Below are 114,731 nucleotides of genomic sequence, written 5' to 3'. Positions count from 1 at the left end.
AAGTTCTAGGAGGATATTCCCACCGTCTTTAGTCTTAGCTCCTGAAGCAGGCTATTTCCTGGCCCTCCTGTGGTTTATAGTTCGTTTTGCAAACACTGAGAAAAATATCTCGCCCACTCAGGAAGACTTGCCTGAAGTCATAGAGCTACCTGATATTTCTCGCTTTTTAGCATCTGCTGCAAATAATCAAGTTGGAGGACCTATTGGCAGCCGAAGTGTGATGGAAGAAGATGCATTAACAATCACTAACCTGAACTGCATGAATGCAGGACTATTTAATTCTATCCTTTTGAAACAGTGCATTTGAATGTATATTCTCACCAATATACAGTACATTCTCACCAATGGGTGAGATTAGCAGTAAAATCCTATACATGTATTTTCTACATGTGAGCCCCATAGGGTTGAACGGATCTATTCCTCATATTAGCAACTGTTAAAGAATGCAGCAAAATCAGACCCTGGGACTTAAATCATGCCTTTATTTACTTAAGCTCTATATTTTATCAAGAACACAATGAGTACAGGGAAATAGAGAGCATGTAGAAAGCAGCATGATAATGCTGATATGATTGTGTGAAGTGATCCTGAAGGAACATGTAGATGAGAATAAGTGATTGCTGCTTTGATGGAGTGGCTAGTGACCATTCCTATTTGCAGAATGAATAAAAAATATCATTCATTAGCTTTATCATTCATTAGCATTAGTATCATTCTAAAAAATATATAGGCAAATTCTACTGTACTGTAAGATAATAATCTAGACTTTGTGTTTAAGACAACAGATGAAATGTTTGCAGTAGCTCCAACAGAGAACTTCATTGGGGGATTTTAGAAGAAAGCAGTCATTTCTGCTTCATTCAAATCCTTAAGCCGAAAATAGAAGTTCAAGGGCTTAATGAAATAAAATTAACACTTCTTATATCTTATTCTACTGTTATAGCAGCCCTTCCTCTTCCCTGTCTGGCAGAATTACTACTTTAACCCAGTAGGGTAGGTAATTAATTTTACTCCTGGATTTACTGGAGAATTGCATTACTGCCATGTGATTTTTTCAGCCATAGGCCATCCTTGGCTTTTGAATGGGGTACTAGGCACAATATTGAAGAAATACAGTAGCAGCAGCAACGAGGATAAACTCCTAAATTTCATTCCATCAACATTTGAGTGTAATTAAGATTAAGTATATGATGTTTAATTTTTTAAAATAAATTCTTTAAATACATACATGCAATTATTTATTCTTTTTGCTTTCCTTGCAGGTCTTAACTGATAATAGTTTGTTTTTTTAAAGTCAAGAGATGTTGGATTATAGCCTTTTCGTTGACTTTTGGACAAAAAAAAGGAACTTAGAATCAAAAAACTTACTGCTCAGCTCCAAAAAGACAAACCATATGCTTCTAAACCATTCATAGAATTCATTATTATAGATAAGCTATGAATGTCTGCTATGAATTATGGCATCAATTAATTGAAATATGTATGTCTGTAAATACGTATCTTGAATGTTTTTATTTTACGTTTTTCTCCCTTTTATAATTTTTGGGGTTTTATTGTTTTTTGTTTTGGCATTCAGTTCATTTTTAAAAAACAATTCAGGCAATCATGAGTCATATAGATTTCCCTAATTTGGTATTGCTTGGGCAGCATTTTTATTGTGAGATCTCACCACAATGAATATGTATTAGATGCTGTCCCACAAACTAGCTAATAAACATAAATCTAGACTGTTGCATCAATGCACTGTGTAATTAAGATTCAATTGTTATATGAATTATAAGTTAAGTTTACTTTATTGTCATTGCACCTCATACAACAAAATTAAATGCCATCTTCAGTGTACATTGTAACTATAAAAATAAAACACACATCCTTCACATTCTATACAATTGAATTGAAAACCCAATATTGCAATAGGATTGCACTATAGGGTAGAATTCAATATAGTTACTGCCCTGGGATAGAAGCTGTTTTTCAGCCTATTTGTCCTTATTTTTATTATCCTGTGCCGTCTGCCAGATGGTCATAGTTCAAAAAAAGGGTGCCCAGGATGAGATGGGTCTTTAAGAATGTTTTGAACTTTCTTAAGGCAGCGGGAGCTATAAAGCTCTTCCAAAGAGGAGGGAGGGAAACCAATGATCCCCTGGGCAATGATGTTAACCCTCTGGAGTGCTGTCCTATCTGCCACTGTACAATTGGCAAACCATACACATGTGCAGTAAGTTAAAATACTCTCTATGGTGCAGCGGTAGAAGGTCACCAGCAGTTTTTCATTCAGTTGTTGTTTCCTGAGAAGTCTCAGGTAATATAATCTCTGCTGGGCCCTTTTGACCAGTGCTGCAATGTGAATGCCCCAGGTCAGGTCCTCTTTTATGATTACACCCAGAAACTTAAAACTGGCCACTTGCTCCACTCCGTCTCCATTGATAAGCAAGGGCTGGATGTCTCATCTATTCCTTCTATAGTCCACTATAAGATCCTTGGTCTTATTCATGTTAAGGACCAAGTTATTGTCTCCATACCATGAAAGCAACTGGTCCACCTCATCTCGACAGGCAGACTCATCCTCCCTGGAGACGAGTCCCACCACTGTTGTATCATCTGCAAATTTAGTAATAGTCTTTGTAGTATTTAGTAATAGTAATAGTATTTAAATAATGGCATCATCATGACTCAATTTATCATATGAATAAAGCCAGAAATACTAGTAATATGGACACCAAAGTGTTTTTATGAAATACATATCTGATATAAAATGTATGCTATATATTTATAAATGTCCATTTTAAGTGGGGGGGAGGGATACAGGCAATTCTTGACTTACAACAGTTCATTTAGGGACCATTCAAAGTTACAATGGCACTGAAAAATGTGACTTATGACCGTTTTTCAGCTGTGACTTTTGCAGCATCCCCATGATCAATTTGGCAACTGGTTCATATATGACTGTTGCTGTGTCCCAAGATCACGTGATCACCTTTTGCAACCTTCTCACAAGCAAAGTCAATGGGGAAGCCAGGTTCACTTAACAACCAGGTTTCTAACGTATCAACTGCAGTGATTCATTTAACAACTATGGCAAGAAAAGTAGTAAAATGGGGCAAAACTCACTTAACAAATGTCTCACTTTACAATAGAAATTTTGGGCTCAATTGTGGTTGTAAGTCAAGGACTATCGATAGTATATTGGGTCAGTTTGAGCCCTCACCGATGACAATGACATATTTCAACGTGTCAAACTCTGTATCTGCCATGATCCCCCTATTCCGCACATGCTGCATCTGTGTCCCAATGACTGCCGGTACGAGGCAGCATCAGCCATGACTGAAGGGCAACATCTGAGTGTAGGTGAAGGATAGATAAATCACAGAGGCCCCTGGTAAACCAGGGCAGAAACCTGGGGTGAAGTTGAGAACCTGGGAATGCCAGCAGCTTCCCCATCAATGGACACCACCATCTTGCCTGTGATAACAATGATTAGCAAGTGCCTGAGGATTATATTTGTTAGATTGCTGCATCTCAGCTGTGTTTCTCCTCCGAAGAAACCCAGAAGTGAAGTTTTCTTCAAACTGCACACATGTATGAAGCACACGCATGCACGCAAAGCGCGCTATCACCAAACCAGTTGTTAAACTGGGAGGATTCCACCACTGGAGAGCACCAAGGATGCCACAGCTCAACTTTGAGCTGCGTATATTGTCATCTGTTGGCATTATGCCCAGGCATGACATAAGTAGTAGGTTTAATATTTAGAGTATCTGTTCCTGAGCTATTCAAGGCCAACAGCAAAAACAAGCAAAAGCTGAAATCAAACAAAAAACAGGGCTCAGGCTTACAATATAGAGTGATGAGATCAGAAAAGAATGGAGTGGAAAGGAAAAAGGAAAGGAAAAAGTCCTAATTTATATTGGACTTCAAGTGAGGTAAACAATTTATCTATTTACCTACTTAATTATTTACCAAATTTACATAGCTGCCCGTCTCACCCAAGGTGATTCTAGGCAGCACACAGTAGATTAAAAAAAAAAAACCCAGTGGAATCTAATTGAGTTCAATATTTTATTTGCTACACCTAATGGGTATAATCCTGCCAAACTTGAGCTGTAATCTTCTTACTACTAGATATATCTATCCTGAGAGAGTCTAGAGTGCAACTATCCTACCCTGACCCTTTCCCCTGTTCCCCCTCTGGCTCAGGGCTGTGCAATCTCTTCATACATGTCTCTTTCTTGGAAAACTCTGTTTTGCCCGAACTCTTCTCCACTCTCCTTCAGGTACAGATTCCATCAGACTCAGTCGTGGTCACCTAATCCGTTCTCAAGGGCTTTTTCAAAAATCAAAAGGGATAGATAGGGCAGACTTAATTTTAGGAAGAACATTCTGTAGGGAGGGTGCCACAACTGAGAATGCACATATCCTGAGACCCACCAATTAGATCTGTAGCCATCTTGAAGTTCTTTAAAGAAAAATGGGCAAGTACAGTATGGTAGAGCAAGAGCCACACTGTAATTTATTCTGCCAAGAACAGACATCTCTCCAATTCCGCTCATTCACCTCTGCACCACTTTTTCCAGTAGAAATTATGCATGTTTCTTCAGAGATCTCCCTACATTTTTCAGTGACACTAATTTTTATATGGCATTTTTCTTGTTAGCTTATCCTCTGATTCCACCAAATGCACCAAGAGGATTTTGTACTTACATTTCTACCAATATTGAAAAATAGGTAAAACTCTGGGTAGCATTCATTCAGCCAATCAGTTTGCTTTGCTTTTCCTTTGTTCATGTTTCATAATAGTGTGGCAGGTATATGAGCTCACAAAGCAGAAGTAGATAAAACTGGTTGCTTGCCTGAAAGAAAGCTATTCACTGAGAGTTTTTTCTCTGTCAGTGCGTTTACTGTATCTCTCCTTAGTTTTGGTTTTCTTTTTATTTTAGCAGTATTTACCTAGCTTAGATTTAGTTTATTTACAGTATCGGTTTGTTTATTTATATTATTTAATATCATTCTTATTTACTCAGCTTATTTTAGTTTATTTAAACACATTGTTTATTTATCATATTTATTATATTTATTTATTTAGGATTATCTTAGTTTAGTTTGGTTAAATATAGTATATTGAATCAATGATGGACATATTCCTGTATTATGCAGGAAAACTGCTGTTTGAGGTAAGAGATCCTCTACTTTATTTATTAATTTATTTGTCAACTTGCATGTGTGAATCTGGGATTAGTTTAGGATTCAAAGAAGTAATATGACAGGTAACATGACATAAAGAATAATAATGAAATAAAGCAGGAATCAAAGGAATCTAGGAAGAAGTAAAAATTGCTTTAGAACAATTTTTAGAATAAGTTTTGAATTTGAATATTTTTAAAATGCCTGTACATCTTCTTTCAGGCCCTTTCTTGGTGAATTGTGTTAATATCTTAAATTTAAAGATATCCTCAGGACCCACATCCAGAAAGGCTGGGAAACATAGCTCTCTGGATTTACTTTGGGTCCACAGAGAGAAGTATGTAGCCATGGGGCTGGTTAGAGCCGTCAAATCCCTCTTCCTAATTAATTTGTAACATCACTTGCCTCTTGTACATTTTATATATGATGCTCATCTTTTTAATATTTGGGCACTGTTAGCCTCTAAATGAACAAACTGAGATTGATTTCAAGGTTTATATTGGAAGAAGGGTGCTATTAAAACATCACTTTTAACAGCAGAGCAAATAAAGGCAGCTTCAGCTCACCCTGCAGCTGGCTAGAGGCAACCGCAGGCAATGTCATGAGGATTGTTGCTTAACAATGGTTAGTGAAGGTCTTCATGCTATAGTTACTGAATGTTTAATGTTGCTGATAAACATCTTAATTTTTAGGTCTGTCTCCGGAAATATAACGAGAGGCAAAAACAACAGAAGGGGTACATCAGTGAACTTCTGGCAAGACACCAGGAGGAGCTGGAGGGAAAAAATGCCAGAATTACAGCTGTAAGTAATTCATTTCCCTTACAATCCTGTGTTAATCTTCTCTTTCTGTCTGCTTATTTCTATTCTATGACTAACGGATGCTTCTTATAATGTCTGTATCTTAGTTGGAGGAAGAAAATAAAAAACTAGCCAGGAATATGGCAAGTGCTGTTCAGGAAAACAGCAAACTAAAGGAGAAACTTCAGAAGAAACTTGAGGAAATTGAAGAAAGTGAGTATTATTTCAACTTAATACAATTTAATTATTTTTGTTTTAAAAATAAAAGTGATTGATAATTATTTTGTTATTTTTTGCCAGGGCTTGCCCAGCTGAATACAGATGTCACAGAATCCATAGAAGACAGGAGGAGGCAACGCCAGTTAGAAGAATTGGAGGGGGAAGTTGAAGACATGTGCTCCAAGGTAAACCTCTCCAGAATGTTTAACCAACATAAACAAAGATGAGATGCCACCTTTATTGGACAAACGAGGAATAATCACACTGAGGGGCTGTTGTTTCATAGGAGATTTATGTAGGAAGCATGCAAAAAAAAAATTAAGATTTTTTTCTCTGATTTTTTTCCAGCTTTTCTTTTGCTGAGATTACAAATTCTGAAAAAAAATCTATACAAGAGACGCTTCAGTGCTAGATCTGAAGAAAAGCCTGGGAATGTAATATTCCAGAAATGCCTTCTTTTCTTCCTCAAAACAAATCTGAAAGCTCCTTCTATGATCGGGGCCTTGACAAGGTGAAGGGGCTCATGTGAGTAAATGAAATCGTGGGCTATGTCGTCAAACGTATATATGTCCAGAAGGGTCACCCATGATGGATACTGCAGTTTAACACCGATCGCATCTGCCAACCCACATTGGACTAGCATGGCAGATTATAGTCTATCCTTCCATATGCCAACACAACTTCAAAAATGGCCCTCATTCCCTGGAGGCCCTAGGGAAACTACCCACGGTAGTGGGAATACCTGTCTGAAGGCAGAGGGTGCTAAAATCACCAGGCTAAATCAGGCTGCCTTTGGATTTTACACATACATTCAACATTCAACAATGAAAACAGTCACTCGACTAGAACAACTGCTGATTGAACTCAACAATATGCATTGGGATATCATTGGATTATGATGAAAAGGTGAAAACGTAGTTGATAGGGTTGGGCATTTACTCTACACTAGAGGCATGGAGGATGGACAATGTGGCGGAATTGGTTTTCTCATCAATCAAAAGCTGAAAGACTCTGTAGTAAAATTCCAAAGTACATTGGACAGAGTAGCCCAATGCATCATTCAATTGAACATCCAATACAAGCTTCAAATCATTCAAGCTTACATGCCAACAATAAGCTATAGTGATGTTGAGGTAGAAGAGTTTTACAATGATGTGACCCACCTTCAAGACAAAGACAAATGCCAATACAAAATACTAATGGGTGACTTTTATGCAAGAATAGGAAGAACAATACCTGGATAAAAAGTGGCTGGCCTGTATGGAAGTAGTGAACAAGATAATCGAGGTGACAGACTAGAAGAGTTTGCTGAAGGACAGGAACTTTATATCATGAACTCATTTTGCAAGAAAAAAACATACAGAAAGTAGACATGGAAGAGTCCATTCTGGGTGTTATCATCGTTTTAATGTTGGAAGTGACCATAAAATGGTACAAGCTAAAGTGAAGATAGACTGTCAAAAAGAGCCTATGAAAATGATAAGGATATCACAAAAAACAAAAAGAGGGAAAGCTGTTACAGGAGAACAGTGATTTTGAGATTAATCTATCAAATCACTTTGCTCTATTACAAGATTTGGAAGAGACAAACACTACGGATCAAAATGAACAAATAATTTAAAATGTTCTTGAATCTGCTATATCTATAGCACTGCTGTAAAAACACTTTGTATAGTTAAAAGTATCTGATGAAACCATTGACTTAATGAAAAAAACCGACAGACAATGAAGAATACTGGAAGTTTCACTAATATATTGGAGTACGTTGAACTCTGTAAGACCAAAAGAAAATGTATCCAAGAAGAAACAGATCAGTTTAACATAAAGCTTGTGAAAAAGGCAATTGAAGAAAACAAAGGGATTACTGGAGCAAAATGCAAGCTTATATTAATATAAGAAAGAAATTTTTGCATTAAAATGTGAAGATGGCTCTGTGCGTAGAACAAAACAGGAAATGTTAAAAATAATTGGAAAATTCTATTCAAAGATCAAGATCACTCAGAAGTAAGCCACGAAAAAGGAAATACCAGATATCCTCGTGGAGAAAGTTATCAAGTGCCATAAAATCAGTGAAAAATGGCAAAGCTTCAGGAAATGACTGTGTTATGGATGAAATGCTGAAAGCTGGTATTCATAGTTTACACAGGATACTAGCAAAACTATACTTGAGATGCCTCAGAGAAGAACAAATAACCAATGCATAGAAAAATGGTGATTCTTATACACAAGAAAGGGGCCCAAGATGATTTAAAGCACTATCGCCCAATAAGCCTTCTTTCAGTCATCTACAAGGTTTTCACCATGATAATAGCCAAAAGAATATTGAGAACATTAAATGATGCACAGCCAAAGGAGCAGGCAGGGTTCAGAAGTGGTTACAGCACAATGGATCACATCCAGGTTGTTCAGCAAGTCACTGAAAGGCAGAACGAGTACATGATGCCTCTGCGCATGGCTTTCATTGACTATAAAAAGGCGTTTGACTCAGTATTCCAGCAAGTAATAATTAATGCATTGCTCAACCAAGACGTAGACACTGCTCTCATAAACTTCAATAGACAAAAAAACAAAGGTGACTCTTTGCCTTAATGATCTTAAAGTGGAAATCAACATAGAACGAGGTGTATGACAAGGCAATACAATATCACCTATCCCTTTCTCAGCCTGCCTTGAAGATCTATTTTGCAAACTAGACTGGGCAAAAGATGGAATAAAAATCAATGGCACCTATTCAAATCACTTAAGATTTGCAGATGATGTTGTTCTCTTCTCACGAGATCCAGAAGAGCTACAAAGACATGTAGAAGAGCTGCACAAAGCAGGAGAATCATTTGGCTTAAAAATAAATCTGAAAAACGTTTTGGTTAGGTTATGTTTAATAAATTTCCCAAAGAAAGAAACATTTTTATATCTGGAGAAGAAATAGACAATGTTGACCACTACATAGACCTTGGCCAATGGATTTCAATGGAAGGTGATACAAAAAGGAAAATTGAATGGTGTGTTAAATGTGTTTGGGAAGCATTCAGCAAGCTAAGTGTAATTTTCAAAAACAACCTTCCTCTTGCCGGAAGAGAAAAGATTTCGATCAGTGTGTGCTACCTGTTCTAACATATGCCAATGAAACACAGATGCTAACCTCACAATTGATACAAAACTATGAGTGGCACAAAGAGCCATGCAAAGATACATGCTCAGCATTACAAGACAGGATAGAAAGACCTGCAGATGGATTAGAGAACAAATGAAAGTACACAATATCATCAAGAGAGTAAAAGAATTGAAATGGAAATGCACTGGTCATATTGGTGGGTTTCTACCAGTTCGCCCCGGTTTGGGTGAACTGGTAGTGGCAGCAGCGGAAGGCTTCGCCCACCCGCCCGGATGTCATCACAGACATTCTGTGCATGTGCAGAAGTGCTGCGCATGAGTGAAGCAAGCGTGTGCATGTGCGCGCTCACAGTTCCAAACCAGTAGCTAAGGTAAGTGGAACCCACTACTGACTGGTCACATAGCAAGAAGAACTGATGGCAGGTAGACTAAGGCAGTCATACAATGGATTCCACTTGATAAAAAGCATCCACGAAAGAGACCCAAAACAAAATGGATTGACAATGTCAGCAAGTACTGTGGGCCCAATTGGCAAAAGAAATCTAAATACAGTTTTGGCTGGAAACATGCGGAAGAGGCCTTCATCCTGCAATGAATAGATGATGGCTAACATAACAATGACAAATCTGAAAGAAGACATTGGTGTCTGTTGTGCAATCTTATTGGGCAGAGAAGAGGTTGCCTTTATGCATCTATATTATTGTCCATCTTAGACCTGGAAGTAGGCTGCACTCTGCACTCTTACCAATTGGCCATCAATAGACACACAGCCATAAACAACATCTACCTACTGTGCAAAAGAGATAATCAACAAGTGAAAAAGAGAACAAAAAGATCAAAACACTTCCCCACTAGCAATCAACACTGAGATGCACATAGATTAACACCAAGATTAACATCAGATCAACAATCAAGAAATAAACAACATCCCAATGAAGGAACTGCCAAACAAGCTAACAGTAAACAGCCCAACCAAAGAAGATCACACAAACTGACTACAAGCAATGGCATTAGAAAGGAGCATTGCAAGATTTGCAAGAAATATCATTTGCCTGCAAGCAATAACATAAAATAAAGACATAGAAAATGAAGAAGAATTCAAACAGACATTGAACAATCAACAACAAGAAGTCAGTTGTCAATAAGAAAGATAAAAAAAATCTAGACTGGATGGGTCAGTACCTGAGGGTCTAGGGCTTTTCGGCTCAAACCCTTATCCTTGCTTGTTTTGTCTCAAGGTTTTTGCCCCTGGGTTATTACCCACAAACTTTTCCCCTTGGCTGGCCCTCCCCCAGTCTTTCGCCTTGGCACAATGGCCACGGCCACTCCCTCCCAGGTGCTTCGCCACAGCCCATACCCAGAAGGAGGTTTCATCCTAGGTTTTTTGACATCCGGGACAGTTAGGGCCCAACAAGTCAGCTAGAGGGGGAAGGAAGGAAGGAACATATGTGTGTGTGTGCGCGCGTGTGCATATGCATGTGTGTGTGTGCGCGTGTGCATATGCATGTGTGCATGTGTGCTCCTGAGCAGATTCAACGTGCTTAGCTTCTCCCTTCAACCCTAACTGGCAGGGGCCCCACAACAGGGGACCTCCAGCCCCAGACTGGCCAACCCCACCTTGTGCAAGTTCTACAAAGTATGAGATGATTCTGCGTCCTTTCTTATACCCACTAAAGTCTTAGTTCTTAGTATTCTAATTACTCTAGTCATATAATCTAACTACATTGTAAAACTCAGTCATATACCCTAACTTAGATTTTACATCTTCCTGCAACAGATTCCTTTCTTGGTAGTTTATCTTTTGTTATATTTTCCCTCCTTTTGTCTTCCTAATTGACCACCTATTTGGTCCCCTATTAACAGAACAAAAGGTGTGTGGATTGCTCTAGAAGTTTGAGATAGTTACGTGCCAATTCCTGGAGGAAACGGGGTGGAAGGAAAAGGATTTATGAAGGATTTAGATCTTAATGCAGGAAAGATGCAATTGATTGGAGGCATATGTCAGTTTATCCTCATTTCTCCTCCCCCCCATACAGAGGGAAGCAACAGGGTTAAAATTAAATCTTAACTTGCATCCACAGATTCTCAGTTTTGTCTGCTGAAGAATCAACTAAAGCACCAGTTAATTAATCCACCCATCTCTGGGCAGTGAAAGTTTATGCCTTAATGGGTTTTCTTAGTGTGTAAGAATTCCCACCGATTCTTACAAATCTTTTATTGGGCTAGAAGATGGTTGGTATGCCAAGTTGTAACACACACACACACCATCCCCACCCCCTCCTGAAATCTGCACAGATGTCTCGGGAGGAAAAGAACAAACAAACAAAATGAAGCATTACTATCTGTTGCTTTTGGTTAAAAAATTAATTGCAACTAACTCTTCCCTTTGCAAAAAAACAAAACAAAACAGGAGAGCTTCCCTTTGAACTGGGGGAACAGGCAGGGGTGGGACTGGAGAGCTTTTACAATTTCCTTTTCTAACTTTCTAAATCTTGAATGGGATGTTTGCCAACATCTCCCCCCTTTTTTTGGGGTGGGAATCAATGCTGTAAATTATTCATTGTCATTAGTTATCGATTTGGATATCTGGCCTGAAAAGGGTTCTTCCTTCTCTTAAAAAAAAAAGCCAGTGGTGGAAGTCCCCCCTCCTTCTCCCTCCCATTTCACCAAGGCTGTTCCTTCCTTCCTTCCCCCTCTAGCTGATTTGTTGGGCCCTAACTGTCCCAGGTGTCGAAAAACCTAGGATGAAACCTCCTTCTGTGTATGGGCTGTGGCGATGCACCTGGGAGGGAGTGGCCATGGCCATTGTGCCGGGGCGAAAGACTGGGGGAGGGCCAGCCAAGGAGAAAAGTTTGTGGCTAATAACCCAGAGGCAAAAACCTTGAGACAAAACAGGGAAGGAGAAGGGTTCAAGCCGAAAAGTCCCATTCCAGTACCTGGCTGACAGTAGAAGAGAAGAGAAAGACTGAAGATAACAAAATACAAAGACCTGCAAGTAGAAATAGAACAACTGGGACAAAAGAAGGCAAAGGTAATACCAATAGTAAGAGACACCTTGGGTACAATCCCAAAACATCTAGAGCATCACTTGGGCACCATTGGCATTGCCAAAATCACCATTGATCAATTGCACTCCCACAACAGTGGAAGAAAAGATGTTTTCCATTACAAAGAAACCACTATCTGTTATTCCACATCAAGCCCAACAAGAAGATTTAAAGCAAATATTTTTGTCCTGACCTCAGGTGCTTAGAAGAAATGGTTGACCTCCTCTTCTCTGTGTCAACCGCTCAAGTAGTGGGAGAGACAGCATCACCACTAGATGGATTCATTACTTTATAACACCTTCATAAATGATTTAGAAGTGGGAATAAAAGGGAATTCATCAAATTTACAGACAACACCAAGCTGGAGAGAATAGGCAACACAAAACAGACTTGAGATATAGAAGGATCTTGACGACTTGGAACACTGGGCCTTATTCAAGAAAATGCAATTCAGTGGTGAGAAAAGTAAAGTCTTACATTTGGGAACAAAAACCAAATGAACAAGTAAAAGAATAGGTGGTAGTTGGCTGAATAGCAGTAACAGTGATAGGAATCTAGATGTCGTAATGGACAAGCTCTTTTTTTTGGTTATTATTTTTTATTGTACAATTTTCTTGGGTTGTATATAAAATTTCTATATTCAAAATAACAGTGTGCAGTCTGGGTACAATCTCTTTTAAGTGCAGATAGTAAATCTTATATACACAATAATTATGACTATTGTTTTCAAATCCTATTCGCCATCGTCTTTACTTATCCTTATTTTTAAAAATTGCATTATTTAGTTAAACCCTCTGTTCGGTTTTCTCTATAATCAATTGATAATATCAAACATTATAGACAATCTATAGATATCACATTTATAACCATTAAATCATAAGATTTACTTGTCTTGATTATTTGATATTCATTATTCAATTATACAAATTATATCTTTGTTTACATATCCACATTTCTAACTTCTGCAACTTCTGCTTCTGTTTTATAATCATTAATCAAATAATTTCCAAATTAAACAAGTAATATTTCCCCCATTTCTAGTTTCTATCTTTATACTAGTTCTTAATAGAACAACTCCTGTATTAAACAGTATTCTATGTTTATCCCTCATCTCTTGCCCGCTTTCATATCTCCACTCTTATTGACTTCTTGGCACATCTCCCATACTCCTCCCTTGGGGTCTTGTATCTTCTTGTCTCATTTGTGTTTGATCTAAGTATTTCTTCTATTTCTGCTGCTTGTACATTCTTTTGAGCCTTCAGTACACCTTTCAATAATCTTTTCCTCACTTCAGCCGTTCCTTCTGTATATCCCCTTTTATTTTTTGATCCCCTGAAGTGTAATTTACCTTTTCTATTTCATCATTTACTAACTCTTCTTTTTTATCTTTTCGTTTCATTTGTCATCTTTCCTCCACTGTCCTTTCCTCTATTCTTTCTATTTCCTCCTCTACTTCCTGTGTTTCCTGATCATTGTTCAGTGTCATTTGCTCATAAATTTCTGGTCTCACAACTATGTTATGTATCAATATTGGGTCCATCATCAGGCACTTTTTAAAGACTGGTCCCCCAAAAAAAAGGGGGTATGCGTGAAAGTTGAAATGGAAGCATGTACCCATGAACCTGGCTTCTTAGCTAAGTGCAGGGGTCAGCAACCCGCAGCTCTGGAGCCACATGTGGCTCTTTCATTCCTCTGTTGCGGCTCCCTGTCGCTGGTCAGCTCCACAATTGATAGGGCTTTCAGATAGGACAGGTAGAGGAAAAAGGACACCGCACTAGGAGGAGACACTATGGTAGGGGAACCGGACTTCCAGTCAGCAGAGGAAAAAGAATGCTACGCTAGGAGGAGACTCTATGGTTGGAGAACTGGACTTCAGGTTGGCTCCAGAATTGAATGGGGGGCTTCCAGTTAGGACCTTTGTGGCTCTTTGAGTGTTTAAGGTTGCAGACCCCTGGCTTAGTGCATCCGGAAAACATTATTTTTGTAATGCAAAATGAAAAGGGCATTCAAGAGTTTTTTTTAGACAAATTGAATTTGTCTTTCAATTAGAGTGCAGATTATTGAGGCAACTGGAATGTTATCAAATTGAGATAAAGTTGCTTTCCTTTAAAGGAAAGCAACTTTCCTTTCCAACTCTATATTACATTAAAGAATGTAATATAGAAAATGATACACCCTTGCCTCCCTTCAGAATTCTGATTAGTCATGGTACATATGCAATGACCTGTCTTGATCAAAAACATAACAGCAATAGCACTTAGACTTATATACTGCTTCACAGTGCTTTAAAGCCCTCTCTAAGCAGTTTACAGAGTCAGCATATTGTCCCCAACAATCTGGCTCCTCATTTTACTGACTTTGGAAGGATGGAAGGCTGAGTCAATTTTGAGCCGGTGAAAATAGAACTAGTCTAATTGTAGAACTTTTGTGTATAAATGAGGCCTGGCCTCATCTTTCAAAACTTCCTGGAAATAGCATAATGATGAAGGCACTGGCAATTATGTTCATGGCCTTCAGACACATCTCATTCTGGCCATTTGCAGTAATCTTAAAAGAGACTTTATACTTAATTTTAATGAAATTCAGGACCTTTGAAGTCTATCATTTGCATAGTGAACATGTACTTCCTTATTGCTGCTGGACTAATTAAGAATTTCTGGAAAGGTAATGATGAAAGGTAATGGGGAGCTACCAGTTTAAAGTGCAGGGGGTTGCAGGGGGCCCCTGCGGTATTCATGCAATTTATCAGTGAGATGCTGCATGAGCACCTATACAAGGGGGTATTGGTCTAGCTGAATGATATTTTAGTTTATACAGAGACCATGGAGGAGCACATTCAACTGGTCCGGCAGGTGGTGAAAAAATTACTTGTGGCACATCTGTATGTAAAACTGTCGAAGTATGAGTTTCATCGCACCTGTTTGGACTATTTGGGTTACCGATATCCAGTGGGGAACTGGAGATGGATCCAACCAAAGTGAAAGCAGTCCTGGAGTGGCAGGCTCCCAGGACGAGTAAGCAGTTGCAGAGCTTCCTTGGGTTTGCAAACTTCTATAGGCAGATTATACCCACATTTGCCCGAGTAGTTTTGCTGATCACCAACCTGCTGAAAACCAAACCTGTCATGACCAAGCCTCGGCCCAACCAGCCCTTTGGCTGAAAGGCCTGTTTGCCCAGGAGCCAATCCTCAAGCACTCCGATCCCAAACGACCTTTTGTTATCCAAGCAGATGCCAGCAATGTAGTTGTCGGGGCTGTCCTATTGCAGTGCAAAGATAAAGGTGAGCTGCAGCGTTGTGCCTACACCTCCCAGAAACTCACTGAAGCAGAACGACGGTGGGTGATTTGGGAGAAGGAGGCCTTCAGAGTGCACTGGGCACTGCTGATGTGGCAACATTTCCTGGAGGGGAGTAAAATACCATTCAAAATATGGACTCCCCACAAAAATCTGGTGGCTGTACAGACCCCAAGGGAATTGTCACCGAAATAGGTGAGGTGGGTGCAATATTTCCAGCATTTTCAGTTCACCTTCAAATATATACCAGGAGGGAAGAATTTCTTAGTGGACGCCCTGTCCCTGCTACCGCAGTACAAGAGTGTCTGGGAGGAAGTAGTGCATGCAATCATCCCACTGGTCCAGCCAGTGGTAAACATTGAGGTAGAGCAACAACAAGCCAAGGGGGCATTGAGCTCTGTCACGACTGACCTGACCCAAGCCCAGCCTTATTGACTGACCCTTGGTCCTAGGGAACAGACAATGATTAACACATGGGGGAGATTGGCATGGAAGGGCACTAAACTCTATTTTCCCAGTGTACTAAGAACACAGGTGCTGCAACGCTGCCACAATGTCAAACAAGCTAGTCACTTCGGTTTCCTGAAGATGCTACATCTGGCCAATAGGCAGTTCTGGTGGCCACAGATGAAGGAGGACATTGAGGCTTACGTACAAAACTGCCCAAACTATGCTGCTATGAAAACCAGGCCAGGGAAACCGCTGGGTCTGCTGCAGCCGGTTGGCGACCCTGTCTGGCCATGGGAGGAGATCGCTATGGATTTTATAATGGACCTCCCAGAGAGAAATGGGAGCATGGTGATCTGGACAGTAATAGACCTTTTTTCTAAGCAGGCCTACTTCATCACCTGTCTAAGCTCACAAGCTGGCCAAATTGTTCCTGATCCATGTCTACCGGCTACACGGGGTACCAAGAAGGATAATAACGGACTGGGGAGTCCAATTTACAGCCAAATTTTAAGGGGAGTTTGTTCGGGTGATCAGTTCCTCGCAAGATCTCAGCTCTGCCTTCCATCCAAATACCAACGGAGTTGCGGAGAGAACCAATGCGATGGTTGAGCAGTATCTCCAGTGTTACGTTACCTATCAGCAGAATGATTGGGCAGAGCTTCTGCTAATGATAGAGCTGCTAATGACAATTAGGTCATTGGGTGCTGCTTTTCTCCATTATTCTCCATTTCAAGTAATAAAGGAGAAAATTTCCTAGTACATCTCCATGAAAGTTATGATTCACTGTGTTTCAGTGGATTCATTAGAAGTCAAACAACCAGAACTATTTTACTGGTAGCCAACTGTATTGGAGCATAAGCATGTGTATATCAGGATATTTGCACAAATGACAAGATCCAATTCCCTCATTTCCATAGCATTCTGCTATGTTCTGAAACAATTAAGACAGCTCCGTTCCTTAAAGTTTTAGCTGTTGTGGTATCTTTAGCATCTAATTAATATGCATATATTCTAACATTCATCATCTTATTACAGAGCCTCACACCAAAGTGCATCAGGTTCATTATGTTCATTGTTCATCTACTTATCACTGACTTTCAAGGTGATTCTTTGGCTTCTGAGAAGCACTTCCATTTTAAAGAACTACCATTAAATTCAGGAATATTTCAATTTCTCAAGGGCCTGGTTTACCTGTTCTGTATCTATGCTGAATGTTCTTCCTCACAACTTATTATATTACATGGACAGGTTTTTTTTTTTTCATTTCTTGGCCCATATCTCTCTGGTAGAAAAAGGAAAATGTGGAGCTTCTCATTCCCTCAGTTGCTTCAGTTCATTCACTGATGTTCATATTTAGCAGAGCATAACCAAGTCCATTCTGAGCATCTCTAGGCAGAAACCTAAAATCCCAAAGGAGAAGTAAAATGTATTAAGGAATGTATTAAAGATGCTGCAAAGGCATCTTTAAGCTTTCTATCCTCATGATGAGGGGGGAAAAGAAATGAGTATTCTTTTGGCAGTAAGGCTGTGCTTTTTTAGAAAGCTGATTATTTTCTTAAATATTGCATAATAAAGCATTAAATCAGGCAGTCAAATGCACAGTTGTGCACTTTTGTAAAAGTGCTGAGTGTGAGAGTATGATGACAGCTACTGGAGACAAGTATCTAATGTGGTTTTGCTATGATGTAACCATATAACTGATTCCAACTTGATTAAAATGCTTTTCACTTCAGTCACCAGATCAATACATTAGCACTATGAATTAGCTAGGGTATTTATTAATTTATTATTAATTTATTAAATTTATTTGCTGCCCATCTCATCTCAAAGCAACTCTGGACTGCATATAGAGTTATAAAAAACATTAAAACTATTAGCTACAAAATGGCAATACACGCAAAAGAAATAAGTGACACAAGATGGAGGAGGAGGGAGCTGGATGCCTGGGGGAGGGAGTGGGATTAGCTCTTAATTAATCAACCATTCCCAATGTGAGGTTCCCCCTAATGGCCCAAGCCATCTGGCAGAACCAGGTCTTAAGGCTACTATGGAAAGTCACTCTCACATCATGGGATAAGATATTCCAAAGGGCAGGAGCTAGAGAATGCTTTTCTCCTCCTCTGCTAGTCAAAATTCCTTGACTGATGGGATCTTTCTAGAGTTCATCTGAAAGCCTGTTGTCCTCCATCCAGGCCCCCACTGCCTCCAAGCACTGCGGAAGTCACTTGGAACACCAGGGGTGGAGATGTTGAGTATCATCAACATACGAATGATACCTCAACCCATGATGAATGACCCACCTAGTAGCTTCATGTAGATGTTACAAAGGAGTGGAGAGAATACTAAGCCCTGTGTACACCACAAAGGAGTTGCCGCGGGCTGAACCTCTCACTCCCTATCAGCATCGATTTAGAGCAGCCTTGGAGAAAGAAGCCAAACCAGTGCAAAACTGCACTGTACTCCCAGCCTCAAGCTCCACAGATGGCCCAAAAGGATATCATAGTTGATTGTATTGAAGGCTTCTGAGAGGTCAAGAAGAGCATAGTATGGCACTATGTATACCCAACTTTACAAACAAAACTCTGGATGCTGTCAGGCAGTCAAATCATCCCAGATAGGCATTTCTGATTTCTAAAAACATACTTCAATCTATATATTTCAAGTTTAAAGAAGTATTGCTTTCAATGGGGCTACTTCCAGGTAATCCCATTGTAGGATTAGAGTTTCTGGAAGGGCTGAATCATTATGAGTCCTCAGATCCTCCCAAAAGGTTATTATTAATCCACAGGACATTCATTTGATGTATAATGGTCCATGTACTATATGCTGAACTGCACATTCATAATGTGTTTTTCCCCCCCAGTCATAAAGACATCCAACATTACACATTTGCTAACAGAGGAGATTAGCATCTGCAACAGAAGTGAACTTGGAAACTGTTTTCCCAATGTTCTATAAAAAAAATACCAAACAGCCTTCATTTTCTTGAAAATTAGGTCTGATGTGAAATTTAATTTATTAACAGCACAGGAAAGAAAAATACAGAAGCCAATTTCTATGTTTATGACGTCTTTAATACTAATTTACTAAGATGCAAAACAATAACTGAATTCCCATTCATCTGCAGCCAACAAGATATGAATATTAGCTTCAGACAAAATTAATTTGTTAAATTGTGCACCTTAAAAATAATCACTATTTTAGATGAATATTAATAATGAAAGCAACAATGAATAGAAAATGACTGATAGCTTTTTAGATCAAAAATAATTCAAGTATTTTGTAAAGTTCCTCAGACATTTGTCTTTGAATTTTAAATTTGTGCAATACCTATCATTGCATAGTAAAGAAAATCTTGTACAACTCCAGTCCTATGTAATTTATTTTAACATGCACCTAGAATATATTCTTGTTAATTTGCGTAGTGGCGCTTTCCTCTCTGAGAATTGGTTGAATTCAGTGGGATCATGCAGCATATCAATATAAGCAATATAAAATTTCCATACATTTCCTGTCGAGTTGAATCCTATCAATGAAACAAAAATATAACGACTGAAATGGTTTGTTTATTGTGTTGAACACCATTACAATGATATCGTGTTAAAAAAAAACCTAAGTTGCATGTGTTCTTTACAAAATATTGTAAATGAATGCTTATAAAATAAGTATAGACCTTAGCAGGTTTGATGATGTAAGGCTAGGACCACTGAAAACGTGACAATTCATTTCTGTGAGCTTTGTGGTTGTGTGGTCATTTATAGTCTATACGTAATCTGTGTATTTAAATGTATCTATACAGAACCAAACAGCAGAGGAGAAATTTAGAAAAGAAATTATATTTCTTATGAAATTGTTAGTGTAACAAAAAGTTACCCTAACTCTTTATCATATGTACATAATTGGGGACCAGTGTGGTCTGATTTTTTTAAAAAATCACATCGCACATTACAATGTTTTGTGAATTACATAAAGATTTTACTTAATATAACAGATTGACCTTTGTAGCCATATTGAATGGCACTATCTACTGTGGTTACCACTTCTCCCAAAACAAAACCCAACCTTAGCACCTATTTATTTTAATCTCCAATATACTTAAACAAAAAGTGGCATTACATAAAATATTCTATAGGGCCATTTTATTGGAAGAGAGAGGATTTGAGCACGTCACATATAGAATTTATTCCAATTTGTTTTTCAGGTCAGGAAGAAAAGGTAAAATTCATTGCTGACTTTGGAGAGTATTAACCTTAAATATCAGTATAATTGCATTCCAGACTTTCCCCTGCTTTTTTCACTCACTATAGAACAGTAACTTCAATACATTGCAAGGATTATGTAAAGACAGCAACCTGCTAAATGGAAGTGCCTAACATTTTTGTGACCAATGATGCACTATAAGCACAATAAGTCACATTAGTAATGGGAGCTGGAGTTTCAGGAAAGGTATTCTTATTTAGGTATGGTAAACAGTTCATGCTCCTTATTTCTTACATTTCCCATTTAAAAAATGAGGAACCATTTTTCTTATTTCCACTGAATTTCAATAGCATCTCAATAGTTCTGGGTCTAAATAAGTAAGCAAATAAAGCAAATAAATAAAAATTCAGGTGCTACAGTTGGTCCAAGGACCACAAATTGCCCACCCAAGTTAACTCAAAAATGATTGTCATGCCAAACCACTATGATTTCACACAATTGTCAATAAAGCTTGATGAAAGGCATCCCAAAACATTGGTATAGTATTAAGTGACCCAAGGAAATCTAAAAATAAATTCAAACATAACTTGAAAAGTATCAGATTTTGCTTTGCTTTCTTTTTTTAATGCTAATACACAATGGGTAAAATATCTCAAAAGAATAAAACATTTATATACAGATTGAAATAATTTCTATATGATTAACCAAATTATAAATAGCTCATGCCCAAATACCTGTGACTGGGGAAAAAGCTTTTAAGTAAGTAGCTTTTTCATTATGCGCTTAAAGCTTATTCCAAAGCAGTCTTCCATTGCAATGATCAAGCATTTGGAGTTTTGGATATGATTGCAGGTTGAGTTTACACTGCTCTGATGTCATAGCAACTGTAATAAAGGATAACAATATGTTTGTTATCTTATGGCTGCTTTAATGACCATGATTGCTTAATTAGCACCGGTACTGTGTCCCAGCACACAGGCGTAGAAAACCCCTAAGCACAACTGCAGCAGCAGCTGCACCAACAGTGCTAACAAAACCAAAGTGGGATGTTGCCTTGTATATTGGCATAATATTAACTTGCGGTTGGCCAGCAGAGGTGCATCTATACAAGCAAGCTTTATTTCCACTACACTTTGGGGGTTACCATTACGGCTTTTCCCATTTACTAATTAGAGAAGTGATGAAAAGCCGTGATTATGGCAGAGCTTGGATGCTTGGGAGAAGGGAAGAGGCTATATTATTGTTTCATGAATGCCACTTCTCTGTTTAAGCAGGATTCAATGTTATCTGGTTATGCACATGGCAATATTCTCATTGTTTTTTCTAATTCAGACCTCCATGACAGTAACCACATGTAGTCTAATAGGAAGGTTCAAAGCTATGCTTTGAAAAATAATTACTACAGAAATAAATTCAAAAAGACATGGATATCTGGATGCTGTTTATGCACTTTTAAAAAATGAAAGGAGTCCTGAGGGTGAGGGGAGACTGGGCTTTATAAAACAATACACCGAACGCCTTAACCTGTTAAAAGCTCTCAGTATTTTACAAGTACTTAAGGCTTATTTAGGCTTCTTTCCTGTCATACAATATGAGACTGAGAAAGGAAAACAACATGGCAAAATGAAAAAGACATAAGCTTGGCACTTCTGTGATTAATTTGAGAGGGTGTCAGTTTCTTACAATATATACAAAATATCTGCATGGATGCAAATAATGCATTTGAAGAGGAAAAAATCATTGTATACATATGCATTTACACATATTGGTTTTGGACGGACCTTTTTTTTTTTTTGGTTTTAAGCATACATATTTAAAAAGCATACCTCTTATTTGTGGAATTTCCCTGCACTATGCCCACTCTAAAATATAAAGTGCTACCCCAAAATTAAATAGGAGCAACATTTTATGAATGTGTACAGCTTAAGATCATGTATGGAACGAAACATTTCAAAATGTGTAATAATGGAGCTTGATAAGACTTCCCCCAAAGCATTTTTTAAAAATATATTTCAATGTAGTATGATTTGCCATTCCTCAAAGAGGCTTGCCCCAAAGCAATAAATAAACAAAATAAAGAATACCTATAATAGGTAGAATTAAGGAATTATCCTCTGTTTCATAGGTAAAACCTAGAATCAGCTCTTCTGTGTTTTGTTCTATCATGTTCTTGGTAAATAGATTTTATTTGGGACCCTCTTGCTAGCTTGTTTACTGTGTTTATGCCATGCAGTTCACCATTTCAGAAATTATCATGCCACTGGAGTCTGCCATTAATATTAAAAGATCATGCGAACTCAAATTACTAAGAAATTCTTTACCTATTTAAATAGTTCGAAAGAGTTTACTTATTGCGCTTGGTTTGTTTGCTCCATTTTTGTTCAGAACAAAAAATAGTTCCTTCCCAAAGTTTGTTTTATCCCTAACATCCCCCAAAAAAGAGAGAAATGAGTGGAGGAAGTCCTTGAATTTAAATCTCCAGTAAAGGACAGTTTTCCTTCAGCCCTTTCATAAATGCCTCCACTTGCCACTGGTAGACAATGACTGGTATGCTTCTGCTGCAGGAAGAGCCAGCTGCTTCAAAGAGCCTCCATAGCCAGAGTCCACATTCAAGCACAGCCACATTCTTCCAGGGAATTCCTTAGATGCCTTGTTGACTTGGATCATATCTTCTCTTTTTTACATTTCTTCCAATTAAAGGAGAGATAGGAAATAAAAAATAGACTAGTGAGGCATATGGGAACCACAAGTCATAATCATCACATTAGAGTATGGGCTCACATTTAGACTTCCCAGATGTAACCTTGAAAAAGTTTTATATTTAAAAGCTTTCAAAGCAGAGTTCTGAGAGAAATTTTTAAATGAAAATGAAATTTTAATCCTACATACCATTTTGTACAGTATCAAGGACACATCATAGAGAAGAACTCTGCTGACATATCCAATGGACTGCAATGTAGGATGTCTTTTGTGTCAGCCCATAACTGCAATGCGCAACATATACTTTTTTCTCCATACAGAAACGGCTCTTAAAGCAGAATGGACACCTAGGGGTGTTAACTGCATGACTGAAAGTGTGTTGATGTCATTAGCACAGAAAAAGCTTTCAGTATAAACATCCATTCTCGTCTTATATAAATATGCTATATAAATAAACAGCAAGGCATTACGAGGCAACACAAAAATTGGATGCAACTTCCCCATAATCTGGCTTTATGTGGGGCATCAAGCAAGGGATTCATGCATTTAATCTTAACACTGTGCGTGTGCACTGCTCCACCACCACCTTATCATGCAGTAACACATAGAACAGGATTTCACAAATTCCCTAACGTTATGAAACGTAAAAGCCTTTAGTTCTTCCACTGCATGCTCAAATTAAAAAGATTTTGCTGTTTTTATTGCTAGTACTTGTTTTGCTAGTAAAGTATAGATGATTGCCAAAAGAACAAACTTTAACATGAACAAACTTGTACTATATACTTCTGTACTATATATTTGAAACATGCAGTTTACAGCTACAGCTCTGTTATAACAATATTTGCATTGGCTTTTGTATATGCCATATATCTCCAAATATATACTGCATCGCGGTGAGTGAATATTCCAGTGTAATACGATAATATTTATGCTATGAAGTATTGGCAGATCTGATATAACTATCCCAAGACATTAATTATCACAATTGCTGCTTTCAGAAGTAGGTAGCTGTTTGAACTCTACAAATTTGCTACTTTTCATAGTGTACAGTATTCGTCCTATGGTCAGTTAATTTTCTTCTATTCTCATGTTACAACTCAGGATATTTCTTGCATCTTGTTTACAAAATCTTAAACCACAATGATTTTTTTTGACCTCAAAGATATCACACAACACTGCTTTTACTAAAACAGACTAAAATGGTTCTCTCTGTGGACTTTATGAAAATAAAGATTTGAACACTACGCCTTTGCTATGTTTTCATACCCCAAAATGTTTTAATGATTTATGAGAAGAGCTTAAAAATAATCCCCAAACCTACAATTTTCTATAGATTTACAATTATATAGTATAATTAATCTTACATTCTAATGTAGTTAGAGTGACAGTGTATCTTAAAAAACAACAATGTAAAAAGTTATGCATTTGGCGGTGTATATAATATGCAACAATATATGGAAAAATTGGCCATATTGTGGGCTCTTTTCCCACCATAGCATCATCTCTTATCTACTATTTTCATGTGAAAACTAGCTTATGGAAATTACTATATTTAATTTCCCAATTGAGTGTTGAATTTGTGAATTCTACACTTTGTGCATATAGACAGCAAGGCTATTCCTACTCACAGTTCTTCCATATTTAATCAGAATTAAATCTTGTTTATTGCCACCAGTTTTTTCCTCAACTAAGTATGCATAGGGTTGTAGTCTACTTCAACTGATCTGATAAAATCCTTCTCAAGGAAATAATAACAATATGAAGCATATTATTAACATGAATTTATATCGCTATATTCTTTTAAATAGTTTGTAACTGATCTCACATGAAATAAAATCTCTTCTCCCAAATAGGAAAAAATGCCAGACAAAGCTGTGCATGTTGGAAGAAGAGAAATGTACTGCACAAGTTCAGATTTCATAAAATATAGACAAAGGTTATGATACTCATTTTATGATTTTACAGTTTGTTTGATCAATACAAGAACAATATGACTATATCAACTCATAAATGAAATTTGCATATGGTCAGCAATTCTTTAAACATTCTTGGATAGTTTATTAATGTGAATTCAGAACTCATAAAAACTTTTTATTTTCATTTTATTACAACTAATTAAGATATGCTTGAAGGAAGTAATCTACCAGAACTGTGTTTACTTACAATGTCTTGCTAGATAATTTTGTTATACCAACTTTATTAGAATAATCTTATGTGTGGTTTCAAAGGCAGAATTTGATAAAGGTTCCATGAACACCAAAAAGACAGAAGTTGAAACTCGAAGCAAAATATGAAACATACTTGGACCAGATCGAAATACATCTTTGAGATTGTAATAAAAAAACAACCCTTCCATAAAGAAGGCAAAGAATGCCTATGGTAGGAATGAAGCAAATGCTCTTCAAAATTAGAAAGTAATTTATGTCATAGATCTAAAGGTCCTTTCATGCAGTATCATTTTCCTACTGTGAGAGAATCACGGTGGCTAATACCTGGAGCTTAGTGAATGAGGAAAAGAGAGAAAGAATGGCCATCAGCTGCACAATGGAGGAAAAAGAAAACTAGCACTCCAGGCAATGCCTCATCCCAACCGTGATTGTTTCTTTGTGACATTTTATTTCACAGAAGGCAAAACAGCCTATCACCAAATAACCATCTCTTCAACATGCTGAAGGATTGTAAAAACCGAAAGCTGGAAAAAGATCAGGAGTTCCCAAAAGAAAATTGACATTTTCGTTGTGAAATAGTTTGAAAACTGGTTGCTATGTGATTTGAATGCAGGATGGGGAAAAAATCTTTGGTGACTGTAAGCCTTATTTCTTCCAAAAATGTAGGCCTACAATAATTGGGTAATGAAGCAATTAGGACACCAAAATAGATAAGGGTGGCATTTGGAGGAATGGGGGTTCCTGGATTTTGGTTTTGTTTTGGTTTTATTTCTGGTGTGTTATGACTAAAGAAAGGTATAAATTTCTTTTAATATTTTTCACCTGCTTCTTTTTGTTATCTGCTGAAATTCAGGAGTAAGATATCTCCTGGCTTTGGGCTATGTGCAGCCTCCAGTTGATATATTCCCTTTTTATTAATGAGTTGTGCTATTCATACAAGAAGCTCTATTTTTCACCTTTTGGATTTTGTCCAGAATAGCTTTTTTAAAAAATTGAAATTGGCCATTCCCACTAAAGGGAAGCTCATCAATATAGTATTTTACTCTTGAATGAAATGAGATGACCCAAGCCATGAATGGTGATAGAGGACCACTCCCTGAAGCCCATGTTTCAAGGTGATAAGTTATTATTTTTATTGAGTGACTGCATGATATTAAAATCTTTGCCCCTTGACAGAGGTTCAAAAAAAGGGACCTGCTTTCCTCTACTGTATGAAATTGTATGTACAAGTCTTTAAAATCAGAAAGATTGTAGTAGCAGATGAGAGAAAAAAAGTCTACTGAATACATTTAAGCTTACTGCCCTACGGCCTGTCAAAAGAGAATGATATCTATTTTCTGTGCTGGTAAGTTTACTATTTGCCTTTAGATGTCTGTACAAACTTCTTTCCTACTGGATTTGGGATAGCTTATTTTGCTATTCCTGAGAAATCTGTTAACAATGGAATAGCTATAAACACGAAAGCCTCCGACAGATAGTGAAGTCTGAAAGCTGGGAATTACGGTTTCCGTAATAACAGGGATATTGCAATCCTCGGCATCTTTTCAGTACATGAGCTAATGTGATTAAGATTCTGATTTTTCATTAAAGCATCTACAGAGGAAGATGACATCAAAGAACATCACTTTGAATCCCATTTACAGTTCTCCAAATTGGACAAAGGAATAATTGTCTGAAATTTGAGCACAATGGCAGGCAAAAAAGATCTGAGGGAACAATGGGACTCACACTTCAGGGGACACATGGAATGGTGAGGTGGAACCAGTTTCCTCTTTAGATATTAAGGAACATTCTAGAGTAGGGAACTAAAAAGATGCAAAAGCTTTATGATTTATACAGTATAAATCTACAAAAATGGGCATTTTTTTAATGGCAAATAGGAGAAATTTGTTTTGTTTAAGGAAAATTAAACCAAAAAACCTGAATCTTCTGTTTTAACGCATTGTAAGCCGCCCTGAGTCTCCGGAGAAGGGCGGCATATAAATCAAATTTTTAAAAAAATCATTGCTGGGGGAAATCCCAGTTTTCTTTTCAGTTAAATACATTATTCAAAACAAATTAAGTAGAAAAGAAATATGGTTATACACATAAAATCTGTATTTCAGTATAGCAAATTGAAAAGATGTAACTACATCTTGCTTATTTAGAAAGAAGCTGTTTATTTTTCAACTTTATTTAATTAATTTAATTTAATTAATTAACTTAGTTTATTTAATTAGGCAACCTTTAATTATGGGGGAAATTCAGAATAAGGACTAAAAGGATACAATTGTGATTGGAAAAAAAGAATGACAATATATCATTCTAGTTCTTTGGCAAAAGGCTTGGAGGAATAACATGAAATTGGCTGTCTCTGGTATGGAGAAACAGTATGCACTACAATGCAACAACAGATTTTGCAATCCCACCTAACAGTAGGCAACTCCTTTTTTTTATGCCCAACAAGAAAATAATTTAATTCCAGCCATACAATAAACTTTAACAAAACATTAAAAAAACCTTGCTTTTTATCCATCCATCCATCCATTCACCTCTGTGTCTTATAAGAAATAAATGGCTTTAAAATGTATCATGCACAATATCAATACAATTATTTATTTATTCAATTTCTATAATCACTCATCTCAGTCCAATGACCCTAGTAGTATATACTATGAATTGTATATTTTAATTAAAATTCTTTTGGATCATGGATACATATTTCAGAGTGCTTACACCCAGAACAAGTTGGGATTCAAAAAAGGAGGGAAAGATCAATTTTAATTCAGAGCTCAGCAGCTCTATAAAACAACACTAATATTATTTTATTCCCCATTATAGTGCTGATTCTAACCAAACATTAAGTTTAGTCACGTGTGTAGCTTTCACAAGATTTGTGAAAATAAGAATTCTTTGTTTTTTTAAAGACACACCAAATCGTATAGAAATCTAGTCTCTTTACTAAGGAACATTTACAAAATGTTATGTTATGTTATGTTTATTATATTTGTATACCACCCTTCTCCCGAAGGACTCAGGGCGGTGATCAGCCAGCAGATAAAATACAAAATATACAAAAATTAAAACAATATTAAAAACCAATTAAATTAATTTGGCCCTCAGTTAATTAAATTAATTTGGCCCCCATATTAAAACCCATAATTTAGCAATTTAAAATTAAAGCAATTTAAAAAGTATGGTCAGGTCAGCCCAGCTTGATGAAACAAAAACGTCTTTAAGACATGGCGGAAAGTGCGCAGATCCGGGATCCGCCGTATCTCCGGGGGCAACTCGTTCCAGAGGGTAGGTGCCCCCACAGAGAAGGCTCTCCCCCTGGGGGCCGCCAGCCGACATTGTTTGGCCGACGGCACCCTGAGGAGCCCCTCTCTGTGGGAGTGTACTGGTCGGTGGGAGTCTACTGGCGGCAGAAGGCAGTCTCGTAAATACCGGGTCCTAAGCCATGGAGCGCTCTAAAGGTGGTAACCAATACCTTGAAACGCACCCGGAAGACCACTGGGAGCCAGTGCAGCTCGCGCAGGAGAGGTGTTACATTTGCGCCGAATGTTTACCCTAAAAATATTTGAATTCAACTTTTCATGCGTCTGAAGAAAGTTAACAACTATCACATAAGTACTAAAAAATTTTAATTAGACAATATAGTATTATAATAGGAACATAATGAGTTGGATCCAGAAGTGCATGAATGAAATGTCACATCACTCATTAGGGACTGCACTTCCCCCTCTTCTTCCCCCTCAAGCTACTCTCACAAATCTCATCCATTTTCTCCTCTTGCTGCAGATCTTGATGTTTTTTCACAAAGTGGAAGGGTCTCCTGGCCCTCAGAGGATGCAGTGAGGATAAGAGGACAGAAAAGTCCAGCTAGGTGAAGGGTTTTAGTCATGATCCAAACTAAGAATACTCAGAAAAGAACATTCTCAGATAGGTATTATGATGCCACACTAAAATATTTAGCTGTTTCTATAGAGTTATTCCTTAAGTGTGCTTTCCATTTGAAGACCTATATTTTGTCTTTTTAAACTTAAAATATAATCTTAAATTATAGAATTGGATGTTGTTGCATACAGTAATATTATTAGCAGATAACATAAATATTCTGAGTTCTCTTAAGACTCTCATACATACAAAATGAAGCAGCAAAATATGAGAAGACCTATCTAGATTCTAGTGAGAAAATCTACCTTTTTTCCCCAGCTTTACCCCAAAGAAACATGCACTTCAAGCTGAGAGCTAGGCGAGGCCATCATATTTGAGGTTCTGCTACAGAATAAAATAGTTTTCTATAAAAAAGCAAGAGAACTATTAAGATGTTTACACTGCATGACTATCCATACAGAGATATCAATTCATAATATTTCATATAATGTATATGTAAATGTCACACAAGATGCAAAGTACCATTTGAGTGGAGTTCTTTGAATGTAAGATACTGTCATAAATAAAGATCTGAAGGAAGAGGCATTTTTCTTAGACATTAAACTATTTTTTTGCTGTTTTTTTCCTGAGCCCTTCCCCTCCTCTTCCACATCAGATGTTTTGTTTTGTAAAAAAAAAATGCTCCTAAAATTTGCTCAATGTCTTATTGAATTTTTGTGACATAATCTTGAGATCATAAAAGACAACATCCTTTGTTTATAACTTAGGACATTGCATGAGTCCAGCCAATTTAGGTTATTCAAGAAACTATGGATTAAACAAGCGTGTGTGGAGAATAATGTGAAGTGGGCTAATGTCCTTACCTCAATTCCCTCTGAAAGGGTGTAGAATCTTGTTTTCATAACATTAAGAAGTAAATTATTATCTCAATGATCTGAACAGAATTAAAAGCAGGACATGTTATTAGTAAGCATATTTCATATGTCCTGATAATATATAAACTATATTAATTGCAAAATTAGTAAGATTTGTGTTTATTTAGTTTTATATAAAAATACACCTTATTTTTGTTTTATAATTTATATCAACTGATATAAGAGAAATACTTCTTTCTAACTTTCCCACAATACATTATTTCAGCCCCTAATAACAAACAAACTAAAAACCTGTCATAAGGAACTGGGTGCAGTGTGTCAATGGGGTAGGGGGAGATTTAAAACAATCAAGATAACAGCTGCAACTAAACAATAAATTTTTGAGGTGTGTTGCGATCTTGAATTTTTCTATCTCACCCCCGCCCCCCATGCTCTAACGGTGCAGATAAATTGTGAAAGCTGCTTCTATATGACTAGAGGATGAAGGTTTCCTAGGCCCATTTACTAATTCATACATAGGGCAATTGCATTAAAGCAACTGTTTACTATTAAGCTTTTGCCGAACCATTTTCATTAAGCATTCTATCCTAGAAAGAATTCTTAAACCCCACCCTATTAGCCGAAAAATGTATGTGCTCTCTCTGTATCTATCTCTGTGTGTAGTATTTAATATGGGGATACAAAAGTCCTAGGTTTCTCTCACCTTCTTTATTTAGATTAAGGAGAAAAAATGAGACAGCCATGAACTCGCAAACATTTCCTTCTTAGTTTCAAATTCAGATTCTTGGAAAAGTCACTTGGACTTGTACAGATCAGGTTGTCTTTTTTAAAACTGCATTTTATGTTGGGCCATATCTACTATGCTGCCATTTTGTCAGATATTTTTCAAAATTCTATTTTTTTCCACTGCCAATTCAAAGAATCAAAATCGTTATATGTTTATTTTTACGAATACATAGACAAAGTGTAGTATAGAGGCATCAGCTGTATAAATCAACTTATTCTTAAAATACATAGGTGCTGAAATAATTCATTGCAAATTAGTTCCAGTCAAGGTACAGAGGGATAGATGAGGTTATGAAATGAGTATGAGTCTGTGTATGCAAAAGATTTTACAGATTGGAGTTTCTGCCAAGAGGAGGGCTATCTTATCAATAATACTGCTTGATTTAAACTATGCTCTCCCAAGATGAAAAAATTAGTTTTGAGATTTGAGATTTGGTTCAAATTTCAGTTTCATACTACTTGGGTGAGTTACGTATTTTCACTGACCTTATCAGTTTTCCTTCTGCAAAATGAATTCTTTATTGTGTTCTTGGAATGTAATGCAGAATTAATTTTGACATTTGGGAATTGAACTGTTTTGCATTCAGGCTTTCTGGACCCTACTGAAGCCCTCAAGGTAGCATTTTGTAAATAACTACTCTTTTTAGAACAACATCTTTGCACTGGTCATGTCCACAGCAATTTCACAAGCTTCCTTAGGTTGAAGATCTCTAATACTATCCAAGGAGTCAGATGCAGTAATTTGCTGCAATACAAAGATGTCTTTCAGACTATGTTGGGTGACTCTATTAGATACTCTATATTACAACTTTGCACCCTGGTGACATTTCTGAGATTTCTTAAAAAGATACTTGGTCTTTTACAAAATATGGATTTTTTAAAAGTAAACCACTACTGGAGATCTTGTAGCAGGAACTCAAAATCTAGTGATGTAAGCAGGAAGAAGTGCTATAGCCACTGAAAAAAAGACATGCGGCATTGCTTACTTAAAGCCCCATCCTGTCCCCCCAAGGACAATAGCTGCTACCAGGATGGCACCAGCGATGGAACCTATTATAAGATTGGTGGCGCTAGGACCTGTGACAAAGGATGATGGGAAGAAAGAGATCAGAACCAACCACTTAATTCATTCACATCCAGGGAAATGTAGTAAAACAATTTAAAATAAGTGAGCTATTAAATTATTTAAAAGAAACATTTTCAAACGGGCCAAAGTTATTTAAAAACTACATGAAGATTTTTTTTAAGATAGATGAATTATCTATCATGCTTCCATATAGAAACTAACACTTCCCTAGAATATTTCTTACTAATGAAACTATGGACTTAAGTTTAAATTTATCTAAACATTTATAATGCCATGAATACCTTACAATTTTGCAGTATTCAAACATTTTTAAATAAAAAAGTCAAGATAGTATGTTTCTTTACTTGATAGACAACTAACTTTTTAAATTATTGGATGAAGTTTGGAAGAATTTTAAAGAACAAAAAAGAAAAAAAAGGAGCATCAGGAGAAACAGGGAAAAAGTACAAAGACAACTAAAAATAACAAAAAAACAACAATAAGCTAAATTGGTCCATGGAAATAAGTGCAAAACCTGGAAATCCAATCACCTGTGGGTGAAAGAAGTCAAGTGATAAGTTCTGGGTCTATTCTTTCAAATTTTATTTACATTCCATATACACTGAAAAATACTTTTGTTTAGTGACTTAAGTAAATGTCTTCTGTGGCATTGTAAATCATTGTGTACTTGAGTATTTCCATCAAAGCTGACCCTTAAAACAACAAACACCATCACTATTTTACTTCTCAACAAAATGATACATATCTGATTTAATCTTTTGTTTTATTCACAGTATAGTCTTTTAAAAAGCAAGACACAGATTAGAAATGATTTTGAACATGTGCTAATGCTGTTAAAAAATCCATAGTTAAAACTAATATGGACATTTAAAAACAGTTTGTTTTTAAATTTTAAAAAGTAGGATTTTGTGCAAGTGCTATTGGAAATTGTGATTATTTATACAGGAAGTAATTATTTATTTTATCCCAGTCTTAATGCCTAGAAGCATGCCCGTCTTTTTTTATTCACTCCCCTGCTCACCTGAGAGATAGCTAGTTTTGTTAAGTGTAAATAACAGAAAGGATGGAGTGCCTGAAAGTAGCCCTCCTGCTATTAAAACGAAGAGCAGTTTATATTTACAACATGGGAAATTCTCCATGTTCCTTCCTGGCAAGGAATTTCTTATGCCTGGTGAGCTTCTTGGCTTGAGGGTCATCTTTAAACCATCTACCCATAGAAGAGCTTCACTCGAGTCAACCTTGTAGCACTAGTTGAATTCAATATATACATTTGCAAACATCTTTTCTTATGAAAATGGTGGCATGCAAATATAGAAAGATTGCTTTTGGCAATTTAGACGATAACAAATTTGATAATCCAAACTGGATTCCCATCGTGCAGCAAGTTAATTCCCTTTGCTGATCAGGAATTAATCTGCTGGGTGACTGCTAGGTTAAAACATTCTCTTCTATTAGATTCTGACTAATGCAATGTAGAAAATCAATTCCTCTAATGAGGGCCATCATACTTTTCTTTCCTTCAGATCCTTTATTATAAAGGCTCTCCACAAGCATCTTAATATCTAGCCTGATGAAGAATGATAGTTTCCTCATTTAATGATGTTTCAGCTGCTCCTAGATAGAAATTCAATTCTACTGTTATTTAATCAAATTTTACTGAAAAATTGTAATAGTTTGGATTAATAATGAATTTTCTGTAACATGCACATATTTATCATTTCTTAAAACAAAACTGTAGGCAGATCACACACTGATGCAAAAAAAACAAGTAAGCAGTCATTAGTTATGATAGTATCACTACTATGAATAACAAAGCAATTTTGATTTTAAGAAAATGTAATTTTAGATGAATCATCATAAGAAAATTAGGATCCTCTCCTTTTCTCTACAGCCACCAGTGACCACTAAAGCTGTCTCTGCTTTCTTTAGTAGCTTGATCTTCCTAACATCAGAAATGCTACCATCAGGCTGAAGAACAGGATGGATGGACGAATGTAGTGTTATGGAAAATGTGCAGTTATCTGGAAAATCTGCTATTCTAGAAATAACAGCAGAATAATTTCTTGATTTTATAAATACAATTCAGTAGGCAGAATACATAGGAGCATGCATTATTTAAAAGGAAATCAAATAAAAAGTACAATTAATTCTAATGATATTGCTATAAAGAATATCTGATGATGTTCCCATAAAGTTCCTAAATGGTTGTACTTATTTTTAACCACATATATGGTTGACACATCAATATGCATATCAGTAATACCCTTGTTATCTATTTCAAAATGATTCATCTCATTTAATATAAATATTCATAATAGCCTTGATCCAATTTTAGTAACACACACAACAGATAAGCTCAGATGAGGAGCCCTATGATCATCAAAATAGCCTCTTGCTAGGCCAAGAAAATGTACATGGTCCTCTCAGCACTGGTGAGAATGCACATATTTGGATGCTCACTGGCTCTGCATGAAGAAAACTGTTTCCATGTACAGAGCTCCCTTACTCATCTAAGGTGCAACAGAACCAAACATTATTGATCTAGGTCAGAGTTTCTTAACCTTAGTCACTTCAAGGTGTCTGGACTTCAGATATGCTGGCTGAAGTATTCTGGGAGCTGAAATCCAGACATCTTAAAGTGGCTAAGATTGAAAAACGGTGATTTGGACAATTCTGCTTTTTAATTATTTAATTATTTACAACGTATACTTTTACTTACTATTCCTCTGAATGCTTCTGGCAATAAACCAAATTATATCAAGTGAACTAAGGTATCTATTACACAAATTTTTAAAACTATAATAACTTTTTGAAATTTTATTCATAATTTAGAGCATCAAAAACATATAAACATTGAATTGTATTAATTATAGTGCTACAAAATTGACAAACTATTTTTTTATGCCCCACATTATCCCAGACAGGAGAGAGTTAAACATTGCATGAGCATATCACACGACACAAATATTCAAATCACATGACAAATACAGTCACCACAGAACACAAAGCTAGTTGGAGTACACAGAGGGATCAGATGCGTACAGTTACCTCACACAGTAGGCACCAAACATAAAACTCTGAAACTAATAAATATGCTTACTCTATTCCCCACCCTGTGCCTCCAAATATCACCCCCAGTGCCAGAATGGTCCCTGCCACTGCACCTATAAGCCTGTTAGTGGCCATGCTCACTGTATAGAGGGAAGAGGGAAGATCTTTTAAAAAGACAATCATCACATACATAAAAGATCTGAAAAGAAAAATCATATGGCACCTCAGAATGATATACCATTTTCTGTCATTCACTTTGTAGAAAATTCATTTTAGCAGTTCTAAAAATAATTCAGCATATTTAAGTGCAATTTATTTTAAAAATTGATCAATGTTCTGTAATGCATTCATGGGTGGAGCTGTAACAAGGAAGATGATAGGCCTGGATTGGCTACAGTTTTGTAGCTCCTTTGCAGTTTGCATACACTGCAGAAGATGTACATTGAAATGGTGCTTCTCTTCTCTTTATGCAATCAACTAGAATTCTCCAAAAATATGCATCAGCTGCCTGCTGAAAATAATGAGTGATGCCCACATTCTAAGGACCATCCAAGGAGAAAGGAAAGAGAGGACATTCTGTTCAATTCTCAACTAACACTAGCCCATAAACATATCAGAACCTACAGAGGGATACATTGGTTTGATCGGCCTTCATGATAAATGCTAGAACTGTGTCTCTCAACCTTGGCAGCCTTCAGATGTGTGGACTCCAAGGTGGAGAAACATTGCTCTAGAGAATACAGTACTGATGACTGTTTAAAAACAGATATTCTATGACCAAATAACAACACACTCCTGTACTATTGGGAATATGTTGCATTATGATCAAACAGCCAAGGAAACTTTGATAATGGTCTTTACAAAATTTTAAAAGCATTCCCTAAATATGGCAAATATTTAAGATTTTTTAAAATATGAAAAAATGTTACTCAAATCATTCCAGGATTTTTAGGAATGTAGAAAGTATAGAAAATTAGAGGGGGAAAATTGGATATGAATCTGTGCAAAGTCTGAGCTATCGGCCACTATTACAAATTATTCTCTAGAAGGATTCCTCTAGCTTTCTATCGGCAGATGAAGTAGTTCCTAATCAACATCATTCAAACTGTTCATCTATAGTTTGGCTTGGCAAGCAGAGGGTCCCAGATAGATGCCTGTCCACCAAACCTAATATTTCATACATTAAGTGGGCCCCCACTAATGTTTATGTACCAATACACTTATTAATGATGAGGCACAAATCATATCATGTTCAATATAAAATTCATTTATGCTAGAGTAACGTGAATCTGTCCTGATTCTTCAAAACTAAGACTGGCAACTTCTATAACACTGGATTTCCGTCCCAATTAGAAACACATAAATGCAAAAGGCTTTAACTGTTTCTAATGTCTAAAATTTTAACTCCACATAAAAATGGATTTCCTTTCCAATCTAGCTTTACATTCTGCACTATTTCTAATAAACAACTGGTATATTCCAATTAGCAACTATTTAGGATTAACGAAAGGAAAGAGAAATATTCTAATCTATTAACCAGAATAATAAAGATTGTTGGTTGTGCATGTTGGGGTTATTTTTCTTTGTTATGGCAACATCTTACAAACTTTATAAAAATTAATTTGGAAGATAGACTATACTGAGTATGTATCAAAAGCAATTTGAATTCAGGAGGAAAAATGGGATGTAATATAACACATATCAATATTCAACTGAGGTTCATCCTAACTTTTTACGGGATTAGAATTTCCTTTAGGAATTAGGTTCAAAAATATCCTTCTGAAAGCTCTGGGTTTTTGATGTGTGGAATGTCCTTATTTGAGAAAATAAAAGTAATGTGAGAAATGTGCTTCTGTCTCCGCGGGATAAATAGCAATATAGGGTGTCTTGCTCGAATGTCAAATGATGTCTTCCTCCAGATCTCACAGAATCTCACCAATGCTAAAATACCCTCCACCAAAGCCTCTCTAGGTCAGTTATTGTTGTGGCTCCATCCTCTGAGCCTATCTTATCAGAGGAAGAAGGCTCCGAACATGAAGGAGAGGAGACGGCCAGGCCTCCCTCTCCAGGACCCTCCTCTCTGGCAATGCCTCAGGTGTCTCCCGAAGGAGAAGAGATTGGCCAGGAGCCAGGTGTTTCCAAGCCGTCGGATAGTGACGAAGAAACATTGTGGTTGGACCCACGCCAGCACTGGAGAGACAAGCGTGCGCAGCAGAAAAGGAGGCGTGCCAGAGATTAAGCTGAGTCACTGGACCACACCCCACAGGCTATAAAAGGGAGTGTGGTGGCCATTCGGACTCTGTGACAGACAAAGCTAATCTCTGGCAAGTCACTTTGCACCTTTGGACACAACGCCTATTTGCTGTGGATTTATTACAAACTGGACTATTCAAACTGTGTGTATTTTTGTCTGTGTTATCGGAGTAAAAGTTCTTGGCAGGCAGCTACGGAGTTGCTGCCAAGTTCCTTATCACTGACGTTGAGTGTTTGAAGAGTTTATTTAACCCTCGGCTGGCTGGTTGGGTGTGTGCATGGTATGGGGACAGAATAGTTATGTTATTTTACTAAATAAATACCAAACTGTATTTTAAATTCCCACTGACTCTCTAGCTTCAAACTCACAATGAGATTTATTATCCTATCCACCTGGAAATTATTTTATTGGGAAAAGTTGTTTAAATATTGATTGTAGGAAAATCTCTTGCAGTTCTAACTCTTAATATTACATTTTGAAGTTTATCTCTGACTTTAGAACCTGAAATATGTAAAAGGACCGAAAGAAATGAAGTACGCAAATGCAGTGAAAACAAGATGGTTTGTATAATTTTTGTTATAATAGGTACTTTTGCAAAGTATGACGATTACCTTCAACTTTCAAGTTCTATAAAAATCTCAGAGCTACAGGCATCCTCAACTTATGACCACAAATGAGCCCAACATTTCTGTTGCTAAGCAAGAAAGTTGTTAAGTGATTTTGCCCTATATTATGACCTTTCTTGCCACAGTTGTTAAGTGAATCACTGCACTTGTTATTTTAGTAGCACAATTGTTAAGTGAATCTGGCTTCCCCATTGACTTTGCTTGTCAGAAGGTTGCAAAAGGTGAACACATGACTTTGGGATACTGCAACCATCCTAAATATGAGTCAGTTGTCAAGTGTCCAAATTTTGATCATGTGACTGTGGGGATGCTGAAACAGTAGTAAGTGTGAAAAAGAGTCATAAGTCACTTTTTCAGTGCTTTGTAACTTTGAACGGTTACTAAATGAAGGGTTGTAAGTTGAGGACTTACCTGTATTGGTTTACCTAAACAGTCTATTGAACGCCAACTTAAATAGTTTTACACTTTGAGAATGTTAAAAGTTACAGAGCATAGGAAAAACCTTTTTTTTTAGGAAATAGTATAACACTGAAAATATTTTTAGTTGTGGAAGTTTTTAAAATAGTCACTAGTTGGTTGGATAGAAAAAGAACATTCTTAAATATTGCAGACTTTTAATGACTAAAATTATCTTTAGATTATGGCCCAATACCAGGGCTAGGATTATAGCCTCCCTTATGAATATGTAGGCAGAATTTTTGTTTCCAAATTGAAATTATAATCTGCATTATGTAAACAAAATACAAAATTAGGAAATTTTAAAACTAGGAACTGGAAAAATTGGGAGGCAAAGACATGGCTGTCTTCTATTTCTGTTACACAAATCTTTTCTTTGGAAACTGGCTTTAATGTTTTTCAATACCAGTTTGTTCCCATTTGCTCTTCATGTCTCCTACTCTAGAAATACCTTATTTTTTATCAAGTCTGGGTTTATCCAAAGGAGTTTCAAAAGATTTTACAAATCAAATCTTCCTTCAGACCCATTAGAATTCTATTTTCCACAAAGAGTTTTTGTTACTTAGAAGTAAGAAAAGATCATCAAAATATTGTCACAGAAGGACAACCTTCGTAGTACTTATTTTCAGTGAATTTTATATCTTGAGGAATGAAATCCTTCTCTCACTAGAAATGGGGTTTCTGAGATCATCAGGTCCTATATTGCATAATATGGGAGAATGAGTCTTTTATTACTGAAGCTTTCATTTAGAAAAAGGATAAGGCTGGAGAGAGAAGAGAAAAGCTACAACTAAGGCTTGCTTTTTGTTATCAAATGGCATAATACAGGACTGGAAAAGCATTAAAACACCCTTGTACCTATTTCTAGAGCTAGTCCCAGGGGTCCTCTAGTTCTGTCCTGTTACCATTTATGAATCTCTGATCAGTTTTACATAATTTCATGAATTTCTAGCATGTATATTAGCTTTGCTCCTCTCGAAATTTTCATACGTTTACAATCTACCAGTAACATTCCATTCTTTTATTAGGGTAGTCTAAAATTTACATGCATTAATAGCACTAAAACTCTATATAAGTAATATATCTATCAGAATTAATTTCTGTATAATGATGAATACAGAGTATAATACCATTCAGAAACCCTGTCCCCCACTATCAGTAGATTGTGTTCTTATAATCAATATTCCTTCCCACCTGCTAATTTATGGATTTATGGTGGAATTAAATGGATTCTAACATCTTAGATAGAAAGAATGGGCATGAAAATACAGTAATAAAATTCAAAATCATTCAAGTATTCAAATGATGCCCAGTTTAAAAATGCAAACTGCTACTCAGTCATATTTGAGCATTTTTACTCAATGCATTAAATTACATAAGTTTTTTAAATTGTGTGTTTGGGATCCTATAATGGATTCAAAATGGCTTTTTTGTATTCTGAATATTTAAATCAATAGTCATGCTGCAGTTAAAAAAATATATTAAGTTGCAAAAATAAAAAATAAGTAACTTAGTTTTTACAAATATATATTAATATCCTGTAACTTTTTTATTAGGTTCATGTTAAACAATCCAAGACTTTATTTCCTATATACACTTCCTATCCAACTAAATTCAGCAGGAGTTCTATATGCAGAGAACTGTGCTACAAATGACCTCTGAAAGTATCCAAGAATATTAGATTACTTCTATATATACATTATTTTAATAAAGGGTTTTAGGTGTTAAAATATAAAAATATAATCTTTATTATTATATAAACATACTCATACATTTAAAATGTTAGATATTTTGTCAGACCGATAGGTAGAATTATTATTAGAATTAATTATATTTTCTATATTTTAGAAAAAATAACAAAATTCAAAATATTTTCATATCATTGCTTTTTGTGAAATACCTCCTGAACCATAAATGTAAAATATAAAATATATGTAATAGTTTAATAGTTTTCAAATGCTTTGTTACAAATGTTCCTGTTAATAATATAATTTATATGGTGGTAAAAGGAACTGAAATCACACAAACCCTTTGGTCCACTTGGTTTTTCTGAGTCATCTTTCCTTCTAGGATCAAACATGCTACAATCTGTACCTGCCCAAGTAGTGGTACAAATGCAGGTGGCTTCATTACTGCACACCTAAAAAAAAAAGTTGGCATATATTAGTGTATCATTAAAATGGTGTCTTGGAGGAGACGGAGCAGAATAAGGGCTTCTGTTTGGAGAATGTTGCACTGATGTCTTCGGATAGCCACATGCTACCAGAGAAACAAAGTCATCTTATCATCACAGGAGAATCTAACTTGTTTCAGCGTTCCTTCAGAAACACACATTGCCCAATTAGCATAGAAATGCACAGCAATGAGCAATTAATAGCTTATAAGTTAAAATGCTTTCATTCTAGAATAAAAAAGAATCTCTGTGTTTTTCTGAAATCACAGCTGAAACTAGGTAAACAAACCTGTTCCATAGTTATGTGTATTTTTGATTGTCTATACATAGCCTGAAGAATCACTGTATATTTTCATAAGCAAAAAGACAACTTATTTTAGGAAAAACATTCTGTCATATCAGAAAATGTAACATTTCAATATGGTTTTAAGTGAAATGTTAACTCATTAACTATTCAGATAATCACATAAGAAAGAAAAATAATTTATTGTAATAACAACAAAAAATAAATGTATATGCTTGCCCGAGTCTCAAGGGCTCACAGTAATATCTCACAAATACTGATAGATATTTATAGCTCAGAGTTGAAATGAGGGGCTTGTGTGTTTGATTGTTTTCTTGCAGATCTTTCATTACTCAAACCAGGTAATATCATGAGTGCTCAATGAAGTTCATTAATGTTACCTAGTTCAAGCAATGAAACATTTGCAAGAAAACAACCAAGCTCAGAGAGCATCATGGACATCTCATTTCACAAGTACTTGGACCCAGGCTCAAGAAATAGGATGGATACTGATAAACTTCCCACTGGCTCAATATTTTTAGATACTCCAGTGTGAGTATCAAAAAGTGATCAGAATGGCTGCCATTCTGCAGCTGGGAATATTCTAGCTAGGAAAGGAAGAGGAGATGGTGGTTCAACAAGATCTTCAACAAAAAAAGCACCATTCACATGCTATTAAGTAAACATCAAGAGCCAATTTGGCATAGTAGTAAAGCATTAGACCTGAAACTAAGAGACCATAAGTTCTAGTCCTGCCTTGGGCACAAAGTAAGCTGGGTGAGCTAGGGCCAGCCATTTTCTCTCAGCCATAGGAAGAAGGAAATGGCAAACTACTTCTGAAAAACTTTGTCAAGAAAAATGTAGGGAACTTCCGGTTGATGTCGCGGCAAGACAGTCGGGGAAATAGCGGTCTCTGATGAGTTCTGCAAAAACCCCGGCTGCCGAACCGCTGCCAATGGGTCTGCGGACCGAACCTGTCCTGCAGGGACGGGGGAAGAAGAGGGGCACCTCGGAAGACCGAGAGGAACAGGCAAGTTCCTTGGAGGTCAGAGGGAACCCTCTGTGAGTCGGCGGCGGGGGGCGGCAGCCATGCCGGTTGCCACAAAGCCGGGACAACTGGGCAAGAAAAGCGCTGGAGGAAAGCGAACTAAAACGGAGCCTTTTGAAGTCGGGTGAGTGACAACAACCCAGGCTTGTAACAACGTTTAGAGCTATATCAGTAACTAGAAGATCCCTAGCCTACAACAGTGGCTAAGTAACAAAGGGGCTTTGAAAAAAAACTTTAAACTGCAACTTTAAAGAACAAAGACCCAAGAAACAACTAATTTTGGAACAAGAATTAAGAGACTTAATTTAGAGATTTGGTAAAAGGACTAAACACTTTAAAATCTGAATTGGACTAAGGGGGGGAGAAGAAGATTTGATACTTTTTTAACCAAAAGAAGAAAATAAAGTCGATTGTTATATAATAAGAAATAAAATTGGAGTCTTGCATGACTAATGGGAAATGTGAATTATAGAGAGACACCATCTGGCATAAAGAGGAACTTTGTAACCTCCCTTTGTTATGAGAACTTTGAGCTGTACAGAAAAAAAAATTGCTGAACTGTGGAGGAGGATTTTTCTTTCCTGACTGCAAGCAGCTGGACTTGGGTGAAAAGAAAAAGAATTTACAATGGAACTCCTACAGTTGAACAAATAATAACTTGAATGTTGGCGCAGGAATAGAAAAAGGATTTAGCACAGCCCCAAAAGAAAGAGATTTGATACATTATATCCGGAATAAAAATATGAAAAGAGATCTAATTGGATTTATGGAGAATAAAATTAAAAACTTGGAAAATGGAAAGAAATTTATGTTTGCAGACAAGGAAATGAAGATAATGTGATTAAAAATAAAATAAAGTAAAGATGATTGTAATAAATTAAAGGGAGGCTTTTATAGAAATTAAGATTGTTAAATAAAACTAATTAATACATGTAATTATGTTTAATGCAAGAACTATGTTTTAATGGTAAAATGTCAAGATAAAGAATAAGGGTGAATATGATTAATTGAAAATGTTAAAAGGAATTTAAAAATATACTTAAAAATATGTTTTAAGCAAGAACTATGTCTCAAGGTTAAAATGTTATGATTGCTATGAAAAAAGATAAAGAAAAATATGACTAAATGAAAAGCGATGCATATAGAGGGAAACAACAAAGAAAGGTTTAAGTAGAGATTGTTAAACCAACTATGAACATACTGTATTTAACAGCCAAAAAGTTATAATATGCTGTATAGAATAGCCAAACAAACGGTCATGCTGGGTATCAGCCAAAATGAAACTTAATATGCCGTGTAACGGCCAAAAAACAAAAATAGAGATGCTGTGTTCAATAGCCAAACAAACCTGAAAATGCAGTGTAACGGCCAAAAAACAAAACTAATATGCTGTGTTCAACAGCCAGACAAAGGGCATGCTGGGTAATGGCCAAAAAATAAAAATATGCTATATTTAATAGTTAAAACAAAGGGTTATGCTGTGATTAACAGTCAAGAAATAGAAATGATTGGTTTAACATCAAAGATAATAAAAAGAGGTGGGATGATCAAAACAAGGAGGTGCATGTTTAGAGTGATAGTTAAGATAAAATGCACGTTAGATTTAATAATAATTAAATAATTAATGAATGTTTAATTTGTCTAATATAATTATGATTTATATTGTCAAAATATCCATCTAAGCAAATGAAAGAGAAAAATGAATTGTTAACTGGATAGGATTTAAGATTTAAGTAACGGGTTTTTGGGGATAATGGTATAGTTATATAGATAGATTTGAGGGAAATATCTGTTTAAAATATTGAGTTGTGTTAACTGAAAATAAGATTTGTTAATGATTTGTTTCAATTTGTGACCGGAGCAAAAGCTTCCTTTTGAAAAGATGTGTTCTATTTTGTTTAAAAAAAAAAAAAATTATCAAAAAAAAGAAAGAAAGAAAGAAAGAAAAATGTAGGGACATGTTTCAGGCAGTCTCAAGAAACAGATATGATTGAATGGAAGGGAGGGGAAGGAAACATTGTTGTTCTTTAAGTTATCAGTTTTACCCAAGGGATACAATATATGCCCCACAGAGGGGAAGGGGATGAATGATAGCTATCAGATAAAAAGCTATATTTCAACTGAGGACAATCCTTTGCATAAGTATGCCAAACTGGGTTCTGCATGTAACTCTGTTAATTATGGTTCTATACAATATTTCTATTTTATGTCTTTATAGAACAATGTTGTTCTATTCCAGGTGTAAACAGTAGTAATAAATATCCCAGGAGTAAATAGTAGTAATAGTAGAACAGGGGTGTCAAACTCGTGTTTTCACGGTGATGTCATGTGATGTATCGGGACTTTTTCTCCTTCGCTAAACCGGGTGTGGGCGTGGCCAGTGCGTAATGCATCTGGGCTACGGGCCATGGGTTTGACAGCACTGTAGTAGAAGAAAATATCTCCAAGACTGGCTAAATTAATGAAAGTTAAACAATGAGATGAAAGGGCAAATTCTTGTACATCCTATCAGGAATTTATGCTTCCTGTCTTCATGTATAAAGATCTCCATATACTGTAGATTAGAAGTAAGAAGAATGGTTTTCCATGAAATTGGTGTGTCACATATTCTGCTGACCTGGGACTTACCCCATGTCCCGAACAAACTTTTCCATTAGCATCCATAGGACAGCTGCTTATGTTCAAGGACTGAATAGAGAGGCATCTTCGGTCCATACACATCATATTAGGACCACAGGGAGTCCCATCTTCTACATATCCTAAATCTGTTTCATCATCTAAAAGTACATGTGCACAACTACAAGAAGAAGTTTTAAAATGTTACTAGCATTATTAAACTTCATCAGAATAAATAGATGTAAAATATTTATAGCATGCATAACCTGAGAATCCAGGAAGCAAAATAATATGATTATTTTTTTCACTCTATTTATGGATGTTTGCTGTTTTGGACAATTTTGTGTGTCCAAATAAGAAACATACTAAAATAAAAGAAAAAATAAAATTAATTTGGCACCTCATTGAAACAATGACATTTCAATTTATCTCAATGAAACAATAGAATAATTTTACATCTATATTAAACAACCTATTCGGATGCCAGAACAATGAAAAAAATCATAAGAAATTAATTAAACTCAACTAATTAAATATGGTTTTAATTTAATTTATTGAGAAACAATCTGAGTGTGCTCGATGTTCAAATTTTTAGGTAAACTGAAAAAGCCAATCTTGCACACTGAATCAACCTTTACATACCTGCAGTTCACTACGACACCTTGGTGGAAAAAAGAAGTTGGAATAATTTCTCCCTGAAGGTGACCAATTCGTGGAACCCCATCAAGATTTGCACAAAGCAATAATCCACAGAACACGTCGCTGTAAGACAAAGCCAAGATACATAACAAACTATTTTCAGAATGGGAAGAGAAAGACTATTTTGACAAATTAGGAAACTTGCCTGTAGGGAAAAATACAATCCGGACTGCAGTGTAGCAGAATTCCAAATGATTTTAATTCTTTTTTCATTTAAGAATTTAATTCTAAACTTTGTGAGTAATAGTCATGCTACACATTCACTTCTAGAATGAAGTTGTCTGAATGCTAAAAATTATCAGGCATTGCTATGGTTTATGAAATATTACGTTTAAAGTTTAAACACTATAAATAAATAAATACAAAAAATAAATAAGCAAGAGCTACAAGCCATTAGAAACCTGACAAATATGGATAACATATCAAATGAGAAAAATGTGTTACTATTCAAGTTGTTATTGAGTTGAAAATGATGAAGTGAATTTAAAAAGTGCCTTGAATGAGTGTAAAAATGCTTCTCTGTTCCCCCAGTTTCCATCATACAGTATCCCATGTTATCTTCAAGGCTATTTGAGGGTCCCAAAACTTCAGTAGTACCTTCTGTGGGAAGCAAAGGTATCTGTAATAAAGTGGAAAATTCTGCTCCTGTATCTTTTAGGCCAACAAGCAAGTCAGTTTAAGAACAATTGAATCCAGCATTCTCAAACTTACTGTTTGTGGCAAGGAATCCATTTGTCTCCATCTTTTCCACAGTTTCCTTTCTGTGTACCTTCTGTATTAAGCTTCTCGTAACAGTGTTTGTGAGACCCTGAAGCCTCTGTGGAAGAAAATAAGGTAATTTCAATTAACGCTCACAATATTTTATTCGCTTGGTCCCAATGTTTAATCATGCCACAAATAATTCTACTACAGTTAGCTATGAACATACTATGAACATAATAGGGATGTTTAAAATGTTCTCTCGCTCGCTAATAATTTTCTATATTTTTCCAAATTTTTTGTTTTGTTTTTGCTTTTCTGTAATTTGTTTTTTCCCCCTATTTTTTCTTTTTCTTTTCAGTGTTTTATTGCTCACTGTACATTTAAATAAATTAAAAACAAAGAACCAGATATCAGTAGTATGTATTATATGATTTCCTTTTTAAAGGATTTCCCTAACAGTTTTCATGTGTATAAAAAATTTACTGCTTGTGTCTGGTATATAAGATTGTAAAAAAACTGTATATTGACTATTAAGAACAAGGGAAGTTGGAAAAACAACTAAAAAGATAGAGTTATTTTCCTAATACAATCAGAAGGTCTGGAAGATACTTCTTTTTGTCAAGGACAAAATTTTTTAGTAAATCTTGTACATTTGCAATTATTATTTTTTTAATTTGCAGTTAAGAGGGGACTTATTTGGCAATATTTTATGGGGGAGAAGAGATTTTATCCTCCGATTCTGCCAAAGCTCTGTAGAAGATTTCTGCAGAGCAACACAGTTCTTCATTTAGATTCACCCACCCCTATTTTCAAACATGATACAGCCAAATCACATTGATCCTGATTGATTTCTGAGAATAAGGCCTATTCCCCAAAATGCTTGAACACCCAGAGACAATAGAAGATAATATAAATCAGATATATCGAGAGAAAGAGAGAGGGAAGGGAGGGAGGGAGAGAGAAGCTTTTTAAATATCAAAATAGGGTAGGGAGAATTAGTACTAAGTCTGCACATATAAATTCCAAACAAAAGTGCATTAAAGGCCCTTACAAATTATTTTTATACAGCATTACCTTTTAATTCATTCATAGCATAGTAAAAGGCTGATAGAATAGGCTAAGAAATATTTTTGTATAAATTAACTTACTATTGCCCCAGATGTATTTGCATTGATTATCTCTTGTCTTACACTCTCCACTGTAGCAACGTCCCTAAATAGGAACAAATTGTAGTCAGCATCATACCATTCTTCTTTCTCCATAAAAAGCCAGATAATGCCATGAACTTTGTCCTTTTTACTAGCAGGGAGCAAAAAAAAATTCTAATAATACTGCTTGGCTTTGCTTTCAAGGTGTTGTGGTCTGCCGGCAGCCTACAGAGCTGGCAGCAGAGTCGGACAGTGAGGAAGTTGGGGAGGAACACGGGCCAGTCCTAGAGTCTGGGGAAGGCTTGGATGAGGGCTCTGTGTCGGAGGCAGAGAAAGGGCCATCTGGGAGGTACGTGCTGCCTCTGGAGCCTCCAGAGTTGGACCTCAGCGACGCAGAGGAACAGGGGGAGCCTGTTCCCAGTGCGCGCATGCACAGAGCTGCCAGAAGGCAAGAACAGTTAAAACAAAAGGGACGACTCAGGAGTAGGGTTTAGAGATTATTGCCCCCTCCCATAAGACTTAAAAGAGGAGCAAAGGCACGTGGGCCTCTGCAGGAAGCAACGTTGTTAATTCTGTTCAGTTTAAAGTCTGCAGCTCTGTTTGATTCTGAACTCTGTGTGGCTTTGCCAATTAGGTCTTTGGCAGCGTGTCAAAGGAGATAAAGGTGGATGATTTTCAGCCTTATCCCGAAGGACTCTTTACAACTATATGGGACTCATCTGTGAATTCACAGCTATTGCAATAAAAGAGGTTTTTGGGACTACACATGTGTTTTACACGAGGTAGCTAGGATGCTCGAATTCATTTTCTTTTCACCAGGCTAATAAAATGTTAGTATAACTTTATATTTTGCTTCCAGGCAAGATAGCAGACTTGAGTGTTTTCTCTTTAATAAAGAGACATTAGAATATGTGAACAAAAAGCAGTTACATTGCTTTTTGACCTCAAGCCTGAAACTATACATCCCAAGTTGCAAAGTAGAATTTGAAAGAAGGTAAAAGTTGCGGAATAGAATTTCCAGCATAATGAATTTCCAGTATAATGTACTTCATTATGCTGTACTTCATAGAGCTTAGAGCATTATCCTAGTAACTGCTGAGAAGAAATAATACATGCAGTACCTAGTGAATATTATATTGGATAGAATAATTACACAAGGAAATGGCAAAAGTAAACTAGAGTCATGAAATTTGCATTACTATTTACTTAAATAGTTCCTATATTTAAAGAAAGCATTTTAAAGCTTAAAGTAGCTAATAGCCAAATAACAATTAAAACAGCATAAGCCATCAAAACAAAAAAGGAAAAAGACAACATCCAAAGAATAGTACTACCCATCAAGCAAGAAGGGGAAAAACATACTGTAATAGTGTAAAAAGTATTAGTAACATAAGCAGGATCTATGCTGAAGCCTTTCTGAGAATGGTGCACAACAATGGCAGCATACAACAGGCATCAATAATATACAAAAAGTGACGATGAGACATATACCTCATAACTGTGGAGGAGGAAGGAGGAGGAGGAAATATCACATTTTGGGTGCCTGATGGCACTAGGTTTTATGGCTCCAGATGCTACCTATTCTCCCCTGCCCCCCTTTATTTTTAAACCAAAATTTCTGAACAATTGTTTATTTAGTCTTACATATCTGATAGTTTGGGGGAAAAAATCCCTTCCTTAACAGCCATCCAGCCTGTTCCTATAGCTCTTTGTGAGCATCCCTGAGGGACATCCTGTGAAGTGAAATTGAGAGTATTGCAACTTCCAAAAATACTGTCCTTATATACACTTATAGGCTAAGCTCATGCAGGCTCAGTTTTAACTTACCTGATTTGAATCGCAAGCAAATCCATCTTGCTTATGAAGATTGGGTGGGCACTGAAAGGCAAAGTATTTCTTTACTTTAAAAACAGTGGAATTATCCCTTAGAATTTACTTGCATTTTCTGTTCACATAGGGCAGTGATGGCTAACCTTTTTGCCATCGCGTGCCAGGAGGGGGGGGCGGGGGAGGGTCGCGCGCGCACGTGCCCACGTGCATGTGTGCGCAACCCCCTCCCCCCTCGCTCCTGGCACATGATGGCCTGGTAAGCCCGTTTTTCTTTCTTACCTGGTTCCAGATCCTCTCTGTGTATCTGGGAACGGCGAAAACAGCCTTGGAGGCCCTACGGAGCATGAAAGGGCCCATTTCCCAACTCCCGGTGGGACAGGAAGTGACATTTTTTGCTGTCCCCAGCCTCCAGAACCTCTCTAGGAGTCTCTAGGAGCCTCTCTAGGAGTCTGTAGGAGCCTCTCTAGGAGTCTCTGGAGGCTGGGGACAGGAAAAAAACGTCACTTCCTGTCCCACTGGGAGTGGGGAAATGGGCCCTTTGAGCCTCTGTAGGGCTTCCAAGGGAGTGGGAAAGGCTGTTTTCACCATTCCCAGATACACAGAGAGGATCTGGAGCCAGGTAAGAAAGAAAAACGGGCCTTCCCCACGCCCCCAGGCCCTCCAGAGGCAGGAAACAGCCTGTTTCCCTACTTCTGGTGGGCCCAGAAGGCCCGAAAATCAGCTGGCCGGCACGCACATGCGCCCCAGAGCTGAGCTGATGTGCCCACTAATATGGCTCCGCGTGCCACCTGTGGCACGCGTGCCATAGGTTCGCCATCACGGACATAGGATTTTGCTGGGTGGTGACCCATCTACACATATTGATAGACAGCTATCTAAAAAGCAGATGATATCTGACTAAAGCTGATTTTCTAACAAAAGCAGGAAAGGTGCAGATACTCTGAACTGAGCTTGGTCACACTAATGCTTTTACAGTTCTGAAATCCTGTAGTACCGTAGGTGATTTATCAGCCAACAGGGTAAAACCCTTCTGTAATGGACATAACAAGGAGAGTTTCATAACCTAAAAGTTTCTTGATTTAAAAATGTTTTTGTAGCTACCATTGTACCATTGTAGCTTCAGTTGTTGTTTTTCTTTCAGTTTTAGCTCATATATAGCTATAGCAATTGCACTTAGATTTACCTATACCACTCCATAGTGCTTTACAGCCCTCTCTAAGCAGTTTACAGAGTCATCATATTGCCCCCAACAATCTGGGTCCTCATTTTACCGATCTTGGAAGGATGGAAGGCTGAGTCAACCTTGAGCCGGTCAGGATTGAACTCCTGCTATGGGCAGAGTTAGCCTGCAGTTCTGCATTCTAACCACTGCGCTCTTATCTTTCAGACAGCCTGGCTTTGGTAACTGCTTCCTGATTAGGCTACTATGTTTACACAGGTCTGCCTTTAGAGCTACCCCAGGAAATTCTGTTGTTCTAATAATAGTTTGATCAAATTATTTCAGTGTTGAATAGATTAATAGCCAATTTAGGACTTCTGCATAACTTATCTAGAGCTTACTTAAGATAACTTTGGAGGTCCTTTCTGTAAGCCATTAGCAAATATAATTGTATAAGTAGTTACTAGCAAGGATCATACTTACAGATATCACTCTAGGGAAGACTCTAATTAAAAAGGCACCTGCTGGTACTCTTTGATCACTTTTTCAGTGAAACCTGGCCCTATTAAATAATTATACATCTTATTTGAGATCTGAAGATTTTGTCTTATGTTTTATTTTGTTAGAAATAGTCTTTAATTAAGCCACATTTTACTACTACACATTTTAATCATATTTTATTCCCGTCCAGACAGCACATCTGAATGATGATTAGTCATGTAAACATGATGAGTATGTACATAATAGCTCCTGTATTTAGATGATTACTTAATTTGATTAAATTTCTGGAAGAGATGTCCATTTTAAAAATGCTTAATTTTGTTAAATGTGAGTTAAACTACAAATGTAATATCAAAATAGGAACATTACATTGCCTGATATGGCACATGCCTATTCTCCATAGATTAATTGTGTTTATTCGAAGAGAAATGTATATACATTAAATGGAAGAATACTGTACTCTAATTGTTTTAAAGCCTTTCTTAAAGAGAGAACTCAATATATATACACACTGAAATCAACAATCTGAATGAAAGCTCTTTGCTGAGATCCCAAATTGCTTTTCCACAAATGGAAGGATTCTTTCTACTCAAAACATTGTACTATACCAATTTTTGCTTATTCCTGCTTCCTCTTGCAACCCTTACTGCCATAGCTTTCTGGAACAAATTTTGGAGGAGTGGGCAGAAAAAAGAAGAGGCAAAAACACCCCCTTCTTCCATGTAAAGGTCTTATATTCCTTCCATAGAAAGTAAATTTTTTCTACCTTTCTCAAAATCAAATTTTGGTCCTAGGTGAAATAAGTTTAATATTGTTACACAAGTGAGAAGGAAGGAGATCACCTGACTGATAATATGTAACATATTCAAAATACATTATGTCATTACCTGGCCGGAATCACCAGTACAGATTTCTGTAATATCACATTCATTCACTGCATAGCGACACTCAAAGCCTCGTGGAAAAAACTGAAAGTCAAAAGATTTTCAGTTAAAAAACAGTCAAGGAACAACCAAGCATCTAAGACTTTTTAATAAAAATCTTAGCCTGTTATTGGGTGAAAAAATCATATGTAAGTATCATTTTCATTCTCTGGGAGGAAAGCAACCGGGGGGGGGGAGAGAGAGGGAGGAGGAATGATATGATTTTCAATGGACAGAGTTAAGTTGTGGTACCTCTCTGCCCAGGACCCTTTGTTCCTAATAGTAGATCTGTGTTTTTTATTTTTATCTTATGTAATTACATTTTCTAATTCAGTGCCACTTAGTAAAGATGCAATTAAAATAACTTACAAGGCAGGTTTCATTACAACATGGACCATCACTGCAATGAGCTCCATTAGAAAGGGAACATTTTTTACAGCACTCTGCATGGCAGTCCTAAAAAAATATACAGTATATTAATTATTATTTATTTATTTGGCATACGGCATACCATACATGGACTATAACATATATTAACATTTCACCTAGATTAGTAAAACACAATAAAATATGTGTTTTATGTTCAAATGCCAATGTCTAGGCTATCTAACCATTTAAGCGCAGCATGGTTTAAATTAAAAAAAAAAAAACCAGATACTGGTATATGTCCTCAGCTTATAGCCAGTCATGATGTGATCTACAGTTTGATGTGGGGTGTGAAGCTAGTTTGCCTCCTTGTGATGCACCCTTGATAACGCCACAACGTGAATTAAACAAATTAGCAACTGCTGGCAGCCAGACCACTCAGTAGACCATCCTAGCCGTCAAAATATATGGCAACGAGAACGAAAACAAAAAATGGACCTTTTCAGTCCCAAATGACAAGAGATTGGGAATATTATTTGAATTTGCCAAATTAATATTGATCAGCCGATCCAAGAGCCAATATGTTTCTAAACTTTTTTTGGACAGTAACATATTAATTATAAATAATAATGATAAAAGCTGAACACAAAAATTCAGTGATTCACTTCTGCTGACTGAACTTTATGTGCAAAATGGAGAAGGGGTGAGTCCTTTCCCTAGGATCTTACAGTGCACTTTTAGAGTATATTGTCAAGTGGTAGAAGATCCTCCAATTTCAAGTCTGAAATTGCACCAGTGGCTACAGTGGAAAAACAGTATAGAAAGCACTGTCCATGGATAGATGTCTACATTTGCATACATGATTCCTTGCTTATAGGTACACATTTGCAAAATCAGTGACATGTTTCCGTATTAAAATGTATTGATTTATTAGAATTGTACCTTGACACAATCTAACATGCTTCTCAGAGGCTGAAATTGATAATATCCCTGTACTGAATATAGGTAGTCCTTGACTTCCAACAGTTTGTTTAGTGACCATTCGAAGTTACAATGGCACAAAAAAAATTATTTATAACCGTTTTTCACACTTATCACCACTGCAGCATCCCCATAGTAACATGATCAAAATTCAGATGCTTGGGAACTGACTCATATTTATGATGGTTGCAGTGTCCTGGGGTCATGTGACCACCTTTTGTGACTTTCTGACAAGCAAAGTCAATGGGGAAGCCAAGTTCTATTAACAATCATGTTACTAATCTGACAACTGCAACGATTCACTTAACAACTGTGGCAAAAAAGGTCATAAAGTGGGACAAAACTCAGTTAACAAATGTCTCGCTTAGCAACAGACATTTTGGGCTCAATTGTGGTTGTAAATTGAGGACTACTTGTAATATCATATCAACAGCCACCTAGTATAAGTTATGTTATGTACCAAATATATTATAGAATGTTGAATCAAAATAATATAATAAATAACATTTAAAATACTGATTGTTTTTCTGAAGGGGATTTCAGAATCCCCTTAGCCCAGACTGCAAGATTATTATTTTAATATTGGAATATGCCACTAAATTAAAATATTTATGTATATAAACTAAGTAAGGATCAGAAACATAGCTCTGATTAATTAGGAAAGAAATGCAAAGTAAGAAAGTATGAAAATTAGAATTAACATTCTGCTCAGCCTTATACCAAGCAAAAGAGAACTCTCCAAACAAGAGTTCTGATGATTTCCACTCCTGCTCAGATGATCTCAAAGGGAGTGGGTGCAGGAATAGAAGAAGTCAAAAACCTCTTCCATCATTTCCTTCTTTATTATTTTATGCCGCATGACAATGAACAGCACCTTATCAGTAATTATATACTTTTAAGCTTTCATTTTAAGATGAAAATAGTACCATTTGGATACCACAGTCGCAGTCTTCACCTGGTTCCACATACCCATTTCCACATTCAGTGGCATCAAACAACTGAAAAAAACCACACATTTAAGAAAAAATGTTATGATCTAACTACCATTAAAAGATTCAAGTATATACAGTTTCCCTGAAAATAAGACATCTCCTGATAATAAGCCCAATCGGGCTTTTGAGCGCATGCACTAAATACCCCCCCAAAAATAAACCCTCCCCAAAAATATTTAAACGCATGCACAGCCGGTCCCCGCCATTTCTTCTGGTAAGGGTTAGGGAGACAGAGCTGGAAATCAGGTAAGAGGGCAAGAGGATCTCCTTCTTGCTCAACGTGCCCCAAAATAATAAGACCTCCCTGAAAATAAGGCCAAGCGCTTTTTTCGGGGTTCAAAAAAATATAAGACAGGGTCTGGGGAAACACGGTATTTAAGTGCTGAATACTTATGCATTACTGTTCTGAAGCTGATTATTAAAAATGAATATCAGATTTCTGCTAGAGGTTTTTCTCAGGAATAATTTAATTTAATATAGAGCAAAACTTCAGAGGAACTGGAACTTATTCCTCTCGCTATATTTATCTGGCTCTACCATTTTCTGTTCTTTGGATGGATTGGACATCCAACTAGATGTTGAGTAAAGATAGTAATATCTATCTTAAAAGGAGTTAGGAATGTGGTCCAGTTACTTCTGTCATTCTTTTCCTTACTGTATCTAATTTATTGAATAAATAGCACTGATATCCAATCTGAGTAGCCATTTTTTTCCTCTTTCCTGCAATTTACCAAAGCCAGGAGTACTTTCATGTGATAAAAATAGGAATGCTGAAGTAGGAATGCCTCTAAAAGTTTAAAGCACCTGCCTCTCAAAGATGAGAGTATTGGAGGTTAAGTATGTTCAGTGAATGCTCTTGAACCCAAAGCAAAGATATCTTGTGCTTTGGGAATAAAGCTTAACTCCTGAAAACCCTCTTACTTCCTAGATATAATTGCAGGGTTGGTTCAGTTTTATATCTGTTACAAAGTGAAATTTCTCTGATAAATGAGAATATGTAACACATAAGGCTACCAGGGCAATATTCTTCCTCTACACCCCTGATGGCGAACCTATGGCACGCATGCCAGAGGTGGCACGCAGCGCCCTCTCTGATGGCACACAAGCCGTCACTCCAGTTCAGCTCCACTGTGCATGTGCGCGCGCCCTCCCGCCAGCCAGCTGGTCTGCCATGCATGCAGGGGGGCAGGACACGTGAGGGGAGCCGTGTGCACATGTGCAGGGGGTGAGCATGGGTGGTGGGGCGCATGCAAGGGGCCGCGGGGCATTGCATTTTAGGAGTTCGGGGACACGCTTTGGGCACTTGGTCCGGAAAAGGTTAGTCATCACTGCTCTATACCTTGTATTATTTGCACTTACAAAAGACTGTGAATTTGACTGAATTAAGAGACAGCTCATCCCTAAATGATACTAATCTTAATGCACAGATTAGAACAAAGGTGAATAACAGCAGATTTTGTGAGGCTGAGATTTTAATCATCCCTCTCATGATTGTTCTTTTTAGCTAGAAATGTTAAGTCTGAATTCTATCACACTAACATTAATTCAAAGTCTATACCAGTAGGCCAGTTTGCAATTCTGAGAGCTTTATAGTTCCCACAGGGAAATATTTGCCCACTCACAAAAGGAGCATTATGACAGTCAAACAAAAAAGAGAATATGGGCATGGAGTTTGGACAGTACAAGAGATAGCAATTGTTCCTCATCCTTTAGGTTAAAGGATTAAAGGATGATATTTATACTGTATGTTACTCTTACATCCTTACAATGCATAACATTTAGCTAAAAAAAACCTAGAGCTTTTGAACAAGCTATAGTGTCCATATTATACATAAACATTGTGCAAACAAAAATCACAAACTATGTAATGATCTTGACCAGGATTAACACATTTGTCAATCATAGATACATATTAGCTTTCATTGTATTCTATCATCACAGATGAAGTTGATCACACAGAGTCAAATTCCCACTCAATTGTGGGTCTCACCACAGTTTTGTTGTGAGGTTAAAATCCTGCGGTGAGGAAGAAACCACTTGAAGGTCCTAAACTAAGTTGAAATACAAACGAAATTTATTATTTATTTATTTTCTGTTATTATGCTAAACCTAGGTGTAAGTTAGAGCAAGAATGGTACAGTAGTCTTCGACTTATAACCATTTATTTAATGACTGTTTGGAGTTATGATGGCACTGAAGAAAGTGACTTATGATTGCTTCCTTGCACTTACAACCATCGCAGCATCTTTATAGTCATGTGATCAAAATTTGGGTGCTTAACAACAAACATATACTCATGATAGTTGCAACATTTCAGGGTGACATAACTGCCATTATCGACTTTCCCAGGGAGCTTTTGATATGCAGTCAATAGGGGCAACCAGATTCACTTAATGATGACATGATTTGCTTAACAACAGTACAGTTTGCTTAACAACTGTAGCAAAAATCAGATGTGACTCATTTAATGTGACCAGAAGTTAGTAACAGAAGTTCTGATCCCAATTGTGGCCATATGTTGACTACCTATAGTACCTATAGTACAGTATAGTATACCTATAGTATACAATTAGAGATGACATTTCTCCCCTTTCTTTCCTCCATTTCCTTCCCAATCCACTCAAAATGTACCATCACCCAGTTTGCTACCTTCCTTATAAAAGATTATAAGGGGTGCACCTTTGTAGGCCTGTTGAAAAGACAAAAACCTCCTCCTCGGAGTAAAAAATCTCTGTATTCAGCAATGCTGCACTTTGAGAATTTTCTGGGGTGATAGACACTGTAACAAAACAACAGCAAAATATTAGAGAAATGGTTCATAGCACAGCCATAAAGAAATGAGGCGTTGGACTTACCGTGAACGCTCTTTCTCCAGGGGATGCGGAGTGGGTCAGAAGTGGGATGATCCAGCCCGTCTGGCCAATCACTGAGTCGGATAAACTTGGCCACGCCTACTCAGGCCTCCCTTCCTTCCAGTTTGTTTCGACGAAGGCAGATCTGCAAAACAGTCTCAAGCCTAGAAAATACAAGAGAAATCGCAGACGGGAGGGGCTGACCCACTCCGCATCCCCTGGAGAAAGAGCGTTCACGGTAAGTCCAACGCCTCTTCTCCCACTGGGATGCGGAGTGGGTCAGAAGTGGGACATACCCAAGCTTGTTAATTCGTCGGGCGGGAGGTCTGCGAAGGTCGATGTCGAGGTGCCAGGTGAACCTGTTGGAGGACTCTCCTTCCGAAGGCTGCCTCGGCGGAGGCAAAGGTGTCCAAACGGTAGTGCTTGATGAATGGAACAGGAGAGGCCCAGGTAGCTGCCCGGCAAATTTCCTCGAGGGAGGCCTGCGTGGCCCAAGCAGCGGTAGTAGCTGCACTCCGTGTGGAGTGAGCTGTAATATGACGTGGAATGGGAAGAGATCGTGAGTCATAAGCTTTGGAAATGCAAGCTCGGATCCAACGCCCTATGGTGACTGAAGAAACTTTGGATCCCAAAGATGAGGGTTGGAAGGAAATAAATAGGGCTTCGGAGCGTCTTGAGGATGCGGTCCGAGATATATATATATTTAAAGCCCTGCGAACATCAAGGGTCCGCCATTTGCGTTCTAGTGGGTGAGATGGATTTGGACAAAAATTAGGCAGGATAACTTCCTGTTCGCGATGGAACCGTGAGTTAATTTTTGGCACGAATGCCGGGTCCAGTCTAAGAATTACCCTATCTGAGTGTATCACACATAAATCTGGTCTGACAGATAAAGCTGCCAGTTCAGAAATGCGGCGAGCCGAAGTCACGGCCACCAGGAAGGCCACTTTCATGGTTAGAAATCTAAGGGAGGCAGTCCGGAGAGGTTCGAAGGGTGGACCTGTCAAGGCTGACAATACGTGTGGCAAGTCCCATGTGGGATAGCGGTGTACCACGGGTGGGCGCAGATTTCGTACCCCACGTAGGAACCTCCGGATGGAAAGGTGATGAGACAGAGGTACGCCGTCCCTGGGAGACAACACCGTGGCGAGAGCTGCAACATGCCGCTTGAGGGTATTATGTGCCAGACCCTTGGTGTAGCCATCATGGAGAAACTCCAACACCTGCGGAACAGAAGCTGACAAAGGGTTAATTTCGCGCGCAGAGCACCACGAAATAAATACCTTCCACGTGATGTTGTAGAGTCTGATGGTGGACTCCTTTTTGTCAGCCTGCATAACCCGGATGACATCTTCTGAGTACCTCGCTTCCCTCAAGAGGAGCCCTTCAAGCGCCAAGCGGTTAGGTTGAGCCACTGGGGCTCTGGGTGTAGGATTGTCCCTTGACTGAGGGACACTTTCTCCGGAGGTAGTCGCCAAGGGTCCGTCGTTGAGAGGGCTACGAGGTCGGAGAACCATGGCCTTCTTGGCCAATAAGGAGCGATGAAGACCACGTCCGCTCTCTCGGCTACAATTCTGCGAAGGACCCGCGGGATCAATGGGATCGGCGGGAACGCATAGAGTAGCTCCTGGGGCCAGGGGCAACGGAGAGCGTTTGTGTTCTCTGCCCCCCGCGATGGATAGCGCGTGAAGAATCGGCGTAGCTGTGCGTTCTCTGGGGATGCAAGGAGGTCTACCTGTGGCTGGCCGAACCGGAGACAGATGTCCTGAAACAGAGCGGGGCTGAGGCGCCATTCTGATGCGTCTATCGTGGTGCGGCTGAGATAGTCCGCCTGAAGGTTGTCCTTCCCCGCGATGTGATCCGCCTTGAGGGATTGAAGGTGAGATTCCGCCCACCTCCCGAGAAGAAGAGCCTCCTGCATCAAGGTCTTGGACCTCGTCCCCCCTTGGCGATTGACATGTGCCTTTGCCGACACATTGTCTGTAAGTACTAGTAAGTGTTGTCCCTGCACCGTCTGATGAAAGGCCAGAAGAGCTAAGCGAATGGCCCTGAGTTCCAGAAGGTTGATACTTGACCTTGCTTCTGTCGGGGACCATCGCCCCTGAGCGACCTGGGAACCCAGGTGCGCGCCCCAGCCCGTCAGACTGGCGTCTGTAGTCAGAATCAGTGGATGTATGTCCAAGAAGACGCATCCGTTGTCCAGAGCCGGGGATAGCCACCAGTGCAAAGACCGGCGTACTGACAGGGGGACCCTGATCTTGGATTTGGAGGCCGCTGTCTTTGCCCGCTGATAGGGGAGTAACAGCCATTGAAGGCTGCGGGCATGAAGCCGGGCCCAGGGAACTATGTCTGTGCATGAGGCTAGTTTCCCCAGGAGACGGGACAATTCTAGCTTGGGAGCTGTCGGATCTTGTAACAGATGCCGAATCAGAGACCTGAGGCTGTCTTTCCTCTCCTGGGAGAGGAACACCTGTCCCACCTGCGTGTCTATGACTGCACCTAGATGATTTATGCGCTGTTGAGGGACCAACTGACTCTTGGGCTCGTTGACTAGAAACCCATGATTCTGTAATATTTGCAATGTGAGAAATACATTGGTTCTGGCTCTGTCTAAGGACGAGGCTTGTATTAAAATATCGTCCAGATAAGCCTGAATGCGAATCGGTATGGACCGCAGGTGAGCTACTAAGGCTGCCAGAATTTTGGTGAAACTGCGTGGGGCCGATGCCAGGCCAAATGGAAGGGCCCGGTATTGTAGGTGGCGCCCCGCGTAGCTGAACCTGAGGTACCGCCGGTGAGCTGGCTCTATGGGTATATGAAGGTACGCCTCGGAGAGGTCAATTGAGGCTAGGAAGTCCCCGGGCCTTATTCCCTCCAGGATAGATTTGAGCGTACTCATCCTGAACTTGCGGTACACTAAATGAGTGTTCAGGGATTTTAAATTTAGGATCGCTCTCCATCCCCCCGAGCGCTTCGGAACCACGAAAAGAATCGAGTAAAACCCCTGTCTCCATTGCTCCCGAGGGACGTCCTCCACAGCATTGATCTCCAGAAGATGCTGAATGGCGAGCTCCATCAAATTTCGCTTGCTGAGGGAGCTGGAGACAGGGCAAGGCACGAAGCGGCTCGGAGGGCGGGAGAGGAACTCCAATGGGAGGCCGAATTCGATGATATGAAGAACCCATTGGTCTGTAGTACTGCGAGCCCATTCGGGGAGAAACAGGCTCAACCTCCCCCCAATAGGAGCTATCAAGCGAGAGTCACTTTTGGCGGCGGAACTGACGTCCGCCAGTTCCACGAAAGGGCCGTCTCTGAGGAGCGAAAGGTTTGGATTTATCCCTGTAGGAACCTCTATCTTGGGGACGAAAGGAACCTTGTGAGTAAGGTCTCTGACTGGGGCCCTCCTGGAAGAAATTACGGGCCGGTGGCCTGCGATAGTAGGGGGTAGCCCTGCGATCAGCTCGTCTAGTAATGGAAGGTAGGACCTTCCTTTTATCCCTGTCCTCCACTAATAATGGGTCAAGGGAAGCCCCAAATAATTTAGGCCCAGAGTATGGTGTAGAAGCTAGACGCCATTTGGCCTTGAGGTCAGCGTGCCAAGGTTTAAGCCACAAAAGGCGACGGGAAGTGACTGAAGAAGCCATAGCCCGCGAGGCAAATTTGGCCGCATTTAGCGTGGCATCCGAGGTGAACTGTGTGGCAGCTATTATCTTATTTAAGTCCTGATGGACTCTGGCATCCTGAGCTGGTAAGCGGGACTGTAGTTGTTGGAGCCACAGGAGTGATGACCGTGAGAAGAATGAGGCCGCAGTAGCAGCCTGAATCGCCCAAGCCGAAGCCTGGTGGGCTTTCTTGAAAGACGAGTCAAACTTACGGTCTTCTGGCTTAAGTCCTTCAGAAGTATCCCCCGAGATGAAAGGAGACGACGAGGAAAGCGCTGCCACAGGGCCATCAACCTCGGGAACCTGCAAGAGACTGGTCAGGACAGGATCCATGTTGTAATTTCTATGATCGTAGCCACTAGGAGTAGGGAGAGAAGTTGGATTAGTCCATTGTTTACGAACCACATCAGCGAAAAGTTTTGGCGCCGGGACAAATAGCTGCTCAGCTACTGGTTCAGAAAATATGCCCTGACTGGTGGAGGCAGCAGAAGATGACGGGACAGAATCAGTGTCAACTAGGCCCGAGGTTACCTTGGCCTTGTGAAGCAGTGATTTAAAAAGTCCCTGGGGAAACAGCCCTGTAAAGGCTGGTACGTCTGGAGCAGTGGATTCGTCATCCGACAAATCTACCTCTCTTTGAGGTTCATCCTCCAATTCTATATCAGCACTGCCCCTGGATCTAACCGGGGAGTGATCAGGGGACCCTGTGAGGCTGGCATCAGGAGAAACCCTTGATCTTCTGGAATGAAGACTCTCAGAGACAATAGAGGCAGAGTGATGCTCCCTGATGCCCGCTTGAATTCCATGAGAAATGGCCCTGGCAATTAACATCTGCACTGATTGAGGAAGATTTTCCAGATCAGACCTAGGTTGATAGCTTGGTGGAGGATCCTGAACAGGAATAGCACAATCAAAGGGGTCCCCCTCTTATCTAATTGGAGAGCCATGAAGGCTGTCCTGTCGTTCTGGGGAGAAGGCTTTGGTCAGGTCAACCTCCTCTGCAACCCCTGAATCGAGACCGACTTCCGTGTTTGGCTTATCTGTAAGAATATGCGTAGCCATATCAGCAGAATGATGATGAGACGTTTTTGTATGTTTTGATTTTGCAGAGGCCTTACGGCCAGAATCACTCTTGGAAGATGACTGGTCTGCCATTACGATGGATGGGCTGTGCTACAGCAGGAAATCTGCGCACAAATGAACAATGGTAAGACATCAGTAAGATATCAATTATTATTATTATTATTATTATTATTATTATTATTATTATTATTATTATTATTATTATTATTATTATTTTTGCAGGGAGACAGCGTATGCAAATTTAATTTCCCACTTTATATAAATCCAGCAAATAATAGGGAAGCCGCTGCCACAATGAAATCACCAAACGAAGAAATTTTCTTTCCCCTGTTTGGATATAAAATGGCTGCCCAGGAACAGGTATCCAGGGTCAGACAAAATGGCCGCCAAGAGTTGGGATTAAATTCCAAATACCCCAAGTCCACAAAAAACACAGACCTGCTTTCAATGTCTCTCCTTTTTTTTTTTTTTTTTTTATACTGAAGCCAGTGCAAAGCTTACCAAGCCAAGCACTCAGACAGGCCTCAGCAGCCGATGAAAAGGGCGCGCAGAAATGGCGGCAAATAACGGCTGCAGAAAGATGGCGGCACAGAAATTGGCGGGGAAGCGTCAGACACCACCCACGCCAAAGCAACAGCAGCGAAAATGCGAGCTCCGTCTTCCCCGGTGGCTGGGAGGAGCCGCGATAGCAAATAGAGCCGAAATAACCCTCGCAGCACGGCAGAGGATTTTCCGGCTTCCGCGGCTTCTCCGACCTCCAGCTGATCAGCGCTGAAGGGAGATTGACAGCGGAACGGGGCGGCGAGCGGTGGGAAGCAAGGCACTGGTCCCTGAAGCGTTACGATCTTCACGCCCCCCAGCTGATGAGCGCTGGGGCGGCGGCTATCAGGGGAGCGCGGCGGCGGCGTTTCCAGCCTAGGAAGACTGAAATGGCCCGCACGCACAGCGCTAGAAAGGAATGGGGGCTGAAATATCTTTTAACTCACGTTCCCTTGAAGTTCAAGAGACAACGGAGGCAGCCCTGTCTCTCAGACAGTGTTCAGGCTGAAAAGCCCCCTAGCAACAAACGATCTCCAATTCCGTCAGAAGTGAGAGACTCAGCGAAGCAACTGGTCAGAACCACTGAGTCGAATAAACTGGAAGGAAGGGAGGCCTGAGTAGGCGTGGCCAAGTTTATCCGACTCAGTGATTGGCCAGACGGGCTGGATCATCCCACTTCTGACCCACTCCGCATCCCAGTGGGAAAAATCTAGGTTTTTTTGGAAAGCAAATAGATCAGTAGAGCAGTATACTTTTGCAGCAGATATTAATAGTTCAATTCAAAATTTTAAAGTAGCCTTTTCATATTTTACATAGGTTTTGGATAGTATTCCATTTCAGACAAACAGGGACACTATGTTTAGTCAAACCGGATTAAGCTTCTCACTCCCTATCTGAAAGGATGCTTTTTTGACCAAACATAAATATTTGTAATCTTTATTTAGAGTTTTGTTTTGACACTTTGAAAAACAATTAAATTGTCTATATCTTTCTGTGCAAGCTGGCAAACTACAACTGAAATATTCTGTATTTTGGACTGACTTTGAAGATATTTTGGAAATACTGTTTTCTATAGAATTCAGCCATCATGAAATTTGTAGAAACAACTGAGCAATGATGTTTTATCAATTAAATGTCATTTTATTTTGTTCTCAGTTTATTTCAAGGATAAATTTAAAATGCTTCTTGTAATGATCAATGTCCTATCTGGAAAGACCAAATTTGTACCACCATAAATAATAAAATGTTAATAGTGATCCCTACCTATGACTTTTCTCCTCCAAGTATTTAAATTGGCCTTAGCTATTTTAAACAAAGCTCTTTCACTGAGCTCTTTAAAAAAGTCACAGAAAATTTGGTGTCTGTGATTTGAAAAGTAATCTTACACCCCCCCCATTTTTATTGTAATTGCTTTTATCTATTACTGAAGCTCCATTATTGAGGAATTGAGGAATTTATTGAAGCTTACTTTCAAGTCCTAATTATCATTTCTTTTTCAATTGTGTTTATACAAATCAGAATAGAGAAATACACAAGTGAACATTTAGAAATTTTCATCAAACAAATCAATATTCAATTGAATTCACTTGACACTGTAGTGTGGTTGATATCACAGAGAGACAAATGGTAGCATAAGGCGTTATTCACTACAATAACCAAGTAAGGAAAAACAAGTTATGTAATCTGACACTGTTTCTGATTTAAACTTGTTTTATTTACTTTTAAAATTATACACATTTCTTATGACCTTCTCTAATTTTTTGTCATGAAAAGAAAAATAAGAAAAACAGGCAAGACTTTAAAGTCAAAAATTATCTGACTTTTTTAAAAAACAATTATTTGTAAAATAAATTCACATGCATAGGGGGTTTTTTTGTATAGGTTTTTAAAAAATTGATTGAAATAATTTTTCCCCTCTATGGTAACAGAAAACAATAAGATGAATAAGTGTTTCTTCTTATGAACTACATTATTTTTTTAATTTGGCCTGAGCAAAATGTAAACAATAATTGAACTGTGTAAAAGAATTAATTATCACCACAAACCCTGTTTCCTCCATGATGCATCCACCCCAGGATTCTGTACAATCACACCCTTCTTAAACGATATAAACGAAAGAGAGAGAGGGAGGGAGGAGGTGGAAAAGAATAAAATTAGTTGCCAATATGTACAACAAAATACACAGTAGACAACAAATACAGTAAGTACAGTATTTTCACTCTTCACATCTTTGCATTTTGAATAATATATCTTATAAGCATAAAGGAATTCCACATTCACATCTGAAAGACTGCAATGAGTAAACTAATCTCTTCCCAACAAAGAAAAAGTTAAGACACTATAGATATGTGTGTGTGTGTGTGAATACATAGACATGCATGATTGATTAAGTGATTATGTACCATCAAATTATTTTTGACTTCTAGTGACTAAATAGATAAATTGTTTCCATGAGCATGCATGACCAAAAATGTTACATGGGCAGAGAAATCTAATTGCTTGAATTGACTTAAAAGATTCTTAGACAACAAAATAGTTAGCTCTATTTAGAGAATATAAAACTATACAAACATTTAGTTTGATACCAGGAGACTTAGCACGTACTTGGTTTTCTGGATGCCGGCTCCCACTGTATTCCTAGATTCTGAGCCAAGCTTTGGGACAATTCTTGTGCTATTGCCCAGGAAAGCCCATACTATTAGGAAAAAATATCAATCTCAATTAAATTAGGGTGAAAAAAAAAAGATAAATGCAGATTATTATAAATTTAACATAAAGCTTCCATCACAAAATGTTGTAGACATTTTTATCTTGTTTTCTTTTACTTTATTTTTAATGTTTCTGTTTGCAATTCTGGTCAGTGACCATAAATAAACATTATATTCTTTTGTATATAACTTAAGCTAGATACTAACATTTCTGTGGAAATATCTTACTAATTTAATCAGAGTTTATTTCTAAGTACATGCAACACTGATTCTGTTAGTATACAACAAATGCACGTTTTTCTAGAATTTAAACCATCATAAATGAACTTTGTCCTGAGAAGTGAGAAGAAATAGAATTAACTTGGAGAATAACCTCCCAGAATTGGCCTTCCCATACTGCTATTAGAAATAGGCTTACTCTGTGAAATAAGGATTTCACAGTATTTGAAGGATAGAAATAAGGATTTCAAGTATTTGAAGGATAGAAAGAGCAGATGAGGCATCAAATATAAACAGAAAAGTATAAATATAATAACCGAAAAGAAAGAAAACAAAAAAACAGGCCAACAAAGGACAATATAGTGGGGGGGGAAAGTATTTTATATTTATTTGTCCTAAAGATGCTTTTTTCAAAAGGCAACTGGACTTTGTTTTTTCCATGAAGATGTTTTGCTTCTCATCCAAGAACATCCTAGGAGAGAAAGTCCATTTGCCTTTTTAAAAAAGCACCTTTAGGACAGTCATGACCTGGATGACTGAGAATCTCCAAAGACATTATATTTATTTATTTACTGATGATCCATGACCTATTGGGTCATCTCAGAGATATGTTCTTATCTAAACCAATGAACAGAATGACCACAGGCAGGTAAAATGCATTGGAAGTGACTTCTGAATTCCTGCCAGCTTCCACTATGCTTCAATGTCTTTGCAACTTCGAATAGTTGCTGAATGAGTGGTCAATAATCAAGTACTTCTTATATACTCATGAGACTTTATGAATTGGATAAATAAATACATTTCTTCAAAACAGAACTATTACCTCATTTACTCCAACCCCTCTAGCCACCGAACAAATTCCTCCAAAATAGCTTAGGCTACTTCTTTTATAATGAAATGTCACATTCCTTCAGAAAAAGACAGATAAAAAAATAATATTAATATCATTATCTTCAAATGAAATAGAATATAAATTATGAGAACATGGGGTTCTTTTATTCAGTTTCTTTAATGTCACTGAAGCAGAATATTCTCAGATATATTGGATACTCATAGTAATTCTATGTCAAGTGACCTTGTGTTGTTTTTTATCTTGCCTTTACAATATTTATAAATAACTCAAGGTGATGAACATACCCAATATTCTTCCTTCCTCCCATTTTCCCCATAACAACAATCCTATGAGGTGAGTTGGGCTGAGAGAATAATTGGCCCCAAATCACCCAGCTAGTTTTTGTGCCCAAGGTGAGACTAGAACTCATAGTCTACTAGTTTCTAGGCCAGCACCTTAATGACTACACCAAACTGGCTAGGGTTAATTAATTTATTTCCAATTTTAGAAGATGTCATAGGAAGAAATAAATGAGTAAAAATGTAAAAGTGAGAGAATATAAGATATTTTCTGGGTAAGGAAAATATCTTACCCAGAAAAAGGTTTCCTAACTGAGATAACATTTTTCTGAATAAGATATATCCCTGTACTATATAGAAATAATTCTTGGACTCTGTGAAAAGCAGTTTTAATTTTGGCTCTAAAAGGATTTTGGCTAATCCTCGTAATTCATTGGGTGAGTCAAGAGGTGCTATATTTAATAACACCTGAGGATGAAATGACTACAGATCCTTAAGTCTCTTAAGAAGAACAGTGGACCAGACCATCTCGCCTCTTTTTACATACGAGAGGAGATGTACAGCATCAGCATGTTGCTTGATGAAGTTCTGTCGATATCGGGAAAAATCATGAAGCATCTGCCGTGGGTCTGAGTGGACATGAATACGATCTCTGTCTGACCAGGTTTCAACAGCAACTAGAACAACTCTGGTGTTTAGTTGCTCCTTGTAAATCTGTGGGGAGAGACAGGACAAGCACAGGAATGGAACACTGGGTCAAACATGCACAGTTAGCCAATCAATCAGTGGAAAGACAAACAGGGTAAAGTAGGAGAGAAACATTGGAATATAATTAGATAATATACTTCCCTAATAATCAATACTCCATTAAATTTACAGTAATGTCAATACTACAAAAGACTGCATAATTATCAGTACATGAGTATGTAATATTTACTATATAGTTTGTGGCAGGAAATCATAAAAACAGTTGAGAATGGACAGACCTCATGATTGTGAGATTTTGTTTTTGTTTTAATTATAAGAACATACACTTCAAATTTAATAATTCTGAATCTGGGTGCCTGAAGTGAGCAGAACAACAACAATTCGTTATTACAGCAAACATCTTTAACTGAAAGCTCAGAACTCTTGTTTTTTTCTGCTTGAATTCATGAATACCTCTTCAATAAAATCACTCATTCTTCAAACTGTATCTCTAGAAATCATAATCTTCATTAGGTAGGTAGGTAAGTATATCCTATGATCCAGTTGTGTATTTTGCACAACAAGGTAACATCACAGATACATTTTCTGTTTAAACAAATAACCCTTGGTTTCGTTTTTTTTCAAAGAATTGTTCCTATCTTCATTCTGTCAGGCTCATTTCATAACAGGACTAGAATGGGCACCATGGATGTTCACAAAATAATTCTATTTTTTTTATCTAGATAGTCTTTATCTGCACAAAAAACTGAAGTGTTTGTTACACTGGAAGAAAAATATCTAGCATTGTGAGACGGCTTATTCAATACACTGCATTTATCAAGCTCTAAAGAAAGCTTGTGTGGAAGTGGCATCTATAGCTGCCTGCACTGTAAGGCAGTTTTTCAAAGAGTTCATTGATAGGGTCTATTCTTGGCATTCTGTCTTTTCCTTTTTAAAGATTTATTTATTCATTTTCAGCACTGGCAGCTTTCAAGTGCAAGGTGCTACACAGGATAGCATTACAGGGGGCGAATCGCTGGCCCCCCACGGAGTGGGCTCGTAACTTGGGCGTCCTCCTGGATTCACGGCTGTCTTTAGAAGAGCACTTGACGGCCGTGACTGGGAGGATTTTTCATCAGGTTCGCCTGATTCTCCAGTTGCGTCCCTTTCTGGATCGGGACTCCCTACACACAGTCACTCATGCCCTCGTCACCTCCCGCCTGGACTATTGTAATGCTCTCTACATGGGGCTCCCCTTGAGGAGCACCCGGAGGCTCCAACTGGCGCAGAGTGTGGCCGCGTGGGTGGTTATGGGAGCAACATGGCGCTCCCGTGTGACACCTCTCCTGCGCGAGCTGCACTGGCTCCCGGTGGTCTTCTGGGTGTGCTTCAAGGTTTTGGTTACCACCTTTAGAGCACTCCATGGCTTAGGACCTGGTTATTTACGGGACCACCTACTACCACAAACAGCCTCCCACCGGCCGGTATGCTCTCATAGAGAGGGGCTCCTCCGGGTGCCATCAGCCAAGCAGTGTCGACTGGCGGCCCCCAGGAGAAGGGCCTTCTCTGTGGGGGCACCCACTATCTGGAACAAGCTCCCCCCAGAGATATGGAGGATCCCGGATCTGCGCACTTTCTGCCGTGCTCTTAAAACCCTCCTATTCCAGCAAGCCGGCCTGGCCTAATTTTTTCTCCCCTTTCTTTTAAATTTTTAAACTGAAATTTTAATTTGTTTTAAATTATTGGGATTTTAATTGTCTTGGGCTAAATTATTTAATTTGGTTTTAAATTGTTTCTAACTTATGTATTTCTGTATTTTATTCTGTGCCTGTTCACCGCACTGAGTCCTTCGGGAGTAGGGCGGTATACAAATTTAATAAAACAAAACAAACAAAACAAACAGGAAACTGTGATTCTATAACCTCCCAAAGGAAAGAATACCTTCTGTAAAACTCAAAGAAAATAATTTTAAAATAATAAAAGAAATCATGGATTTCTTTTCTCTGCATTCTCAGAGGACAGTGAATGTTTCTTTCTAGGATCAAGGGTTCGTTTCTTTTTAGTACATATGTGTGGACATCTCATTGAAGCTGTGATTACATCATATGCGTCAAGACATCACACAAATGATACAAATTGTGCAATTTATATCCACTACATGGTGACATCATGACTTAGGCAATGCCATTTGCCCCCCTTGCTACACTACAGTAAGGATTCTTTTCAAAGATTTTTTTGTAGTTCTACAAACTTTGGCTAATATAGAAATTGGGATTTAGACCCACAAGTCTGCAATTGATGTAAATCAGTTTTTGTTATTATAAAAAGAATTATGGGACAAATGGTTGCCTTTTCAGTTTATCATTCCCTATTGAATTGAATACAGTATTATTAATTTTATTGACTATGGCAATACTTACAGCATCCACGAGATTTACCACCGATTTCGCAAAGTTATTCGTATTACTATGGGATGACCGATGTTTTTTGAACTAGAAGAAAAATGTTAAGTCATAATCCAATCGAAACATTGATTATACTTCATTGCTTCCTGGCAAAGCCAAAAAAAGAAACAACCCCAGTAATATTTCTCTTTGAACATTTTTGCATTGTATTGATAAAGGTCAATTGCATAAACAATAGCATAAAACATGAATTTACAATAACATCCCCTTATAATTAAAATTATTGATTGCAAGCCTTCTGTGGCACATAACTCAATGCATCTTTTATTTCAAGTACAAAATGTTCTGTGAAGAAGACTGTACTTAGTTGTCTTAAATTTGCAATAATAGAAAGAAAACTAAATATCTGCTATCTTGCAGAAAGTTTACTATTAAAGTTTTATTCACAAAAATAAATAAACTCTTCTTATAAATGAAGCCTGTTAACATTAATTACTTATTATCAGCTTATTTATATATATAGTGCCTTTGGGTCAGTCTTGACTCCTTGACTATCTAAACTAGGAGTGTCAAACTCATGACAACATGTTGTCGTCACGTGACATATCACAACTTTTTCTCCTTTGCTAAAACCTGGGTAGCGTGGTCAGCGTGTCATGCATCCGGCAGCCCAGAAGTTTGACACCCCTGATCTAAACAATCCATGCAAAATCACTGGGACACAACAAATGAAAAAAATAGTTCCCCATCTGGAAATATATTTTATTAATCTTTGGACAAAAGGGTTAAAAAAAATCCAGAACAGATCTCTCCAAACATTGTACTCTCAGATTATAAATAAACATGATGAATTTCCAACATCATGTACAAATATCATTAAATTTCTGACCTCATAGAAAGACACTGGAGCAATCCTGACAGAATTTTTTTATCAGTACTATTATTACCATATTGCAGATGGAAATCTGAGGCTGAAAATGAGGTTTCTTGCCTACAATAATTGGCAAACAAAATAATCAGGCACTTCCTGATTTATATCTCAGTGTCAACTTAGATTACCTCAACTCAGTACTGCTTTAATACCAGCAGTTTTAGACATTTGAGAAGTAGCTATTAAGACAGGGAATCTCTGCTATATGCATTGGTTTCACATGAGGTATCACCCTGATTAACGGTAGGGCTGGCCTTTGCATGAAGAGTATAATTATTTTGAACTCCTGAAACCCTCATAGATATGGAGACAAGTCATGTAGGATAGGATAGAGCAGGCAGAGAATATGACTGTGGTCCTTCTAGCCCCCTCACATAATTTTAATTGCATGACAGATGTAATGTTGAACCAAGCCTTGATAAAGACAAATAAATGGACCAAAATGAATCAACTTTGTGGTCTTTCCTAGATGCGCTTCTGGAAATAGCATTGGATATGGAGGCATCAAATAATACAAGCCTGGCTGTTATGATACCCATAATGTAGTCTTATTTCAAGAATTTCCTGTTGCACATTCCTTAATTCTTTATTCAACCATTAAGTGTGTATGCATTTTTCACAATGAACTTTTATGAAAAAGAATAGAAATAACTAATAGAATCAACTTACCATTTTATAGTCATTAACAATCATGAGCTCCAAGTATTTCATTTCTTCAAAGATGCCACGCACTGCCTGTAAATTATAAAAAGAATAGATTTAAAAAAGAATAGGTTGCTATACTGTTTGTCGTGATAACTCGCACTGTGTTCTTAAGTCTGTTTTACCAAAGCCTAAGAACAAATTATATTGCATTAATTTAACTGGGGGATATCTAACTCAATCTTTTTTCAGTCTTTTTCAAAATGAAAAGAGGGGGAAAATTCTTTGGGGATACAAAAGTCAATTTTTGGGGTTTTTTTGTTTTTTACAACTTCTCGTTTTAATTATAAAAATTATATTTTTAAAAGGTTTTGCCACTGCTTCAGATGATAGGTTAAAATCAGTCCTGCCATGTTGTCGGGTGGGAATTTCATTAAGGCCAATGAGCATGACAAAGATACTTTCAAAAACCGAATTGCTATCAGATACCCCAGCAAGGGTTTTCAACTTTAGAAAAAAGTATAACCTCTCCCCGCCACCCATATGAAAGCTACTTCCTCTACGGGGGCAGGTAATGAATACCTATGAAGGATGAAGAATTCTCTGAATACTGACTAAATAGACTCAGTGGTCTGACTCAGTGAAACTTCATATGTTTTGTCATTACTGCACATGTATGTTCAAGAAGGGTCAACTTATATAATGTACAACTTACACAATGAGCACATGACAAAGACTGGGACAAGCACAGCTATCCCATATTGTTGTACCATACAGAATCTGATATAGTTTTGCATCTTTAGTGTTGTGTGAATCTTTTTCTGCTAATAGTTAATCAATTCACTTTTAAGTGAAGTTTTACATTGTCACAGGGTGTGATATCAAAGCATATGATGCAGTTAATTTCCTGAAACAAAACATAATTGAATCTAATCAGAAACAACCTGGGAATTCAGTGTATATGACTCTTGAGTTCTAGTCAAATAAAGATGAGATATATGATTAATAAATATTAATAAATAAATACGTAAATAACATCTTTTCAGGTTTGATATGACGATTTTCCATTTCTTTGTTGTTTGTATGTTTATAACTGTCCAATATCACAGTGTTTGAGTTTGTGTTAAATTCTGATTTGTTCCACTCTGAGCCATTCAGAGTCCATATTGCACAAAAGTTAACAAAATATATGCAATTTATTGGCTGTAGCCTTCCCAGGAGGGTTGGGAATATGATCAAGTTGTAAACTAATTAACTATCTTTCTTTCTTTCTTTCTTTCTTTCTTTCTTTCTTTCTTTCTTTCTTTCTTTCTTTCTTTCTTTCTCTCTTTCTTTCTTTCTTTCTTTCTTTCTTTCTTTTTCTTTTCTTTCTTTGCCATTGTACTTTGTGATACTGGGTCTCTTTTTCAAAATCACATATAGATTTTGGAATCTCTGACCAGAAGTACAGGTATCTTTATATTTGCAAATAAACTGAATATCACAAAATGCTACATAGGCACTCTTACTGATGGAAAGAAAGCCAAATTCTCTTGAACTTCTCACCAGTTGCAGAAATGGACTGTGCATAACAATTTATTTGCATTCATAAGAATTCAAACCATTCATTCTTTGAATGACAGTGTTTTCAGATTTGATTTTCAGTTAATAGATCATTGTTTCTAAATATTATTTTTCTTCAAAAAGGTTTATTTTTTGTTGATATTTAAATCCATGTCACACAAACAGCAGCATTTTATTACTTAGCTCAACTATTTCAATCACAAATTGGGGATCAAGATCCCCAGTCTTGAAAAATAATTAATTGTAGATGACTACATATAAAATTTATATTTCTATTAATAAAATTAATACTATTTAATCTTTAAAAACAGTTTTCATAAACATGTAATTATTTCTTGTAGCAGTCGACATTCTCCAACATAATTCATGGTACGGTACTTCCCACCTTCCATCTTTCCTATAGATTTCCTTTGCCCCTATTAAAGTGTATATAATTAAATACTGCTATAAACAATAAGAGGATCTCTTTTTTACTCAGTTGAGTAACTGAGTAATTTTATCTACTTACCTACTACCTACCTACCTATGTACCTGCTGTTTGTTCAATGATTTATATTTATGTCAGTTTCACCAATTTGCTGTTTGAAATGAAAAAAAATGTGAGGTGAAATAAATGATCTCCTGCAGTACAAATCACTTCAGCATGAAAGCTGAGGTCTAATACAGTACTACATTTCACATGTTTTCCCATGTCTTTTAAAAGCAAAGAGATCTTTTGATCTGATGCAGTATTACTGATGTCGTAACACTCACAGCCCTTCTTCTTCTTCTTAGCCACTGCAACTCAGACAGGAAGGACCAATCAGATGTGGAATCGGTATCTAGAGATTGATAGCAAAGAATTTTCTATTTTATCACATAGCATCTGTACCTTTATCTAATGAAACATATTGGCCCTTTCCCCTTATATTGGTAAAACTTTCCTTTGTTTTAGATCTGCTAATTTTAGCCAACATGTTCAAGTTACTTTAAACCCAGTTTAGCATTCAGTCCTCAACTGTATTCACCGAAATGAAAGTTCGTCTCCAAATGACTGAGTTGATAATGATGAGATGATAAACTATTATTCAAACTGTTCACAGTGTCAATCCTATCTCTGATTACTTCTGATAGTATTTGTTCTGCATATAATCAGCCTTCTAGAAAAAAACAAATTTAAAATGCTTCTCATTTCAAACATCCTGCATATTCCAGTGAAAGCAGTCACCAGCAACATGTAATATGATGATTATGGGTTGATAAATTAACTATTTCCTTTCTTGTAAAAAGAATTTCATTGTAAACATAGGGATTACTGTGAAAGTTGTATACAAATTACAGTTGCAATTTGGGAGCAATTGAGCAGCTGGCATTATCAAAGGAAAATATAAGGCCAGTTTTATATATACTGTACCCTAATAGATATGTTATTATTTGGAAAATGTGCTGTTTATAGTGTTCTTACAGAAAAAAATGGTGTCAGTCTTAATTATGAATTTTTAAGTCTCAGTTTGATATATGTGGAGTTTGCTCATTTTATTTCATTGTATAGAGGACAACTCACTCAGAGAGTTAATCTTCAATATCACATCATCGTATAAATTGGCCACACAATTTCAATGATATGGTGGAGTAAAGAGCTTTCTAATAATTATATTAGTCTAACTATAAGCTTGTCACAAAGAACTGTGTATCTAGAAAAGTGGCTGTTAGCAACAGTAATTACACTGATTATCTAATTCCACATGGAAACTGAGTATTTTCTGTTATATCACGACATACTACTATATAAATTTCTGTTAACTATACTAATAATTCCTCTGGTAGAAGTGCCATTTAAATTATTTAAAGATTTATGGAGTCTATATAGTTATAGTAACAAATCTTATTAAAGTACAGTTACATCGTACCAAGATCTTCCAACTGACTGAAGGCATTTGATCCAAATGTTCTCCGAATGACATGTGGTCTACCTGCACTGCTCTGAAGAAGAAAAAGAAAACAAATAGAATATTGTATTGGTGACATAAATTCAAGCATGATATTGTCATCTAGATGGATAGACAGACAGGTAAATAGATGGATGGTAGACAGAGACAGACAGATAGATAACATATAATGGATAAGCTGAACTGTTTCGGGCTTGTATTTTGAAACCTAAAATTCTTGGCTTATCCATAATGGGTGAGGGGTGAGTAAGTGTGTGTGTGTGTGTTCAATGTAATATCTTAAATATTAAATTAGAAGAGCCTTGGTGGTGCAGCGGACTAAGTGCTGTTATGTAGCACTTAGCAGCCAGCTGCCTGCAATTAGTGTGAGTTCAAATCTCACCAGGCTCAAGGTTGACTCAGCCTTCCATCCTTCCGAAGTAGATAAAATGAGGACCCAGATTGTGGGGGCAATAAGCTGACTTTGTATAAAAAAGAACACCGCTTGAGGGGGGTTGCAAAAGCCCTAATAAGCAGGTATATATAAAAGAATGAAGGCTATTGCTATAAGTGCATTGTAAGCTGCCCTGAGTCTTCGGAGAAGGGCAGCATATAAATTGAACTAATAATAAATAATAAATAAATAAATCTTTATGTATATAATACAGACCGCTAGAGAATTTAGCATGTGTATGTAGAAACCTGAAATGGTATTTTTGAATGACACAATTTGAACTGTGGAATATTTCTCTTTGGATGTTCACCAAGTATGCAACTGGACTGAACTCCTCTCCTACTAGTTAGCTATTATTTGGGTGGACCCTAACCATATTTTTGTTTGAGCTTTTGTTTGTTGTTTTTGGAGGGGTCCTCAGTCTTCTAATGCTTCTCCTGGTGCTATTTTACAAATATATAAAGTGGAATCTAAGTCAATTCCAATTGGAACTTAAAATTATAATTCCATGCCTTAAACTTAGTTTTCCATATTTAATTCTCTAACAATCAATAAATGAGAATATTTGTAGCTCAGGGTTGAAATGAGGGATCCTAGCTTGGTTGTTTTCTTAAAGACATTTCATTACCTGAACTACATAACATCATCAGTGCACTGATGATGTTACCTAGTTCAAATAATGAAACACCCCTTATCTCTAACAATCTATTAGCACTCAGTAACAAACAAAAAGCTATAATTGGCTGTTGAAGGAAAACATCTGAGAACCTTTGGAATTGTATAAAGAAAGGTTGTACATCTTTCCTACAGTTGTTCTAATCACATATATTTAGATATACAATGATAATGCCCTAACCCCTTATCAATGTACTTTGCCATCAAATGTATTAAACACTCTTTTAATAGGAAGTTTTTGCTGCAGTCTTCTTTATGTCTTTATTCTTCTGTCTCCTAGAAAGATGAGCATAGCATCCTGTAATAATCCATAGTCTACCAACATGGCATAACAACTGATGAGAGAGAAAAAAACCTGCTTCCCTCATGGGAAAAACCTCCATTAGTGAAAAGACTTCTATATTCTATATAACTAAAGAAAATCATAATGAAAGCTTACCTTGATGCTCTTAAAAGCAGTGTTATTTTTAGCATCTGCTGTTATTTTTGGAACTAGAACACATCTCTAGAAAGAAGTCTAGGAGGAGGAGGTCAAGATTATTTACTGTGGTGGAAAAGCCCAACAGTTCTGCAATTTTTCTAAATTATCTCAAGCAAAAACTAGGAAATTAGTTTCCCAGATGGAGAAAAAGAAACACCTAGATGCGTCTCCAGAAAGAGTCCCATCAAAATTGCCAATGAACAGCCTCTTCACTTTAGAGTGAATGATTAATAATTAATATATTAATTATTTGGTGAACATCAAACCAAAACAGACAATTAATCGAACCAGCTCAATTTTATTTTTAATGTCTAAGCCTAAAAGAAGCCATTTTCATTTCATATTCCATTTCATTTTACTATTATTTTCTGAAAACAATGGAAACATTCCTGGAGGCTCTGAAGATTAAAAAAAAACTGGTTTGGGGACTTTATGAAAGTCTACATGCTTATGTAACAATGGGCTGAATTTTCAAATCCTAGTCAGGATTCTATCCCAAGGCCAAGCATGAAAAGAGGTTACGTGGCCCATTAAAACCCAAAAAACCCCTCACAGAAATGCTATATTCAACTGAACCATAAAACATAAATATTTTATACACAAATAAACTAGTTAAATATATCAGCTTATGAAATCCATTCCCTTGTTATGGCTATATTTGTGAACTGTTTTTCTTCTTTCTGTCCCTGAAAGAGTGGGCATGCTTCAGGTCCCCCAACGTCATCTGGAGAAACCAAGGAGGCGTGCCTTCTCTCTCACTCTGCCTGCCCTTTGGAACAGTATAACACTCCTCCCAAGATGTAGATGGTCTGGCCTTGGCTTTTTGAAAATCTGGCTCTTCCCAAAGGTTGTGCATTGGATCAGCCTGCCTTGCAATGGTTTATGAATGTGAATATGGCTCTATTTTGGCCTCAGTTCTACTCTTTTTTTTTTGCTTTTATTCTTGTTTTTTCCTTTTTCTTTTCAAAATGTTAGCTACCCAGAGTTGGGTGGCCATAATAATTGATAAAATAAATATAATAAAATTTATGTAGCTTTGCTGGTTTGTCCTTAGATTTCATGTCTACAACCCAAATGCTTTACATGGCACTTAGTTTACCTGAATATTATGTCATTATTATAGGATTATAGGAGTGGTGTGAGTGTGTTTAACATTCAGGTTAACCTCATTTAAATAACATATTCAGCTACAGTTATGTTTCTAAAAAAATTACAAAATATATCAAACACAGGGTAGAAAAAACTAATAAAATATTCATTCAAATTCAGTGTTATAGATGATATTACAGATTAAATAATAATGCCTTATTTAATTTATATTGGTTAGGATTTGCATCCTTTACAACAAATCAAAGCAAGATCTAGATGGGTCAGTATTAACATACCGTGCTGTGAGTTAACTCCAAAGGTTCTATCAGGTAGACATAAGTATTGTCTTCAAACATGCCACTAGAATATGAGAAACACATTTTAAATACTTCAATATTAGGTAAACGGGAGTATATATTTGTAGGAACTCCCACACATTTCCAGGTTATATATTAATGTATTCCACACAAAATACAAACATTATGACAAATGGTTTATGCTGCTATTAGGAAGGATAAAGCATCTTTGAAAGTATACATGAGAGACTCATGAATAGTTCAAATAGTTCCAAAAAACCACAGGGAATGATTGGGGGGGGGGGGAGTGAATTGAACCCAGGGTCCAACCCTTGTTTGCTCCAAAGCACCATTTTTAATCAAATCCACATGTAGTCCTAGATTTATAATGAGAGAGGAATTCAATATGTCAATAGCCTATTTACAATTTTACTTGTTTGTGTGCTAACTTGAAATTATGACATGATCTATCTATAAATCTAAATTTGTAAGTAGAATCAACCTGCTTGCTGTGTGAAATCTATGAAATCCTTTATGTTCTACTTATTACAAAGGCAACAACTACTGACTGGTGATGAATGAATATTGCAGTTCTTGTCTTCAGAAAAAGAGCAACAGGATATGAAGTAAATTAATCTGGCCAAAAAAGTAGTCCAAAGGGAATTTGTTTTCCTATTTCCTACACATCAGTTCCTCCTGACACTTGCTGAGGGACTCAGGAACTAGGGGCAGGAGGACTGGGCCTTTGGTAGATAGATAGGGACAAATCCAGTGGTGGGTTGCTCCTGGTTCGCCCCGGTTTGGGAGAATCGGTAGCAGCGGCAGTGGGAGGCTCCGTCCACTCACCCAGTCATCATCAAAAATGCTCTGCACATGCACAGAAGTGACGCACGCTCGCAAAGTAAGCATGTGCACCTGCGCGCTACCAATAGCGAACCGGTAGTGCCGGGATTTGAAACCCACTACTGGACTAATCAACCATCCATCAATGAAGAAAGAAGAGATATCAATTGCTGCTGAAATAAGAATAAATAATACTAAAGGAAGAGCAGCTTGGCTTGGACTGAAATTATATCCATTACTTTCCATTCGGTTCTAGTTCTCTCTTACTTTTAGCTCTAATCACCTTTTCTATGTCGTGTCTTTTTTTTTTTTAACAAAAATTTTGACAGCAGAGACTGCTTAGAAGTTTTTTATTTACTATGAGTTGCCTTGGGGGAAAAAACAAATATCTAAAATGTCCAATCAGAAAACATGAAATGATGGAAATAAGCAAATTGGTTAAAGGTTTATTTTGAGATTTTCAAAGGAGATATTCATGCCCTGACAAGATCAGACAATGGATTCTTAAGCAAAAAATCCTTGCTATAGCATTAGAAGGGGACGCGGTGGCTCAGTGGCTAAGATGCTGAGCTTGTTGATCGAAAGGTCGGCAGTTCAGCAGTTCAAAACCCTAGTTCTGTGTAACAGGGTGAGCTCCCATTACTTGTCCCAGCTTCTGCCAACCTAGCAGTTCTAAAGCACATAAAAAATGCAAGTAGAAAAATAGGGAACACCTTTGATGGGAAGGTAATAGCGTTCCATTGGCCTTTGGCAATTAGTCATGCCGGCCACATGACCACAGAGAGGTCTTCGGACAGCACTGGCTCTTCAGCTTTGAAACTGAGATGAGACGGGAACGACTACCACATATGTGCGAAGGGAATCTTTACCTTTACCTTATAGCATTAGAAACAGAATATAGGAAACTCTCACCTAGGATATAATTGGGCCATAGCAATACATACTTCAAAGCAGCATTGTACCTAGACCAACTTACAAACAGTACATTCTGGTGTGCATTTACATTATTATATTGTATTATACTATCAGCAGAGCTGGAGGGGAAATTTCATACAGTATGCAGAAGGCTCTGTCCATGTAAAGAGGGTAACATTGAAACACAAATTGATATACCTTTATACTGTAATTTTCTATTGAAATATAAGCAAAGAGCTCCTAATAGTTCTTCATTTCTGGGATAGATTGAAGAATTTTATTATGTAATATTTACTAGCAGATAAGGAGGCCAATGTAACTCTTTCCATTGCTAAATTTCTTCTAACATTGGGTAGGAAGCATCGACCAAGACATTTCCGAATTGAAGGGATTAGCTGGTGACATCACCATTCCCAGAGGACACTCAAGGAGACTCCTTTCATATCCCTTTTATTTTCCACTGAAGTGGTACTTATTTACCTACTTGCATTTGCATGCTTTCAAACTGCTAGGTCGGCAGGAGCTGGGACAAATTGATGGGAGCCCATTCCATCAAGTGGCTCACTCTCAGGTTTTGAACTGCTGAGCTGTCAACCTCTAAATTGTCTTCTCAGCATCCTAGTCCTCTGAGCCACCACAGCTTCAATTTATTAGACTTATGCCCATCTTTTTGGTGCATAGCACTCACTCACTGAGCAACAACCCTGTGGAGCAGGTGGAGTTGAGAAAGTGTGTCAGGTAGTTTTAAGTGGACATGAGTACACGGGAAAATATTTATACAGAATAACTGGAATGATAGATAGATAGATAGATAGATAGATAGATAGATAGATAGATAGATAGACAGACAGACAGACAGACAGACTGTAGGTAGATATAGATAGATTATAGATAGGAGAGAGAGAAATGATAGACAGAGCACTGTATTCCAAACTGCCAATATTCTCTAAATATCTCCCAGACCTCATTGTTATGAGGAAACCACTAGACTGAGCATTCTATATGTTTTAATTTCTGTCCAATTATCTGCATAGCTGAGAAAATTGATAGTAATAATATCACAGCTGCCCAATCGCCACCCAAAATCTAACTAAGCATATTTATTGGCGGTGGGTTGGTTTATACTTTCCTGTTTCAAATTATAGTCTCATTCAACAACTTCTCTCTACAAGCCTTTCCAAAAGTCCCACACATTTTCTCCTTTTATCAGCATTTCTTTCACTCTAATATCTTCTTTTTCTCTTAATGCTTTAATTATACCAACAATGGTTTTCCCCTCTCCTAAATTCTCTAAAATTTGCATATTAGCAAATAGTTAGCTGTTCTCCAATTACACTGGGTCACTGGTTACTTGCAGTCATAAGAAAAATGATGACTAATGGGGGAAGAAGCTTTCTGCCAATGGGGCAGGTGTCCATGACGGGGAAGAAAGGATGAAAAAAGTCATATTTTTAGTTGCTGGGACACTGTCCAAAACATAGAGTATGGAAAACAGCCTAATACAAAGGATTCAGAGTAGCGATATAATGAGATATTTATTAGTAATTATACTTACTGAAGTCCATTACAGGTAGAAATAGCAGCTTTGGATTTTGGGATGCCTCTGATGTTTCCATGATAATAGCAGTGTTCCCCTCCCTGAAAATGAACAAAAATATTCTATGTTTTTATAATTACTTTTTAAGTGGACCGATGCATATCAGAATAATGGATTCATAGTTTAAGTCTGCATACGACAATAAAACATAAGTGAAAAGTTTGTGTGATTTTTTTTGAATTCAGTTTTAGTTTAAACTGCAAAAAATTAAAAGTAGTTTAGTAAATAAATTAAAAGTGTAATTTTGAAGAAAAAGCTAAGAAAAGCTAAGCTTACCCAATTGGACATGAGCAGACCTATTATCAACCAGACACAGAATTATAATGCAAACCGTTAAGATAGATTTAAGATTTGTTCTTAAACTGATTTTTAATTGCTCCTAAATAATTTTCCAGTTATCTACCATTATTTTAATGAATAATATAATTATGACCCTATTACAATATTGTAATATTATAGTTTAGTTTACTTTATTGTCATTGCACATGGTACAATGAAATTAAATGCTGTCTTCAGTGTACATTATAACTATAAAAATAAAAACACAAACATACATCCTTTACATTCTATATAATTGAAATTGAAAACCCGATATTACACTTTACCATAGAATTCAATATAGTTATTGCCCTTAGAAGCTGTTTTTCAACCTATTTGTCCTTGTTTTGTTATCCTGCACTGTCTGCCAGAGAGTAATAGTTCAAAAAAAAAGGGTGCCCAGTAATACAACAGTAATACTGTTGGTCATACAGTCAGCCAGATGTTCTGGCATTTTTGTCGACCTATCAAGTACTTTCAGAGAATCTGATATCGTTGCAGGATATAACATGTTCCATGTTCCAAATGAAGCTGCCTTTTGCAATTGACTGGTGGTGATTTTGTCTATGCCAATGCTGTTCAAGTAGTGTTCCAGGTGCTTTGGGATTGCACCCAAGGCATGTATTACCATTGATGCTCTTTGCTTTCTTTTTCCATGACTATTCTACTGCTATTTCAGGTCTTCATATTTTGTTATTTTCTCTTTTATTCTACTCTCTCCAGCAACTGCAACATCCACTATTCAGACTTTTTTGTGTTTCTTATTCACAATTGTAAAGTCTGGGTGTTATGCGGCAGATGCTTCTCTGTTTCAAGTCTAAAGTCCCAGAGAACTTTAGTTTCTTTGTTTTCTATTACTTTGTCTATTTTGTGATCCCACAAGTTCTTGCTTGCAAAGATATTCAAATGGTATTTTTTGCAGATATTCCAGTGCCCCATTGCTGTTACTTGGTCATGCCACTGCTTGTTGTCTGTCTGTGCAATCTTCTTGCAACAACTAACTAGTAGTGCTTCTTCAGTGGACAGGTAGCATTTATTGTCTGTTGTGGTTTTTTCAATCCTGGCTTTGCATATATTTGTTCTTAAGGCTTGGTTTTAGAGTCCCTCTGTCTCTTTCTTTAACTTTCCTGCTTTCAGGAAAGAAATTGTCAGGTCTTATTTAAATGCATATGCCATCCAGCTCCAGGTACCTCTGGAGAGTTTACTACAGCTAGACACAAAGAGAACTATCTTGGTAACCACCTATTCCTATGGTACATCTTTTTTTCTGAGCAAATGGATACACCATCAAAGTACTGCATTTCAAATCATTGTTTTTATGGCCAATCTATGACCCAACAGCATTCTTAAAATAAATATGAAACTAGTGCTCAGTTATGAAGTGTGTTAAACTTTTTCTGCAAATATACCAGTGCCAATGGACATCAAATAGACTGTTTCCAATTTATAGTTGTTAGTGAAACTTTTAATAGACTAAATTATCTATTTTCACCTAGGGTCATCATAACCAAATCTAAATTTGAATGCTTAAGTTGATTTTTTTTAAAAAGCAGGCACAAGTACAATTATAATTTTATGATTTTTTTTTAAAAAAATAACTTTTGTGTGAAATGAAAAACAAAATAAAAAAGAATTGATTGGATTTCAAGAAAATTGATGAGAAACAATCAATTAACTCACAAATCCATTATTGCTCTGCACTTTGATTTGTGCATTTGATCAGAATTAAGCACAAAATATTTAAATAAAAGAAAGACCACATGATCTTGAGTGTAATCTGTACATTGCACACTCTTAACATGGGTATTCCAAAATGGTCATTAGGGGACTGTGAAGGAGGGACTTCACTTACTCACTTTTATTCTTTTTTTAAAAAAGTCTAAGGCTTTTCACCTCAGTTTCAAGTCATCATATAGCATATTCATAAAAAATACAAAATAGCAGCTCTTTTTACTGTATAAAACAACATTAAAATTCATTTTCTAAACATGGAAGAAATGTTCTATATTTAATCTCCTGGATAATGAATTCACTATTTCTCCTGAGAATATTAGTAATTATATCAGCAAAGTGGTATATAATCTCAAGACTTCCCTCACTATTTACAAATGACTAACTCGGAAAAATGTTTAGAGAAATCTAGGTCAAATTACTGCTATATGTAAAAAAAAATGTCCTATTTATTATTTCTAGTGGGATTTTAGCCCCTAAGTGTGTCTCAAATACTGTTGATAATACAGGAGTTTCTTAGTTGTCAATAAAAACCTATAACCGTATTTCTATTCTGGAAGTTTTTTGAAAGCCAATCCAGAAATTACACTCCCAAATAAGCCACAATCCATATTTGAAACTATACTTCAATTAATGTTTAGCACAACCAATGAAGATTTTACATGAAGCAAAATTCAAAACTATTTTATCTACCCTCTCTTCCACCAGCACCAGTACAATCTAACATCCAGGTTTCTTCAATGTAGAATTCTCTTGAATATCTATCGTATCAGATAACAATTACATGTCCTGTGCAGACACAGTTTTTCTATGGAGGCTGAAGCCAAAGAGTAAACATTAAAGACCAGCATTTGCCTCATTCCATAAATGTATACATCAAGTGAATATAATATAGACACTATTTTACTACAACACAGTAAAATTTAATTTTAAGTATCCCAGTTTAATATCTGATGAGATAGTTATAATAATATAGCTTTTTTGAACCCCCTAAAACTTTCTTTTATTTAACAATTTGCATTTGCCCACACATTGTTTATAGTTTATAATATTTACATTAATAAGAATAAGCAGCTGTTTGGCAATGATGAAACTGAAGCTGAATTTAAAGCAACAGAATGGGACTAATAATATTCAGCATTTTGCCTGTTTTCCACATGAAATCCTTTGGATAGTTTCTGTTTTTCTGTTTTTAAAAAAACAATTAGTTTTTTTAAATGCCTTAATATTTTTTATATATAAAATATTAAGCAATAGTTAAGCAATATATTTCATGTGAAATGCCAGGGTGGATGAAGAGTTGGACTGGAAGGAGATCAAATCAGTCAATCCTAAAAGAAATCAACAATGTTCTTTGGAAGGACAGATACTGAAGCTGAAACTCAAATACTATGGACACCAATTATTGTTGTTGTTATTGTTATTATTGTTATTATTTAGTGTATGATGAGAACAGGACAAAAAAGAAGTAAACATATATACGCAATCCACATAATTATAGGTAAAACTTGTTTGGGGATAAGGCAGTGGTTTCACAACTCAGGTGATCACCTCTGGCACTACTTCATGCAGATCTTTTAAGGAACCAGAGAACGCACGTAATAATAATAATAATAATAATAATAATAATAATAATAATAATAATAATAATAATAATAATAATAATAATAATAATAATAATTATTATTATTATTATTATTATTATTATTATTATTATTATTTTATTTCTATACCGCCCTTCTCCCGAAGGATTCAGGGCGGTGTACAGCCAATTTAAAAACACAAGACACAACAATAATTAAAAATTAAAATAATTAAATAGATTTGGCCGATTTAAAACCCCAAAAATTAAAATACCCCAATTTAAAATTATTATATTGACAGCCCTGCCTGGCGGACCAACAGGGTCTTCAGTGCGCAGCGGAACACCCGGAGGTTGGAGATCTTACGTATTTCCGGGGGCAGTTCATTCCACAGGGTTGGGGCTCCCACAGAGAAGGCCCTCCCCCTGGGTGTCGCCAGCCGACATAACTTGGCTGATGGCACCCTGAGGAGACCCTCTCTGTGGGAAAGGACTGGTCGGTGGGAGGCTATTGGTGACAGAAGACGGTCTCGAAGGTATCCGGGTCCTGTGCCATGGAGCGCTTTAAAGGTGGTAACCAACACCTTGAATCGCACCCAGAAGACCACTGGGAGCCAGTGCAGCTCGCGCAGGAGGGGTGTCACACGGGCACAACGAGGTGCACCCATAACCACCCACGCGGCTGCATTCTGGACCAGCTGGAGCCTCCGAGTGCTCTTCAAGGGGAGCCCCACGTAGAGAGCATTACAATAGTCCAGGCGGGAGGTGACAAGGGCATGAGTGACCGTGCGCAAGGCGTCCCGGTCCAGAAAGGGCTGCAACTGGCGGATCAGGCGACCCTGATAAAAGGCCCCCTTGGCCACGGCCGTCATATGCTTTTCTAAAGACAGCCGTGCGTCCAGGAGGATACCCAGATTGCGAGCCCTCTCTGTGGGGGGCAAAGATTCACCCCCAATAGTCAGCGATGGCACCTGCTGACTATATCGGGACGCCGGTAGCCACAGCCACTCAGTCTTGGAAGGGTTGAGTCTGAGCCTGTTCCTCCCCATCCAGACCCGCACAGCCTCCAGGCAGCGAGACATCACATCAAGGGCATCGTTGGGGTGGTCTGGGGTGGAGATGTACAGCTGAGTATCATCAGCGTACAGGTGACACTTCACCCCAAAACCACGGATGATCTCACCCAGCGGCTTCACATAAATGTTGAACAGAAGAGGCGAGAGGACCGACCCTTGTGGCACTCCCCATGTGAGATGCCTCGAGGTCGACCTCTGCCCCCCTGCCAACACGAACTGCGAGCGGCCGGAGAGGAAGGAAGAGAACCACCGCAAAACGGTGCCCCCTACTCCTAACCCCTTCAACCGCTGCAGCATGATACCATGGTCGATGGTATCAAAAGCCGCTGAGAGATCTAATAGGACTAGGACAGAGGAGCAACCCCTGTCCCGGGCCCTCCAGAGATCATCCACCAACGCGACCAATGCCGTTTCTGTGCTGTGCCCCTGCCTGAAGCCCGACTGGTACGGGTCTAGATAGATAGCTTCATCCAGGTGCCTGGGCAGTTGTCGTGCCATCACACTCTCAACAACCTTCGCCACAAAACGAAGGTTGGAGACCGGACGATAGTTAACTAATTCAGCCGGGTCCAGGGAAGGCTTCTTGAGGAGGGGCCTCACCACCGCCTCTTTCAAGGCGGCGGGAAAGGCACCCTCACTCAGAGAAGCAGTTATAATCCCCTGGAGCCAGCCTCGTGTAACTTCCCGGGAGGCCAGTACCAACCAGGAGGGACACGGGTCCAATAAACATGTGGCGGCACTAATCCTACCCAGAACCCTGTCCACATCCTCGGGAGCCACAGGATCAAACTCCTCCCAGATAATATTCTCAAGACCTACCCTCGTCTCCTCCCCCGGACTCACCCAGTCGGAGTCCAAGCCTTCCCGAATCCGAGCGACTTTATCGTGCAGGAATTGCACAAAATCCTCAGCTCGACCCTGCAAGGGTTGTAATGGCAATCTTGCACAATACGTTTAACAGTTTGCATATCAGCACCGCAATTGCAACAAGGTGGATCTTTCCATCCCCACTGATATAGGGCAGAGGCGCTTCTTCCAGTATCACACCTGATTCTGTTCAATTTCGACCAGATAGAATGAAGCTGATCAAAATGAGAAGCGAGGACTAATTGAAAAAGACCCTGATGTCGGGAAAGATTGAAAGCAAAAGGAGAAGGGGATGGCAGGATACAGTGGGGGACATGGGGAGCTGACAAGTTGTGGTCCATTCATGGGGTCATAAAGAATCAGAAATGACTTAGTAACTAAACAACAACAAACAATACAGTATTTTAAACTAAGCAGGCTGTGATTTCAAAGCCTAATCTTATTAAAATTTATTAAACTTGTCCTACTATCCTATCATAGCAAAGAGATGGCATATCAAATGCCACAGATATTAGTAGACAAAATGCACATTTCACACTTTGAAACATTTAACAAAAAATAAATATATGAGATATGCTAATATTATCAAACACAAGAAAAATGACTACACTACCTTTGAATATTGTGGTTTGTCATCTTCATAATGAATTTCCACATAATCAGCAGATAATAAGTCACTACAAAGAAGCAAAGGAAAATGTGTCAGTATAATCTGCTATATAAAGCTGACTTTATTCATTGCAAATAAAGAATAACCAAGAGTAATTATCCCTGATGAGGTAAATCTGGATTTAAATATTGCATATTATGTTTAAGTGCTTAGATACATGGAAATTGTGAGTTCTACTCCCTCTTTAGGCACAAAGCCAGCTGGATGATTTTGGACCAGCCCCTCTCTCTCAGACTTAGAAAGAAGACAAAGGCAAAACACTCCCAAAAACATTGCCTAGAAAACTTGCTTTTATGTCTGGCTCAGAGGCGTGCCTGCATCACAAAAAATGTACCTGAAACCAAAGTTAATTATTTTTATACATAAATAGCATTTATATTGTACATTTCTTTTTTGCACTGCTCAAGAAAATTCACAAAACATTGAAGCCCATAATTCAATACATAGGCTGACAACCAGTGACCTCTTTAATGGTTTGCATAACAAACAATAATTTTAGAAATGACAAATAGCTTAAAATAGCATACTTTTAAACATTTGCATAATTGTCCCAATTCAACATGAACTTCAATGTTATTACTGCCAAGGACCAAAGAACAATAAAAAATAAGGAAATAATATAATGAGAGATACAATACAAAATCAGTCATATTCAGGACCATGCCATTAGATACCTCTTCATCACACCTGATTCAAGGCATAGAGATTCATTAGAAACACAACAAGGCACCTAAAACAACACACTGGAGAATTTGGACTGGACTCATTGTCCATAAGTGATCTGGGACAAAGATTCAGCTTGAAATTACCCAAGGGTTGCTAGAATGCAACTCCCTTTCACTTCTGAGCTGAGCTCTTTTGGGCACTCAGAGCAACAGAGCTGCCATGTGCCTTTCATCTGCTTGAGGCATGAAATCTCTTCCTTATTACAATGAACCTTAATACTGTATAGGAATAGCTCTTTGGTCTTCTGGCAAATACCTCAATTTTGGTTTTAGAATAATTCAGTGTAGTGCTCTTGCTCATTGTTGGGCAAGTGCTAGGAATGCTGTCCTAAGACCAATGGGTATGCTCCAGATGATCACAGTATCATCAGCATTAAGAAAGGTAGAGATGCACCTCCCTGCCAACTTGGAAGGCTAGCAATATAAAAGCCTCCTATCTATAGAGGAAGTTTTCAATTTCTTCCAAAGAACATCATGCAAGTTGGAGTCAAAGTATAAATCAATAAATGCTGCATAAAGAGAGGCTACAGACTGAACATTTTTCTTTCAGATTTTGCAAGAGTATATGCGATAGCTGATCAACCTTCTTTGAAATCAGTTTGCTCTTCCATCCAGAACATTTCCTGCTTCAGCTGGTCACAAAGCTTCTATTCTATTCCTGGCATAAACCTTTTGATGGTGTTGAACAAGCTTATTGATCTATAATTTTAAGGATACTCTTCAGTGCAATTCTTATGCAGAGGCACTATGATTGCAACAATCCAGTCTTTAAGAATTTGCCCAAGTTGGATAATAGCCATGAACACAGCTGTTAATAGAGCCCACTTCTCTCTTTATCAAGTTTAGTGGTAAATGGCTGATAGCATCAGCCTTGCTGTATAATTCCTTAAAATATATTTCCTGTGTTTTCGAAAGAGTTACACTGCCTAATGAGGATAAACCTGTACTCAGATTATCAGATACTAAGCAACTAAATGGATAACATCAAGTGATACAACTGGGCTTCTCCCTCACCCTGCAAAGACCACAAATCCAGTGCAAAGTGTAGGTGAGCTGTATTAAATATTAGGAGGTCCCTGTAGAGTTTTCAAAGGTATTAATCTGGGGTTCATCCTGTCTTGTAAATAATATTTCCATCTCAAGACAGGGCTTGGAAATAAGAGTAGATAACAGAAGCAAATCAAATTTAATCTAAGCTGCATTTAGCATTTCAATTTATGTAGAAGGGAAGTCATCCTCAGATGCTTTCCCAATGAATCCTATAAGACAAGTTCCTATTGGGAAAAAATGCAGAGTGATTGACTTTGTTATCCTTCCCCACCAATTACAGCACTCCAGCAGCAATGGAGTATGGCTACAGCAATAGTTTATTGATTAGTCTTATGACCATATCTAAGAAGATAAAATAAAAATAAAATACTTGATCTGATTCTATAGTAAATAGATAAAAGAAAATACAGTAATAAAATACATTTATTGTTTATTGGTTCGATTTATATGCTGCCCTTCTCCGGGGACTCAGGGCAGCTTACAATACGTTAAGCAATAGCTTTCATACTTTTGTATATACCTGCTTAATAGGGCTTTCGCGCCCCCCCCCCCCAGCGGTGTTCTTTTTTATACAAAGTCAACTTATTGCCCCCACAATCCGGGTCCTCAATTTACCTACCTCGAAAGGATGGAAGGCTGAGTCAACCTTGAGCCTGGTGAGATTTGAACTTGCAGTAATTGCAGGCAGCTGGTGCTACTTAATAACACTTTAGTCTGCTGCGCCACCAAGGCTCTTACATATGTGGTAAATGCAAAGAATCAACCTCTAGATAAATACATCACCTTTACAGGACACCCCAATCTGTTCGATGTAACAGGTTCTCAACTGCTTAACTATAAATTTAGCAGTTCTGCTCACAATTAGAACCCAGGAGGAAATAGGATGATCTTCAGTTCAGATTCCAGTAGGCTGTTCTTTCAAGCAGGGATGTTAATTATCTTAGTCTAAGTGGGGCATACATACAGTTGACAGTCAAATAAAATATGAGCAATATCTTCAAGTCATGATATGGCAGGAGTTGGAAGTATCTAATTTGGCCATGGGATTCAAAAACTCAGATCTTGTTCTAGAACAGCCCTTCTTAATTAAGAACTGCATCAAACTGACTGACAGGTATTTTTCAAATTGAAAAATAGTTTTGTTCTTAGAAAACCAATTTAAATATTTATTTTTTGCCAATAACTATATGTCACTTTGGACACTGAGAACTGAAAAATTTAAAAATTTGCCTTGCTTAAGTTAGTTAGTTGAGTTAGTTGAGAGTAAACACTGGGTAGAAATAACTTTGGTAAATTGGCTTACCCAGGAATTGGGCTGAGCCATACTTAACTGTTTTTCTAAGTATATTTTTCTAAGTATAGTTTTTCTAAGTATATCAGGATCAATTGAATGGATCTTTTGCCAGTATGTGAACACTTTAATTATTGATAGGTTATGTATGGAATGGACACCTGCTTCTGCTCTGACCACGGGAGCTGATATGTTCTTATCAGTTCCAAATATGCTTCCTTAAAAAGAAGTCTGAACTTGTTCAAGTGAGGAAGCTTTTGTAAGACCCTTCCATTGAGCACAATAAGTCAGCACTGGGGCTACATTTGCCCTGAATACTTTAAGTATGGGGTCAAGATACCTGGGTAATTGTAATTAAATAATTTATATAAACTTTTAGTACTTTCCTCGGCCCTTGCCAAGCTTCTTTTAAAATGATTTAGCCCCAACCCTGTGTTGGTAAAAACGACTCGTAAACAAGTAAAAAAAAATCACTGGATCAAGACTTCCCAGTTATCTGCCAGTTAAATTTCACATTTTGTTTGATAAATATCATCACATTTTATTTGATTTTATTGATGTTTAAAGAATTAAAAAAACAGTAGGTATTTAGCTTTCACAACAGGCCTATTTCAGAGTGAGGCATTAGTACTATATAAATTTATTAATAATGGATCTTTGGCATACAAGTGTCTGAAGCATATAGGAATCCTGGAACATCATTGACATAGAGTCTAAAAAGCATTGGGATAGAAAACAATTCTGTCTAACACCCTTAGGTGCAGATATACTCTTAGAGAGCCTCTAAAACCCGTAGAGATTTCAAAACAATTTTTCAGTTTAGGGCCTTAACCAAGAGTAATCAAGAGTAAGAATCTTCCATATTTATTTTGGTCAATTTCTTCCATAAAATATTTCTGTTCATAGAACCAAAACTCACATTGAGATCTATAAATGTGGTACACAGTTTCTTGCCATTAATTTGTTGTTTTGTTGCAAAGTAATATAAAATAAAACAATTATCTATTGTGGAGCGCTCTGGTCTAAATCCAGTTTGTTCCTTCATTAGGAGATTTTTTTTAGATTACTCAGTCTTCTATTTTGCTCAAAAAATGTTGGTATACATTTTAGCCACAATTCCAATAAGGTTCCAGTAAGATTCTGTAATGTTTTGTGTCACCTCTGTTTACCATTTATAATGGCGACTTATCATCCAACTGGGATGCAACCTGTGTTATTTGCATAGGAGAACACCCCTGCTAACAACCTTGTTAATAATCAGATGGGAGTCATTATTGTATCTTTACAGTTTGGCAATACTTTCCAGAAAATGAGAGTATACTTTATGAACTTTTCTTTCATTAGAATATTTATTTTAATTAAAAGATCTGCTATACTGAACAAAATAAGTGAGAACCATAGATATACACTTACTTGTTCAGGGAGAGGTCAAGAATAAACATAGAACTGAAAGCTTCAATCTGGAAACTTGCCTGAGCTAGATGCACAGCCTGAAAAAAAAGAAGAGAAGAATGTGAGGACAGAAATGGAGACAAAAATATGCATAAGAAAAACATTTACTGTTTTATCAATTGTCCATATAAATCTGTCTGATTTTGATCTTATTCAGCTGAGTATAAATAATATGTACACATCTTGTGTACACGTGCATCTTGCAAAGCTATCTGGGATTTTGTGTTGAGCTTGTAGAAACAAAAAAAAAATGGACTGAGTTCTCTGTAATGTGGACACCACCATACTAGGGAAAGGCTTGGACGAAGGTTCTGCGTCAAATGCAGATATGGGGCCAGGGCCATCTGAGAGTTATGTGCTGACTCTGGAGCCTCCAGAGTCTGATGTCAGTGAAGTAGAGGAACAGGGGGAGCCTGTTCCCAGTGTGCACATGCGCAGAGCTGCCAGAAGGCAAGAACAGTTAAGAAAAAAGGGGCGACTTGGGAGTAAGGTTTGGAGATGATTGGCCCCTCCCATAAGACATAAAGGAGGAGCAAAGGCACGTAAGCCTTTGCGGGAAGCAACTTTGTGCTGGTCGGTGTACAATTTTGCAAAATTCTGCACAATTTTGCAGTAGTTCCACTCCTACCATGAGGAAGGAAAAGACCTCAAGTCTATGGGTGTTTTCTACAATTTTCTACGTTTTACACTTCTAGCTATTCCAGCTTTTGTAACTGGGGTTCCTGCTAATGCTATACATGTTTTCAGTCAGTTAAACATACAATGAAAATAAAATAAAAACCCATACATAAAACTCACAGCATCCAAACCCATACCCATAAAAATCATACCTAAAACAAAATTTACGAGCACTAGAGCTAGCAGATTAATTTTAGATGAAAGAGCTACTTAATTATAAATGATTTTGGTAGGAAAGTATCAAGAAAAAGAATCAAACAAACCCCTGAAGGATAAGATTTTTACATCTCAATGCTGCTGTTAAAAATAACTTTTTATTCCCATCAGAAGCACTTCAAAAAGTGGCAGAATAAGAGATGGGCATATCAATAGTTTAGCAGGCACAGTGGGAAAAAATATATTTTAGCTAACTTGCTTTCAAGCTACTTAGTAGCATTTTTAATTGAATCTGGACTCAAAATGAATTCTTAATCTGTTAAAACAGTTGTAACACAAGATTAGCATGCTTGCTATATAATCAACTGTCAGTTTCACATTTCTCAGAAGCATCTTATTACTTGAAGTAATCCAGAAAGGGTTAAATGGGAACAGCAATGCCCCTTTAGTTAAAGAATAACTCCCCCCCACCCCCCACCCCATGTTAAGAGGCTGTTTCTTGGGAACCAGCAGACTTCCCCAAAAATGCCCCAGGCAGTTGTAAGTAGCAGTCAGAAAGCAATTTCTGGTTCACCATTCACTGCATTTGCACAAATGCTTAAGTAGGACTACAATAACCAGGGGTGAAATGCTCCCGGATTGGACCGGATCGCCCGGTCCAGAAGCAATCTTGGCCAGCGGTTCGGCGATCTGGTAGCGATGGCGGACACCCAGACACCACCTGCGCAGAAGGTTTTGCACATGTGCAGGTCTGCGCGTGCATGTGATGCTTATGCTTGCGAATTGAGCGTGCGCATGGTGTATGTACTTCCAAACCGGTAAGGAAAGTAAGTAGATTTCACCCCTGACAATAACCATTAGATAGCAACAAAAAGTTGAATCAATGGAAGAGAATATATATAGCTCAGGATTGAGTCCTGTGAAATCCTGGGTGGCTTGGTTATTTACTTGCAGATGTTTCGTTACCAGACTAGGTAACATCTTCAGTGCTATTTTGTTATCTAGTCACTGAAGATATTGCTTTAGTCTGGCGATGCAACATCTTCAAGCAAACATCCAAGCTCGAGAAGCACCAAGCACTCCACAAAGAGTTGAATACTTGAGGAAGAATATTATTAGTGTATGGAGTTGTTTCAATAGCCAGGAGACTACAATGCTAATTCAGAGTAGTAGTTTGGCTGGCAATTAACTAGCTCTGTTGTGGTACATGTTTGCATGTTTCCTAAGGTGCGCCACAGGAGAGCAAGCTAGCTTCGCACCAGAGAGAAAGACAAGCAGTTCTTCCAGCAGTGTCCCCCTCTCTCCATCAGAGTGGCCTTGCAAATGGGTGTCGCAATCAGGAAGGTTCACAGCTGGCAGGAATCTGACCACCTGCACGAAGTACCAGTTCGTCCCTCCACCAATGTGGTACCTATTTAACTACTCTCACAGAACATGTTTTCAAATTGCTAGGTGGGCAGAAGTTGAGGCAAGTGACAGGAACTCACCCCGACATATAGTGCTAGAGCTCAAACCTCAGAGCAGATACCATCTCCAGCATCATTAAGCCACTGAGCTACCATGCCTCTTGAGAAAGAGTGAACATTTGGCAGATAGGAAGCAACAGCTTTAGCAATGACATCAGACTCAGAATTACCTCTATATGAATTTTACCAAATTAAAAATACAACAACTTATTCTCTCCCCAAATGGACATAGCTAGACAAGACATTCAATTATCATAAGCAGTAACTGTTATTATCTAGAATCTAAACAAATATTGCGACCAAAAGATATAAGGAAGGGACGTTTAACCCTCCCCTTCATCATAGCTGTGAAAAAACCTTTCCTCTATCTCCTATGTTGTGCTGTTTTTTTATGAAGTGGTTGTTTTGTCTCCCCAATGTACAGATCTGCACATCTCTCATATGTGTACTGCATATAACCACGTTGCTCTGTTTGTGTTTGGGTGTTTTATTCTTGGGGTGGACAAGCTCCCTGGGTTTAAAGTGTGCATGTATGTTGTGTGGCTGAAGATCCTCCTGAGCTTTTCAGATATTCCTGCAATGTATGGAATTGCTTCATTAGTTGTTCTCTTCTTTGTTATGGAGGAGCTCCTGCTGGGTCTTTTTGGGGATTTGATGAAGGCCCACTTGCGATAGCCACATGTTTTGAAGGCTTCCTTGATGTGTTTTAGTTCTTTTTCTTTCCCATATTTGCTGGTAGGCTGGTCTTCAGCTCACTGGTGTACAGTTCTGATAACTCCCATTTTGTGCTCCAGTGGACGGTGAGAATCAAAATGTAAATATTGATCTCTGTGTGGGTTTTTTTTTGATAAACTTCAATGTTAAGGCTTCTCTCTTCCTTAATGTGTACTGCACAGTCCAGGAAGGCTAGATTATTTTCCTTAACATCTTCCCATATGAATTTGATGCATCTGTCCACAGAGGTGATATGTTTGGTGAAAAAATATGGCTGTTCCATGAGTTCACCTACATGGAAGAGATAGAAACCAAAGCCCAAAACTCCTTCACAGAAATTCCACCCACTCATTGGTATTATGTGAATGATCCTTGGGTCAAGATCAAAACACCAGAATTGGAAGCATTCACCAAACATACCAACTCTGTGGACAGATACATCAATTTTATTGTCTAGCCTTCCTGGACTGTACAGTACAAATACAGGGGGAAAAGAACTAAAACACATCAAGGAAGCCCTCAAATCCCCCCAAAGACTTAGCAGGAATTCCTCAATAATAGGCAAAGAAGAAAACAATAAATGAAGCAATGCTGTCATTCCATACATTGCAGGGATATCTGAAAAGCTCAGGAGGATCTTCAGTCAACACAGCATACGTGCACACTTTAAACCCAAGAATACACTTAGGCAGAAGCTTATCCACCCCAAGGATAAAACACCCAGATACAAATTGAACAACGTGGTTATATGCAGTACACATATGAGATGTGCAGATCTGTACATTGGGGAAACAAAACATCCACTTCATAAAAGCATGGCATAACATAGGAGAACAAACCCATCATGACAAGACTTAGCAGTCCATCTGCATTTAAAAGACAAAAGCCACTCTTTTGAAGACAGCATAGTCCACATTTTGGACAGAGAGAACCACTGGTTTGAAAGAGGGGTCAAAGAGGTTATCTATGTCAGAATTGAATAGCCCTCTCTCAACAGAGGGGGGGGGATATGTCATCATCTATCTCCAGTCTACACAGTCCTTTCATCAGTTCCAAGACACCCATTTGCACTACTCAGGTGACCCTGAGGACACAGATAAACCTCCAGGTGGCCTCAACGACTTTCTAAAATAATGCAAATGACCAGCTGTCTGCAAGGAATATAAATTCTTCCATTCCCCACCATCCAGTCAGAGCTGAAGAAGCTTCTTGGATGAGAAGCAAAATGTCTTCAAAGAAAAACAAGGAAATCCAGTTGGCTCTTGAAAAAAGCACCTTTGGGATAACCATGACCTGGATGACTGAGAATTTCCATAGACATCTAGTAAGAAAAGTTATAGTTTCATTTCAAATTTAAATTACAAGATTTTCTGCATTACACTATATGTATGTCTTTTCAGTATTTTGGGGATTTTTTTTTTTTTACATGTCCATCACAGATGATAAAACCAGTGGTGAAATCCGGCCTGATCTATCAGGCTTGTGCGAGGTGGTAGGGCCGGCGGTGGCAAGCTCCGCCCACCCACCGGGACGCCATTACGTCCTGTTTTTTACCTTCTGCGCATGCGCAGAAGAGGCACGTGCTCACATTTCCAATCGGTAGCGAAGGTAAGTGCATTTCGCCGCTGGATAAAACGTTCTTTCTGTTTCATGACATTTTCAGAATTGATTACTATATGATTTGTCAATCTTAGATGTTATTGTTAGAAAAGAATAGAAAATTTTGATAATCTCATTTGGTGCAAAATGTTCTCTTTGGCCCTTGGGTCTCCCAGCTAGTTTTGTGACTAAAGTGGGACTGGAATTCATGATGTCCCAGTTTCTATCCCAGTGTATTAATCACAACTCCAAACTAGCCCTCTAAGATTAATTCATAGACTGTAAATGGCCTACAAAACCTGACATTTAGTATTCCATTACCTCCCTCTTTATATATGTATGCATATCATAATATATGTAAAAACACGTGAGAATTCTCAAAATTGTTTCTATTTTCCAACAAGTTTGGATACAACCTGAAAAATATTTTTTTAAAGATATTAATACTAATCAATATGTATCAAACTCTTCTTGGACTATGCCTTAAGGGAGTGGCTGGATTTGCTTATCCCAGCTAAGCCTTAAATATGGTTTGGGTATAGCATATTGCACAGATCTAGCTAGTGTGGTTTGCAAAAATGTATGGCTTAGCATGTAAATGATCCTCTAAACCAGTGATGGCTAACCTTTTCAGTGCCAAGTGCCAAGAGCGCACGCAACACCCCCCATGCGCCCCACCCCCAGGACATGTGTGCACAACCCGTGTGATCCCTGCCCCCGCACATGCGAGCGCAATCCCCATGCACCCCCATGCTCCCATGGATGTGCGCATGCCCCCCATGCACACCCCGCACCCCGTGCATGCACACGTGTCCCACATGCATCCCACCCCCTGCACATGCACGGCAGAGACCTGAAAACCAGCTGGCCATGCATGCATGGTGAAGCTGAGCTGGGGCGAAGGCTCATATCCCCGCAGGGAGGGCTCTGCATGCCAGCTGTGCCATAGATTCACCATCATGGTTCTAAACTCTTCTGAAGCAGTCTTAACCATATAAAGTTATATTGGCTTGATAGCTTATAATCCCTTTATATCCCTGCTATGATACATGCTGAGTAGCAGAAGTGACTGTCTGTATTGACAATTTGAGATGATACCTTTATTAAACCAACTCAATGTTTCAAAATTGCAAACTTTCGAATTTAAAGTTATTAAAATCCTTCATTCAGCAAATCAGTAGCCAAAAAATAGGGAGGCAGAAATGAATACATTCTATGGTTCAGTAGTTATACAGTTTCTAAATGATAAAAAAGAGAAATACCCAGGAATCCCTAAGCATCTTATATGCAGATAAAGTTTCAGAGATCTTTCCTCTATTTTAAAATAATATTTGATGCTAAAGTAATATGGGAATTAGCAGGTTCCTAACGGGAAAGAGTACTAAGGTTCCCAGGAGCTCACTTTGCATGCAAGCAGACCTATTGTGATGAACCCACTGGATACATTAGAGGGATAAGTCTCCAGATAGCTCTGATAACCTGCCCAACAATGTATGGAGTCTTATTGATCCCTTATATATTTCTTTTAAGTAAAACTATTACAACTACAATTTTCCACGTCCATCCTGAAAAATGAAGAGTCATTAAGGAGTTTTACCTCTGAACTAGAACAAGCACTATTCTACCTCTTTGCTTCCTTGCGTTCAGTAACAAGCAGCCATTAGGGAGTGTGAGCCTCCAAGTAAATATAAGATATATAAGATTATATAAAAATATAAGATCTCTCAAAAGTCAGAATGAAATTCAGTTCTTCAGGAATCTTTAATTCAAGATTCTATCACTGTTCCATTCACATTCCTATCTGGCATGTTGTCTATGGAGATTCTCAGTCATCCAGGTCATGGTTGTCCCAAAGGTGCTTTTTTGAAGAGGCAACTGGACTTTCTGGTTTTTCTTTGAACACGTTTCACTTCTCATCCTAGAAGCTTCTTCAAGGAGCTCTGAGAGCTGAAGAAGCTTCTTGGATGGGAAGCAAAATGTCTTCAAAGAAAAACAAGGAAATCCAGTTGCCTCTTCAAAAAAGCACCTTTGGGACTATCTGACATGTTACAACTCAGGCTTGATGTTGGAATGTGATTCTAGAATTTCCATTGATCTCTCCTTTCCAACGTCCACTAGCTCCTCCTCATTTAGGTCAGAGAGTGGGTTATTTTTCAGGATTGAAATCATGACTCATTAAAACAGTCATTCAGATAAGTAGAGAAGCCCACAAAGAATAGGGATGTGATTCAAGGTATTAGAGTAAGTATTGATACTCAAAAAAGAAGGAACTAAATGATATAAATTATTTCTCCAGGTTAGGAGAAATAAAGTTTCAGCCTATGTATATTTATATATGGGCAAGCATCCAGTACTAAACACCTGTGTCTCAGTAGTATCCTTGCTTGCTCCTTCCAAGAACTGGAAAGGGCATTCAAGGGATGCCCTGCAAAGAGACTTTTGTTACATACAAATGGAATGACAACTGAAGTTCGTTTGTTAAATTTATTTATTAAGTTTATAAACCACCCATCATGCCTAGGAACAGTGAGATGGATGCTTTGCCCTATAGTCAACAATGACTAGTGGAATAAAAATTGCAAGGACTCCTTCCTTCCTTCCTTCCTTCCTTCCTTCCTTCCTTCTTTCCTTCCTCCCTCCCTCCCTCCCTCCCTCCCATCCACCCATTTCATCCAGAGGTGACTCTCCTCCAGAATAGTGTATTAGCAGAAAACTTTCATCTGACACATATTTAGAGTTGCTTAACTCCGTCAAGCACTTTCTGCTGAATCATTCATTGGGCTCCACTGACCACTCCTGTTGTCCTACCTCAATTAAAAGCTCTTAGAACTTAATCATACTATTCTCTTTCCATGTACAGAAGTCTTGGCATGTAATTAATTTAACAATTATATTAACCATATATTCTGATTGTCAGTTGCCACATTGAAAGCTACGCTCCAGATAATGAGTATTAAAAATGCTGTGAGCTAGATTATTCTAGTTAACTTTCCCACGACAATTTCATAAGGTTTCTATACAGCGGGACTATGAAGTTAAAACATGGAAAATGCAGCAAAATATTGCAGTATTATGTCTTCCTTTTCAGCCAGTCAGGGATCTTTCCTGGATATGCCTTTTTTCTTCTTCTTAACATTTATATTGGCTTTCATGATCAATCCTCACTGAATTGCTCTTCCCTCCCCCATTTTTCTCCTAAATCATTAATGTAAAATCTTTAAACTTGTGCAAGTACTTTTCCTCTATATGGATAATGCTTTTTTGGCTATGTAAGGATTAACATTTGGAATACTTGCTATTAAAAGATGTAACAATTACTTCAAACATTTTAGCTGCATTGGCAAAGCTAGATATTATTATATTCTTAATGCAGGCAGAATTAGTAACAATTATATTCTCAGTGCAGTAATTAATTACTGAAATACAAAAAAGCACTTGAAAGAGCTGCCTCCCTCCCTTGATGGGTAGAGGAAGGGCACATAACTTGGGAAATGAGCACTGCTACCCACAATAATTCTTATTTTTTTCACGATAGTAACAGCAAAGACCATACTAGAATAAGGAGGTGGAATTGCTGCAATTGCACTAATATAACTACCAAGTATATACCAGGGAACATGAGAAACAGTATCTGTTTAATTCCAGGAATGAGTTATACCTTGTCTGAATAACTTTCCCACAAAGCTAAGCACTTACAGTATTTTACTAATTATCTATGCCACTTCATATATCTTGTACAAAATTATCATCTTTCATAAGAGGTGGGACCTTTTAGCTAACAAAATACCTGTACTTTCTTATTTCAGATAATGCTTTACACCTATGAACATAAATATAAAAGCAGTAAGTGATAAGTTAGTGCTAAACCCCAAAGGAACACACAACCATGTTGTGCAGGCACTAGGTTCAAATCAGCCCTGTACCACCTCTATTTATACAGGTAGTCCTCAACTTACAACCACAATTGAGCCCAAAATTTCTCTTAAGTGAGTTTCGTCCCATTTCACAACAGTTGTTAAGTGAATCATCACTGCAGCTGTTAACTGAAACTGGTTTCCCCATTGATTTTGTTTGTCAGGAAGTCGTAAAAGATGATCACAGGACCCTGGGACACAGCGACCATCATAAATACGAACCAGTTGCAAAGCATCTGAGTTTTGAACACATGACCATGGGGATGTTGCAAAAATTGTTACAATGAAAAATGGTCATGTCAGTTTTTTCAGTGCTGTTGTAATTTTGAATGGTCACTAAATGAACTGTTGTAATTTGGAGACTACCTGTATTACTTCCTAAAAAGTCACTTCCAAAGGCTGCATTCTAGAGCTGCGTTCACTGAAACGTAGAAGTCTATAGTAAGAAGAGAGAAATAATCTGGAAAGATCAAAGCAGCACAGACTCTTGAGAATGCCCTTCAAGCATACTGTCACTCTGGATTTGTCATTAACATTTATATGATCAACAGATATTAATTTCACGTTCTCCAATGTTGGTCCTGTAGAGATACTGCATATTCTACTGGGAATGCCCTGTTTTCTTTATCTGACAATAGTTTCTTATGTTTCATCAGAAACAGCTGCCAAATGTCTCCTGAGCTTCAAAATAATGGGTCAGGTGGCACACAGACTTCACTCCTTTGCTTACTGAACTGATTAATAAAATAAATTAAAAAATCAATTTTCTGTAAGTGCCCATCTTGCCAAAGTCATGCATTTCTTTGGATAGATCTGTTTTGGAATAAACCATATTATTCCAAGAGTTATGAATTAATATAAAGTATGATTTAATGAAAAACACATCAAATTACTAATGATTTAAAAAATTCTTGCCTTTTAATTTGCATTAATAGTATTATTTTAAAAATTAAGAAGTTTCCTGTCTATTAAGAATGCGTGTGGTTGGGTTTTCAATCCCAGACTAACCAAAATTATGTTCAATAGCAATGTAACTTATACAATATAACACAACATTGAGCAGTAGCTATTTGACTACTGAAATACTACCTTTAGAGAGGAAATGGAATATCTGTAAAAGTACCGCAATACATGATCTTATATCATAACAAGAGGGACAAATCACATTTGGCCTAATTATTACTTTGGGAAGAGATCAATAAAAACAAGAAACACATAACATGAAATCACAATAGACTAAATTCTAAACAGTCTTCTAAAGTACTCTCATAGTAAGTTCACTCATATTTCTTTTCTGCTAGATATATGAGAACTCTGCAGGTCTTGATACAGCTAAGGTTAATTTAAACATACAACTGAAGCAATGACACAAGTGAATCATAACTTATTTAAGTGTCATTGTTTTAAATATGGTTTAGGTTTAATTTATGGTTTAAATATGACTAAGTTTAGCTACATGAAGATGCAGTTTGTGTGTGTGTGTGTGTGTGTGTGTGTGTGTGTGTATACACATGTACTAAAGATAAAGAATTTGGATCCATAACACATCAAGATCTCCTATACCTGTTACGTGAAAAATATTATTTAGTTTTTACCATGCCCTTTTCTCTAGTTCAAGTAAGTTGGTTAAAATGAAGAGGGGAAAAAAATAGGTTATATTCTTTTGTTTTATCTACAGTACTGATACTAAGCTTCACAACTAACTGACAGCAATTCCTGGCACCTAAAGCCAATGCAGCAATAATATTACAGAGGTATTACCAATCTGCTGAATAGACATTCTTAAAGTAAGACAATCCCTCAAGGGACAGGACTATTTTGAGCTACTGTACTGGATGTTCCTTTTTTAAAAATTCTTACCTTACTGTGTTTTTGCTGGTATCTTGTCCTAGTATCCAAAATATGGTAGGGACTTTCAGAGTCTTTGTTCAAATAATAAATAAGTCTTGAAGGCAATGTGATTTCTTTTTGGAATGCACTGCTGTAATTGTTATTTTTGCTACTACTATTGTTAGTCTGTTGAAATACAGTGTCCTCATTTGCCAGAATGGTTTCTGTTTTTTCCAAAGTTTCATTCCAATGGATAGCTGGGAAGACAGATAGGTCTACATTAAACCACAGAGGAACCGAACACTTTATATAGGCTGCTTTAAATTCTGTTAATTTTCCTTCAAGAGGATAATATGAGTCCAACATGCCTTATTAAAATATTTCCTAGTATGGTATTTAGGAAAGCAATACAAAGTATTGCAGTACTGCAGAAAGAATGACAGAAAATATTGGGTATTTAATACAATGTATTTTACATAATAATCTAAATGTTTTTTAAAAAAACATTTTTCAGAAGGGAAGCTCTTTTAATGAGATGCCAAACATCATGGCTCTTGTCAGTTTTCCTCAGAAATATTGATCAAAATCTGTGAATCAGCAAACTTCTCATAAATGGAATTCATGTGTCCACTGAAAATCAATCAATTCCCTTTACATAAGGACCACTTCTCACAAACCGTAAGAATACAAATTCTAAGTATAGTTATTATACAAAATTATCTCAAGAAATTCAGTTAGATTTCTTTCAAAATTAACATTTAAGTACTAGAGATCATGCAGAAGAAAATACATATTTCTTCATGCTTAAGAGTTCTATTCACAGGGAGTTCTTTTTTCCATTTGTATATTATGTATGAGCTCTCAACTCAATTCTAAATATCTTTCCCTAAACAGAAACCTCACTTACTCTGCTTCAGATACTTCTTAAATAAGAGCACAAAAAATGAGCATTCTGACAACCTGCCAAGAACGTTTTGCTGCATCAGCACCTTTTGAGATCACATCTTGCCCATCATCATCATATGCCTGAGTTTGCACCATATCTATATACACCAATAAAGAATCTTCAACATGAGAAGGAAAAGAAAGAAAGAAGAATTTGGTTGCAGTCACGATTAACAATTTGCTGCAGGTGATCAAACAAAATGCTATCTTCGGGATAAAAACCTGTCAATGAATCTGTGTGGAAGCAGGTGTATGCACATACTTATGGGGGGTGAAAGATCACGAAAGCTTCTCACCACAGGGAGGAAAAGACGGGGTGCTGTATGAGGTCTGTCACGAGCAGAAGAAACTAGCATGACAGGGAAAATTAGGGGCTCCAAAGGGACACCGGAAAGAAAAAATAACTAGATAACGGGCTTTGCTATTTATCTGCATTGGCATGTAACTCGTAAGGCAGCAAATAGCAGTTCGAAGGAGAAGAGGGCTGACTTCCCAAACACCATACACTGCGGAGGAAGAAGGGGAGATTCCAGCCCATCCCCCCCCACCGCACTCACCGGTGTCCGCAATGACCCCCCAGCTCTCTGGGCGTCCCCAGCAGAGGAGCAGGAACGCCAAAAGGAAACGGCGGAAGAAGGCGAGCAGAGGCAGCCGCGCCAGGCATGCTGAGAAGGGAGCGTTAGAGGGTCGGCGGTGCCGGCAGCTGCCAGAGAAGGGCTGCCGCAGAGAACTTCTGCCAGGCGGCTTCATGGCTCATAGCTTTGCGGGAGGTGGAGGGGGGGGCAGGGCGGGCGGTGGTGAAGGGAGTCGCCTGCCTCGTCGGAATTGTGAGGAGCAGCGGTGGGGGGGGGGGAGCGGCGGCACTGCCCCCTTCCCCCTGGAAGAAAGCGGCGGTCGAGCGGTCACGCAGCGACGGTCGCGGCACTTCTTTCTTCACATTGCTGGAGGCGAAGGGAAGACACGGCGCAGTGACTCCGCTTTTTGTTCCGCTGCTGCCGCTGCCTCCACCGCGACACCTTCCTACCGCCTCCGCTCCATTATCTGCGGGCGCCCCTCCTGGGAAGAGCAGAAGCAAACCTCGGCGCCGCCTTCTTCCTCCTCCTGCTGCTGCTGCTGCTGCTGCGGGCTGGGCTGACAGTCGCTCGCGCTCTTCTCGCCCTCTCTGCCATTCACCTTTCAATGCCCCGCGCACTGCACAGGATGACGTCGAGACCCGGCCACACTCTTCCACCCCCGGCAGCTGCAGCCCCTACCGTCACGGGGTGGGGGGGGGAGGGGGAGGGCAGAGTTAAAAGAGCGCGCATGCGGGTGGGGGGGAGCAGATGCTCCCTCCGGCTCTTGAGAGGAGCGGGACGGGGCGGAGCGGGGCGTGGCAGGGCGGGGGCGGCGTTAGACCTAAGAGGCGAGCGAGAATAGCGCGGAGGGAACGAGCAGGTGTCGTGATGCAGCATCTCGGGAAGGGGACGAGCGGCGCGGCCCTCGGACCTGCATGCGGCGTTCCGCCCGCTTCTTACCCGTGCAATTCTTGTCCCTACGTCCTCTCCCTTCCAGATTTGCTGCAGTGGCAAAGCCAAAAAGGCGGGGAGGGCTAGAAGGGAGCTGCGTTATTTTAACAGCTGAAATGCTGTCGAATCGTGGTTGCTTTCACCACCTCTCAGGACCATCAGTTACCAGATGTCGTTTTTCACTTGCATTGGTTCCTGCCTCTCCAGCCATGTACTTTCTCCTGAGTAGTTTCTGGCCAGTGTAATTACGAATAGACACCGCAAGCCTTGCTCTTAATGTCGTTAGTGAACGAGAGGACTGGACTGTAGAGGTAGCTGCTTTTTTAAAAAAATTTTTTAGAGAATTATTATAGGAGGGAGAAATGATTACGGTGTAATCACCCTGGTTCACTCCTGGTATAAAAGTATTTATACGAGTTCCCTTGCTGAAACTGTGATCTACCTGACAACTTTATTGTTTCTCTTGTCATTCAGGCATTCTCGGAGACCCAATGAACATCATTTCAGGAGGATTGTCTGTCAGCAACTGCTTCTCTGTTTTTGCAAACTTGTGCTACCTTCTTCATTGAAAGGATATATCTAGTTACCTTGTTTTCTGACAGCCCTTTTGACTGTTTTGGATTTTTCCAAGTATCAGTTTTTTCTCCAATGATTTTGTAATTTACCTGTCACCTATTTAAGCTTTAACATCAGTATTAGTGCTTCCAGTGGTTTTATTTCATCTAGTTTTGAATGGTTTGTTCTTTTTGCATCCAATAAATTTACCCTGCACAACTCAAAAGCATTTTTTCCTGATTTGGTTTTTGTTTTGTTTTTTTGACAGTCCAGATTTCACAGCAACCACAGTCTTGGCAACAGAACCTGTTGGTCCATAAGATATTTCTTCACTTAAATGTTTTGTCTAGTTTCTTGTCTCCCAAACTATCTATTTCATGGCAATAGTCACCCTCTCTATCTATTCTTGTAGCCTAGGAAGTTTGTTACTCCTGCAATTTCTCCACCTATTTGCACTGGATTAGTATCACCAGCCAAAGTGGAGAGGAGGGATCAAAACAAGCATGACGGCAGCTGTAATCAGAGCTCTGGCCTTTTTTTGTGTTAACATTAAATGAAGTTAAAAAAAGAGGTAGGGCTTCAACCATCATCTTGCTATATTGATCCTTTCTGCAGACACTGCTGGTTAGCATTGCCCAGCTAACATCTTCATATTTTTATTGAGCAGGAATTCAGCTTCTAAACTCACTTTAATCTTCAGCAAGAAACTCCTTAAGTTTTCTCACTACTACTTTAGATACCCTTAGATTTTGGATCTTTTTCCTTGCAATTTTAATTCCGGTTTCTATTTCTTACAGTATATTTTGCCAATAAATGTGACACAATACTACTTCATGCTATCCTTTCCCAGTTTGAACCACAGTTGCTCTAAACGGTGTTCTAACCGCTGCTTTCTGCAATTCCTTCAACGGTCAGAGAGATAAAGGATATCTACATTTTTGTATCCACAGATTAAAAATGTCTTTGCATAACAAAAATAAATGGCTTTTTTAATTGCCCTGCATTTTTCATTTATTCTTAGATGTTAGCAGTGAGATTTTGGGTGAATCAGGCCTGGCACCAACCTGAGTTCATTTTGCTTTAGGTATTTGCTTTTTGTTTTAACAAAAATTCTTATTTCAGTTCTGTTCAGTCCTGGCCTACATTTTATTAAAAATGTGTTTTCTAGTCCTCTTTAAGCTTTTTCCAATCTGCAGTTTGGAACCTCCATCATATCCAGGACCATTCTTTTAACCTTCCCTCTGTTTTGTTTTGTTAAGTTTTGCTTAACATCCGACTGACACTAGAAACTTGGTGAAGTTAAACTGTTCAATATTATTTTTGAAATACGGACTTCTGAATGTCATTTTAATATTTTTGATTCTCAAGATTTAACAAAAGTTATATGCAATAATAGAAGATGCATTATGGCTTACTTTGCCTGCTCTTGTAAGCAGATCTTAATGCATTATGATGAGGAAAATTACAATTGTCATTGTTGGGAAGAATTTCTATGGTAAAAATGAATTACCTAGAATGTTGTTCTTATTTCAGACAATACCTTTTAGAGAATTGATTCACTGTTTAAACAATGGCGAAAACATCCAATCTTGCCAACCTTAATGAAGGGATACAGGAAAAGGGCTTCTACATCTTTCAGTTGAATGGATTAGACCAGATGAATCTCTTCCCATGAGAGAAGAGCATAGTCTCCTGGTGTTTCCCCACCAAAAATTGAGGCCAATGGTCCTTCCCTTAGTCCTTTCTTGCAAAGTTTAACTTCCCTATAGCAATACCTATACATTTCATCTTTTCAGCACAAAAGGTGGGGGATGCCAAGGTTGTACATAGATTAAGGCTTAATCTTTGTCATTACTTATTCAGGGATTCCTAATGCAAATTGCCTCTTTCAGAGATGGCCATCCCCTGAAGACCATTACTTATGAATAAATTCTATTGATTGAGTAGACAAAGTGTACCTGTATGCGGAAATGGATTGCTATCAGGTTAAACTACAATCAAAGATTCCAAAATATATGAATTTATGCTGATTAAGGAATAAGGCAGATGTTCATGATCTAAGATGAGCCACTTCTGCTTATAAACAAACAATGGACTATGTTGGGCCCTGTTTACGAGCTATGCAGTGAATGATATAATTTAATTGAAAATTTCAAGACATTCAGTTGTATTGACAAAAGAATCGAAGGTTACATTTGTGGAATAAGATCCTTGTAAACTTATGTTTTGTTGATTTATTGTCCTGCATCAGCTGAAGAACTCACTTTTAATAGGTGATATAAACAGTTTCATGACAATAGAGAATGAAAAAAAAGTATATGCATTCTGTGCATATACTTTATTCAGAAATTTATACTCATGCTTAATATCCATATATTTTGTATGCTTATTCTTCCTATCCTCAGAACCATTCTTGCAGAAACTCCTCTGTATAGTAATAAGGATTGTAATTATGCTCATCTAACATAAACATCATTAGTGATAAAGCCACTTATTTCTCACTTTTTGAACCTGGTTGCTGGTAATTTTTTTTCTATCCACAGGCTGCTGGTCAGTAAGCATTAAGAAATACCTACTCTGGTGACAAAGTGGGGATTTAAAGATCCACAGTATGTCTATTTGCCATGTCCTTATATACGGTAGCAATTTATTAATCTTGGCTATGAATATCGGTGCTGGGCAGAAAAAAAATATATAACATTATCAACAATAATAACCTTAGAATAAAAGAAAAAACTCAGTCATCATTGTACTAACAATTTAAGGCATATTATCTGGAAATACAGTTGATAGTAGTTTAGTCCTACAGTTGAACAAGTATATTTGAGTGTGGGAGCAAGGCAGTGGTGGGATTCAAATAATTTAACAACCGGTTCTCTGCCCTAATGATTTCTTCCAAAAGCTAGTTCACCAAACTGCTCAGAAAGTTAACAACCGGTTCTCCCAAAGTGGTGCGAACTGGCTGAATCCCACCACTGGAGCAAGGGATACTTCTCCATAGAGTTGCACAAATTCTCTTTAAAAGGGGAAGAATGTTGGTAGTTAAAAGTAAGCCAATCAACATACATTAGAAAAAAAAGTTGAGAAACCTTTAAAAATAAGAGTTTATCACATAGTTGAGGAGGATATCAAAATTTAATGTTTGTGCCACATTTATATACAAATGTTTAAATTGAGAACTTGTCCATTAATTAAATGGAAGAGAGTTGTGACTGCTTTGTCCTAATGTTGTCTTAATTGCAGAAACCATGAAGTTCTGGAAAGAAACTTCAAAATCAGCCACAATCTGAAATAAAACATTATATGAATGATAATTAGACACAAACATTAAAAAGTTACTAACATTTTAAAATCTCACAATTATACTTCTTCATGCTAAAAATACACTATACTCTAACCATTATTGCTAGCATGTCTTCACTTCATTCTAAACATGGAATCCATTAGTCTAATAATGAAATGATTAAAAATATACTGTCTTATCCCAATAGGATGCCCAGGCAAGGAAATCAACTCCACAGAAAGGCATGAAAGTACTCTTATTATTAAGATTGGTTATAAAACAGAATTTTGCAAATCTGATTGTACCTTAACTTTCTTCTTCTACTCCAGTGAATTAAAGAAACATCTGCCTAAATCACTACCAAATATTACCTTGATACTCAGGACTTCAAAAATGTTTCAAGCCCTTTTGTTTAAGTAAGAGTTTTGCATAGCAAAGTCAACCACCTTACTCTCTGCAATATAGTTACAGGTTTTCCACAGTGTTGTCATTCACGTTAACTTTTGAAGAATTGCTAAATAGAAAAGAAGACTCCCCTTTCAGATTCTGCCTATCATTTTTATCGAATTTGGTGTGACTTCATATCACCATTTATTTTCACTATTAATTCCTATGTACCATTTGTCTCCTACATGTCTTATCAGCGACATGTGAAACCTTGCCTCACTCAATTCTCCTGAACAATGTGTATATTTTCCCTACAAAGATCTCTGTTGACATTTTGGACTTGTCAGCAACTAGAGGTGTGCAAAAACCACTCATCCTGTTTCAGCAACCTGGAGGTCTGGAAACACCAGATAGCTTATTCTAGATCACCCTGTGCTAATCATACTGTATATGTTGCCCAAATGTAGAAGAGATTTTGGTTAAAAGACTGTTGTTGTTTTTTATTGATTTATGTGCATAAACCTCAACTTTTACATTTTTATTTTTCAACAAAATGGGATTAAAACCTGGCCCTAGGGCAATGTATGAGAACAACGTAGGGCAATTCTAACTGAAAGTAGAGGTTTTGGATCTTTCTAGGCATCTTGAAAACTAGGTATCCTGCGGAAAACAGAAGTTTTGACACTGATTCATAGAAGTTGGGGGATAAGAGCCTCTCACTGAGGAAGAATGAGACATCTTGAGAAGAAAAGGTGCTGGTGCTTGTTTCAGCAAAGAATCTGTTAAGTGATTGAATCTGTTTTAAGGGATTACAGTGGCTCATCTTGAGAAAAACAAACATTGATACAAAATGGTGAGGAAAAAAGTATCAGGACGATACCAGATGGTATTTATTCTTATTTATGGAATACTACTTGTTCTCTAGGTATGATAGCTAATCTATTTTGGTTCAACAGATCTAGCACAGCTGTTTTGTAGACTTTTCCCCGCTAGAGGATTAAAGAAAAATGCTTAGTTTGAGTACTGCATACTGTCATCATTTTTCTGGTTCTCTAGATCGGAACATCTGAGTAAGGAAAACAGGAAAATAGCATGCAAAAGGCTTGGTCTCAGTAAAAGATATTGCTTTCAAATGCTGTGAGGGAACAGACTCTTCTATTCATTGCCAAACAATAGATTAAAAAAACATTGTGGTACAGGAGGTGGCCTGATTGCTGGGATGAGATTAAATGGTCCCCCACATTCTTTTCCATCATGGTGTTTTATATTAATGAATAATGGAAATATTTTTTTTTTACTGGAGTTTCCTGCAGTGCTGCTCTTTGCAGTCTATCTAGATCAATCGTTAGAGTTAAAATACAGCAAAAGAAAACTGCTTCAAACTCATCCTATCTTTGTATGTGTAAGAAAAGAGCTTCAGTCAAAATAGCATATATCTAAAATCTCTTATCTGTAGGAGATGGTTGCAGATTTATTACATCAAAAAAACCCTCTGTGATTTGAGGTAAGTATTATGGTTCACGAGAAATACTGTAGGAGAAAGACCTGCAATTATTTTAGAAAATGGCAAGCACAGAATTATTCCAACTGCTTGTGTTTGCCCAAGTTCTCCTGATCCAAGTTATGTTTATTGCTTTTTCAGATAGAACTTGCTGCTGGCATCAACAATTTAATGAAGGCTATGGTGAGATTTCTGGCTATACCATAGTTTGTAGCAGTAATAAATAAACAATCAAAGAAAACAAAATCAAAGTTCTCTAGGAATTTTTAAAAATTCTGCTGTGCTGTAATGTTGTCTGACAGACTATAGCCTAATAAAGAAGTTACCTCAATGTTTGAAACATTGCAGAGTACCGTATTTTCCGGCGTATAAGACGACTGGGCGTATAAGACAACCCCCAACTTTTCCTGTTAAAATATAGGGTTTGGGCTATACTCGCCATATAAGACTACCCCTCTTCCAATGGACACCAAATAAAAATTAAAAAACATCAACTGGCTCACCTACAATGTAAAAGCAGCTGTGCTAGACCCAAAATGGCCCCTGCAACAAGCAAGAACCTCACACAGCCACAAAAAGCCCCCCAAAAAACTTTCACACTCTACACACACACAACACAACTGGCTCACCCACAATGTAAAAGCAGCTGTGCTAGACCCAAAATGGCCCCTGCAACAAGCAGGAACCTCACACAGCCACAAAAAGCCCCCCAAAAAACTTTCACATTCTACACACACACAACACAACTGGCTCACCCACAATGTAAAAGCAGCTGTGCTAGACCCAAAATGGCCCCTGCAATAAGCAGGAACTTCACACAGCCACAAAAAGTCCCAAAAACCAACTTTCACACTTTACACACACAAAATTCCACATACAGCTTTGTGAGATTTTGTGTGTTTGTGTAGTTAGAGTGAAACACTACAGAAACACACTAAATCTCAGAAAGCTGCACAAATATTATTTTATTTTATTTTTATTTTTATATGAAAGCTAAATTTAAAACTTCCTAAACTTTAAATGGCTAGGTCTAAAAAAGAACAACTAAAAAAAACCCAATTGATTATTTTTTTTAAAGCTCCCAAAGGGGAAAAAAACTTACCCAATAGAACAGGGGTCTCTAACCTTGGCAACTTTAAGACTTGTAGACTTCAACTCCCAGAATTCCTCAGCCAGCTTTGCTTTGCTGGCTGAGGAATTCTGGGAGTTGAAGTCCACAACTCCCTGCTTGCTTGATTGCTGATTGCTGATGGAATAGATTCAGGCAAGCGAAGCAAGGCAAGCGTTGGGACTAGCAGCTGAGGTAAGCAAGCTGGAGGGGGAAAACTTTTTATCCTTTACATGGCTCTGGCCATCCCAGCTGAGTTGCAGGGAACTCAGCTGGGATCGTCAGAGCTGGGATCGTCAGAGTAAAAGGGAAAAGACTTTTTTCCTTTTACATGGTTTCTGGCGATCCCAGCTGAGTTGCAGGGAACTCAGCTGGGATCGTCAGAGCTGGGATCGCCAGAGCCATTTAAGGCTCGTCAGAGCCTTTCGGGCTGGTCTGCCTGGTTACAGGAGAATGACACCCGGCGTATAAGACGACCCCCGACTTTTGAGAAGATTTTCATGTGTTAAAAAGTCGTCTTATACGCCGGAAAATACGGTAATTCCAATTCTATGGCAAATACTTCTTGCTTTACAGAATAGGCCGAGACCATTCTGTGGCCAACAAATAATTGAAGACTTATTATGAATGGCTGTTGAATATGCTGTCTTCAGCCAACCATTTAGGAGAAAAATATCATTTTTAAAAATTAGAACTCCATCTTATTTCTTAGATTTAGTTCTAAAAATAATAAAAAAATGATAAACAGTGCAATAAAATTCAACCCATACATGTAAAGGTTAAAAGGGGAGATGTGGAAGCAATTAATACCACATATTAATTATACCTTAATATTCTTCCCACTCATTAATATAAATATATGAGATAAAACAATTATGATTCTCCTGGACAGCATAAGATATGAAATCAAACCACATATTTGAGAAATTTTTAGCTATGGACATTCTGGTTGCATTCAACAAAAACACCACTACTTTTTTTTTAAAAAAAATGTATTAGTGTTAGACCCTGAAAAAATATTTTTCAAAGCAAATTGTAGACATAAATTAATTCTTTGATTTTTAGTTTTATCAATAACCCAAAATACCCCAGACTAGAAGAAAAATTCAGATATGATCACAACAAGTGAAAATAAGTTCCATTTTCTTCACAACCATTCCAAAAAGCTTTCATGCATGTTATTTTAAAAATAATCATATATTTTCTTTATTTTTAATTTTATTATTTTTATTTATTATATTTTTAATTTTATTATTTTATTTATTATATTTAATCATATAATTTTCTTTAATTTGGGCTGAGGATGACACTGATTTCCACATTTTATTCTACTCTTGAAATGTTTTCTCCCAAGTCATTTTCAAACAAATTAGAGCTGAAGTATTTTTTCTGGGACAATATTATATAATTTAGAGATAACTCTTTCAGGTTAATCTGAATGAGTCAATAACTCTGCTTCAAAGTTTGTCTATGGTCTGTTGCTTAAGTGTTTATTTTTGAATTAAGAAGAAAGGATCTAAACCAGGGTGGATAAAAATCAATGATTTTTTTAAAAAAATCAAAAAAATCAGATTTTTTTATTTAAATCGGATTTTTTTTATTTAAATCAGATTTTTTTGATTTTTATCAAATTTATTTTAATAAAAAACTTTTGGGATAAAAATCTATCGTAAGATAGTTTTCTATTTAAGATACACAAAGAATTTAGTTTATTCAGCATGAAATGGAGCTTAGATATGTAGCATGAGGCTGTATATTCTGCAACACTGGGACTATTGGTGAGTCAACAGTGGGTCAAAGGAGTAGCAGAGATGACAGTTGCTCTTTAAAAATTATGATTTAAATCGAGTTGATTTAAATCAAGCCTTTTTACTAGTGATTTAAATTGTGATTTAAATCAACTCGATTTAAATCAAATCCACCCTGATCTAAACTGTAACTGAAATAGCTGAGTACATTCTGAATTTAACTAATCACTTCTAATTTAATAGATCAAAGTCTTCAGTCTGTATAATTTCTGATTGAACTTGGTTTGTAACATGTAGTAATATACAGAAAATTTAGGACAGCTAAAAACAGAAGGTAACAAAAGGTTGCTACTGTTTTTACCCATTGCATTCAGATTTTAAAATTAGCACACCAAAAAAGATTATAAAAGGCTCAAAATCTTTTAAGAGTGTCTAGTAGGAATTAGCAATTTTGAGTACCTGGTGATATTCTTCAGTGACTTTGATTTCAAGTCAGATTTTGATTTTCACTTCTAATAATCATTTGATTTTTTTTTGTAAGTGGAAAGCTTTATAATAAAAAGATAAATTTGGAATTCCAACCTTACCACTCTGGGGATACTGCAACGTTTGTAAAATGGTTATAAGTCACTTTTTTTCAGTGCCATTGTAACTTTGAATGGTCACTAAATGAACTACTGTAAATTGAGGACTACTTTACTTTAGTGACCTTTCAAAGTTACAATGACAATGAAAAAAGTGACTTATGAACAATTTTCATAGTTACCTTTGCAGCATCCCCATGATCATATGATCAAAATTCAGATGCTTGGCAACCAGTTCATACTTATGACCATTACTGTATTCCAAAGTCATCATTTAATCACCTTTTGCCATCTTCTGACAAGCAAAGTCAATGGGGAAGACAGATTCGCTTAACAACTAGGTTACTGACTTGTCAACTGCAGTGATTCACTTAACAACTGTGGCAAGAAAAGTCGTAAAATGGGTCAAAACTCACTTAACAAATGTCTTTCTTAACATAAATTTTGGGTTCAATTTCATTGTAAGTCAAGGAGTGCCTGTAATTAGCTGCAGTATTATATGTACCAACAATTTCATTAATTAATACAAGTGAAATTAAACATGTTTTATTCATTTAGTAAATAAAGTGAAACAATAAAAATCAGGAAAAGTTAGAATGGAAAATCATTGCAAAGAGGGAGCCCTCATTTTTAATAATAGAACAAGAAGTTAAGACTGGTAAAACCAGTATTTGCACAGGTTTAATAAAGTAACAACCAGACTTCTATGTTAATAAATTGCACAAAGGGTGAAAAATATGAAAAAACTGTTTGACCTATATTGATGGTAACAATTTGTGAAAATGTTACTATTATTAAAAAGATGGCATTTCAACTTTGTTTAATCTATTATTTCCTGTATTATTTTGAAAATAACATATAGAAGTTTTGTTTTGCTCCCACTTTCCTCTAGAAGACATGTGAAGTGAAACCTTAAAGCTTTTCCCAATCTGAATTTATTTGCAAAAATGTAATTGGGGAAATGGTTCCCTTGGGTACCCTGTAGCGTCAATAGCAAGTCCTTCCAGTGGGGACGAGTGTTAGAACTGATGGCAGTCTTTCAGTGAGCTTTTAAACAATAACCTTTATGCTAGGATCCTAGAGATATCTGTTTAAAATGTCAATTTTGACATTTAAATAGAAATGGACGAATTTATCATTTTGGTCTGTTCAGTTTCTATTTTCCAAATTATCAATTATCTTTCACCTTTCTACCACAGTTGGGTAAATATAACAAAAGAACAGAAATTTGATTTTAATTACATGTCTAGTGTTGAGATTTTTTTAGTGTTACATGATTACTTACTTATGATAAGGAAAACATAATTTAAAAGCTCTTTTCTTTTACATGCACTATATTGTGTACAGTTTAATTTTCAAACTGCATTTTAAAATAAATGCTGTACTGAGGTTAGTGGCATCAGTCTTTAAAATTTGAATCAAACAAATTTCTCTTCCATGCCTAAATTCAATACATACTCATGCAGCATTGCTGAAATATTCATTAAAACATTTCTATGGCTGCTCTCCTCTTCTTTGAAGCGAATCATTCATATAATATTGTCAGAAAAGGAAAGGGGGCTTCTGGGCACATGATGACAACTGTATCTTTCTTACATCCGCAAGAGTCGTAAAATCCCCCAGGTATACCTATACCAAAATTACTTGTTGCAACATGAGGAGATGTAATTTAAGTCTGTTTAGAAGCTTTTGAGGCACAAATTCGGAGGCTCAG

The 114,731-nt window shown here is 37.6% G+C and overlaps 1 protein-coding gene across 5 annotated transcripts; it reads right to left on the bottom strand.

The window, feature by feature from the left end:
• Positions 1-19,082: 19,082 nt before the first annotated feature.
• ADAM23 (ADAM metallopeptidase domain 23) lies at positions 19,083-104,627 on the bottom strand. 5 transcript variants are annotated; one of them, XM_034431616.3, is made up of 26 exons: positions 102,904-104,627; positions 101,432-101,658; positions 91,006-91,082; positions 86,470-86,533; positions 80,241-80,323; positions 76,928-76,991; positions 73,915-73,987; positions 72,779-72,846; positions 70,490-70,555; positions 68,905-68,976; positions 66,345-66,511; positions 65,490-65,574; positions 64,344-64,434; positions 63,785-63,836; positions 56,282-56,381; positions 53,537-53,608; positions 51,633-51,719; positions 51,228-51,308; positions 48,678-48,728; positions 46,851-46,914; positions 45,712-45,817; positions 44,944-45,063; positions 44,314-44,482; positions 40,210-40,321; positions 31,694-31,784; positions 22,633-22,989 (listed from the first exon to the last, which is right to left on the bottom strand). In XM_034431616.3, the coding sequence occupies exons 1-26, from the start codon at positions 103,094-103,096 to the stop codon at positions 22,944-22,946; spliced, it is 2,481 nt and encodes an 826-aa protein (XP_034287507.2). In that variant the 5' UTR covers positions 103,097-104,627; the 3' UTR covers positions 22,633-22,943. The 5 variants fall into 5 exon arrangements, with proteins under 5 accessions (XP_034287530.2, XP_034287507.2, XP_034287517.2 ...); XM_034431626.3 differs by lacking the exon at positions 31,694-31,784 and adding an exon at positions 34,895-34,985 and having other exon boundaries at positions 22,809-22,989; XM_034431639.3 differs by lacking the exon at positions 31,694-31,784 and having other exon boundaries at positions 19,083-22,989.
• Between the last annotated feature and the right edge of the window lie 10,104 nt (positions 104,628-114,731).

The sequence above is a fragment of the Pantherophis guttatus genome, chromosome 1 (genome assembly GCF_059756535.1).
Source record: "Pantherophis guttatus breed Tessera chromosome 1, ASM5975653v1, whole genome shotgun sequence".
Taxonomy (NCBI): domain Eukaryota; kingdom Metazoa; phylum Chordata; class Lepidosauria; order Squamata; family Colubridae; genus Pantherophis; species Pantherophis guttatus.
The sequence above is the reverse complement of the archived record's forward strand: the minus strand, read 5'-3'. Positions and strand labels throughout refer to the sequence as shown.

Bases quoted from the DNA above. Each gene is read 5' to 3' on its own strand.
- ADAM23 (XM_034431616.3), bottom strand. From the start codon at position 103,096: ATGAAGCCGCCTGGCAGAAGTTCTCTGCGGCAGCCCTTCTCTGGCAGC. The intron at 65,575-66,344 runs GTATGTAAAAAG...CTTTTTCTGAAG, and splicing joins GATGCTGTACATCTCCTCTC to GAATGTGACATTTCATTATA. The intron at 56,382-63,784 runs GTTTGTGGTGAT...GTTTTGTTACAG, and splicing joins TGCATCATGGAGGAAACAGG to TGTCTATCACCCCAGAAAAT.